This window comes from Staurois parvus, unplaced genomic scaffold, assembly GCF_062004578.1.
Source record: "Staurois parvus isolate SC_StPar_1 unplaced genomic scaffold, SC_StPar_1.0 ptg001274c, whole genome shotgun sequence".
NCBI lineage: Eukaryota > Metazoa > Chordata > Amphibia > Anura > Ranidae > Staurois > Staurois parvus.
The window spans coordinates 185678-313688 of record NW_028319070.1 but is presented as its reverse complement, the minus strand read 5'-3'; the positions used below and the strand labels follow the sequence as shown (position 1 = coordinate 313688).

The window sequence follows — 128011 nt, the reverse complement described above, 5'->3', positions numbered from 1 at the left end:
GTTCCATCTGGTTTTGTAAAGATTTATGGTGTTTGGGCATTAAGATTTTCAATACATTTTTATTTTATTTTTAATATTATTTTTTTTTTAAAAAATTTTTTATTTTTAGAATTATATTTTTTTTATTTTTTATTTTTATTTATAATTTTTCTTAATTTTTATTTTTTTTATGTGTTAACCGCTTGCCGCTCTGCCACTGTATATATACGTGTGCAGGGCAGCAGTGGAGCGCAAAAGCACGTTTTAAAACGGGCTCTGCGCTCCCGACACTTTCGCAGGTAGGGGGTGCGCGCGTCCCGCCGACCCGCGGGTGACACGATTCGATCCAGGAGGGATCAATCATTATATTTCAGCCAGTGATTTCTGGCTGAAATCAGATGATCGGTCCCTGTCCTATCCTGTGTTGACATTTACACAGGGCAGGATATGATGTCATTCTTCTCTGCCTGGACACATTCCGTTCAAGACAGAGAAGAAGACACAGTAAAAGTGAGTACAAAGCGCTACACTAACAGTTAGAACACACCTAGGACACATTTAACCCCCTGATCCCCCCCCCCCCCAGTTAACCCCTTCACTGCCCTGTCACCAGTGTCACTGATCAGTGAACCAATTTTTACTGATCACTGTATCAGTGTCGCTGGCAACTTTCGATAGTTTTAGCGCCCCTCCCAGATAGCGCCAGATTGCCCGCCAGTACACCAGTAATCCCGTTTAACCCCTTGATCGCCCCCCAGTTAACCCCTTCACTGCCCTGTCACCAGTGTCACTGATCAGTGAACCAATTTTTACTGATCACTGTATCAGTGTCGCTGGTGACTTCCGATAGTGTTAGCGCCCCTCCCAGATAGTGCCAGATTGCCCGCTAGTACACCAGTAATCCCATTTAACCCCTTGATCGCCCCCCCCCCCCCCCCCCCCGTTAACCCCTTTACTGCCCTGTCACCAGTGTCATTGATTACAGTGAACAGATTTTTACTGATCACTGTATTAGTGTCACTGGTGACTTCCGATAGTGTTAGCGCCCCTCCTAGATAGCGCCAGTTTGCCCTCTAATGCACAGGATTTTTTTTTACCAAAAACATGTAGCAGAATACATTTTGGCTTAAATTTATGACTAACTTTGAGTTTACGATATATTTTTTATAGCTGAAAGTAGAAAATATTGTTTTTTTTCAAAAATTTTGTGGTTTTTTTGTTTATAGCGCAAAAAATGAAAAGCGCACAGGTGATCAAATACCACCAAAAGAAAGCTCTATTTGTGTGAAAAAAAGGATGTAAATTTTGTTTGGGTACAGCATTGCATGACTGCGCAATTATCATTTGAATTAGTGCAGCGCCAAACAGCAAAAAAAGGCCTGGTCATTAAGGGGGGTAAATCCTCAGGTGCTCAAGTGGTTAATATGCATATAATATTTTTTCTTTATAAATTCCTTTTTTTTTAAATATATTTTTGTCTTTTTAATATAATTAAAGATTTTTAGAATGTGGATATTTATATCTGTAAGAGGCATTGTTATAATTGAGCGGTGCTTTAATTCTCCATGGGACTATTTTGAAATATTGGAATACCGTTTAATTAGTGATTGTTCGTTGTAATGTTATCCTGCAACTGGAATGTTGTATTGTCATCTAGTCGGTTTTTGTGATGTGATCTATATTGTAAAGGGATCCCGCATGAGAAATGGCGGACAGCTGAATCTTCCTGGTTAATAGTAGTTGACCAATCCGGAATAGGGGGGGGGTCGCAAACATAGTATATTAACGGCTGAAGGCCGGAGTATTGTCTGTGAAAACGCCCTGGAGAAGGGGCGAAACGTGTTGAAGCACTTTCGGCTTTGCCGTCCAAAGTACCACGTCACTTCTGGTGAGTGGAGCGCCAGCCGGTGTCCGGTGCCGTCAGGTGCTATCTTGCTAGAGGGAGAAATCAACCATGTCATTACATGCTGTCATCGATTGCTGACTGTGAGATCTTTACCCTGGCTATGTGGCAGTTTGGCTCCAGACACATTAAACAAATGCTGATTACATTCTTTTAAGATAGTGATCTTTGGTCGCCCTGGAGGTTGGAGGCTGATTTAAATTCCAGTTTGGATCTCTGAGGCATTGAGAGAAAGACGTTAGTCTTACCTACAATTTGGGATTTCTACTTGCAGCTTGAGATTGGAGGCTGATCCGAAGGGATCTTGGATTCCGAGTCCAAAATGTAAGGCGTTTCATTCACCTATATCTGGTGAGTGCGGTGTGTGATTATAACAAACGGGTGTGACTACTGGTCAAGGGTCTTGGAATAAGGACTTTATCCTATCTAATATATTTGGAGTGGGACGATCTCAAGAAAATATTAATAATTTTTCTGCATTAATTGAGTCTTGGGATGTATATTTAATATCGGTTTGCGCTGTTTTTTCTGTCAATGAGTGCCTACAAGTCCCGGCAGCCTTAGCGGCTTTGGGCTTGTAGTTGTCAATGAACTACCTCGATGCTGTGGAGCACCGTGATAGGTCATTGAAGCTTCCTGTCGGTATATCTGCTTGACCGTACATCCTGTATGGCAAACCGATATTCTGACAGGTCTACAGGAGACCTGCATGGCATCAGCGATCTTCTGATCTCTGGTGCAATGCTTTCCAGGCTCCTTTGGACAAAAATAATAAATGCACATTTGTTTACCTGCAAAAAAATGTGCATTTATTATTTTTGCCCAAAAGGTGAACTTGTTTTTTAACCACTTCAGGTCCAGACACTTTTACCCCCTTCCTGTCCAGGCCAATTTTCAGCTATCAGTGCTATCACACTTTGAATGACAATTGCGCGGTCATGCAACACTGTACCCATATGAATTTTTTTGAGACAGATAAAACTTTATTTTGGTGGTATTTATTCACCACTGAGATTTTTATTTTTTTTGTTCTATAAATGAAAAAGTCCCAAAATGTAAAAAAAAAAAGTGACTTCACACGGACAGTAACGTGTGGGTCTGTTAGCGGAGCGTGGTGATGGTCGCCGCCGTTTTGGTACACCCTGGAAGTATAAACCCATATCAATACATGTGTTTGAGGCCTGATTTCAACTGATGTGATATAAGTGTTCATTTGGCATTTCTTTGTTAAAGTTTGTGCTCTCTCTTTCTCCTCTAGAGTACGTCTGAGCTGGCTGATTTTCCTGTGAAAAGGATTACCAGTTTCAACACTACTGAAATCATTTCGGTTATAAGGTAGGAAGGCCATATTCCTGTGATTGGTGTGATTCCATCATCTTGGATATCTATTAAGGGCCCTGGGAGTGTGAGGCCTGAAAGCTGTGTGGCCCCTTGGTGTCTTGCCGTGGAGGTGAGGAGGCATTTTAGCCGGTGACGGATATATCATTCATTTCACCCAGTTGCTTTGTTCGTTTGGAGTTGGTGGTCTATTTACATGGACTTTATGTCGATTTGATGATCGCTTATATTTATTTTGATGGTCACTCATTTGTTATATGTCACAATGCTTTAAATTTTTATTTTGTGCTTATTGACGCACGTTTATTTCCACTGCGTTTTTCACTGGCATCAATCCTGATTATAAGGTGCATTTTTAATTTCATGCACCTTGTATGGTTAGTTTTGCACATATATTTTTTTGCTTTTTGATTGTCACAGTTTTCTTTGCACTGCGCTTTCTGTGCCATTTTTATTTAGGACGTGTTAGTCCAATTATATTGAATACATCATTTATGTTCACTTGTTGATTATTGTGCACGTTGTTTTCATCACAATCTATATTGCACTTAGTTTGTTCTGGTTTCAGGCCTTTACATTTTTATGTATTATTTATGATGCATTTATAGTTTCATGCACCTTGTATGATTAGTTTTGCACATACAGTCCGGTCCATAAATATTGGGACATCGACACAATTCTAACATTTTTGGCTCTATACACCAGCAAAATGGATTTGAAATGAAACGAACAAGATGTGCTTTAACTGCAGACTGTCAGCTTTAATTTGAGGGTATTTACATCCAAATCAGGTGAACGGTGTAGGAATTACAACAGTGTGCATATGTGCCTCCCACTTGTTAAGAGACCAAAAGTAATAGGACAGAATAATAATCATAAATCAAACTTTCACTATTTAATACTTGGTTGCAAATCCTTTGCAGTCAATTACAGCCTGAAGTGTGGAACGCATAGACATCACCAGACGCTGGGTGTCATCCCTGGTGATGCTCTGCCAGGCCTCTACTGCAACTGTCTTCAGTTCCTGCTTGTTCTTGGGGCATTTTCCCTTCAGTTTTGTCTTCAGCAAGTGAAATGCATGCTCAATCGGATTCAGGTCAGGTGATTGACTTGGCCATTGCCTAACATTCCACTTCTTTCCCTTAAAAAAACTCTTTGGTTGCTTTTGCAGTATGCTTTGGGTCATTGTCCATCTGCACTGTGAAGCGGCGTCCAATGAGTTGTGAAGCATTTGGCTGAATGTGAGCAGATAATATTGCCCGAAACACTTCAGAATTCATCCTGCTGCTTTTGTCAGCAGTCACATCATCAATAAATACAAGAGAAGCAGTTCCATTGGCAGCCATACATGCCCACGCCATGACACTACCACCACCATGCTTCACTGATGAGGTGGTATGCTTAGGATCATGAGCAGTTCCTTTCCTTCTCCATTCTCTTCTCTTCCCATCACTCTGGTACAAGTTGATGTCGGTCTCAACTGTCCATAGGATGTTGTTCCAGAACTGTGAAGGCTTTTTAGATGTCGTTTGGCAACCTCTAATCTGGCCTTCCTGTTTTTGAGGCTCACCAATGGTTTACATCTTGTGGTGAACCCTCTGTATTCACTCTGGTGAAGTCTTCTCTCGATTGTTGACTTTGACACACATACACCTACCTCCTGGAGAGTGTTCTTGATCTGGCCAACTGTTGTGAAGGGTGTTTTCTTCACCAGGGAAAGAATTCTTCGGTCATCCACCACAGTTGTTTTCCATGGTCTTCTGGGTCTTTTGGTGTTGCTGAGCTCACCAGTGCGTTCCTTCTTTTTAAGAATGTTCCAAACAGTTGTTTTGGCCACGCCTAATGTTTTTGCTATCTCTCTGATGGGTTTGTTTTGTTTTTTCAGCCTAATGATGGCTTGCTTCACTGATAGTGACAGCTCTTTGGATCTCATCTTGAGAGTTGACAGCAACAGATTCCAAATGCAAATAGCACACTTGAACTCTGGACCTTTTATCTGCTCATTGTAATTGGGATAATGAGGGAATAACACACACCTGGCCATGGAACAGCTGAGAAGCCAATTGTCCCATTACTTTTGGTCCTTTAACAAGTGGGAGGCACATATGCAAACTGTTGTAATTCCTACACCGTTCACCTGATTTGGATGTAAATACCCTCAAATTAAAGCTGACAGTCTGCAGTTAAAGCACATCTTGTTTGTTTCATTTCAAATCCATTGTGGTGGTGTATAGAGCCAAAAATGTTAGAATTGTGTCGATGTCCCAATATTTATAGACCTGACTGTATCTTGTGCCATTTGATTTTGGCACAGTTTTCTTTGTTTTTTGTGCTCTTTTATTTAGGATGTGTTAGTCCTATTTTATGTTGAATACATTATTTATGTTCACTTGGTGACTATTGTTCACGTTGTATTTCATCGCAATCTATATTGCACTTAGTTTGGTCTGGGTTCAGTTCTTAACATTTTTATGTATTATTTATGTGCACTTGCTGATTATTACTCACGTTGTCTTTGTGACAGTTCATATTGCACCTAATTAGGTCTGGATTCAGGCCTTTATACTTACCACCTTTTTTGGGGGGGTTATTTTTTCTGTCTCCCCACTCTTCGCATTATTGTGTCCTTAGTACTATTGATATTAGCACAACACCATTTCATTTTTATTTAGATTTTGTGCTGCCCCCCCCATGTGAGAGCAAGAGAGTTCAATGAGTGTATGTATATATGATTCTCTCTTTCCCTTTCTTTCTGTTCTCTCTCTTCCCTTTCTCTTTCTGTCTTTCTCTCCCTCTCTCTTCCCCCCCCCCTCTCCTCTCCCTCTCTCTCCCCCCCCCCCTCTCTCTCCCTCTGTCTCTCGCCCTTTTTCTCCCTCTTTCTTTCTCTCTCTCTCTCCTCCCCCATCTCTCTTTCTCCCTCTCCTCCCCCATCTCTCTCCCTCTTCCTCCCCCTCTCCCTTCTTTCTGTCCTCTTCCCTTTCTCTCTCCTTCCCCCCTCTGTTCCCCTTTCTCCCTCTTCTTCTTTCTCTCTCGCTCTTGCCTCTCTTTCGCGCTCTTGCCTCTCTCTCTTCCCTCTTTCTTTCTCTCTCCCCTACTCCCTCTCTCTCCTTCTCTCTCCCCCTCTCTTTCTCTCTCCTTCTCTCTCCCCTTCTCCTTCTCTCTCCCCTTCTCCCCCCTCTCTCTCCCCCCCTCCCCCTCCCCCCTCTCTCTCCCCCTCCCCCCTCTCTCTCTCCCCTCCCCCCTCTCTCTCTCCCCTCCCCCCTCTCTCTTCCCCCCTCTCTCCCTCCTTCTCTCTCTCTCTCTCTCCCTCTCCTCCCCCATCTCTCTCCCTCTTCCTCCCCCTCTCCCTCTCCCTTCTTTCTGTCCTCTTCCCTTTCTCTCTCTCCTTCCCCCCTCTGTTCCCTTTTCTCTCTCTTCTTCTTTCTCTCTCGCTCTCGCCTGTCTCTCTCGCTCTCGCCTCTCTTTCGCGCTCTCGCCTCTCTTTCGCGCTCTCGCCTCTCTTTCGCGCTCTCGCCTCTCTTTCGCGCTCTCTCTCTTCCCTCTTTCTTTCTCTCTCCTTCTCTCCCCCCTCTCTCTCTCCTTCTCTCTCTCTCCCCTCTCCCCCTCTCTCTCCCTCTCCCCCCCCTCTCTCTCCCTCTCTCTCCCCTCTCTCCCTCTCCCCCCCTCTCTCTCTCCTCTCTCTCCCCCCTCTCCCCTCTCTCCCCCCTCTCCTCTCTCCCCCCTCTCTCTCTCCCCCCTCTCTCTCTCCCCTCCCCCCTCTCTCTCTCCCCCCTCTCTCTCTCCCCTCCCCCCTCTCTCTCTCCCCTCCCCCCTTCTCTCTCTCCCCTCCCCCTCTCTCTCCCCCCTTCTCTCTCCCCCCCTCTCTCTCTCTCTCTCTCCCCCTCCTTCTCCCCCCCCCTTCTCTCTCTCTCCCTCTCCCCCCTCTCTCTCCTTCTCTCTCTCTCTCTTCTCTCCTCTCTCTCTCTATTCTCTCTTCTTCTCTATCCTTCTCCCTCTCTATCCTTCTCCCTCTCTATCCTTCTCCCTCTCTATCCTTCTCCCTCCCTCCCTCTCTCTCTCTCTACTTCTCCCTCTCTCTCTCTCCTTCTCTCTCTCTCTTTCTCTACAACCTGGTGTGTATGGCTTCATTTCATCTTCATCATGGCTCGCCATTCGTCACTGATAAAAGAAAAGCCATTAAAAAGTTTCTGTTCTTTGTAACTTATGTGTCATTGATAGCCCCTGCGTGGGCGTACCTTTTGCCCTGTTGGCGTTAGAGCACTGTTTTTCCTTTTTTTTTTATTTTGCATTTTGTTTATCTGTGAAATTGATAGCCCCTGCGTGGGCGTGTTTTATTGCCTCTGTTTTATACTGTTTAAAAAATTAATAAAAACCATTGAAATAGAAAAAGTTTCTGTTCCTCATCTGAAATAGGTGCATAACATTCTCCATTCTTGTCCATGTCATTCATCAGGTCTTCCAGCTTTATCTTCTGTCTTGTCATGTCTCTGAAACCCTGTAAAAGAGAAAACAATGAAACCCACTGTTGGCAGAAATGCCTCCTGACTTCTGGGAACAATTTCCCCCTGTATGTATCCAAGTCCCTAGGACTGTGAGATATTCTCAGTCACCACTATGCATAAGCAAGGATATGGATTTTCCACTATTAGAATTGTGCAAACTCGCTTCTAAAAGTTTTATATGCGTCCCCTTATTTCACTTTCTGCCTGTTGCTATCCTCTTCTTTTTTTTTTTTTTTTTTCTTCACCATCTGCTTCCCTTTTCAGAGAGTTCACTTCCCATCCCATAGCCAAACAGGAAGTTAGAGGAAATCCCTGCAAGTGAAGGGAATCCTTTGGGGATCCCCAGGTCACCAGAACCAGGGTCCCCTTGGAAGATTCCCCTATATTACTTTTCTGGGGATCACCCATAATTTTGGGTTCTCTTTACTTTCACTTTCAATGTTAATAGTAAGCAGGACAGACATTGTGAATCTCTTTAACGGGTGCAGACAGCAATAAAAACTGGCAAGGGTTCTAACGCTCTCCACTTTATCCAAAACTAAAAAAAAGTTTGCCTTTAGTCTTACTAAGGTGTAATTCCAGGCTATATATGCTATATATAGGATATGTATATATATATTTTTTTCAAGCCATTTGCTTAATCTGGCTCCCCCGTGTCAGCCAGCGGCAGCTGCAAGGGAGAGGAGTGAGCACTAACAAAGGTTGGGCCATATGAACCTATGGTTGATGTTACCAGTCCCAGGCATTCCAGCCATTGCCGGAGCTCTTTCCTCTCCTTTTCAGCCGCTGCTGGCTGACACAAGAAAGACGGGTCACCTGACCTTACTGGAGCAGCTTGGAAATAGGTAAGTATGTACATCGTCCTTTTTTTTTTTTTACTTACCTTCCGACGTATGAAAACAGGAGGGCGTGCCTCCCCCGCTTCCACTTCCTACCAGTTTTTTATAACATTGAAAAATGGGTGATCTTGTATGTTGGAAACATGTTCTTTGCGCTTTTGTGGATCTTTGCACAGGAGCTGTAGGGGAACAAAATAGAAAAACATAAGATGACAGTTATGGCACAAAACTGCTAAAGTCTATTTATAGAGACCTGCGGCTTCCATTCTCCACACATCACAAGAAATACTCCCCACGGTGCTGGCAATTTATATCTTGGCAATAAAAAGCAAAGCATAGTCTGGAGTCTGCGATGTGTTCTCTGCATAATGCTGCAAAGAATGCTTGGTCATAGGTGGAGTGATGTCACATGACTTGTTTAAAGGTCATGTGACAGGTTTCTACCACCACCTTGCACACTCTTTGTTACAATTATTAGAATGAATGGGGCTTTGCTTTTTTCAGAGTCCCAAAGCAAATGAAGTTTAAACCGCATTTATAAAGCACACTGGCTCCTTGGATGAGCCTAAATGTCTACTTTCCCTGTCCCGCTGGGACTGTGTCATTACGTACCTTTTCCACAAAATCCTTGAAGTCGGGGTCAGTGGGGGCCCGGAAGAATGGCACACCATGTATTATACTCAGATCGCCGAAACGGCCACGGAAGGGATAAGCATTAAAGGCAGCCTCAAATAGTAAAATCCCCAACGCAAAGTAATCCGCAGCTCCAAAATATGGCAATTTGGAAAGCCTCTGTGGGGAAAATCAGAGCGATTAGGATGTTGAAATTTACGTCCTTTTTTTTCACACAAATAGAGCTTTCTTTTGGTGGTATTTGATCACCTGCGCGCTTTTTATTTTTCACGCTATAAACAAAAAAAGGCCAAAACGTTTGAAGAAAAACAATATTTTTTACATTCAGCTATAAAAAATATATAGTAAACTCAAAGTTGGTTATAAATTTAGGCCAAAATGTATTCTGCTACATGTTTTTGGTAAAAAAAAAAAAACCCCCAATAAGTGTATATTGATTGCTTTGTGTGAAAGTTATAGCGTCTACAAACTATGGTATAGATACTGCAATTTACGCCATTTTTTTGCTATACAGCGCTGTGCTAGTTTAACGGACAATTGTGCTGATCAGGAGAGAGAAGCTCTTCTGTCCCAATCAGCGTGTCCTGGAGCTGTCAGGGAACTAACAGAAAGCATAGCTACTGCAGCTGTGCTCTCTGTCAGCGATTGCCGTCGATCACCGGGACATAGCCGGTAACAACCATCTGTGACCCGGCGACTGACATCCGCGGCTGTGATCGGCGGGATAGGTAGGGCGGCGGCGCACCTCACGCGCGCCCCCTACCTGCTTAAAAACACACGTTTTAAAACGTGCTTTTGCCCAGCCGTGCCACCCTGCCGCCGTATTTCTACAGTGGCTGGGCGGCATGTGGTTAATAGTTGATAACATGAGAATTATGCTGACTGTTATTTACATCAATTATTTAGGTAAATGAGAAAATAATAATTTGGAACGGTGTAGAGCTGCAATCACTGTGAATGTTTGTTTGTGTTTTGGGTAGTGGTGCACCGAACCTGAAAGTTCAGGATGCATTTGGCATAACACCGAAACCAAAATGGACAGTTTAACCGCTTTCCCGCCGCCCTATAGTAGAACTATTACTACAGGGCGGCAGGGTTGCACAAATTTGCGTGTGTGCGTGTGCGTGTGTGTGATTTCCATTTCTGGGTAGGAGGCGCAGGTCTCTCCTGCCAGCAAGGACATGCTTGAGAAACACACAGCAGTATGTCTCCCTAGTAAAATAATCACAGCGCATGATGTAAAACAGCACACTGTTAACCCTTTTATCGCCCCATATGTTAACCCCCTTCCTGCCCAGTGTCAGTACAGTGTCAGTGCTTTTTATTACCACTGATCACTGTATTAGTGTCATTGGGATGTCAGTGGCAGTTAGTTCCCCCCCCCCAGTGTCAGAATGCCCGCCGCAGTCCTTCTATAAGTCGCTGATTCTTGCCATTACTAGTAAAAAAAAAAAAAAATCCAGTATATATACCGCCATTTGTGGACACTACAACTTTCATGCAAACCAATTAATTTACAATGTATTAAGATTTATTTTTTACTAGATATGTTTTATAGCAAAATGCCACCAAAAGAAAGCTCTATTTGTGGGGAAAAAAAGGACATAAATTTCATTTATGTACAGTGTTGCATGACCTCGCAATTGTCAGTTAAAGCAACGCAGCGCCATATCGCAACAAATGGCCTGGTCAAGAAGGAGGGTAAATCCTCTGGAGGGCAAGTGGTTTAAATATAGAAAATATACATATAGTAATATTATATTCGGCTTTTTAATTACTATCATGAATTTGAATACATTTATTTTAAGCACCTTTTCGTCTAATAGGCTGCTTTCACACTGAGCAGTTTTTGAAGTGCTTTCGTGTTTTTTAAAAGAAAAATAAAAAAGGCACAAGAAAAGCTTAAGAAAAATGCATCCTTTTAAATTCAGTGTATGATTTCACATCGGTCCATTGCGCTTCCCTTGCAGTGTTAAAATTCCTGCTTGCCACATTTTTGGTGCATATTTGCCGAGTAAAAAAAAAGCACCTGGCCTGGTTCGCGCCAATGCGTTTTTTTTTGCAGAAACGCACTACAATCCATTTAATATGGTTTCCTAGGGGACACGTTCACATCTATGCATTTTTAAGCTGCTGCAATTTTGGAAAGTGTCAGGACTTTTTAAAACACAAAACGTCATGTTTTTGGTTCAATAGACTTCAATAAAGAAACCGCATGCAGTGCATTTTTTTACACCTTTTTCACGTGGTTTTGATTCATTTTTCATGTGTTTGACTCATTTTTTGATGCATGCTTAGCCAGACCAGCAACAAGTTGGCCAAAAAAAAAAATTTGCAAACCAAATAAAAATGTCAAAAACGTGCATGCAAAAATACAAAAAGCACTGCAAAAAGGACAGAACTCTAACTGCATTGGTGTGAACCAGGCCTGAAATGCATCAAAAACATACCACAAATGCTCACATGCTGCATTGTTGTGTTATGCATCTTTAATCTGCCCAGCAGCAGGTTTTTCCCCCCAAAACATTTAAAAAAAAAAAAACGCGAAACGTATAAAAAATGCAAAACTGTACTGCAAAAAGTACTAGACAAAATGCAAACTGCACTGATGTGAACCAGGCCTGAAATGCATTGAAAACGCAGCAAAAACACACACATTTTGTGTTTTTGATGTGTTTTTAAACAGCCGAACAAGTTAGCCCAAAAAATAAAGCATTCAAAAAACACTAAACATATAAAAAAAAGTTTCAAAAACTTCCGAGCAGAAACGCAAAACGCACTGCAAAACAGACAAAATGCAAAAAACTACAATGGTGTGAACCAGGCCTGAAAAGAGATATCCACTTACCTAACTCCCTATAGCAGATATACTGTTAGAGGGTGGCCACTGTGCAAAATCACGTAAATGTATGTGATTTTGCATTTCCGTGTAGGGGGTGCGCTTTGCCCTACCTGCGTTGCCATTGGTTGCAACGGATGTCAATCACCAGGTCTCGGCCGGTGATTGATTGCCGCTAAAGCTGAGAGGGGAAAGATCTGTGTGTGAACAATACAGATCTCTCTCCTGTCAGCATGAGAAAGCAGCATGTCTCCTTAGTAAAACAGCACACAGTGTAAGCACAACACACAGTTAACCCTTTAATCGCCCCATATGTTAACCCCTTCCTGCCCAGTGTCATTACCTTTTTATTAGCACTGATCACTGTATTAATGTCACAGGGGATGTCAATGGCTGTTTGTCAGTTCCCACTTAGTGCTAGAATGCAGTCCTGCTATAAGTCGTTGATCGCCGCCATTACTAGTATAAAAAATAAATAAAAATTCCAGTGTGTATACCACCATTTGTAGACGCTTTACCTTTCACATAAATCAGTTAATTTACGGGTTTTGGGATTTTTTTTTTTTAGCAAAGACATGTAGCAGAATACATTTTGGCCTAAATTTATGAAGAAATTTTATTTTTTTATTGGATATGTTTTAAAGCAAAAAGCCAAAAAATATTGTTTGTTTTTTTAATTGACGGTCTTTGTGTTTTTTGATACATTTTTTGAGTCACATGACCTATGACCCGCACCCTAAATGTGATAAAATCGCAGCAAATTTACTTTTTCCGGTGGCCATTACCGGCACCTTTTTTCCTATCAGCAAAATGCCAATAAAACTATTTTCAACCATTATATTTTGTCTGCTGATGATTTATCGGTGCATCCCTAGTTGGGGGGGGGGGGGGGTCAAGTTTCCCTTTAACTTCTGGCGGGGCACTAATTTATAGGCATTGCCATTGCTTCCACGGTTGCTGGCTCTTATCTGCCCCCTCCGGCACCTCACTAGTGACCATTTCCTGTTTTTATTATCCAGGTGATGCTGTAGTGCACCACAGAAATTCCAGTCTATCCCAGTCCCTTTTGATGATGAACTGAGAACACATGCTTGTCATACAAGAGAACAATTCCCAAATGTAACCACTGTAGTCTCCTTGTTATCTCTCACATACAGACCTCCTAATGTAAAAACAAAAATGTGTCATTTCTGAAATGAGAGGTTTCTTAAGGCCAACAATCCAATTCAAGCTTGTTTAGGAATTTTGTATATGATGAGTGATGGAGAAAGCTGTTGGTGAGAGGATATAAAGCACCACTGGGCTTCAGGAACTCTGGGAGCAGAGAATTACATAGAACTCTGGTTAAGGAAAACTGAGCGTCCTTTCTCATTTTAGCTCAGTTGCAGAGTTTTGCGGAGGAACATTAGGGACTCTTTGACTGGTTGAACTTGTTGTCTGGAATTTTCCTTCTAGGAAAGAAATTCCTCAATCCTCAGTTTTTGAGCTATTAGGGCTTTTTTGTCTCATCCTTGAGTACAGAAATTTGTATTTTTGTATATCTTTGAGACGACTGCTTACATGGCCTAGTTTAAAATACTACATCACTCGACCGTTCCAAGTAGTTAGATTATTTAGCACTTGGTGTGAAAGAGCCCTTATACCTTTTTATGTGTTTTTGATCCTAACAATAATAAATACAGGGCTCAAAATTCAAAGTCCTGAACTACTAGCCAGGCCTTAAGAGTTACTCGCCACTAGTTGCCCCACCCCTAAACACGGCCTTGTAATTATCTCATGAAATGACACTGTTAAATGATTTATGCAGAGTAAAGTTACAAAAATAAATATATAATAACAACTTTACCATTAGCTCACAGTCCCTTTTTATATTTAGGCCTTGTAGTAACATTTGTAAGGATAATACTCAGATTACCAATAAACATTGATGTCACATTTTTTGGTGCAGCATACAAAGGAATGTTCATTGTTTCGGGGTGGAGCATACTGCAAACCCAACAACTCTCGAAATCTGAGAGTTTGGCATACCTATACTTACATTTAAAAAAACGACATCTTTTCGGTCATTGATCTTTTCTGCTCCTTTTTTATTAGTCCACTGTCACTTACAGTCCTATTGTTGTGACCATAGATTAGTGGCCATTCTTCTGGATGATAGTAGCAGTGACTAGCCCAGTAAGCCACTGAAAAAGTTATCACTGAGAGACAACCAATCAAAAGAATGTTCTTCCAAGCTGTCTCTGGATGAAGCAGCATTCTAAAGATTGGAGGACGCTGGTAGGTCTGTCCCCTTTCCTTGTTCCGTCTGTTTCTCCTGGTTCCTTGAAGGTTCCGGGATCCTCTTTACTCTAGAAGCATGTATCCAGACGTTGGAATCAGCAGTCACAGCTGTCGCTATGGTAGGTTCTCTGTACGGCAGATCTGTGGTCTTGTTTTTGTGAAGTTCCTTAACCTCTACCCGATCTCCTGGCTTGTATGGGTGGGTTGGACAATCTGTGGGAAGAGGAAATGAGAGCGACATCACCGTATACACCATTCAGCACCCTAATCAATTCCTGGAAATATCTTTCCTGGATTTATTGTAAATCACCTGACGTAACTACCAAAGGACCTCTTGTCCAGGGAGTGGGGAATGACCCGCCCATAAGAATTTCAAAGTGGGAAAGCTTGGTGACTTTATTTGGTATCATCCTCATCTCAGCCAGAACAGCTGGCTAGTACACTTCCCATCCCTTAAATGCCCCACCTGATGCCTTCCTTAGTTTTTCCTTCAGGGTTCTATTTGCCCGTTCTGCCTGACCAGAACTCTGTGGATGGTAGGGTATGTGGAACTTCCAGTCAATGCTCATCAGTTTGCCTACTTGTTGTGTAACCTTTGATGAAAATGCTGTTTTTTTCGTGTGAGTCTATACTTACTGGACATCCCCATCGAGGGATGATTTCTTTGCAATGGATTTTAGCAATGGTGCGTATCCTCTTTGTTACAAATGCTTCGGGCCAGCAACTAAAGCGATCCACTATCGCCTGCAGAAGCTTGCATCATACACTATTAGGCATGAGTGTGAAATCAATTTGAATTTCCTCAAATGGTCCACTAGGTGATCATGTCTAACCTGATTGGGGGTTCCAGCATTGTTTCTGATGCATGTAACTCACAGTGCTATTTGTTCTTGTGTCTGTTTAGTAAGATTTGGAACACAATCTTTTCTTTATTTCATCTTTCACTACCTGCCATCCCCCGATGTCCTATGCCATGGAATTGCGCTGTAATAAGAGGAGCGCTGTGCGGTACACGGGGAGGAGCCTGAACATGGCGGCCGAGGAGAGCGCGAGGCAGTAGCTGCCCGCTAGGCTCCGCTTCCCGACCTCCCCAGGGGCCCTCTAGATGTATGTTAAGGAGGGGCAGACTCACCGGAGTGCGGAAATCATTGGTGGAGCAGCCGGAGAATCGGTGATGTGAGGAGCAGTGAGGTGGAGAAGGAGATCGATCCCCCCGAGCTTCACGTGACGACGAGCCGGGTTGCTGGGAGACGAGGTGACGAGGCGGGACCACGTGGTAAACCGCGGAGGATCACTAGGAGGAAAAGAAGCCGGCCGGCGTTCCCGAGGAGAGCAGGAGGTGCTGGTTCGCTCCTGGCTTCGTTCCCCGGCTTGCTGTATGGGCTTAGACCCAGGAGACCCAGCTTGCTATTTAAGGATGGACCCCAAATAGAAGTGGGCTATAAAAGAAAGACCCAGGAGACCCGGAGGAATCCCCCTGAGGACTGAGCGTCTGAGGAAAGCCCTCCACCCGAAGAATGTAGAAAGAGAAGGGTGAGTGAGAACGGGTGGGGCTTACTGTGTGCTGTTATCCTTTGTGGCATAGAGGAGCAAGGGGTGAAGGAGAGGAGGGGGGGATTCCCAAGGGTCATGAAGTGGTGAAGAGAAGAGGACCAAGGAGACTTAGAAAAATAAAGTAAAAGGATAAATAGTAAGGCAAGGCTGGGTCACAAAATATAGACATTTGGGATCTTCCTGTCTTGAGCATATAGAAGAAAATAAGACCCATAGAGGACATGAAGAATAAAGGAAGTGGGCTCAAAGGGTCTCAAACGGGTACGATTAAGAAATATACATCCCAAGGAAAGGTCCCAAGGCGCAAGCGAAAAGGGTGAAATGGAAACTAGTCTGGGAAATAGCCCTAGATTATCATTGGGCATGAATAGTAGCTGTAGTCAACAAATAGCGGATATTATGAAGAAGAGAGAATCTGACAGTGAATTACAAGTACCAAATAAGAAAGAGATGACAGAAATGTTTCAAAGTTTAGAGAAAATGATAAAGCATGACAAAATTAATTAATTAAAATAAATGACAAACATTTTTTTTTTTTTTTTTTACACAAAGTTGTCATTTTAAATGATTTATTTCTCGCACAAGTCATGCATATATGTGGAATTACACCCCAAAATACATTTTGTTACTTCTACCGAGTATGGGGATAGCACGTGTGTGAGACTTTTTGGAAGCCTAGCCACATACAGGAGCCTGAAAGCCAAGGACCACTTTGAAAGCCTGAAGGTGCGCAACTTCCTCATTTCACTTCCTCAATACCTATTACAGTTTCGAAGGCCCTGACATGCCAGGATAGCACCAACCCCCCCCCCCCCCCAAATGACCCGTTTCTGGAAAGTAGACACCCCAAGGAATTTAAAAAGAGGCATGGTGAGTATTTTGCATATCTCATTTTTTCTCACAAGGTTTTGAAATATAAAAAAAGAATAGAAAAAATGTTTTGTTTTTTTTCTTCATTTTCCAAAAACTTGTGGCAACAAATGAGATCTGCAAAATACTTACCATGCTTCTTATCAAATTCCTTGGGGTGGCTACTTTCCAAAAAGGGGTCATTTGGGGGGGTTAGGTGCTATCTTGGCATTTCAGGGCCTCCGAAACTGTGAAAGGTAGTCTGGAAGTGTAATGAGGAAATAAAGTCCTTTAAAAGCCTGAAGGTGCTTATTGGATTTTGGGGTCCTGTACTTGGCTAGACTGCCAAAACGTCTCTCACATGTGGTACCCCCATACTCGGGAGAAGTAGCAGAATGTATTTTGGGAAATATTTCCACATATACCCATGGCATGTGAGCAGTAAATCATTTAAGTGACAATTTTGTGTATAAAAAAAAAAACATGTAATTTTCCAAAAACTTGTGGTAAAAAATAAATTCTTCTATTGATTCAACATTCCTCTCAGCAAATAGTTTGGGGTGTCTACTTTCCAAAAAGGGGTCGTTTTGGGGGGTGGGGGGCGTTTTATGCCCAGCATTAGAAGTTTATGCCACACATCACTCACTCTTCTAACCACCTGAAGATCAAGCCTTTTCTGACACTTTGGGGTTCATTTACTAAAGCTGGAGAGTCCAAAATCAGACTCCCTTCTGCATAGAAACCAATTAGCTTCCAGGTTTCATTGCCAAAGCTTCATTGAACAAGCTGAGGTTAGAAGCTGATTGGTTTCTATGCAGAAGGGAGTCTGATTTTGGACTCTCCAGCTTTAGTAAATAAACCCCTTTTTGTTCACATGAAAAAAATCAGTATTTTTTGCTAGGAAATTAATTTAAACTCCCAAACATTATATGTGTTTTTTTAAAGCAAACACCTTAGTAAATAAAATGGTGGGTACTACAATCTTTTATGGCACATAGTACTCGCGCAGCGATTTTTCAAAAGCAATTTTGTTTTAAAAATACACTTTTTTTACTTTTAATGCACAAAAACACAATATATTGGCCAATTATTTGGCACGATATAAAAGATGATGGTATGCCGAGTAAATGGATATCAAACATGGCATTCTTTAAAACTGTGCATGCCCCGTGCAATGGTGACAAACTGCATACATTTTTAATATCCATAGGCAACATTTTAAAAGCCTTTAAAAGCTACCATTTTAGATTTACAGAGGAGGTCTAGTGTTAGAATTACTACCCTTGATCTGACGTTCATGGCGATACCTCACATGTATGGTGCAACCGCTGTTTACATACCGGCACAGGGTCAACGCTTGTGCACAAAGGTGTGCGTGCATGGGAAGAGGCGAGTTTTTTTTGTTTTTTTGTTTTTTTAAGGTTTTTTGATTTTTTTAATTATTTTTATACTATACTTTTCATTTTTTTTTTTTTATCACTTTTAATGCTATCACAGGGAATGCAAATATCCCCTATAACTACAATGGGCATTGTCATATATTCTTTTTTGAGAAATCTGGGGTCTATTAAGCTCTAGATATCTCCTCTGCCCTTACATTATCTAATCAAACCAAAATCGGTGTGATCAGACGCTTTCCCAATTTACAAATGGCGCTGTTTATATCCTACAGAACTGAAGTGATGAAATTCTCATAGTTTCCGAATTCTTAGACTATAGAGATAATTGACACCACTCTGGTCTCCAATCAGCTCTATGGTCAGCTGGCAGAAACACTGGCTGCATTCTCAGGTTCCCCCGATGGCACGGGACTGCCCGAGAAGGCCGTGGAAGGCAGCGGGGCATCATATCCCGCTGCTTGTAAAAGCAATCCTTCAGCTAATTAGCCACTAGGATTGCTTTTACATGAAAGCCGATCGCTGGCTGAAAAAAACGATACCAGGATGATGCCTGCAGCTGTAGGCATCATCCTGGTATAACCATTCAAAGTCCAGTGATGTACCAGTACGTCGCTGGTCCTTGTTGGGTGTGTATGCTATGTTCTTTTTTTTTTTTTTTTTTTTTTGTATGCATCCTGTGGACTGAATGAAAAAAAGAGAAGAAATCTCTGCCAGAAAGTGTGTGGTATGCTCACCATTAGAATATACCGCCCTGCATCCACCCACTTTTAATGGTGGGCACACATTAGGTCACACTTTGCCACATGCGCCAGTTCCAAGATTGTACACGTCTAAATAGTGGCACGCTTGAATAAAAATTATCCACGTATAAGTGGTACCCCATATGGAAAAAGGATGACACCAAGTCCCAAACTATCTTGCCACTGCTCCCCATGTAGTCTGGGCATCCGTGGGGTCTGAAGGGGGGTAAGCGTAGAGGCTAAATGCAGGTGCTGGCAGTTGCCGGGGCTGATCCCGCTAACGCTGCATTTTTGGGGACGCTATACTAATGTGAACGCTGGTATAGTGCTGATCAAAGATATTGACCCGTTCAGACACTATACTAGCAATGGAGGTTTATTGTGCGTGCTCCCGGCAATCAAGGGGTTAAATGTTATGACTGGTGTACTGATGGGCAATCTGACGCTATCTGGGAGGGGCGTGAAAACCACAGGAGCACAAATCACGTGTGTTTATATATTTTTATATATGTGTGTGTGTGATTTTGCACACCCATGCCGCCCTGTAGCCCTATTTCTGCTATAGGGCGGTCAGGAAGCGGTTACAGAAGCGGTTTGTGTTACGTCGCTGCATTACTTTAACTGACAAATGCGCGGTCGTGCAACACTGCACCCAAATTAAATTTACATCCTTTTTTTTCCCCCACGAATTGAGCTTTCATTTGGTGGTATTTGATTGCCTTTGTGTTTTTTTTTATGTTTTTGCGCTATAAAAAAAAGGCTGACAATTTTGAAAAAAACCCAATATTTTTGACTTTTTGCTATAAAACATGTCCAGTAAAAAAATTTTAAAATCAAATTTCATCATAAATTTCGCTCAAAATGTATTCTGCGACATGTCTTTGCTAAGAAAAAAATCCCAATACGTGTAAATTAATTGGTTTACGTGAAAGTTATAGCGCCTACAAATGGAGGGAAAGATACTGGGATTTTTTTTTTATACTAATGGCGGCGTTCAGCGATTTATGGCGGTGATCAGCAATTTATGACAGTGAAACAAACTGACACTGTACTAATGGCACTGGGGAGGAAGGGGTTAACTATTTTTTAGGCACTCGAAGGGTTAACTGTGTGAAGGGAGTGTTTTACTAGTGGGCGGGGGGTGTGTACTTCACAGGAACACACTGATCCCAAGAGCTAAACTCCTCTCTCAGGAACAGTGTGTTAGGAACTGACAGGGAGCAGAGCTGCTTTGTAAACAATGCAGCTGTGCTCTGTGTCACTGTTTGCAATTGCCGGGACCCGGCGGGTATTGACCGGCCGGGACCCGGTGATTAACACCAGCGGCTGCGATTGGCAGCACGGGTAGGGCGGTCGCGTGCCTTGGGCGCGCCCCCTACCTGTTTTGCAATATCACATTTTAAAACATGATATTGCGCAGCGGTGCCACCATGTGGCCATTTTTCTACAGTGGCTGGACAGCAAGCAGTTAAAGGCTTTGAATGTTTTCCTATAAAGTGTTTCAATTGAAAATAACGCCACTCATCCATTGTCGTAAAAACTTCTTTTTTTTTCCAATTCCTTAAGTGATCCTATTTCCTCTCCCACCATTATATCCCTTAATTGTGTATCTTCCTTCTTAATCCACTTCCCTGTTATACCTTCCTTACCTGGGGGGAAAAACTCTGTGGACCCTAAGGGCATTAACAGTGAATAATATTCCCATCCCATCTGTTTGTGTAAAATATCCCAAACTCCTAAAACATGCTAATCCTCTGCTAATCCTCTGTATTGTGGCGTTAACCATACAATTCCACTTAATTTAGTATTACTTAGTATATTTTCTATTTTAACCCAGCTTTTCCCTTCTGCATTATATGTTCAGTCAAAAATCTCCACCATTATTACTGAGTTATAATATCTTTTTATATCTGGGACTCCCATTCCTCCTCTCTTTATTTCTACATAAAATTTCCTGGCGTATTCTCTGTTTTTTATTCCTCTAAATAAATCTTAATATTTTTTTAATTGATCTAAAGTATACTTCTGGTAGTTTAATTGGTATCATTTGAAGTTTATATAATATTTTTGGAAGAATCACCATTTTTAATCAAATTTATACGACCTATCCATGATGGGGTTCCCCCTCCTAATTTCCTTAGTTCATCCCTGATCTCATTTAATAATGGGATATAATTCAATTTATACAAGTTCTTGGAGGATACAGTTAATTTTATTCCTAGATATTTCAATTCTTTTTCTCTCCAAACAAAGGGAAATTCCTCCTGTAAACTATTTTTCTCTCTATTTCGAAGATTTATGTTTAAAATTTCTGTTTTTGTTGGGTTAATTTTTAAATTTGACATCTCCCCATATTCTTTAAGTGATTTCATTAAATTTGGCAATGTTATCCTTGGGTTTCCCACATAGAACAGCATGTCATCTACATAAGCATAAGCTGCCACCTTGTGCTCCGTATCACCTATCCAAATTCCTTTTATATCTTTATTATTCCTTATTGTAGCCAAAAGAGATCCCAATGATAAAACATAGCAATGGAGACAAAAGGCGTCCCTGTCTAGTTCCGTTGTGCATCCCAAAATACTCTGACAATTCCCCATTAACCATGATTGCTGCAGAGGGTTGACTATATAAGTTCCTTATCCACTCTCTAATTCTAGGTCCCATCCCCAATACTTCCAATGAATTCAACATATATCCCCAATCTACTCTATCAAATGCCTTTTCAGCATCGATAGAGAGTACCACCGCAGGGATTTTCTCTTTCCTACTTTTTTGTATGAGAAACTGAGATCTCAGTCCGTTATCTCTACCCTCTCTCCCTGGGACAAAGCCTACTTGGTCTATGTGTATCCATTCCAACATTAGGTCTTTCAATCTGTTTGCCAGAACTTTTGCATATAGTTTGGTATCTGTGTTTAATAAGGAAATCGGTCTGTAACTTGAACAGTGAGTATCATCTTTACCTTCCTTATGTATGAGAACTACATGGGCTTGTAGGGATTCCCTCCTCATTTCCATCCCCCAATGCATTCATATATATCCTCATTTTAGGTACTAATAATTCTTTATATTTTTTATAATATCTCACTGTGTATCCATCAGGTCCTGGACCTTTCCCAGCTATAGTACTCTTTAATGCTAAGTGTATTTCCTCCTGCATTATTGCTAATGGTAAGGATTTTAATTGCTCCTCACTTAATTTTGGTAATCCTGGCTTTTTTAAGTATGTCTGTCTTTTTTCTATTTTTCCTACTTCACCTTTACTTATGGAGCTGTGGGGGATAATATTATATAGCGTATTATAATATTCTTTAATCACCTTAGCTATATCTTTAGTTGAATACATTAATTCTTCTTTGTGGTTTCTTATTTTCTCTATATAGTTCCTAGATTTTTTTTCTCTTGAGCCCTCATTAAATACTTTCCTGGCCTATCTCCCCATCTGTATCTCTCACATATCATTTTATTGAACACTCTTATCTTCTTCCAGAAATGTATTTAATTCTTTTCTTCTCTTTTATTTATTACCCTCTGCATAATCTCTTTTGTTACTTTATGTTTATGTATCTGCTCTAACTCACAGAGTTCACTAAGAAGCGTGTTTATTTTTTCTCTTCTTTCCCTCTTCTTTTTTGCTCCAATTGCTATCAGGATTCCTCTAATATAAGCCTTATGAGCCTCCCACACTGTTGCTACGGACACTTCCCCATAATCATTTTCCTCAAAAAAAAATTTTTTTTTTTAATTCTTTGATCCACCTCTGAATCCTGGAGAAGTGTCTCATTTAACCTCCACAAGTTCCCCCCGATCTGCTCATTTCCCCATAATAATTGCATTGTGACCAGAGACTCGATAAGTCGATGGACCAGCAATATATAATCCAGTCTTGAATACATCTCAAGTGCAAGAGAATAAAACGTATAGTCTCTGCCATTCATGTGCTTAATTTTCCATATATCTACAAGTTGACATTAGTATATCATTTTTTTCAAGGATTTCAGAGACCTACTACCATCTCTCTGCACAGGGGACGTCATATCCATCTTGGGATCCATGCAGAGATTGAAACCACCTGCCACAATTAAATTGCCTTTTTTGAAATCCATTAACTTCCTCAGAGTAATTTTTAGGAATACCTCCGGTTTCTTATTCGGGCAATAAATATTTGCTAATGTACAGTCAATTTCCTGTAATTTTCCCTTAAACAGAAAACTCCCTTCTGGAACTACCAATCTGTCTTCCAGCTTAAACCTTATATTTTTTGCAAAACCTATTGCCACTCCCTTGGCACTTTTAATTGGGGAATCTGCATAAAACCACATTGGATAATATCTGGAATTTAATTTCACATTTGATTCTTGCACCAAACGTGTCTCCTGTAAACAAAACCACTGAAGAAAATCTATGTTGAATTTCTTTAATTTCTTTCTAATTTCCATCGCCCGTTTTTCTAATTTCTGTATAATTTGGGCATGTTTATCTAGTTTTTTTTTTCCGTCTCCTCCACCCTTGATAATATTTGCCCCAGGTCTTTATGTAATTTTGCCAGTTTCTGTTTTAGGGATCTTTCAAGTCCTTTAAACATTTCTGCTTTAGTAGGCATCTGTGAGCTCTCCTCTTGTTCTTCTACTTTATCCATATCCACTTCTTCTTCCATATGTTGACTACTGTTAGCTATTTCTAGGGATAGTCTGGAACATTTCCCCCCCCCCCCGTTTTCCCTTTCACCTCTGACACTTATTCCCTGTTGTCTCTCTGGAGTCTTTCTCCTGTGAGGGTATATATTTTTTAATTGACCCTGTTTGGTAAGCCTTAGGCTCTCCTCCCTTTGATACTTTGTTTTTCATGCTGTCCGGGGTCCGAGTGAGGGACGAGGCGGCTCCATGTACTCTTCTGGGGAACACTGCACTCGACATTTCCCTCACACAATGAGTGGATTGCAGGGGGGGGGTTCACCCAGCCCGTTTTCACAGTGTCTCCAGCTGCCACAGTCCTGTGTGCAGGAGGAAGAGAGCCGGCGTCTCCCTTGCTCCAAGAAACGCTGGCCGGCTCCCCTGCTTCCCAGAACTCCCTTGCGGCAGATCACCTGATCGCCCGGTGTCCACTGAGCTGTGGGGAACACACAGTGCTGGGCCGAGAGCACAGGAAGACCCGCCGCGACGGCTGCCACTCCCAGAGGTCCTCGGTCCACGCACCCCACCAGGAAAGCCCCCCTCTCCCCGGCTAGTTTCTCCAGGGCTTCCCGCACATCTCTCCCCTTCTCGGCAGGACACTGGAGGTGCTTGGGAGCCGGGAGCTTTCACATTGAGCTCCCACTCCAAGACATGGTCAGGCTCCTTCCTCCAATCTTGGTGTTTTGAATGTTTTGTTTATAATGCCATTTTTAAGGGTCAGCCCCACAAAAGTTCTAAATGCGGAAACTATGACTGGTTTTCATTCAAATAGCCTGGCAAGGTGTTAATTTGGGTGGGGGCAATTTACATTAGATTAGTTTGGTCCACAATCAAATTGTAGCAATCTTCTGTGAAAATGGGCAAAACATAAATCAAGGGGCATTGTCAAGTTGGCCGTTTCCACCTGAACTCTGGCTTTGGCTGTGAATGGGGGATACCAGGTACTGCTGAATCTGGGGGCTGCCAACCAGGATTTGCAAGCACTTCTGGAAGGCTTCTATGGGCTTTACAGGCTTGTGCCTGAAATCTTGGTGGCTGTGGGACGCTACAAGTGCTACCCACCTCACCAGCTTGTACTGCACTTCTGGCACTCACCTTTTCGCCATGTGACACAGCAGTGCTGTATCAGCTACCTGGGGTCAGGTAAGCCTGATCTTAGCAGGGACCTCTTCCACTTTGTGTGAGCTCCCTGTCAGGTTTCCACTTCTTTCTACAGGTTTGTATCTAAGGGATAATCGCAAGTGCCTTCTTTGTGTTCCCGCATTGTCCTCTGGTCTGCCTCATCTTCTTTCACGTTGACCTCTGGTCTGCTTTCTTCACCTCTTGATGTTCATCACCTTAAAAGAGTATAAAACACAGCAGATTATATGTTCCTTCCAACTATGGCAATATACACAGCTCACTGCTCACAGTTATCAATCTGCCCATTCTGGCTGCAAAATCATTGTAGGGTGCCCACTACTGTCTTGTAATACTCTCAGGCAAATATTTATATCTCCAGTGGAAATAATAAATCTGTGTTTCTCACTATGCTGTCCTGGAAACACTGACCTGTTAACCATCTGATATGACTGGACTGAACTTAACATTCCCACACACTTGCTTCCACCCATTAAGCAAAGTTGGCCTAACAATCCCATCAGTATCCTCTCTAGGAACCTGCTCCACCTGGAAAAAAATGAAATAAAAGTCAGCAGCTACAAAACTTGTAGCTGCTGACTTTTAAAATACAGACACCTACCTGGCCTTCGGTCCAGCGGGTGCCCACTGCGCATGCGTGAGAAGCGCTGCGCTTTGTGAATGGCCCTGTAGTCTTCTGGGACCTGTCACGTGTCCCACAACACTACGGGGTATTTGGAGCAGAGAGCAGGAGACAGGACAGCTCTAGACAGAGAGCTGGGGACACAGCAGCTTCGAATAGAGGGCGGGAGTGGGAGCTGCCGGAGTTAACTTTTCAGGTGTCCTAGCAGGTGATTGGTTGCTAAGACTGCTGTGTATCCTAGTAACCAATGTCCTACCTCTGCCCTCTTTGATAATGACAGCAGTGGTGGCGGCTGAGGTGAAGAACTGGCTCCTAAATGGCGGAAATATGGTGGTCTGGATGGGACAGTGACTCGGTCTGCATACGGCCCACAGTCCACCATTTAACGAAGGCTGCTCTATAGGCTATCTGTTCATGGATCCTCTACTGAACACAGCAGAGCTGCTATGTGTTAAAATGCCCTAAAATGTTGTAATATCCAGAAGTCCTTTCCAAGAGCTACTTGTTGTTCTTCATCTGGCGTCTATTGGCTTTTACCATTGATCCAAAAATACCATTGAAACCAAAAATCCAATGAACAGCCTATACTCCTTAGGTGAAATAGCCTCGTCTACAAGGCTCTCCATTGTTTGCTGACAAAAGAAAAGCCCTTGAATCTCTGCTGATCCTTAGCTGTAATAGCCTCATCGTCGTCTGTGATTTCTTCCAGCTCTATTTCCTTTTTTTTCAATTTTGTAGTGGTCTGAAAAAGCAAAAGAGAGAGTAATTAGATCCACTAATAAAAGAAATGCCTCTATGACCTATGGGGGCCATTTCCACCTGTATGGGTCATCCAAATCCATTATTGCGAGATGTCAGATATCAGCCACCACTGTGCATAAGCATGGATATGGATTTTCACTATTAGATTTGTGCAGACTCAATTCTGAAAGGGTTTATATTTGTCCCCTTATTTCACTTTACTCACTTTTCCTGAGTCTTCAGTTTGAGAGTCAGACTGAGAGCTCACCTGAGGTGTACCAGTTGCTATCCTCTCAAGGTCACATTTTCACACACTGTCTCCCAGCTCCTGAGTGCATAACAGTAGCAAAGCGATCTGCAACTCCTTCCCCCAGACTCTCAATCTGATGAGTCAGACTCCAAGTAAAGCTAAGATATGAAGTAAAAATGCTGCACAATTATAATAAAGATGAAATTTTCAGATTTTTTCATTAATCTGGTCTTGATTGTTTCCCTTTAAGCACAATGATTCGCTGTCTTACTAACACCCTTTATTGTGTGTGTACAGTGCCAGGCTGGGTGGACTGCACACTTACTGCTGAAATTTCTACTTACCTTCTTTTTTTGTGTAGAAAATGGGGGACTTGTCCCGTTCACATCCAGCTCTTCCCAATTTACGCCATTGAAAAATGGGTGCTGGTTGATGTTGTCAACGTCCACTTTGCGACGACTCTGGTCTTTGCACAGGAGCTGTAGAGGAAAAAGAAAATAGAAAAACATAAGATGGTAGCAATGGCATAAAATGCTAAGAGATTTATTTATAAAGACCTGTAGCTTCTTCTCCCCACAGGTCGCAGGAAATACTCCACATGGCGTTGGCAATTTATATCCTATTAATGAAATGCACAGCGCAATGTGGAGTCTGCGGTGTGTTCTCTGCATCATGCTGCAAAGAATACCTTGAAATGTCATGTGACAAATTTCCTCCACCTCCTAGCTCACTTTTTTTTTTACAATCATTAGGATGAATGGGGCTCCAGTTTGTTCAGATCCCTATAGCAAGCAAAGAGTAAACTGCATTTGCAGAGCACACTGACTCATTAGATGAGCCTAAACTTTTCTTATCCCACTGGGACTATGTCACTACTTACCTTTTTCAGTAAATCCAGGAGTTCGGGGTCAGCCTCTTCTGGATAACTTGGCTCCTCATGGCATATGGAATGTTTCACCTTCTTCGAGTCGTCGCCGTCGTAGAATGGGTGATATTTAAAGGCGGTCTCAAACAGAATTATTCCCAGTGAGAAATAATCTGCGATTTGGTTATATGCCTTTCCATCATGCACCTGTAAGAAAATCAGAGAGATTAGGATCAGAGTGACAAATCAGACTGGAAAGCAGAAGCATCTCTTAGAAGAAAGCTTCGCCCAGAAATGTTCAATTTGTAATATTGAATTAATGTAGAAGCAGCGGACACAAGCTAGATATTACACGCTGTCCAGTTTTACTGCCTGTGCACTCAGAAATGTAAGTGCAACCCTCTACCCCTGTTAGACACAACAACAAAGAAGAAAAACAAATTGGCAAAGCAATTTTATCCTAACACATTCACCTTAAAGAGGAGCTCCACCAAAAAGGGGAAGTTCCGCTTTAAGCCTTTGTTCCCCGCTCCCCATTAAGGATTGGCACCTTTGTGGAGCAGGGGGGGGGGGGGGATTTGACAGGTACCCGCCCCCACTTCTGCTGCGATCGCCTAGGCGATGGGAAGCAGAAGTTGTCGTCCTACCCTCCTTCCCAGTAGTCTTCTGGGACACGTGATAGGTCCCAGAAATCTACGGGGCCATTCACAAAGCACAGCGCTTTTCGCGCATGCGCAGTGGGCACCTGGATGTGAAGCTGCAAACTGTGATAGCCGGGTGCCCACACTGAAGATGCCGGCACCAGGGAGAGAAGACGGCTGGTGAAACCAGCGGTTGAGTACACCGCTGGACCAAGGGACAGTTTTTGTAGCTGCTGACTTTTATTTTTTTTTCCAGGTGGAACTTTGCTTTAAGATGACTGATGTCCTAGATAAAGATTACTTGAGTTCCAAACATTCCTGATCAATGGGACCCCCCAGAAGTGGGTGGCTCCTGAGCTAAACTTCCAATCTCACAAAATAACTGAATGTGAGATTTCCGAAGTCTGATCAGGGCAGATAACTGATTTCCTTACATGTCACCCAGTTAGGGGAACCTTAAAGAGAACCTGTCAGCATAGATTATTAAACTTGTCTCAGTTCCAACCTTCTTTCTGTTCTGAAGGCTGCCAGTGTTCAACACCTCCAGGGCACACCAGACCTCCTTAGGGTCACAAAGAGATTTGCCAGCCGTGGAACAAGCACTGCTTCGGGAAGTCATTGGCTGCCTCCAGTGTCAGATGGGACCCTCAGCTGAGACTGGAAAATGCCAGACTGAAAATTTCCCTTTAATCTAGTCAATAATTGACCTATGTGTACAGGTTCTCTTTAATTCACCTCTAATCTGGTTGATAATTGCTCCTTATATACAGGTTCTACTTAAGGCCTAATCTAGTTGATAATTGCCCTGTGTATGGGCACATTGAACCAGCAGATGACTGGTCTTTTACTTACTTCTGGTGCCATATAAGTGTCTGTTCCGGCTCTTTCCTTCACTTTCTTGTTTCTGAACATATTGGTCACGGCTAGACCAAAATCTGCAATTTTCACATGACCAACATCATCTAGAAGGATGTTTTCAGGCTTCAGGTCCCTATGGAGAAAAAGAGCGTTAGCTCTGCAGTTCAGACAATTATCTCCCATATGTCCCAGTGTTACTGATCAATAGAGGGATCAACATTCACAAATCTGCCTTTCCTAGCTGCCCGTAGACAGAATGATTTGATCCAGGAAACAATGGTGTCTTCCGGGACTGATTACACTGCTACTGTATGACCATTAAACAACCATTTTCATCTGAATTAATCAATCAGTCCTGGTGGAAAATTCAATCAAACCTGACCTAATGGGCCCTCTTCTTTACTTTGTAAGTGAAACATTAAAAGTGATCCAACTTGCGCTCAACCATTCTCTTATGTGAACTGCCAGCAGAAGGGCAGCCACAGACATTGGATGGAGAAGGATGAATGGGTAAGTGTGAGCTCGCCATCGATCTTTTCACAAATAGGATTTAGTAACAGTATAGGTGCTGAGGCAGCAGGAGGGGCAGATTGTAAAAATGATTAGTTTATTCAAGGTACTTACCTGTGCACTACACCTTTCAAATGTATGAATTGCAAACCGCAAAGCAGCTCCACTGCCAGACATCTGATGGTGGTGACGTCAAATGGTTGCTTGGTGGTGATCATCTTCTTCCGCAGGTCTCCTCCACCCAGGAATTCCATAGCAAAAAATAAGTAATTCTGGAGAAGCAAATACAGACAGGTCAGTGAATGAATTCAATAAAAAGGTCAAAATAAAAGCAGCAGAATATTTTCTACCAAAATACACTGCATGACATCTATGTCTGTCTATCGCTGCACAACCTTTGGTAACATGTTTCTGGTGTCTTTCCCTACATCTGACTTATCTCATCCAATTATATTTGAACTTCAGTCAGATATAAACCATCCCTTGATTCCAGTGATGTGTTAAGTAGGGATACCGAGTATTTTCATGAGTACTCGTGAAACTACTCCCGTTACCTTAACTGATACTTTGCGGCACGATTTGCGTTTAATGGATGCAAATTGCACCGCAAAGTTTAGCATGCGATTTGAACAGGAATGCGATTCCTGTCCAAATGGCATGCGGTTTCCCCACTGCTCCTGTGCAAACACACAGGAGCAGTGCAGGAAACCTTCCTACAGGCATTCCATGCTGAGTGTCAGTGGTAGGAGAGGAGAGAGCAGCTGACCAGTCAGATGCCGTCTAGCCCAAGCATTGCGGCAATGAGAGGAAATCCCTGCCACTTTCTCTCCTCTTCTACCACTGATACTCAGCACGGGATGCCTGCAGGGAGGTATACCTGCACCACTCTTATGTGAACTCGGGCTATGACAAGCCTGGGTTCACACAAGAGCAGTGGGGAAACCGTATGCGGTTTGGACGGGAATTGTATTCCTTCTAAAACTGCATGCTGTTCTGTGCGGTGCAATTTGCATCCATTAGCGCAAATTGCAGCGCAAAGAATCGGCACTCAGTATCGGCGAGTACTTGACCGAAAGTATCGGTACTCGTACTTGCTGATAAAAAAACCAGTATCGGTGCATCCCTTGTATTAAGTAAATCAGTAAAATTAGCCAAAGTCATTTTTATATTGGCTTCCCTTCCTCACAGCAGGATTCAAAATAGAAGAGGAACAGGTACCAGTGTGAGCCAGTCAGGCCAGATTGCATTACATAGTATTGCACAATGCAGTATGACGGTTGTCAGTGTAGGGGGCAGGGGAGACCACCAACCACGATTGTGTGAATACATACATGTGTCACATCTGCATATTTCCTGCCTGTCTGGAGTTCAGCTTCAAAAGCGGACAGACAGATGTCATAAAGGAATTTTTTTGTTACTGTATATATTTTCCTAAAATACTTACTTTTGTTTGAAATGCGCCATAGAGGTGAGTACAGAAAGGGCTGCTCTCAACCATTTCCAGTACTTGGCGCTCAATAAGGACGGAATCTGGGTCTTCATCAATTAGAAGCTTCTTGCTGACCAACTTCACGGCCACCAGGAGCTTACTGTCACGATGGGTGGCTGCCACGACCTGTAAGAAAGGGACAGTTAGTATATCATCTTTTCCACATACTCTAGCTGTAACATCATTACTAAACATTCCTCAATTTGTGTCTCTAATTACATTTCTTTTCCTCCTCTTTTTCTGTCATTTGTTGACATATTATCAACCTGCATTAGTGTCCTGTAGACATAACAAAGAGCCTCCATCGGTCTTTTTCATTACAGCAGGCTGATTCGTAGGTGTCATACCCCAAAACGACCAATCATAATTCACTCTGCAGAAATCAGACTTGTACATGGTTGATTCTGACTGCTTGCTGCACACCCTACCTAGTCCAAAACTAGGTAAACCCCAACTATTCCACAAATGCTCCCTCTCCCCTCCTCCTACTTATTCTGACTAACCACTGGTAAGGACAGAATTAGCTCTCAAGATTATCCTGTTCACACATATGTGGTTTAGAAACTGTTCCCATAGAAGTCATTAGCCTGTAATCCGCACCTGAACCAGACCACACTGCTCAGAAATCCTACATGACTCTTTTTCAAACCGCACTGAAGCCGTACCACCAGTGCCCCATAGGAAGAAATGTTATTTCACATGTCATGCAGATTGGATGTGGTTCAGACCGCATCCAATCCACATATATGTGAACTGGCACTAATACAGTGATCAATGCTAAACATATACACTATTACTGTATTACTGACACTGGCTGGGAAGGGGTTAAACATATAGGGTGATCAGAGTGTTAACTGTGTGCCTAACCTGTGTTTTTGTGTACAGTGTTGGGTGTTTTTACTAGGCAATCTGCTATATTTAATTCCCTGCTTAGCGGGTAAAGAAAATCTAGCAGAGTGCCTCAGGAAGAACAAAGCTCTGCCTTGTTACATAGGCAAAGCTGTGTTTTGTCAATCTCCTCGGCAATCAACGGGTGACAGCGCTTATCCATTGGTGGCACTTGTTGATCGGCTTCTGCTGTGTCCAATCACAGCAGAAGCGGTGATCTGGCTGTGTGCATGCCCCCTACGGTGGTAGTGCAAAATCATTTATATACGTGATTTTTGCATAGAACATCCGCCCTGTAGCAGTAAATCTGCTATAGGGCGGAGGCCAAGCGATTAAAGCTGAACTCTGGGGAAAAGCTTTACCCATCTGCACTGCAAGGGTTAAAGCTTAACTAAACCCACAAACATGATTTATTATATTGTAGCATACCAAGGAGCAACATAGTCACCCTTGGATAGTAGCATTCCTAATTGGTGGAGAGGGTTGTGCTAGATAGAGTAGTAGATTAAGATGGACTTTACATAAGTGACTAACAAATTAAAGCCAAACTCGGCCAACACTTATTAAGCAACTGCAGACACAGTTTTTATCTGTTTGGGATAGAGGTTTTACACAAATAAATAAAAACTGACCATTGTCAGCACCCCTGTCAGTATTAAATAGTTTGTTCCAACCTCCCAACTGTCACTTTTGCTGGACAGCTTGGTCTGTTAAAAGAAGCTGAAAAACCACAGACTTACTGCCAGGACCAGCAGGTAATACACTATGTTACAGGGGGACTCAGAAAAACAAACACTGCTGTGTTAACACTACTGACAGGCTGTATCATGTATGTCCATTTGAATTTCGGCCATAATTACATCACCCCCTAGGCAAAACAAGTATTTAACCTTTGCAGTGTAGAGGGAGACCCACAACAAGGAGAAGGGTTTCTTCTTCCCTGGAGTTCAGCTTTAAACTGTAAATTGTATACAGAGTATACAGCCCCCTTGCTCAGTATTTCAGTGCCCCCCCCACTCCCATAGTCTGAGCTCAGCATACATGTTTATCTGTATTTGTCAAACCGTCATCCTTGAGAATGTCATGTTGTGCCCTAGCTGTGTCTATAGGTCCTCAGGACTAGCCTTTGATTACTTACCTTCCCATAGTTTCCTTGTCCAAGTTTAGTATGAAATGTGAAGCTCTCTACACAGAGAGTCCCTGCCTCTCTTCCTCTGCACTCTGACATTGTCATTTTTTTTGCTAAATTGCAGAAAAAATTAGAAATTCAGAGAGATGTAAACCTCCTACGTTGTCTCCTTTTTATAGAATATATTATATGATTTCTATATAATACGTTCAAGTAATCTCTAGCACTGGAATGAGAACAATGAAAAACGTGTCCTCACCCTGCTGCTGCTAGTGAGAAATGACTACCTGCCAGTTGCGCTCTGGAATGTAAAAGCTAGCCCCGCCCACCCCACTGTTACTCTGGCCCCGCCCACTCCACTGGTACTCTGGCCCCGCCCACTCCACTGTTACTCTGGGCCCCGCCCACTCCACCGTGACTTTGGCCCCGCCCATTCCACCTATGTTGCATGGCAACCTTGTTTGCCCCAAACAGCTGCCTTTCCTCAAGTAGGATTTGCAGCATATAGAATTCTTCCTGGTGACAATTATTATGCAAATTAGGAAAACTCAAATTCAGATTTTTTTTTTTTTTTTTTTTTTAACAGAAAATCAGATTTCCACTCTAAGCAGACACAGAATTACAAAGTGGCCAGAATCAGATTACCTTCATTTATAGGTCAAGATGTGACCTTGTAATAAATATTTGTAATATATATGACTCATCATGAATATTAGCTTTACTTTGTAATCAGATCCTGACTTCATAACGAAGCCCTTCCAAGTGCCATTCCTGCCAACCTTCTCTGACATATACTGTGGGGTTGTACATTCAAACACTAGTCTGCATTATTACAGCTCTGTGACAAAATGTGTCTTGTGTAATGTGTGTTGTTCCATCACACATTATTTCTATACATGAATAAAGCTCTAACATATGCCATAGCATTGTACAATCACACAATATTATGTGGGACATAGATAATGGGATCCGGGGCCCCAACCGGGACATCCGTTTGTGGTACAAGTGTAATATTTTAGTGCTAATAATAATTCTAGAAATGTTTATTCACAGTGAAGTGTAGTAGGTCACCTCCATCACGTACCTACCTGTTCATTGTGAAAAGGCTAAGCCTCAGATAGGTACTCAGTTGAAGAGGCCTAACTTCCTATGTCTGGCAGCATGAAGAGAACTCTGTGCTCTGCAGTGGCAGTGTGTGGCCAGATGGGGGTACAGTAACTTAGAGCTGGGCCTGGTAGGTGACAGGGGCCCCTGGGCTGGAGGTGGACATATCACTGTCCTCTCCGCTCTATCCTTTAGATGGCAGGATGTATCCAGTGTTGGATGCATGGCCCCAGAAACTCAGGAATACACTCTACCCACGCATGCACATTCCGCTTGCTCTTGCAGTTCAGCATTCTGTGAGAGTAAAATAGAGCAGACTGCGCATGCATGGGTAGGGGATGTAGCTAAGTATGTGTTTGGAAGTTTCTGGAGTAGCACATCCAATGCTGGGTACCTCCTGTCATTAGCAGCACAGAGAGGGGAGGACAATCATATGAGCATCTGAAAAGTGATCATTTATTTACAAAACAGTCTCACATAAAAGTGCAGCGCTAAAAATAATAAAATAAATCTTATCAGGCAGATGAACATAAATACTAGATGCCTTATAATCATAAAATGCCTAAAACCACTTGGAAATATAGTCCCCTACATAAAAATGCACAGGCACCTCTGATGTGTTTTTCAAACATAAAATGTCATAACGATCTTAGTATAATCTTCCAGATAACTGTCAGGATAATCGCCAGGTGATTAAGTTAAATCGCAGTATATGGATCCTCAGTTGGGTGTGTGAATAGATATATGAAATGCGCACTCACCAAAAGCACATAAATATAGCGCGTTGTATCGTATACTGTTGGAACAGTCAGGGATCCCTTCTTAGGGTGGTCCGGAATGCAGCCTGAGAGTGGATGGCCTTCCTTAGGTTACAGGATATTGGCACGCCAGGGTAAATGGATCAACCTCGCCCAGGCTCTGGGATGTTTACCGGGGATTGCTGGGAAGTTAAAATGCTCAGTGCGGAGCAAAAAAAAAGGGTATTCCCATAGTGTATTTAAATGATGCTTTAATGGTATTAAATAGTATATAATCCAAACACGTACACTTGTACTAGAGGTGAAGCAATAAAATGACAATTTCATGAATATAACACTGACCAGCTGGTAAAATAAGGTGGCCGCTGGACCTCCGTGATCCGGCGGCTTGACGTCACGGCGTGCAGAGCTCCTCCTTGATGCGTTTCGTATTACAAGTACATTGTCAAAAGGGGTATGCCATTTGCAGCCTGATGTCTGTACATTGCTATTTATAGGTTTCAAGATCTAAAAAATCGTGCCTAGATTACCGGGCGCCATCTTGCCGGAGACCGGGGCAAGTGCGCATGCACGAAACCGCGGGCGCCATTTTTCATTGGTCCGCGGCAAGGAAATGCATAGCCTAAGCTCAACGTTGTACCTGGCATACGCGAGCGCCATTTTTGCAAACCAGAGCACAGCCATATTAACCTCTTACTGACCACATAACTCATATGTACGGCAGTAATAAGGGCGGGCCTTAACGACCACACACCGCACAAATACATCCATGGCGGCATACATTTCCGTGCTGTGTGTCACAGACAGTTCCTCGTCTCTTGCTATGATTGGGAGTTGGCAGGATGGACTTGCAATCATGTGACCACTGCAACAGGCAATCACATTTCTTAAGTGGGTTGAGAAGTCTGTTCACCTTAGGGGAAGGGAGTTCATGTTAAAGCGGAACCTTGCTGATTTTTTTCTTTAGGTCTCCTCCCTCCTTCTAACACATTAGCAAAAATAAGTAAATACATTTTTCCTTATTTTTTTTTTACTTCCTAAATCTTGGCCTAGGCCAGGATGATGTCATGTTCCCCCCACATGTACAGTACAGACATGCTACATGTCTCTATCAGTACTCGGACAAAGACCCCCGTGGCATGTCTGAGCATGCATGACATCTCACAAACTGCCTTCTGGGATGTGTGATGTAGCATCGCACCGAGGGGGTCTTTGGCAGAGTACTGGCAGAGATCACCGGCGTGTCGGCACATGTCAAATCTCCAGTGAAGATGGCGGCTCTGGAGAAGAGTGGCTAAGAGAGAATTTCTTTTTCAACCAAGACAAGGCTGGACTCCATGGTTGTAGGATGTGTATTCTGAGATGATTTTTAGGGATTTTTTGGGGGAAGGGGTTAGGCAGAATGAAGTTACTCTTTAAAAACCACTTGCCGACCGCAGATAGCAGAATGACAGCTTCACTGTGGCCGGTCAGTTCTGGGAGGGCGTCATATGACGTTCTCCCAGAACGCGCTCTCCTGCGTGCCCCCAGGGGCGTGCATCCGGCGATCTCCATGGTCACTGTGTCCTACAGACACAGCTGATAACTTGATGTGGTAAAAGGCCAATCATAGCTGCCTTTTATCAGCTGATCAGCCGTGTCCAATGACACACTGATCACTGGGAAATGCAATTGCCGGTTATCGGCTGCACTTTCAGCAGTTCAGCTTTGTCTTGGTTGAAGCAGAACTTCCCCATTAGCTGCTCTTCTCCAGATCCGCCATCCTCACTGGAGACCCGTTACATGCTCAGACACACTGCAATTCTCTGCCAGGTCTAGGGGACAGAGATCTCCATGGCTTGTCTGTGTATACATCAGATCTGTGGCACATGCACACACCCCACGGGTCTATGTCTCTGACTCACGCAGCCTGTGTGCTCCTGTGTGAGATCAACTGCATCCTGGGGTGTCTACATCACACATCCCAGAAGGCAGTTGGCAAGATCTCGTGCATGAAGGCTGCAGGGGTGTCTGCTAGAGACCTTTGGCATGTGTGTGCATGAGCGAGGCCTGGGTGTCACCCTTGCCTAGGCCAAGATTTAGAAAGTAATCAAATATTTTTTTAAATTTGTAATTTTTTTAAATGTGTAAAGATGGCCACATCAGGCAGGCCCTTGTTGATGGTACCTAGTTGATGGTAGATCTACGGAAGATTGTACAATCAGATTGCGTAGTGTATGGTCACCTTAAGAGGGAAGGGGGAGAAGAGAGGATCTGAATGCCCTTTGTGGATAGGGAGGTGTTTGGGAGAACTAAGTAAAGGTGAACCGACTCTTTATTATAGATAAATCTGATATCACTGCCCCAGATCACACACCACCCCGTTCACTGGATACACAGGATACCAGAGATCAAAGGGCGCGTGAGTGAGGGGATACGAGATTTCACCAGATACCGGAGATCACAGGACATATTAAATCTCTGTAACAAAATGGCCTCTGAAATCTCCTATCTGCTCAGTAGTACAGGGCTGTTAAATGTGTTCTTTCCTCCTTCATATGAATTGTTCAGTACAGTCTCCCCCCATTTATGTACACGGCACCCCAACGCACAATTCCAGCACAGCGCAACAATACAGTGAGGTGCGTTGCTGTGTGTGGAAGAACGGTCCATGTTCTATTGCTTGGCAGCGCACCCCAGTACACTTTACTGCATTGTCACACATTACACTTCAATGTATGTCTGCTGGAAGGTACATTGGGGGCCAATAAGAATGCCACCACGTCACTTCGACCAGGTTAGGCCCCATTCACACCTGAGTACACTACTACGCCATGTTTTTTGCATGTTCTTGGAGCTGCACCATTTATCCGAATGGGCCTCCCTTCGCTCTAAAGATGCACAAAAAGAAGCTCAAACTTGAAGCTCTACAGCTGGCAACTACATGGTGGCTGCAAGATTGAAGACTGCCTGAGCCACATGACCAGCGTGGGCTGAGTGAGCTGAGCTCTGCCCAATGTTGAACTCTCTCCATCTCCTTCCCTTCTCCCCCCTCCCCCATCTCCTTCCCCCCCCCCTCATCTCCTTCCCTTCTCTCCCCCATCTCCTTCCCCTCTAACCTCCCCCATTTCGTTCCTTCTCTCCCCCTCATCTCCTTCCCTTCCCCCCCCCCCATCTCCTTCCCTTCTCTCCCCATCTCCTTCCCCTCTAACTTCCCCATCTCCTTCCCTTCTCTGCCCCTCCCCCCTTCATGTCCAGTTAACACTTCGGGACACCTTTGTACTATTGGATATAGCTGGCAATCTGCTAGTTGGCTAAACTTCTGGGGTTTTCACTCACACCTTTATGATGCTTCTGTTTTAATACCTTTCTGTCCATCCCCAGCATGGCTTTAGGGGCCTGTTTACATGAGCATTGGTCTCTGAAGAGTGATCTGCATTCAGAGAGCATTTGGCAGGCAGTGAGTAGGTGTTGTTTCACCTCCTCACCATCTGCTTTAGCCTCTTCTCATCCGCCCTGTAGCAGAAATACTGCTACAGGGCGGCACTGCTCTGCAAAATCACGTAAATATACGTGATTTTGCATTTCTGGGTAGGAGGCGCGCGCCGTACCCGTGCCGCCATTCACGGCCGTGGCTGTTGATCACCGAGCTCCAGCCGATAATTACTCGCCTGCACCGGTGATTTCCGAGGATCACCAGAGCAGTGCGATTACAGTGAAGCACACAGACACCGCCAACTACTAAAACACTCCCAGCACACAGTTGACCCTTTGATCGCACCTCATGTTAACTCCTTCCTGCCCAGTGCCATTAGTACAGTGTCAATATTTTTTTTTTTTTTAATTTAGCACTGATCACTGTATTGGTGTCGCTGACATGTCAGTGACACCAAGCCAGGTCCCCCCAGTGTCAGAATGTCCGTCGCAGTCCTGCTATAAGTCGCTGATCGCCGCCATTACTAGTTAAAATGGAAAAAAAAAATCCCAGTACATATACCACCATTTGTAGACGCTATAACTTTCACATAAATCAATTAATTTACACGTATTGGGATTTTTTTTCAGCAAAGGCATGTAGCAGAATACATTTTGGCGTAAATGTATGACGCAATTTAAATTTTTTTATTGGACATGTTTTATAGCAAAAAGTAAAAAAATATTGTTTTTTTTCTCCAAATTGTCGGACTTTTTTTTTATAGTGCAAAAAATTAAAACTGCAGAGGCGATCAAATACAACTGAAAGAAAGCTCAATTTGTGGGAAAAAAGGACATAAACTTAATTTGGGTGCGCAATTCATGACCGCGCAATTGTCAGTCAAAGTAACGCAGCGCCGTAACGTGAAAAATGGCCTGGCCAGGAAAGGGGGGTAAATCCTCTGGAGGGCAAGTGGTTAACCCCTAGAACCCCACACTAGTGCACTGGAACCACATACATTGCACACAGTTGTGGGGTGCTTGCAGAGGTGCTCCATTCACTCGAATGGGTCATGTTCAGCAGGCACTGAGCCCACAAAATGCAACAGAGTATATCATTCCTGCCACAGCCACCAAGCAAAACATCATAGTGGCAGCATGTGTACACCCCCAGCCCTGTGTTGCCAACCATCCATACATTTACAGACACTTTGTATAAAACAGGCGCTTTTCTCTTGTCCATAAATGTTCACAGACAGGAGAAAAGTGCCCATAAAACCCCCCTTGCCATGGGCTCTGAACTGTGCATGCTCCGTACCAGCCGGTGTAGTGGCATCGTCGTGCTTGCAAAGGTGAGCAATCATTGACATAATCAATTATGAAAATAGTTGACAGGCCGATTAGTTGGCCTGAATACGTTATGCATTATTTGTTTACGTGGTGGGAAATACAGTGCAGCACACATACAGCTCAGTACACCATCCATACATGTCAGTAAGTGCCTGAGAACTTGTGAATGTGTGAGGAGCTATGCCATGGGACATGTAGTCCGGGGCAGAAGAAGGAAGTGAATGAATCTAAAGGTAGAAGTTTTTTTTCATCTTGCTATAAGGACACTCTATACCAGGGGTCTTTAAACTTTCTAAACAAAACACCAGTTTTCTTTCCTTCAGGCTTTAGGGAAGCCGGACTGTGCCCACTGGGAGTAAAAAATGCCCCAGTGTCAGTGGGAGTACAGAATTCCCCCATCCTTGGTTTTAGTGTGAGAAATAATGCCCCATTGTTGGTATTCAAGGAAGGAATAGTGCCCCATCACTGGTGTCTCTTGGGGGATGGTGCCCCATCATTGGTGTCTGTGGGAGCAATGGTGCCCATCATCTGTGTTTGTGAGAGCAATGGTGCCCCGTCATAGGTGTCTGTGGGAGCAATGGTCCCACATTATTGGTGTCATTGGATGGAATGGTTCCCCGGGGGCCAGATAAAAGCAGGCAAAGGACCACATCCGGCCCGCAGGCTGCAGTTTGGAGACCACTGCTCTATCCTATACTCTTCAGCTTGCTATAAGGGCACTCTGAAGGCAGGAGGAGTCAGAAGGGCCAGTGGGGGACCCCAGAAGAGCAGAATCAGGGCTGCTCTGTGCAAATCCATTACACAGAGTAGGTATGACATGTTTGTTGTTTAACAAAAAATCCAATCACTTTAAGGACTCTGTGCGGGGAAGATCAGCATCTGAACCCAGAGAAGCTGGAGGCTGATAGACTGGAGGTAATATAAGGCCTTACAATTAAATTTCAAGTAAAAGTTTACCAGTATTATGCATTATATTTAAAATGATACTACATATGTGTGTGTTAGTTTTTGTTTGTACCCATAGTACGGTCCAGAAAATTATTTTAAAAAAATCCTGACAAAATAAAAAAATTACTGACCCTTGACATTTGACCCTGACCTTGACCCAAACACTAACCCTGGCACTGACGTAGACTAAACCTCAATCTAGGTATTTTTATTAATTATTTTATTTTCCAATTACAGGCTTTGACATCGATCATGTGACCCGGATTTGGGAGTTCCAGGTCCTGATCGTTAGAACGTGGCCCGGGGCTCTCACTGACATCACAGTCTTTGAGACAAGACGGGTATGCAAATTAGGGGCCCCACAGAAAAAAGCTCAGTCCAGTGGGGTCGCTAATTTGTGTACGCTTAGCTCCAAGGGGCTAATATAAAATATTTTTTTCCCTCCCTCCACCCTTAATATAGCTTCATGTCTGACTCCCAGTTAAAATTCTCAGTATATCCTACTTTTGGGTATAGAGATATATTTTTATATATGATTAGTGATTATCTGCTGTTTTTGTACTATAAAGAGCTAATTTGGGTTTTTTAACTCCATTATGACAGGTGATAAAAAACGCATGCTGCTGCTACTAGACGCCTTATGCTGGCCATACACGTATATCTATTTTTGGACGAGAATATTCGTACAAACATTCTTTGTACATTCGATGTGTGGACAAATGCCATTCAAAAATTTTACTTGCTTTTAGCAATCAACTTATTTTTAAATGAATGTCATTTCTGAATAAAAACCACATACACTGTCCAAAACTGTGTTCAATTGAGATATTTTCTAATCTTTATTTTAATAAAGTAAAAATGTGTTCATGTACGGCCAGCATAAGTGATAGCAGGTGCGGGGAGCTTGTATCAAGGTGCCTGCCTAGGACAAGGGAGTCTGTCATTTATAATAATATATTACCGTCTTGTCTGAAAATCTGCAAAATAGCGTTTTAGGGTTTTTTTTACATTTTTTTGTTTCTTTAAATAAACTTTTTGATCTCGGAGTCAAAATGATATGTACCAGATTCAACCTCTAATAGTGTATATGTCTCTTCTGTCTTATTCTCAGAGTGGATTAGATATTGTGTTCCCTAACCATATAGCTGGCTATTTATATTTAACACTGCATACAGATATTCACAAATAAATTGTCTTTTTTTCAACTTTGCATATTAACTAATTATTACACCAAACTTTGAGGTTTTTGTCTGTTTAATCGAAACCATGATCAGCCAACTATTCGATTATAAAAATAATCGTTAGTTGCAGCCCTAAACATAACTAGACGTTGTAAAAACTACTACTACGTGCATCTCTATGGTCTGTTCTACCCCCAGTTGTGCCTGTGATGTCTGCTCCTGATCTCACACACACATTATACAAGATCTGGCACAGTTTGTTATTGAAGAATAAGGGTTCGTGTACACGGGGCGTTTGGAAAACTCTTCTGAACGATGGAAACTGACTGCTGAAAAACGTAGGTTAAAAAAACATCAGTTTAGCCGCGTTTGCATACCGTGTTTAGCCGCATTTATGCACATTTGCGTTTAGAAGCGTTTTTAAAAGATAACCTCAGGAGACCCTCCGAAATACCCAGAATGCACTAAAAAATAGTAAATTCACTTAAAAAAAGGCTACTAAAATACTGCATGAGTTATTTGATCAAGTCATGCTGTATTTTAGTAGTGAAAAGCATGCATCATGTTTCAGCTGTCAGTGGGGTTCCCACTGACAGCTGAATGTAAAAGAAAAAATTGCCAGCAATTAAAAAACAATTTTAAAAAACGGCGTGGGGTCCCCCCTCCCATCCAACTTTGGGTCTGGTATGGATTATGAGGGGAAGCCCCAAACCAAAATGAAAAAAAAAAAATGGTGTGGGGTTAACCCCCAAAATCCATAACTTTTTTTTGCCTTCCTGGCTGGATTTGCCTTTCTGTCTGGATCAACTGTGGGTATGGGATTATAATTTTTTTTTTGCTATGCAATTCTGCCCGCAATCTCAAAATGCACTACAATCTCAAAATGCACTACAATCGCAAAATGCACTACAATCGCAAAATGCAGGTTCAGGTGCCATTATTTTCTATGGCACCTAAAACGTGGTACGGTTTTGCCGTGAATTTCACGTGGCAAATCGCATCGCATGAAGCTTTTCTCCCAAAAGAAGCTCCTGCTTCTTTTTGGGCGACAAGTTTTACAAGATTTGCCGAGACTGCCACACAGTAAATCGCAGGAACGCCGTGGTAAAACCACATCGCGTTTTAGGTGCCATTGAAAATCATGACACCTGAACCTGTGTTTTGCAATTGTAGTGCATTTTGAGATTGCGGGCAGAACTGCAGATTGTGCCACAATACCAAAACACCCAAGTGTGGACAGTTTTATTCATTGGGGTCGGTGCCTTATTTACTCACTCAGCAGATGCGATTCTGCTGACCATTAAAAGAACCCCACACTCCCCTTTCCTAACGAGCACTGAACCGTTGTTCGTCACACTGCAAGGTCTCTCTCCTTCCTGCTAGTTCCCTGGTGCGGTGCTGGTGACAGGCAGGGAGGAGTAGGAGGTAAACAGCGCAATGTGAAAAATAAACGTATAAAGAGTAACTCCAATTTTGTTGGGAAAAAACTACCCCTCTGAGTGATCTATGTACATTTGCAAGGATTATAACAAACTTTGTTGCAGATTCCTATTTATTTCAGGTACTTTTATAGCGCTGTCAATTTACGCAGCGCTTTTACATATAAATATTGTACATTCACATCAATCCCTAACCCTCAAGGGGCGTACAATCTAAGGTATCTTTTGTTATTCTGAAGAAAGAGCTGTCTGTCTGTGTCCATTTGCAGAGAGGATCTGTATGGGAGTTTTTTTAGTACTATCAATCAGCTGCTGCACCTGCAGGGCTCTAATGAGGAAAATTGCAGGGTCTGCATCCCTTAAGACATCATTTCCTATTGGGAGTATCTCACCAAAAGACATTTTTGTTGCAAGAGATGGCTGAATTCTGACTCGTATCTTAGTGCAGACTTCTGGGAAAGTCAGTGAGCCAATCACACAAGCAGGAAATGAAGTTGCTGGTGGTTGTTCTGTGTACAGAACACCATCAGATATCCATATTGCATTTTACAGAAAATTACTGCGGTGTAGATTGAAAAGGAAAGGTAATTTTTAATAACATTCAGTCACAAAATGACTGTCGCAATATATACACTATACAGTTAGGTCCATATGTCTTTGGACACAGGCAATTTTAATTATTTCAGGTTTTTACCAAAACATATTCAAGCTATAGATATATAATGGATATGGGCTGACTGTGCACACTCTCTGGTTTAATTTGAGGGTATGTACATCCACATTGGAGGAAAGGTTTAGGAATTACAGCTCTTAAGAGTAACCACACACCCTTTTTCAAAGGACCAAAAGTAATTGGACAATTCAATCAAAAGCTGTTTTATGGCCAGGTGTGGGCTACTTGTTCGTTATTTCTTCATCAATTAGGCAGGTGAAAGGTCTGGAGTTGATTCTAAGTGTGGTATTTGCATTTGGAATCTATTGCTGTGAACCTACATCATGCGTTCAAAGGGGCTGTCCATGCAAGTGAAACAGGCTATTGTAAGGCTTCAAAAATTAAACATACGAGAGATAGCAGCAACATTAGGAGTGGCCAAATCAACAGTTCGGTACATTCTGAGGAAAGAAAAATGCACTGGTGACCTCAGCAACATAAAAAGACGTCCACGGTAGAAAACAGTGGTGGATGATTGCAGGATCCTCTCTATGGTAAAGAAAAACCCATTCATAACATCCAGCCAAATGCAGCAAAGTTGTTTGGACGGTGGTGCACAGTACAGATGGACAATGATCCAAAACACACTGCAAAAGCAACCCAAGAGCTTTTTAAGGAAAAGAAGTGGAATATTCTGCAATGGCCGAGTCAATCACCTGATCTCAACCCAATTGAGCATGCATTTCACTTACTGAAGGCAAAACTAAAGGCAGAAGACCCACAAAGAATAACTGAAGGCTGCTGCAGTTAGAGCCTGGCAAAGCATAAGAAAGGAGGAAACCCAGTCTTTGGTAATGTCCATGGGTTCCAGACTTCAGGCAGTCATTGCCAGTAAAGGATTCCCAACAAAATATTAAAAATGAATATTTTATTTATGATTATATTCATTTGTTCAATTACATTTGAGCCCTTGAAGATGGAAGGACTGTGTATACAAATGGCTGCAGTTCCTAAAATGTTTACTTGATATTTATGTTCAACCCCTTGAATTAAAGCTGAAAGTCTGCACTTCAGATTCATTTGGATTGTTTCTCTTTAATTTATTCTGGTGGCATACAGAGCCAAAAATATGAAAATTGTGCCTGTGTCTAAATATATACGGACCTAACTGTTTATATACTGTATATTCTTTTATTATTTGCTTTTTTCCTCCCATGAAAGTAGAGTTGCCTTCTAAGTCACCATAAAGCCCCTTTCATTTTTAAAAGCCCCAGACATTCCAAAAGCAGCTCAGATTCAAATGTTTTGTTTTTTTTAATCAAGACAAGTAGATTGTCATGAGGGACAAAAAGATTGGGACCTCGATTTAGTCCCTTGGACAAGTAGTTTTTTATAAACTTTCCACAATCCTAACAAAGTCTCTCATCCTCTCCATATCACAGAGTCCCCTCATATCTGTGGCTGAACCACCAGGGATGCAAAGATCGTACTTGCGACCCAACCCTGGTGTTCCGCCACTATGGGGGGGGGGGGGGCAAGCAGTGCAGCCAATAAAACAAGGACAGTTATCTGCTGTCTTTAAACAGCAGAAAAGTGCCCATTAAAACTACACCTGTCCCCGGGCCTCCTCTACCACCACTCCCCCCCCCGTGCACTTGATTAACGGACCAATCGCCCACCCCAGCCGAGCTCAACCACTACTAATCGGCCGGCTGCGGAAAGGAAGTTTCAGAGCCCGCTGATTAGTAATGGATTGAGCTCTGTTCGGACTCGGCTTGAGTGGGGGGAAGAGGGGCGGGTCGCTGGTCACGTGTGCAGTGATGTGGTGACATATTTGAAAGTGATTGCAAGGAAGGGGCGCGGGGGAGGAGGACCAAAGGCTGCAGGCAATTACAGGAGGTCAGTGTGTGACAGCTCTGTGTGGCAGTAAGTCACTCTATGGGGGGATCACTGATGTAAGGTGCGAGTGCAGACCGTAAAGTAAGGGGGGACACTGATATAACGGTCTCCCTTATATCTGTGTCCTCACTCCCCTCTTATGTCAGTGAACCCCTTTACCTTAGTGTATTCACTCTGCAGACTCCGGGGTAAAGGGGAACTCTGATGTAAGAGGTTCTCTGATCATTAGAACCCCCCTTACATCAGAGTTCCCAGCATTACCCCTTACATCAGAGTCAGAAGTGTTCACCCTTACAGTGCAAAGGGAAACTTTGCAGACTCTGAGGTAAGGAGAAACTCAGCAAACTCTAATGTAACAGTTCTTACACCAGAGATCCCCTTTACACCAGAGTCCACAACATTCCCGCTTACATCAGAGTCTGCAGAGTTTCCCTTCACATAAGGGAACAGAGTTCCTCTTCATATCAGGGTCCACGGAGATCCCCCCTGCACTGTAAAGCAAATCTTGCGGAGTTTGATGTACTTTAAAGAAGAACTCTGATGTAAAGTGGAATGCTGCGGATCATGTTGTAAGGGGGAATACTGCAGACTTTGATGTAAAGGGCAACTCTGAAATGAGGTGGTCTCTGGTCATCAAACCCCCTTACATTACAGTCCACAGCATTCCCCTTTACATCAGAGTTCCCACTTACATCAGGGTCTGCAGCATTGCCCTTTACATCAGGGTCCACTCAGTCCCCCCCCTCCGCAATGTAACGGGAATCCTGCAGACTCTGATGTCCATATCCATATCACAGAATCCCCTCATATCATCCCCTCCATATCACAGAATCCCCTCATATCATCCCCTCCATATCACAGAATCCCCTCATATCATCCCCTCCATATCACAGAATCCCTGCATATCATCCCCTCCATATCACAGAATCCCCGCATATCATCCCCTCCATATCACAGAATCCCCGCATATCATCCCCTCCATATCACAGAATCCCCTCATATCATCCCCTCCATATCACAGAATCCCCTCATATCATCCCCTCCATATCACAGAATCCCCTCATATCATCCCCTCCATATCACAGAATCCCTGCATATCACATATCATTACCAAAGGATCCACTTGTGACCGGACCCTGGTGTTCTGCCACTGTAGAGGGGGCCCTGACCAGCGGACCGTTCACCCGTCCGAGCCAAGCTCACCCAGTTACTAATTGGCCGGCTGTAGAAATGCAAAGTTTCGGAGCCGACCAATTACTACTTGGCTGAGCTTGGCTCTAGCTTGCCTTCAGCGGGATGGAAGGGGGGGGGGGCACTGGTCATGAGCGTGATGACGTTATGACACTTGGTGCCTTTCCAGCAAATTTGAAAGCGACTGCAATGAGGGGGCACTGGGGAGAGGAGGACCACAAGCTGCAGGAAATTACAGATCAGTGTGTGACAGCTCCAGGCCACAGTCTGTGGAGCAGTCAGTCAGTCTGTCTAGCAGTCAGTCAGTCTGTCTATGGGGGGATCACTGATGTAAGGGGTGAGTGGAGATCCTAAGGAGGGGGGGGGGGCACTGATATCAAAGTTCCCTCCTTATATCAGTGTCCTCACTCCCCTCTTACATCAGTGAACCCCTTTACCTTAGTGTATTCACTCTGCAGATTCTGGGTAAAGGGGAACTCTGGTGTAGGAGGTTCTTTGGTCACCAGAGCCCCCCTTACATCAGGGAAGGCAGAGCTCCCCTGTAATAAAGGGCCACACAACAGGAGAAAAGGGCCCTAGATCGGGTCAGGGAGGTCCTTCATGGTTTTTGTACTGGGGCCCTGAAGGTTCCAGTTTCTCCTCTGCCTCCTATCACAGAACGTCTCATATCTCCCTCATCACAGACTCCCCCCCATATCACAGAGACCCTCATATTACCGCCCACCTTCACGCCATACCACACAGTGCCCGTGCGGAGTTGTAGTCCGCCTGCGATTGGCTGTCGATCTTTGACCACCGGAAGGGGTGTTTCCGGATGTGGTGCGATCCTGGCGCGGATCAGAGTGAGTATCGCGGAGTGTAGGTGTGTACCGCAACACTCACTCCGCTCCGCGCTGCTCAATCTCTCCGCTCCAGGATCGCACCACAGCCGGAAACGCCCCTTCCGGTGGTCAAGGACCGTCAGCCAATCACAGGCGGACTACAACTCCCGCAGACCACCGTTGCCGCCCCTTTGAAGCGTCAACTTTATGGGATCGAAACGCTGGTGAAGGACGTCTCCGGGCATTCTCCGCACGGGCACTGTGTGGTATGGCGGGCGGTAATATGAGGGGGTCTGTGATATGGGGGGGGGAGTCTGTGATATGAGGAAGAGAAGAAACGAACCTTCAGGCCCCAGTACAAAAATCCACGAAGAACCTCTCAGACCCGAGCCCAGGGCCCTCTACTCCAGTTGCGGTGCTAGAGTTGTCACCTCATCAATCGAACACATATTAATATACCCAGGATCTGAGGATAATTTAATACAGATAAGGACTAGGTGAGTTTAATTACCTCCTTAATCCGCCACAGAACCAGTGTAAATAATATGCTTTTGGGTTTAAAAGGATGAGGTATCAACACTATGCGGGGCCTTTATTACAGGGGAGCTGTGCGCGGCCCGGTGTCTGGGGGGGTGCTGCGCGCGGCCCGGTGTCTGGGGGGGGAGCTGCGCGTGGCCCGGTGTCTGGGGGGGGAGCTGCGCGTGGCCCGGTGTCTGGGGGGGAGCTGCGCGCGGCCCGGTGTCTGGGGGGGGAGCTGCGCGCGGCCCGGTGTCTGGGGGGGGGAGCTGCGCGCGGCCCGGTGTCTGGGGGGGGGAGCTGCGCGCGGCCCGGTGTCTGGGGGGGGGAGCTGCGCGCGGCCCGGTGTCTGGGGGGGGGGGGGGGGGGGGGGGGTGACTGACTGCCACACAGAGCTGTCACACACTGACCTCCTGCAGCCTTTGGTCCTCCTCCCCCGCGCCCCTTCCTTGCAATCACTTTCAAATATGTCACCACATCACTGCACACGTGACCAGCGACCCGCCCCTCTTCCCCCCACTCAAGCCGAGTCCGAACAGAGCTCAATCCATTACTAATCAGCGGGCTCTGAAACTTCCTTTCCGCAGCCGGCCGATTAGTAGTGGTTGAGCTCAGCTTGGGCAGGCGATTGGTCCGTTAATCAAGTGCACAGGGGGGGGCGTGGTGGTAGAGGAGGCCCGGGGACAAGTGTCGTTTTAATGGGCACTTTTCTGCTGTTTAAAGACAGTAGATAACTGTCCTTTTTTATTGGCTACACTGAAGTCTTGAAGCTATGGACATTACCAAAGACTGGGTTTCCTCCTTTCTGATGTTTTGCCAGGCTCTAACTGCAGCGGCCTTCAATTGTTCCTTGTGGGTCTTTCTGCCTTTTAGTTTTGCATTCATCAAGTAAAATGCATGCTCAATTTGGCCGAAATCAGGTGATTGACTCGGCCATTGCAGAATATTCCACTTTTTTTCCTTAAAAAGCTCTTGGGCTGCATTGGCAATGTGTTTTAGATCATTATCCATCTGTACTGTGAAGCGCCGTCCAGCTTTGCTGAATCTGGGCTGACAGTATATCTGTAAACACTGCAGAATTCATCCGGCTGCTTCTGTCTTCTGTCACGTCATCAATAAACACCAATGGCCCAGTGCCACTGGAAGCCACGCATGCCCATGCCATCACACTGCCTCCACCATTTTTTACAGATGACATTGTGTGCTTTAGATCATGAGCTGTTGCAAGCCTTCCCCACACATTTTTCTTCCTGTCATTCTGGTACAGTTTAGTGTTCGTTTCATCTGTCCAAAGAATGCTTTTCCAGAACTTGTCTGGCTTTTTTTGATGTTTTTTGGCAAGGTCTAATCTGGCTTTTCTATTGTTCAGGCTTATGAACAGTTTGTACCTTGTGGTGAACCCTCTGTATTTGCTCTCGTGAAGTCTTCTCTTGATTGTAGACTTTGACAATGATACGCCGACCTCCTGGAGAGTGTCCTTCACTTGTCTGGATGTTGTGAATGGGTTGTTGTTTACCATAAAGAGGATCCTGCGATCATCCACCACTGTTGTCTTCCGTGGACGTCCATGCCCTTTTATGTTGCTGCGCTCACCAGTGCATTTTTCTTTCCTCAAAATGTACCAAACTGTTGATTTGTCCACTCTTAATGTTGCTGCCATCTCTCTGATGGATTTGTTTCATTTTTGAAGCCTTACAATGGCCTGTTTCACTTGCATGGACAGCCCCTTTGAACGCATGATGCAGGTTCACAGCAATAGATTCCAAATGCAAATACCACACTTAGAATCACCTCCAGACCTTTTACCTGCTTAATTGATGACGAAATAATGGAGTAGCCCACACCTGGCCATAAAACAGCTTTTGATTCAATTGTCCAATTACTTTTGGTCACTTGAAAAAGGGGGGTGGCTACTCTTAAGAGCTGTAATTCCTAAACCTTTCCTCCGATGTGGATGTACATACCCTCAAATTAAACCTGAGAGTGTGCACAGTCAGCCCATATCCATTATATAAATATAGCTTGAATATGTTTTGGTAAATACCTGAAATAATTAAAATTGCCTGTGTCCAAAGACATATGGACCTAACTGTATAGTGTATATATTGCGACAGCAGTCATTTTGTGACTGAATGTTATTAAAAATTACCTTTCCTTCTACACCGCTGTAATTTTCTGTAAAATGCAATATGGATATCTGATGGTGTTCTGTACACAGAACAACCACCAGCAACCTCATTTCCTGCTTGTGTGATTGGCTCACTGACTTTCCCAGAAGTCTGCACTAAGATACGAGTCAGAATTCAGCCATCTCTTGCAACAAAAATGTCTTTTGGTGAGATACTCCCAATAGGAAATGATGTCTTAAGGGATGCAGACCCTGCAATTTCCTCATTAGAGCCCTGCAGGTGCAGCAGCTGATTGATAGTAATAAAACGTAAATTGACAGCGCTATACAAGTACCTGAAATAAATAGGAATCTGCAACAAAGTTTGTTATCCTTGCAATGTACATAGATCACTCCGAGGGGTAGTTTTTTCCCAACAAAAGTGGAGTTACTCTTTAAACGTTTATTTTTCACATTGCGCTGTTTACCTCCTACTCCTCCCTGCCTGTCACCAGCACCGCACCAGGGAACTAGCAGGAAGGAGAGAGACCTTGCAGTGTGACGAGCAACAGTTCAGTGCTCGTTAGGAAGGGGTGTGATTTGCTGCGTGAAAATCACGACAAAACCGTACCACGTTTTAGGTGCCATTGAAAATAATGGCACCTGAACCTGCATTTTGCGATTGCGAGCAAAATTGCAGCCATTCTGCTGTGATCCCAAAACGCCCAGGTGGATGGAACCACTCTGTTTCACACATATGTGATTCTGGATGCGTTTTCAAACTCACATTCGCATGACAGGCCAGATATGTGTTTTTGTTGAGGTGGTTCACACAGATGAGATCCACACGCATTTGATTTTGAGTACTATTACGAAAAAAAGGGTCTTGTGCGAGTTTGTAGCGGTACGTTCCAGACTCATAAGAGTAGAAACAAGTGTTCACTTAGGATTGCTATTGACAGGAGTTTTTGCATTGAAGTGGGAGCCGGTTTTGCATTGAAGTCAATGGGAAGTCAATAACTTAATTTTTTTTACCTGGTTTTTGGTTACAGTCCCAGGACACACAATCTAAAACCAGAAACAGAAAGCAGAAGGGCGCAGAGAGAGTGATGTGTGCAATCTGGATTTACCTGGATCCACTTAAAAGAGAAGTATGGAATTTTTGTATATTTTTTTTTTTTAAATCCTACTTGCCTAAGTGGATGTAGCATCAGGCCTCAGTGGGAGCAAGTACCTGTCAAAACCAGTTAACCCTCACCCATTAAAAAGTGTCAAATATGGCAGTGGAGGGGGGATACAGACAAGCGGACATTCCCCTTTTGGGTGGAGCTCCGCTTTAAGGTGCAGCGGAATAGTTGAATATTGCTTTCTACAAGGATCATTGGAGCTTTCCATGTTAACCCTTTAAATCCCTGGAGCTGGACTTCTTTAAGAGCAGCAGGACTTTTTATTTTGCTTTCCATGTTAACACCTGATAACCCCGAAGCTGGACTTCTCCTATAGGAGCAGGACTATATTTTTAAGAACATAAGAGCAGAATTTTTATTGTATAAGAGATTTATAGTTGATCTTGTAATAATATGGGATGGAACTCAGGGAGCATTGGAGGAATATATTCAGGATGTGGGGAGGAATTCATTTAATATCTCTTTCACCGATAATATTAGTTCTACGGCTATACATTTTTTGGATTTAATCATCTTTAAATATGAGGATAGATTCTGTACCCGTACTCGCTTTAAAGAGGTAGATAGAAATGGGTACATCCCCAATCACAGCTGTTATCATAGGAGGTGGTTGAGTGCAATTCCAAAAAGCCAACTAATTAGAATTAAACGTAATTGTGATGATAATAGGGATTTTGAAATACAGTCTGATATGTTGCTACAGAGGTTTGAAGAAAAAGGTTACAAGATGGAGAACTTAATTGATACAAAAGAACAAGTCAAAAAGATGAACAGAGATGATTTATTATGCACAAAAAGCAGGAAAAATGATAATTGTGATCTAGCCTTTATCACTGGGTTCTCTAAACAATATAAATTATTAGAGAAAAATATTGGTAATCACTGGCCTATTTTAATGAGAAACGATGTATTAATCGATTTATTGCCTAAGAAGCCAGATTTATTTATAGGAAACCAGCAACCCTTAGGAGTAGGCTGGTAAAAAATGTCCTTGATGCACCCTTGACGAAGCTTACTTTTTTAGATAGAGTGGGCTTCTTTAAATGGGAGGTGCTTAGCATGGCTATGGGAGGTGCTTAGCATGTAGGACTATGAAGGGGGATAAGAATAGAAAGAAATATACGCATTTTCAGTCCCGGTCTAATGGGATGTCCCATAAGATTGGAGTTTTTCATGTGGAAGTACACACGTAACGTATCTGTTAGAATGTCCATGTCACCTCCAGTATATAGGGAGAACCACCTCATCATTATAGGTTATTTCACAATAGAGATCCATCTTCGTTGCTGTTCTGTGGCATAGACAAAATCACAGCCCCTTGGCGTGGTGGTGATTTGGTCAAGTCTGTTTCACAGAATGAAACAAAATGGATTTATCAGTTAGTCACATTGGCCCCTAAAGGGTTAAATGTGGACATTGATATAAATTGTTTTCTTTCCAATTGGTAGAGTTCCATCTGGTTTTGTAAAGATTTATGGTGTTTGGGCATTAAGATTTTCAATACATTTTTATTTTATTTTTAATATTATTTTTTTTTTAAAAAATTTTTTATTTTTAGAATTATATTTTTTTTATTTTTTATTTTTATTTATAATTTTTCTTAATTTTTATTTTTTTTATGTGTTAACCGCTTGCCGCTCTGCCACTGTATATATACGTGTGCAGGGCAGCAGTGGAGCGCAAAAGCACGTTTTAAAACGGGCTCTGCGCTCCCGACACTTTCGCAGGTAGGGGGTGCGCGCGTCCCGCCGACCCGCGGGTGACACGATTCGATCCAGGAGGGATCAATCATTATATTTCAGCCAGTGATTTCTGGCTGAAATCAGATGATCGGTCCCTGTCCTATCCTGTGTTGACATTTACACAGGGCAGGATATGATGTCATTCTTCTCTGCCTGGACACATTCCGTTCAAGACAGAGAAGAAGACACAGTAAAAGTGAGTACAAAGCGCTACACTAACAGTTAGAACACACCTAGGACACATTTAACCCCCTGATCCCCCCCCCCCCAGTTAACCCCTTCACTGCCCTGTCACCAGTGTCACTGATCAGTGAACCAATTTTTACTGATCACTGTATCAGTGTCGCTGGCAACTTTCGATAGTTTTAGCGCCCCTCCCAGATAGCGCCAGATTGCCCGCCAGTACACCAGTAATCCCGTTTAACCCCTTGATCGCCCCCCAGTTAACCCCTTCACTGCCCTGTCACCAGTGTCACTGATCAGTGAACCAATTTTTACTGATCACTGTATCAGTGTCGCTGGTGACTTCCGATAGTGTTAGCGCCCCTCCCAGATAGTGCCAGATTGCCCGCTAGTACACCAGTAATCCCATTTAACCCCTTGATCGCCCCCCCCCCCCCCCCCCCGTTAACCCCTTTACTGCCCTGTCACCAGTGTCATTGATTACAGTGAACAGATTTTTACTGATCACTGTATTAGTGTCACTGGTGACTTCCGATAGTGTTAGCGCCCCTCCTAGATAGCGCCAGTTTGCCCTCTAATGCACAGGATTTTTTTTTACCAAAAACATGTAGCAGAATACATTTTGGCTTAAATTTATGACTAACTTTGAGTTTACGATATATTTTTTATAGCTGAAAGTAGAAAATATTGTTTTTTTTCAAAAATTTTGTGGTTTTTTTGTTTATAGCGCAAAAAATGAAAAGCGCACAGGTGATCAAATACCACCAAAAGAAAGCTCTATTTGTGTGAAAAAAAGGATGTAAATTTTGTTTGGGTACAGCATTGCATGACTGCGCAATTATCATTTGAATTAGTGCAGCGCCAAACAGCAAAAAAAGGCCTGGTCATTAAGGGGGGTAAATCCTCAGGTGCTCAAGTGGTTAATATGCATATAATATTTTTTCTTTATAAATTCCTTTTTTTTTAAATATATTTTTGTCTTTTTAATATAATTAAAGATTTTTAGAATGTGGATATTTATATCTGTAAGAGGCATTGTTATAATTGAGCGGTGCTTTAATTCTCCATGGGACTATTTTGAAATATTGGAATACCGTTTAATTAGTGATTGTTCGTTGTAATGTTATCCTGCAACTGGAATGTTGTATTGTCATCTAGTCGGTTTTTGTGATGTGATCTATATTGTAAAGGGATCCCGCATGAGAAATGGCGGACAGCTGAATCTTCCTGGTTAATAGTAGTTGACCAATCCGGAATAGGGGGGGGGTCGCAAACATAGTATATTAACGGCTGAAGGCCGGAGTATTGTCTGTGAAAACGCCCTGGAGAAGGGGCGAAACGTGTTGAAGCACTTTCGGCTTTGCCGTCCAAAGTACCACGTCACTTCTGGTGAGTGGAGCGCCAGCCGGTGTCCGGTGCCGTCAGGTGCTATCTTGCTAGAGGGAGAAATCAACCATGTCATTACATGCTGTCATCGATTGCTGACTGTGAGATCTTTACCCTGGCTATGTGGCAGTTTGGCTCCAGACACATTAAACAAATGCTGATTACATTCTTTTAAGATAGTGATCTTTGGTCGCCCTGGAGGTTGGAGGCTGATTTAAATTCCAGTTTGGATCTCTGAGGCATTGAGAGAAAGACGTTAGTCTTACCTACAATTTGGGATTTCTACTTGCAGCTTGAGATTGGAGGCTGATCCGAAGGGATCTTGGATTCCGAGTCCAAAATGTAAGGCGTTTCATTCACCTATATCTGGTGAGTGCGGTGTGTGATTATAACAAACGGGTGTGACTACTGGTCAAGGGTCTCGGAATAAGGACTTTATCCTATCTAATATATTTGGAGTGGGACGATCTCAAGAAAATATTAATAATTTTTCTGCATTAATTGAGTCTTGGGATGTATATTTAATATCGGTTTGCGCTGTTTTTTCTGTCAATGAGTGCCTACAAGTCCCGGCAGCCTTAGCGGCTTTGGGCTTGTAGTTGTCAATGAACTACCTCGATGCTGTGGAGCACCGTGATAGGTCATTGAAGCTTCCTGTCGGTATATCTGCTTGACCGTACATCCTGTATGGCAAACCGATATTCTGACAGGTCTACAGGAGACCTGCATGGCATCAGCGATCTTCTGATCTCTGGTGCAATGCTTTCCAGGCTCCTTTGGACAAAAATAATAAATGCACATTTGTTTACCTGCAAAAAAATGTGCATTTATTATTTTTGCCCAAAAGGTGAACTTGTTTTTTAACCACTTCAGGTCCAGACACTTTTACCCCCTTCCTGTCCAGGCCAATTTTCAGCTATCAGTGCTATCACACTTTGAATGACAATTGCGCGGTCATGCAACACTGTACCCATATGAATTTTTTTGAGACAGATAAAACTTTATTTTGGTGGTATTTATTCACCACTGAGATTTTTATTTTTTTTGTTCTATAAATGAAAAAGTCCCAAAATGTAAAAAAAAAAAGTGACTTCACACGGACAGTAACGTGTGGGTCTGTTAGCGGAGCGTGGTGATGGTCGCCGCCGTTTTGGTACACCCTGGAAGTATAAACCCATATCAATACATGTGTTTGAGGCCTGATTTCAACTGATGTGATATAAGTGTTCATTTGGCATTTCTTTGTTAAAGTTTGTGCTCTCTCTTTCTCCTCTAGAGTACGTCTGAGCTGGCTGATTTTCCTGTGAAAAGGATTACCAGTTTCAACACTACTGAAATCATTTCGGTTATAAGGTAGGAAGGCCATATTCCTGTGATTGGTGTGATTCCATCATCTTGGATATCTATTAAGGGCCCTGGGAGTGTGAGGCCTGAAAGCTGTGTGGCCCCTTGGTGTCTTGCCGTGGAGGTGAGGAGGCATTTTAGCCGGTGACGGATATATCATTCATTTGACCCAGTTGCTTTGTTCGTTTGGAGTTGGTGGTCTATTTACATGGACTTTATGTCGATTTGATGATCGCTTATATTTATTTTGATGGTCACTCATTTGTTATATGTCACAATGCTTTAAATTTTTATTTTGTGCTTATTGACGCACGTTTATTTCCACTGCGTTTTTCACTGGCATCAATCCTGATTATAAGGTGCATTTTTAATTTCATGCACCTTGTATGGTTAGTTTTGCACATATATTTTTTTGCTTTTTGATTGTCACAGTTTTCTTTGCACTGCGCTTTCTGTGCCATTTTTATTTAGGACGTGTTAGTCCAATTATATTGAATACATCATTTATGTTCACTTGTTGATTATTGTGCACGTTGTTTTCATCACAATCTATATTGCACTTAGTTTGTTCTGGTTTCAGGCCTTTACATTTTTATGTATTATTTATGATGCATTTATAGTTTCATGCACCTTGTATGATTAGTTTTGCACATACAGTCCGGTCCATAAATATTGGGACATCGACACAATTCTAACATTTTTGGCTCTATACACCAGCAAAATGGATTTGAAATGAAACGAACAAGATGTGCTTTAACTGCAGACTGTCAGCTTTAATTTGAGGGTATTTACATCCAAATCAGGTGAACGGTGTAGGAATTACAACAGTGTGCATATGTGCCTCCCACTTGTTAAGAGACCAAAAGTAATAGGACAGAATAATAATCATAAATCAAACTTTCACTATTTAATACTTGGTTGCAAATCCTTTGCAGTCAATTACAGCCTGAAGTGTGGAACGCATAGACATCACCAGACGCTGGGTGTCATCCCTGGTGATGCTCTGCCAGGCCTCTACTGCAACTGTCTTCAGTTCCTGCTTGTTCTTGGGGCATTTTCCCTTCAGTTTTGTCTTCAGCAAGTGAAATGCATGCTCAATCGGATTCAGGTCAGGTGATTGACTTGGCCATTGCCTAACATTCCACTTCTTTCCCTTAAAAAAACTCTTTGGTTGCTTTTGCAGTATGCTTTGGGTCATTGTCCATCTGCACTGTGAAGCGGCGTCCAATGAGTTGTGAAGCATTTGGCTGAATGTGAGCAGATAATATTGCCCGAAACACTTCAGAATTCATCCTGCTGCTTTTGTCAGCAGTCACATCATCAATAAATACAAGAGAAGCAGTTCCATTGGCAGCCATACATGCCCACGCCATGACACTACCACCACCATGCTTCACTGATGAGGTGGTATGCTTAGGATCATGAGCAGTTCCTTTCCTTCTCCATTCTCTTCTCTTCCCATCACTCTGGTACAAGTTGATGTCGGTCTCAACTGTCCATAGGATGTTGTTCCAGAACTGTGAAGGCTTTTTAGATGTCGTTTGGCAACCTCTAATCTGGCCTTCCTGTTTTTGAGGCTCACCAATGGTTTACATCTTGTGGTGAACCCTCTGTATTCACTCTGGTGAAGTCTTCTCTCGATTGTTGACTTTGACACACATACACCTACCTCCTGGAGAGTGTTCTTGATCTGGCCAACTGTTGTGAAGGGTGTTTTCTTCACCAGGGAAAGAATTCTTCGGTCATCCACCACAGTTGTTTTCCATGGTCTTCTGGGTCTTTTGGTGTTGCTGAGCTCACCAGTGCGTTCCTTCTTTTTAAGAATGTTCCAAACAGTTGTTTTGGCCACGCCTAATGTTTTTGCTATCTCTCTGATGGGTTTGTTTTGTTTTTTCAGCCTAATGATGGCTTGCTTCACTGATAGTGACAGCTCTTTGGATCTCATCTTGAGAGTTGACAGCAACAGATTCCAAATGCAAATAGCACACTTGAACTCTGGACCTTTTATCTGCTCATTGTAATTGGGATAATGAGGGAATAACACACACCTGGCCATGGAACAGCTGAGAAGCCAATTGTCCCATTACTTTTGGTCCTTTAACAAGTGGGAGGCACATATGCAAACTGTTGTAATTCCTACACCGTTCACCTGATTTGGATGTAAATACCCTCAAATTAAAGCTGACAGTCTGCAGTTAAAGCACATCTTGTTTGTTTCATTTCAAATCCATTGTGGTGGTGTATAGAGCCAAAAATGTTAGAATTGTGTCGATGTCCCAATATTTATAGACCTGACTGTATCTTGTGCCATTTGATTTTGGCACAGTTTTCTTTGTTTTTTTTGCTCTTTTATTTAGGATGTGTTAGTCCTATTTTATGTTGAATACATTATTTATGTTCACTTGGTGACTATTGTTCACGTTGTATTTCATCGCAATCTATATTGCACTTAGTTTGGTCTGGGTTCAGTTCTTAACATTTTTATGTATTATTTATGTGCACTTGCTGATTATTACTCACGTTGTCTTTGTGACAGTTCATATTGCACCTAATTAGGTCTGGATTCAGGCCTTTATACTTACCACCTTTTTTGGGGGGGTTATTTTTTCTGTCTCCCCACTCTTCGCATTATTGTGTCCTTAGTACTATTGATATTAGCACAACACCATTTCATTTTTATTTAGATTTTGTGCTGCCCCCCCCATGTGAGAGCAAGAGAGTTCAATGAGTGTATGTATATATGATTCTCTCTTTCCCTTTCTTTCTGTTCTCTCTCTTCCCTTTCTCTTTCTGTCTTTCTCTCCCTCTCTCTTCCCCCCCCCTCTCCTTCTCTCCCTCTCTCTCCCCCCCCCCCTCTCTCTCCCTCTGTCTCTCGCCCTTTTTCTCCCTCTTTCTTTCTCTCTCTCTCTCCTCCCCCATCTCTCTTTCTCCCTCTCCTCCCCCATCTCTCTCCCTCTTCCTCCCCCTCTCCCTCTCCCTTCTTTCTGTCCTCTTCCCTTTCTCTCTCCTTCCCCCCTCTGTTCCCCTTTCTCCCTCTTCTTCTTTCTCTCTCGCTCTTGCCTCTCTTTCGCGCTCTTGCCTCTCTTTCGCGCTCTTGCCTCTCTTTCGCGCTCTTGCCTCTCTTTCGCGCTCTTGCCTCTCTTTCGCGCTCTTGCCTCTCTCTCTTCCCTCTTTCTTTCTCTCTCCCCTACTCCCTCTCTCTCCCCCTCTCTTTCTCTCTCCTTCTCTCTCCCCTTCTCCTTCTCTCTCCCCTTCTCCCCCCTCCCCCCCTCCCCCTCCCCCCCTCTCTCTCCCCCCCTCCCCCCTCTCTCTCTCCCCTCCCCCCTCTCTCTCTCCCCTCCCCCCTCTCTCTCTCCCCTCCCCCCTCTCTCTTCCCCCCCCCTCTCTCTTCCCCCCTCTCTCTTCCCCCCCCCTCTCTCTTCCCCCCTCTCTCCCTCCTTCTCTCTCTCTCCCTCTCCTCCCCCATCTCTCTCCCTCTTCCTCCCCCTCTCCCTCTCCCTCTCCCTTCTTTCTGTCCTCTTCCCTTTCTCTCTCTCCTTCCCCCCTCTGTTCCCTTTTCTCCCTCTTCTTCTTTCTCTCTCGCTCTCGCCTCTCTTTCGCGCTCTCGCCTCTCTTTCGCGCTCTCGCCTCTCTTTCGCGCTCTCGCCTCTCTTTCGCGCTCTCGCCTCTCTTTCGCGCTCTCGCCTCTCTTTCGCGCTCTCTCTCTTCCCTCTTTCTTTCTCTCTCCTTCTCTCCCCCCTCTCTCTCTCCTTCTCTCTCCCCTCTCCCCCTCTCTCTCCCTCTCCCCTCTCTCTCTCCCTCTCCCCTCTCTCCCTCTCCCCTCTCCCCCCCTCTCTCTCTCCTTCTCTCTCTCTCCCCTCTCCCCCTCTCTCTCCCTCTCCCCTCTCTCTCTCCCTCTCCCCTCTCTCCCTCTCCCCTCTCCCCCCCTCTCTCTCTCCTCTCTCTCCCCCCTCCCCCCTCCCCTCTCTCCCCCCTCCCCCCCTCCCCCCTCTCTCTCTCCCCTCCCCCCTCTCTCTTCCCCCCCCCCTCTCTCTTCCCCCCTCTCTCTTCCCCCCCCCTCTCTCTTCCCCCCTCTCTCCCTCCTTCTCTCTCTCTCCCTCTCCTCCCCCATCTCTCTCCCTCTTCCTCCCCCTCTCCCTCTCCCTCTCCCTTCTTTCTGTCCTCTTCCCTTTCTCTCTCTCCTTCCCCCCTCTGTTCCCTTTTCTCCCTCTTCTTCTTTCTCTCTCGCTCTCGCCTCTCTTTCGCGCTCTCGCCTCTCTTTCGCGCTCTCGCCTCTCTTTCGCGCTCTCGCCTCTCTTTCGCGCTCTCGCCTCTCTTTCGCGCTCTCGCCTCTCTTTCGCGCTCTCGCCTCTCTTTCGCGCTCTCGCCTCTCTTTCGCGCTCTCGCCTCTCTTTCGCGCTCTCTCTCTTCCCTCTTTCTTTCTCTCTCCTTCTCTCCCCCCTCTCTCTCTCCTTCTCTCTCTCTCCCCTCTCCCCCTCTCTCTCCCTCTCCCCTCTCTCTCTCCCTCTCCCCTCTCTCCCTCTCCCCTCTCCCCCCCTCTCTCTCTCCTCTCTCTCCCCCCTCCCCCCTCCCCTCTCTCCCCCCTCTCTCTCTCCCCCCTCTCTCTCTCCCCTCCCCCCCCTCTCTCTCCCCTCCCCCCTCTCTCTCTCCCCTCCCCCCCCTCTCTCTCTCCCCTTCTCTCTCTCCCCTCCCCCCTTCTCTCTCTCCCCCCCCTCTCTCTCTCCCCTCCCCCCTCTCTCTCTCCCCTCCCCCCCTTCTCTCTCCCCCCTTCTCTCTCCCCCCTTCTCTCTCCCCCCTTCTCTCTCCCCCCTTCTCTCTCCCCCCTTCTCTCTATCTGTGAAATTGATAGCCCCTGCGTGGGCGTGTTTTATTGCCTCTGTTTTATACTGTTTAAAAAATTAATAAAAACCATTGAAATAGAAAAAGTTTCTGTTCCTCATCTGAAATAGGTGCATAACATTCTCCATTCTTGTCCATGTCATTCATCTGGTCTTCCAGCTTTATCTTCTGTCTTGTCATGTCTCTGAAACCCTGTAAAAGAGAAAACAATGAAACCCACTGTTGGCAGAAATGCCTCCTGACTTCTGGGAACAATTTCCCCCTGTATGTATCCAAGTCCCTAGGACTGTGAGATATTCTCAGTCACCACTATGCATAAGCAAGGATATGGATTTTCCACTATTAGAATTGTGCAAACTCGCTTCTAAAAGTTTTATATGCGTCCCCTTATTTCACTTTCTGCCTGTTGCTATCCTCTTCTTTTTTTTTTTTTTTTTCTTCACCATCTGCTTCCCTTTTCAGAGAGTTCACTTCCCATCCCATAGCCAAACAGGAAGTTAGAGGAAATCCCTGCAAGTGAAGGGAATCCTTTGGGGATCCCCAGGTCACCAGAACCAGGGTCCCCTTGGAAGATTCCCCTATATTACTTTTCTGGGGATCACCCATAATTTTGGGTTCTCTTTACTTTCACTTTCAATGTTAATAGTAAGCAGGACAGACATTGTGAATCTCTTTAACGGGTGCAGACAGCAATAAAAACTGGCAAGGGTTCTAACGCTCTCCACTTTATCCAAAACTAAAAAAAAGTTTGCCTTTAGTCTTACTAAGGTGTAATTCCAGGCTATATATGCTATATATAGGATATGTATATATATATTTTTTTCAAGCCATTTGCTTAATCTGGCTCCCCCGTGTCAGCCAGCGGCAGCTGCAAGGGAGAGGAGTGAGCACTAACAAAGGTTGGGCCATATGAACCTATGGTTGATGTTACCAGTCCCAGGCATTCCAGCCATTGCCGGAGCTCTTTCCTCTCCTTTTCAGCCGCTGCTGGCTGACACAAGAAAGACGGGTCACCTGACCTTACTGGAGCAGCTTGGAAATAGGTAAGTATGTACATCGTCCTTTTTTTTTTTTTACTTACCTTCCGACGTATGAAAACAGGAGGGCGTGCCTCCCCCGCTTCCACTTCCTACCAGTTTTTTATAACATTGAAAAATGGGTGATCTTGTATGTTGGAAACATGTTCTTTGCGCTTTTGTGGATCTTTGCACAGGAGCTGTAGGGGAACAAAATAGAAAAACATAAGATGACAGTTATGGCACAAAACTGCTAAAGTCTATTTATAGAGACCTGCGGCTTCCATTCTCCACACATCACAAGAAATACTCCCCACGGTGCTGGCAATTTATATCTTGGCAATAAAAAGCAAAGCATAGTCTGGAGTCTGCGATGTGTTCTCTGCATAATGCTGCAAAGAATGCTTGGTCATAGGTGGAGTGATGTCACATGACTTGTTTAAAGGTCATGTGACAGGTTTCTACCACCACCTTGCACACTCTTTGTTACAATTATTAGAATGAATGGGGCTTTGCTTTTTTCAGAGTCCCAAAGCAAATGAAGTTTAAACCGCATTTATAAAGCACACTGGCTCCTTGGATGAGCCTAAATGTCTACTTTCCCTGTCCCGCTGGGACTGTGTCATTACGTACCTTTTCCACAAAATCCTTGAAGTCGGGGTCAGTGGGGGCCCGGAAGAATGGCACACCATGTATTATACTCAGATCGCCGAAACGGCCACGGAAGGGATAAGCATTAAAGGCAGCCTCAAATAGTAAAATCCCCAACGCAAAGTAATCCGCAGCTCCAAAATATGGCAATTTGGAAAGCCTCTGTGGGGAAAATCAGAGCGATTAGGATGTTGAAATTTACGTCCTTTTTTTTCACACAAATAGAGCTTTCTTTTGGTGGTATTTGATCACCTGCGCGCTTTTTATTTTTCACGCTATAAACAAAAAAAGGCCAAAACGTTTGAAGAAAAACAATATTTTTTACATTCAGCTATAAAAAATATATAGTAAACTCAAAGTTGGTTATAAATTTAGGCCAAAATGTATTCTGCTACATGTTTTTGGTAAAAAAAAAAAAACCCCCAATAAGTGTATATTGATTGCTTTGTGTGAAAGTTATAGCGTCTACAAACTATGGTATAGATACTGCAATTTACGCCATTTTTTTGCTATACAGCGCTGTGCTAGTTTAACGGACAATTGTGCTGATCAGGAGAGAGAAGCTCTTCTGTCCCAATCAGCGTGTCCTGGAGCTGTCAGGGAACTAACAGAAAGCATAGCTACTGCAGCTGTGCTCTCTGTCAGCGATTGCCGTCGATCACCGGGACATAGCCGGTAACAACCATCTGTGACCCGGCGACTGACATCCGCGGCTGTGATCGGCGGGATAGGTAGGGCGGCGGCGCACCTCACGCGCGCCCCCTACCTGCTTAAAAACACACGTTTTAAAACGTGCTTTTGCCCAGCCGTGCCACCCTGCCGCCGTATTTCTACAGTGGCTGGGCGGCATGTGGTTAATAGTTGATAACATGAGAATTATGCTGACTGTTATTTACATCAATTATTTAGGTAAATGAGAAAATAATAATTTGGAACGGTGTAGAGCTGCAATCACTGTGAATGTTTGTTTGTGTTTTGGGTAGTGGTGCACCGAACCTGAAAGTTCAGGATGCATTTGGCATAACACCGAAACCAAAATGGACAGTTTAACCGCTTTCCCGCCGCCCTATAGTAGAACTATTACTACAGGGCGGCAGGGTTGCACAAATTTGCGTGTGTGCGTGTGTGTGATTTCCATTTCTGGGTAGGAGGCGCAGGTCTCTCCTGCCAGCAAGGACATGCTTGAGAAACACACAGCAGTATGTCTCCCTAGTAAAATAATCACAGCGCATGATGTAAAACAGCACACTGTTAACCCTTTTATCGCCCCATATGTTAACCCCCTTCCTGCCCAGTGTCAGTACAGTGTCAGTGCTTTTTATTACCACTGATCACTGTATTAGTGTCATTGGGATGTCAGTGGCAGTTAGTTCCCCCCCCCCAGTGTCAGAATGCCCGCCGCAGTCCTTCTATAAGTCGCTGATTCTTGCCATTACTAGTAAAAAAAAAAAAAAATCCAGTATATATACCGCCATTTGTGGACACTACAACTTTCATGCAAACCAATTAATTTACAATGTATTAAGATTTATTTTTTACTAGATATGTTTTATAGCAAAATGCCACCAAAAGAAAGCTCTATTTGTGGGGAAAAAAAGGACATAAATTTCATTTATGTACAGTGTTGCATGACCTCGCAATTGTCAGTTAAAGCAACGCAGCGCCATATCGCAACAAATGGCCTGGTCAAGAAGGAGGGTAAATCCTCTGGAGGGCAAGTGGTTTAAATATAGAAAATATACATATAGTAATATTATATTCGGCTTTTTAATTACTATCATGAATTTGAATACATTTATTTTAAGCACCTTTTCGTCTAATAGGCTGCTTTCACACTGAGCAGTTTTTGAAGTGCTTTCGTGTTTTTTAAAAGAAAAATAAAAAAGGCACAAGAAAAGCTTAAGAAAAATGCATCCTTTTAAATTCAGTGTATGATTTCACATCGGTCCATTGCGCTTCCCTTGCAGTGTTAAAATTCCTGCTTGCCACATTTTTGGTGCATATTTGCCGAGTAAAAAAAAAGCACCTGGCCTGGTTCGCGCCAATGCGTTTTTTTTGCAGAAACGCACTACAATCCATTTAATATGGTTTCCTAGGGGACACGTTCACATCTATGCATTTTTAAGCTGCTGCAATTTTGGAAAGTGTCAGGACTTTTTAAAACACAAAACGTCATGTTTTTGGTTCAATAGACTTCAATAAAGAAACCGCATGCAGTGCATTTTTTTACACCTTTTTCACGTGGTTTTGATTCATTTTTCATGTGTTTGACTCATTTTTTGATGCATGCTTAGCCAGACCAGCAACAAGTTGGCCAAAAAAAAAAATTTGCAAACCAAATAAAAATGTCAAAAACGTGCATGCAAAAATACAAAAAGCACTGCAAAAAGGACAGAACTCTAACTGCATTGGTGTGAACCAGGCCTGAAATGCATCAAAAACATACCACAAATGCTCACATGCTGCATTGTTGTGTTATGCATCTTTAATCTGCCCAGCAGCAGGTTTTTCCCCCCAAAACATTTAAAAAAAAAAAAACGCGAAACGTATAAAAAATGCAAAACTGTACTGCAAAAAGTACTAGACAAAATGCAAACTGCACTGATGTGAACCAGGCCTGAAATGCATTGAAAACGCAGCAAAAACACACACATTTTGTGTTTTTGATGTGTTTTTAAACAGCCGAACAAGTTAGCCCAAAAAATAAAGCATTCAAAAAACACTAAACATATAAAAAAAAGTTTCAAAAACTTCCGAGCAGAAACGCAAAACGCACTGCAAAACAGACAAAATGCAAAAAACTACAATGGTGTGAACCAGGCCTGAAAAGAGATATCCACTTACCTAACTCCCTATAGCAGATATACTGTTAGAGGGTGGCCACTGTGCAAAATCACGTAAATGTATGTGATTTTGCATTTCCGTGTAGGGGGTGCGCTTTGCCCTACCTGCGTTGCCATTGGTTGCAACGGATGTCAATCACCAGGTCTCGGCCGGTGATTGATTGCCGCTAAAGCTGAGAGGGGAAAGATCTGTGTGTGAACAATACAGATCTCTCTCCTGTCAGCATGAGAAAGCAGCATGTCTCCTTAGTAAAACAGCACACAGTGTAAGCACAACACACAGTTAACCCTTTAATCGCCCCATATGTTAACCCCTTCCTGCCCAGTGTCATTACCTTTTTATTAGCACTGATCACTGTATTAATGTCACAGGGGATGTCAATGGCTGTTTGTCAGTTCCCACTTAGTGCTAGAATGCAGTCCTGCTATAAGTCGTTGATCGCCGCCATTACTAGTATAAAAAATAAATAAAAATTCCAGTGTGTATACCACCATTTGTAGACGCTTTACCTTTCACATAAATCAGTTAATTTACGGGTTTTGGGATTTTTTTTTTTTAGCAAAGACATGTAGCAGAATACATTTTGGCCTAAATTTATGAAGAAATTTTATTTTTTTATTGGATATGTTTTAAAGCAAAAAGCCAAAAAATATTGTTTGTTTTTTTAATTGACGGTCTTTGTGTTTTTTGATACATTTTTTGAGTCACATGACCTATGACCCGCACCCTAAATGTGATAAAATCGCAGCAAATTTACTTTTTCCGGTGGCCATTACCGGCACCTTTTTTCCTATCAGCAAAATGCCAATAAAACTATTTTCAACCATTATATTTTGTCTGCTGATGATTTATCGGTGCATCCCTAGTTGGGGGGGGGGGGGGGTCAAGTTTCCCTTTAACTTCTGGCGGGGCACTAATTTATAGGCATTGCCATTGCTTCCACGGTTGCTGGCTCTTATCTGCCCCCTCCGGCACCTCACTAGTGACCATTTCCTGTTTTTATTATCCAGGTGATGCTGTAGTGCACCACAGAAATTCCAGTCTATCCCAGTCCCTTTTGATGATGAACTGAGAACACATGCTTGTCATACAAGAGAACAATTCCCAAATGTAACCACTGTAGTCTCCTTGTTATCTCTCACATACAGACCTCCTAATGTAAAAACAAAAATGTGTCATTTCTGAAATGAGAGGTTTCTTAAGGCCAACAATCCAATTCAAGCTTGTTTAGGAATTTTGTATATGATGAGTGATGGAGAAAGCTGTTGGTGAGAGGATATAAAGCACCACTGGGCTTCAGGAACTCTGGGAGCAGAGAATTACATAGAACTCTGGTTAAGGAAAACTGAGCGACCTTTCTCATTTTAGCTCAGTTGCAGAGTTTTGCGGAGGAACATTAGGGACTCTTTGACTGGTTGAACTTGTTGTCTGGAATTTTCCTTCTAGGAAAGAAATTCCTCAATCCTCAGTTTTTGAGCTATTAGGGCTTTTTTGTCTCATCCTTGAGTACAGAAATTTGTATTTTTGTATATCTTTGAGACGACTGCTTACATGGCCTAGTTTAAAATACTACATCACTCGACCGTTCCAAGTAGTTAGATTATTTAGCACTTGGTGTGAAAGAGCCCTTATACCTTTTTATGTGTTTTTGATCCTAACAATAATAAATACAGGGCTCAAAATTCAAAGTCCTGAACTACTAGCCAGGCCTTAAGAGTTACTCGCCACTAGTTGCCCCACCCCTAAACACGGCCTTGTAATTATCTCATGAAATGACACTGTTAAATGATTTATGCAGAGTAAAGTTACAAAAATAAATATATAATAACAACTTTACCATTAGCTCACAGTCCCTTTTTATATTTAGGCCTTGTAGTAACATTTGTAAGGATAATACTCAGATTACCAATAAACATTGATGTCACATTTTTTGGTGCAGCATACAAAGGAATGTTCATTGTTTCGGGGTGGAGCATACTGCAAACCCAACAACTCTCGAAATCTGAGAGTTTGGCATACCTATACTTACATTTAAAAAAACGACATCTTTTCGGTCATTGATCTTTTCTGCTCCTTTTTTATTAGTCCACTGTCACTTACAGTCCTATTGTTGTGACCATAGATTAGTGGCCATTCTTCTGGATGATAGTAGCAGTGACTAGCCCAGTAAGCCACTGAAAAAGTTATCACTGAGAGACAACCAATCAAAAGAATGTTCTTCCAAGCTGTCTCTGGATGAAGCAGCATTCTAAAGATTGGAGGACGCTGGTAGGTCTGTCCCCTTTCCTTGTTCCGTCTGTTTCTCCTGGTTCCTTGAAGGTTCCGGGATCCTCTTTACTCTAGAAGCATGTATCCAGACGTTGGAATCAGCAGTCACAGCTGTCGCTATGGTAGGTTCTCTGTACGGCAGATCTGTGGTCTTGTTTTTGTGAAGTTCCTTAACCTCTACCCGATCTCCTGGCTTGTATGGGTGGGTTGGACAATCTGTGGGAAGAGGAAATGAGAGCGACATCACCGTATACACCATTCAGCACCCTAATCAATTCCTGGAAATATCTTTCCTGGATTTATTGTAAATCACCTGACGTAACTACCAAAGGACCTCTTGTCCAGGGAGTGGGGAATGACCCGCCCATAAGAATTTCAAAGTGGGAAAGCTTGGTGACTTTATTTGGTATCATCCTCATCTCAGCCAGAACAGCTGGCTAGTACACTTCCCATCCCTTAAATGCCCCACCTGATGCCTTCCTTAGTTTTTCCTTCAGGGTTCTATTTGCCCGTTCTGCCTGACCAGAACTCTGTGGATGGTAGGGTATGTGGAACTTCTAGTCAATGCTCATCAGTTTGCCTACTTGTTGTGTAACCTTTGATGAAAATGCTGTTTTTTCGTGTGAGTCTATACTTACTGGACATCCCCATCGAGGGAAGATTTCTTTGCAATGGATTTTAGCAATGGTGCGTATCCTCTTTGTTACAAATGCTTCGGGCCAGCAACTAAAGCGATCCACTATCGCCTGCAGAAGCTTGCATCATACACTATTAGGCATGAGTGTGAAATCAATTTGAATTTCCTCAAATGGTCCACTAGGTGATCATGTCTAACCTGATTGGGGGTTCCAGCATTGTTTCTGATGCATGTAACTCACAGTGCTATTTGTTCTTGTGTCTGTTTAGTAAGATTTGGAACACAATCTTTTCTTTATTTCATCTTTCACTACCTGCCATCCCCCGATGTCCTATGCCATGGAATTGCGCTGTAATAAGAGGAGCGCTGTGCGGTACACGGGGAGGAGCCTGAACATGGCGGCCGAGGAGAGCGCGAGGCAGTAGCTTCCCGCTAGGCTCCGCTTCCCGACCTCCCCAGGGGCCCTCTAGATGTATGTTAAGGAGGGGCAGACTCACCGGAGTGCGGAAGGCATTGGTGGAGCAGCCGGAGAATCGGTGATGTGAGGAGCAGTGAGGTGGAGAAGGAGATCGATCCCCCCGAGCTTCACGTGACGACGAGCCGGGTTGCTGGGAGACGAGGTGACGAGGCGGGACCACGTGGTAAACCGCGGAGGATCACTGGGAGGAAAAGAAGCCGGCCGGCGTCCCGAGGAGAGCAGGAGGTGCTGGTTCGCTCCTGGCTTCGTTCCCCGGCTTGCTGTATGGGCTTAGACCCAGGAGACCCAGCTTGCTATTTAAGGATGGACCCCAAATAGAAGTGGGCTATAAAAGAAAGACCCAGGAGACCCGGAGGAATCCCCCTGAGGACTGAGCGTCTGAGGAAAGCCCTCCACCCGAAGAACGTAGAAAGAGAAGGGTGAGTGAGAACGGGTGGGGCTTACTGTGTGCTGTTATCCTTTGTGGCATAGAGGAGCAAGGGGTGAAGGAGAGGAGGGGGGGATTCCCAAGGGTCATGAAGTGGTGAAGAGAAGAGGACCAAGGAGACTTAGAAAAATAAAGTAAAAGGATAAATAGTAAGGCAAGGCTGGGTCACAAAATATAGACATTTGGGATCTTCCTGTCTTGAGCATATAGAAGAAAATAAGACCCATAGAGGACATGAAGAATAAAGGAAGTGGGCTCAAAGGGTCTCAAACGGGTACGATTAAGAAATATACATCCCAAGGAAAGGTCCCAAGGCGCAAGCGAAAAGGGTGAAATGGAAACTAGTCTGGGAAATAGCCCTAGATTATCATTGGGCATGAATAGTAGCTGTAGTCAACAAATAGCGGATATTATGAAGAAGAGAGAATCTGACAGTGAATTACAAGTACCAAATAAGAAAGAGATGACAGAAATGTTTCAAAGTTTAGAGAAAATGATAAAGCATGACAAAATTAATTAATTAAAATAAATGACAAACATTTTTTTTTTTTTTTTTACACAAAGTTGTCATTTTAAATTATTTATTTCTCGCACAAGTCATGCATATATGTGGAATTACACCCCAAAATACATTTTGTTACTTCTACCGAGTATGGGGATAGCACGTGTGTGAGACTTTTTGGAAGCCTAGCCACATACAGGAGCCTGAAAGCCAATGACCACTTTGAAAGCCTGAAGGTGCGCAACTTCCTCATTTCACTTCCTCAATACCTATTACAGTTTCGAAGGCCCTGACATGCCAGGATAGCACCAACCCCCCCCCCCCCAAATGACCCGTTTCTGGAAAGTAGACACCCCAAGGAATTTAAAAAGAGGCATGGTGAGTATTTTGCATATCTCATTTTTTCTCACAAGGTTTTGAAATATAAAAAAAGAATAGAAAAAATGTTTTGTTTTTTTTCTTCATTTTCCAAAAACTTGTGGCAACAAATGAGATCTGCAAAATACTTACCATGCTTCTTATCAAATTCCTTGGGGTGGCTACTTTCCAAAAAGGGGTCATTTGGGGGGGTTAGGTGCTATCTTGGCATTTCAGGGCCTCCGAAACTGTGAAAGGTAGTCTGGAAGTGTAATGAGGAAATAAAGTCCTTTAAAAGCCTGAAGGTGCTTATTGGATTTTGGGGTCCTGTACTTGGCTAGACTGCCAAAACGTCTCTCACATGTGGTACCCCCATACTCGGGAGAAGTAGCAGAATGTATTTTGGGAAATATTTCCACATATACCCATGGCATGTGAGCAGTAAATCATTTAAGTGACAATTTTGTGTATAAAAAAAAAAACATGTAATTTTCCAAAAACTTGTGGTAAAAAATAAATTCTTCTATTGATTCAACATTCCTCTCAGCAAATAGTTTGGGGTGTCTACTTTCCAAAAAGGGGTCGTTTTGGGGGGTGGGGGGCGTTTTATGCCCAGCATTAGAAGTTTATGCCACACATCGCTCACTCTTCTAACCACCTGAAGATCAAGCCTTTTCTGACACTTTGGGGTTCATTTACTAAAGCTGGAGAGTCCAAAATCAGACTCCCTTCTGCATAGAAACCAATTGGCTTCCAGGTTTCATTGCCAAAGCTTCATTGAACAAGCTGAGGTTAGAAGCTGATTGGTTTCTATGCAGAAGGGAGTCTGATTTTGGACTCTCCAGCTTTAGTAAATAAACCCCTTTTTGTTCACATGAAAAAAATCAGTATTTTTTGCTAGGAAATTAATTTAAACTCCCAAACATTATGTGTTTTTTTTAAAGCAAACACCTTAGTAAATAAAATGGTGGGTACTACAATCTTTTATGGCACATAGTACTCGCGCAGCGATTTTTCAAAAGCAATTTTGTTTTAAAAATACACTTTTTTTACTTTTAATGCACAAAAACACAATATATTGGCCAATTATTTGGCACGATATAAAAGATGATGGTATGCCGAGTAAATGGATATCAAACATGGCATTCTTTAAAACTGTGCATGCCCCGTGCAATGGTGACAAACTGCATACATTTTTAATATCCATAGGCAACATTTTAAAAGCCTTTAAAAGCTACCATTTTAGATTTACAGAGGAGGTCTAGTGTTAGAATTACTACCCTTGATCTGACGTTCATGGCGATACCTCACATGTATGGTGCAACCGCTGTTTACATACCGGCACAGGGTCAACGCTTGTGCACAAAGGTGTGCGTGCATGGGAAGAGGCGAGTTTTTTTTGTTTTTTTGTTTTTTTAAGGTTTTTTGATTTTTTTAATTATTTTTATACTATACTTTTCATTTTTTTTTTTTTTATCACTTTTAATGCTATCACAGGGAATGCAAATATCCCCTATAACTACAATGGGCATTGTCATATATTCTTTTTTGAGAAATCTGGGGTCTATTAAGCTCTAGATATCTCCTCTGCCCTTACATTATCTAATCAAACCAAAATCGGTGTGATCAGACGCTTTCCCAATTTACAAATGGCGCTGTTTATATCCTACAGAACTGAAGTGATGAAATTCTCATAGTTTCCGAATTCTTAGACTATAGAGATAATTGACACCACTCTGGTCTCCAATCAGCTCTATGGTCAGCTGGCAGAAACACTGGCTGCATTCTCAGGTTCCCCCGATGGCACGGGACTGCCCGAGAAGGCCGTGGAAGGCAGCGGGGCATCATATCCCGCTGCTTGTAAAAGCAATCCTTCAGCTAATTAGCCACTAGGATTGCTTTTACATGAAAGCCGATCGCTGGCTGAAAAAAACGATACCAGGATGATGCCTGCAGCTGTAGGCATCATCCTGGTATAACCATTCAAAGTCCAGTGATGTACCAGTACGTCGCTGGTCCTTGTTGGGTGTGTATGCTATGTTCTTTTTTTTTTTTTTTTTTTTTTTTTTTTGTATGCATCCTGTGGACTGAATGAAAAAAAGAGAAGAAATCTCTGCCAGAAAGTGTGTGGTATGCTCACCATTAGAATATACCGCCCTGCATCCACCCACTTTTAATGGTGGGCACACATTAGGTCACACTTTGCCACATGCGCCAGTTCCAAGATTGTACACGTCTAAATAGTGGCACGCTTGAATAAAAATTATCCACGTATAAGTGGTACCCCATATGGAAAAAGGATGACACCAAGTCCCAAACTATCTTGCCACTGCTCCCCATGTAGTCTGGGCATCCGTGGGGTCTGAAGGGGGGTAAGCTTAGAGGCTAAATGCAGGTGCTGGCAGTTGCCGGGGCTGATCCCGCTAACGCTGCATTTTTGGGGACGCTATACTAATGTGAACGCTGGTATAGTGCTGATCAAAGATATTGACCCGTTCAGACACTATACTAGCAATGGAGGTTTATTGTGCGTGCTCCCGGCAATCAAGGGGTTAAATGTTATGACTGGTGTACTGATGGGCAATCTGAAGCTATCTGGGAGGGGCGTGAAAACCACAGGAGCACAAATCACGTGTGTTTATATATTTTTATATATGTGTGTGTGTGATTTTGCACACCCATGCCGCCCTGTAGCCCTATTTCTGCTATAGGGCGGTCAGGAAGCGGTTACAGAAGCGGTTTGTGTTACGTCGCTGCATTACTTTAACTGACAAATGCGCGGTCGTGCAACACTGCACCCAAATTAAATTTACATCCTTTTTTTTCCCCCACGAATTGAGCTTTCATTTGGTGGTATTTGATTGCCTTTGTGTTTTTTTTTATGTTTTTGCGCTATAAAAAAAAGGCTGACAATTTTGAAAAAAAAACCAATATTTTTGACTTTTTGCTATAAAACATGTCCAGTAAAAAAATTTTAAAATCAAATTTCATCATAAATTTCGCTCAAAATGTATTCTGCGACATGTCTTTGCTAAGAAAAAAATCCCAATACGTGTAAATTAATTGGTTTACGTGAAAGTTATAGCGCCTACAAATGGAGGGAAAGATACTGGGATTTTTTTTTTATACTAATGGCGGCGTTCAGCGATTTATGGCGGTGATCAGCAATTTATGACAGTGAAACAAACTGACACTGTACTAATGGCACTGGGGAGGAAGGGGTTAACTATTTTTTAGGCACTCGAAGGGTTAACTGTGTGAAGGGAGTGTTTTACTAGTGGGCGGGGGGTGTGTACTTCACAGGAACACACTGATCCCAAGAGCTAAACTCCTCTCTCAGGAACAGTGTGTTAGGAACTGACAGGGAGCAGAGCTGCTTTGTAAACAATGCAGCTGTGCTCTGTGTCACTGTTTGCAATTGCCGGGACCCGGCGGGTATTGACCGGCCGGGACCCGGTGATTAACACCAGCGGCTGCGATTGGCAGCACGGGTAGGGCGGTCGCGTGCCTTTGGCGCGCCCCCTACCTGTTTTGCAATATCACATTTTAAAACATGATATTGCGCAGCGGTGCCACCATGTGGCCATTTTTCTACAGTGGCTGGACAGCAAGCAGTTAAAGGCTTTGAATGTTTTCCTATAAAGTGTTTCAATTGAAAATAACGCCACTCATCCATTGTCGTAAAAACTTCTTTTTTTTTCCAATTCCTTAAGTGATCCTATTTCCTCTCCCACCATTATATCCCTTAATTGTGTATCTTCCTTCTTAATCCACTTCCCTGTTATACCTTCCTTACCTGGGGGGAAAAACTCTGTGGACCCTAAGGGCATTAACAGTGAATAATATTCCCATCCCATCTGTTTGTGTAAAATATCCCAAACTCCTAAAACATGCTAATCCTCTGTATTGTGGCGTTAACCATACAATTCCACTTAATTTAGTATTACTTAGTATATTTTCTATTTTAACCCAGCTTTTCCCTTCTGCATTATATGTTCAGTCAAAAATCTCCGCCATTATTACTGAGTTATAATATCTTTTTATATCTGGGACTCCCATTCCTCCTCTCTTTATTTCTACATAAAATTTCCTGGCGTATTCTCTGTTTTTTATTCCTCTAAATAAATCTTAATATTTTTTTAATTGATCTAAAGTATACTTCTGGTAGTTTAATTGGTATCATTTGAAGTTTATATAATATTTTTGGAAGAATCACCATTTTTAATCAAATTTATACGACCTATCCATGATGGGGTTCCCCCTCCTAATTTCCTTAGTTCATCCCTGATCTCATTTAATAATGGGATATAATTCAATTTATACAAGTTCTTGGAGGATACAGTTAATTTTATTCCTAGATATTTCAATTCTTTTTCTCTCCAAACAAAGGGAAATTTCTCCTGTAAACTATTTTTCTCTCTATTTCGAAGATTTATGTTTAAAATTTCTGTTTTTGTTGGGTTAATTTTTAAATTTGACATCTCCCCATATTCTTTAAGTGATTTCATTAAATTTGGCAATGTTATCCTTGGGTTTCCCACATAGAACAGCATGTCATCTACATAAGCATAAGCTGCCACCTTGTGCTCCGTATCACCTATCCAAATTCCTTTTATATCTTTATTATTCCTTATTGTAGCCAAAAGAGATCCCAATGATAAAACATAGCAATGGAGACAAAAGGCGTCCCTGTCTAGTTCCGTTGTGCATCCCAAAATACTCTGACAATTCCCCATTAACCATGATTGCTGCAGAGGGTTGACTATATAAGTTCCTTATCCACTCTCTAATTCTAGGTCCCATCCCCAATACTTCCAATGAATTCAACATATATCCCCAATCTACTCTATCAAATGCCTTTTCAGCATCGATAGAGAGTACCACCGCAGGGATTTTCTCTTTCCTACTTTTTTGTATGAGAAACTGAGATCTCAGTCCGTTATCTCTACCCTCTCTCCCTGGGACAAAGCCTACTTGGTCTATGTGTATCCATTCCAACATTAGGTCTTTCAATCTGTTTGCCAGAACTTTTGCATATAGTTTGGTATCTGTGTTTAATAAGGAAATCGGTCTGTAACTTGAACAGTGAGTATCATCTTTACCTTCCTTATGTATGAGAACTACATGGGCTTGTAGGGATTCCCTCCTCATTTCCATCCCCCAATGCATTCATATATATCCTCATTTTAGGTACTAATAATTCTTTATATTTTTTATAATATCTCACTGTGTATCCATCAGGTCCTGGACCTTTCCCAGCTATAGTACTCTTTAATGCTAAGTGTATTTCCTCCTGCATTATTGCTAATGGTAAGGATTTTAATTGCTCCTCACTTAATTTTGGTAATCCTGGCTTTTTTAAGTATGTCTGTCTTTTTTCTATTTTTCCTACTTCACCTTTACTTATGGAGCTGTGGGGGATAATATTATATAGCGTATTATAATATTCTTTAATCACCTTAGCTATATCTTTAGTTGAATACATTAATTCTTCTTTGTGGTCTCTTATTTTCTCTATATAGTTCCTAGATTTTTTTTCTCTTGAGCCCTCATTAAATACTTTCCTGGCCTATCTCCCCATCTGTATCTCTCACATATCATTTTATTGAACACTCTTATCTTCTTCCAGAAATGTATTTAATTCTTTTCTTCTCTTTTATTTATTACCCTCTGCATAATCTCTTTTGTTACTTTATGTTTATGTATCTGCTCTAACTCACAGAGTTCACTAAGAAGCGTGTTTATTTTTTCTCTTCTTTCCCTCTTCTTTTTTGCTCCAATTGCTATCAGGATTCCTCTAATATAAGCCTTATGAGCCTCCCACACTGTTGCTACGGACACTTCCCCATAATCATTTTCCTCAAAAAAAAATTTTTTTTTTTAATTCTTTGATCCACCTCTGAATCCTGGAGAAGTGTCTCATTTAACCTCCACAAGTTCCCCCCGATCTGCTCATTTCCCCATAATAATTGCATTGTGACCAGAGACTCGATAAGTCGATGGACCAGCAATATATAATCCAATCTTGAATACATCTCAAGTGCAAGAGAATAAAACGTATAGTCTCTGCCATTCATGTGCTTAATTTTCCATATATCTACAAGTTGACATTAGTATATCATTTTTTTCAAGGATTTCAGAGACCTACTACCATCTCTCTGCACAGGGGACGTCATATCCATCTTGGGATCCATGCAGAGATTGAAACCACCTGCCACAATTAAATTGCCTTTTTTGAAATCCATTAACTTCCTCAGAGTAATTTTTAGGAATACCTCCGGTTTCTTATTCGGGCAATAAATATTTGCTAATGTACAGTCAATTTCCTGTAATTTTCCCTTAAACAGAAAACTCCCTTCTGGAACTACCAATCTGTCTTCCAGCTTAAACCTTATATTTTTTGCAAAACCTATTGCCACTCCCTTGGCACTTTTAATTGGGGAATCTGCATAAAACCACATTGGATAATATCTGGAATTTAATTTCACATTTGATTCTTGCACCAAACGTGTCTCCTGTAAACAAAACCACTGAAGAAAATCTATGTTGAATTTCTTTAATTTCTTTCTAATTTCCATCGCCCGTTTTTCTAATTTCTGTATAATTTGGGCATGTTTATCTAGTTTTTTTTTTCCGTCTCCTCCACCCTTGATAATATTTGCCCCAGGTCTTTATGTAATTTTGCCAGTTTCTGTTTTAGGGATCTTTCAAGTCCTTTAAACATTTCTGCTTTAGTAGGCATCTGTGAGCTCTCCTCTTGTTCTTCTACTTTATCCATATCCACTTCTTCTTCCATATGTTGACTACTGTTAGCTATTTCTAGGGATAGTCTGGAACATTCCCCCCCCCCCCCCCCCCGTTTTCCCTTTCACCTCTTACACTTATTCCCTGTTGTCTCTCTGGAGTCTTTCTCCTGTGAGGGTATATATTTTTTAATTGACCCTGTTTGGTAAGCCTTAGGCTCTCCTCCCTTTGATACTTTGTTTTTCATGCTGTCCGGGGTCCGAGTGAGGGACGAGGCGGCTCCATGTACTCTTCTGGGGAACACTGCACTCGACATTTCCCTCACACAATGAGTGGATTGCAGGGGGGGGTTCACCCAGCCCGTTTTCACAGTGTCTCCAGCTGCCACAGTCCTGTGTGCAGGAGGAAGAGAGCCGGCGTCTCCCTTGCTCCAAGAAACGCTGGCCGGCTCCCCTGCTTCCCAGAACTCCCTTGCGGCAGATCACCTGATCGCCTGGTGTCCACTGAGCTGTGGGGAACACACAGTGCTGGGCCGAGAGCACAGGAAGACCCGCCGCGACGGCTGCCACTCCCGGAGGTCCTCGGTCCACGCACCCCACCAGGAAAGCCCCCCTCTCCCCGGCTAGTTTCTCCAGGGCTTCCCGCACATCTCTCCCCTTCTCGGCAGGACACTGGAGGTGCTTGGGAGCCGGGAGCTTTCACATTGAGCTCCCACTCCAAGACATGGTCAGGCTCCTTCCTCCAATCTTGGTGTTTTGAATGTTTTGTTTATAATGCCATTTTTAAGGGTCAGCCCCACAAAAGTTCTAAATGCGGAAACTATGACTGGTTTTCATTCAAATAGCCTGGCAAGGTGTTAATTTGGGTGGGGGCAATTTACATTAGATTAGTTTGGTCCACAATCAAATTGTAGCAATCTTCTGTGAAAATGGGCAAAACATAAATCAAGGGGCATTGTCAAGTTGGCCGTTTCCACCTGAACTCTGGCTTTGGCTGTGAATGGGGGATACCAGGTACTGCTGAATCTGGGGGCTGCCAACCAGGATTTGCAAGCACTTCTGGAAGGCTTCTATGGGCTTTACAGGCTTGTGCCTGAAATCTTGGTGGCTGTGGGACGCTACAAGTGCTACCCACCTCACCAGCTTGTACTGCACTTCTGGCACTCACCTTTTCGCCATGTGACACAGCAGTGCTGTATCAGCTACCTGGGGTCAGGTAAGCCTGATCTTAGCAGGGACCTCTTCCACTTTGTGTGAGCTCCCTGTCAGGTTTCCACTTCTTTCTACAGGTTTGTATCTAAGGGATAATCGCAAGTGCCTTCTTTGTGTTCCCGCATTGTCCTCTGGTCTGCCTCATCTTCTTTCACGTTGACCTCTGGTCTGCTTTCTTCACCTCTTGATGTTCATCACCTTAAAAGAGTATAAAACACAGCAGATTATATGTTCCTTCCAACTATGGCAATATACACAGCTCACTGCTCACAGTTATCAATCTGCCCATTCTGGCTGCAAAATCATTGTAGGGTGCCCACTACTGTCTTGTAATACTCTCAGGCAAATATTTATATCTCCAGTGGAAATAATAAATCTGTGTTTCTCACTATGCTGTCCTGGAAACACTGACCTGTTAACCATCTGATATGACTGGACTGAACTTAACATTCCCAGACACTTGCTTCCACCCATTAAGCAAAGTTGGCCTAACAATCCCATCAGTATCCTCTCTAGGAACCTGCTCCACCTGGAAAAAAATGAAATAAAAGTCAGCAGCTACAAAACTTGTAGCTGCTGACTTTTAAAATACAGACACCTACCTGGCCTTCGGTCCAGCGGGTGCCCACTGCGCATGCGTGAGAAGCGCTGCGCTTTGTGAATGGCCCTGTAGTCTTCTGGGACCTGTCACGTGTCCCACAACACTACGGGGTATTTGGAGCAGAGAGCAGGAGACAGGACAGCTCTAGACAGAGAGCTGGGGACACAGCAGCTTCGAATAGAGGGCGGGAGTGGGAGCTGCCGGAGTTAACTTTTCAGGTGTCCTAGCAGGTGATTGGTTGCTAAGACTGCTGTGTATCCTAGTAACCAATGTCCTACCTCTGCCCTCTTTGATAATGACAGCAGTGGTGGCGGCTGAGGTGAAGAACTGGCTCCTAAATGGCGGAAATATGGTGGTCTGGATGGGACAGTGACTCGGTCCGCATACGGCCCACAGTCCACCATTTAACGAAGGCTGCTCTATAGGCTATCTGTTCATGGATCCTCTACTGAACACAGCAGAGCTGCTATGTGTTAAAATGCCCTAAAATGTTGTAATATCCAGAAGTCCTTTCCAAGAGCTACTTGTTGTTCTTCATCTGGCGTCTATTGGCTTTTACCATTGATCCAAAAATACCATTGAAACCAAAAATCCAATGAACAGCCTATACTCCTTAGGTGAAATAGCCTCGTCTACAAGGCTCTCCATTGTTTGCTGACAAAAGAAAAGCCCTTGAATCTCTGCTGATCCTTAGCTGTAATAGCCTCATCGTCGTCTGTGATTTCTTCCAGCTCTATTTCCTTTTTTTTCAATTTTGTAGTGGTCTGAAAAAGCAAAAGAGAGAGTAATTAGATCCACTAATAAAAGAAATGCCTCTATGACCTATGGGGGCCATTTCCACCTGTATGGGTCATCCAAATCCATTATTGCGAGATGTCAGATATCAGCCACCACTGTGCATAAGCATGGATATGGATTTTCACTATTAGATTTGTGCAGACTCAATTCTGAAAGGGTTTATATTTGTCCCCTTATTTCACTTTACTCACTTTTCCTGAGTCTTCAGTTTGAGAGTCAGACTGAGAGCTCACCTGAGGTGTACCAGTTGCTATCCTCTCAAGGTCACATTTTCACACACTGTCTCCCAGCTCCTGAGTGCATAACAGTAGCAAAGCGATCTGCAACTCCTTCCCCCAGACTCTCAATCTGATGAGTCAGACTCCAAGTAAAGCTAAGATATGAAGTAAAAATGCTGCACAATTATAATAAAGATGAAATTTTCAGATTTTTTCATTAATCTGGTCTTGATTGTTTCCCTTTAAGCACAATGATTCGCTGTCTTACTAACACCCTTTATTGTGTGTGTACAGTGCCAGGCTGGGTGGACTGCACACTTACTGCTGAAATTTCTACTTACCTTCTTTTTTTGTGTAGAAAATGGGGGACTTGTCCCGTTCACATCCAGCTCTTCCCAATTTACGCCATTGAAAAATGGGTGCTGGTTGATGTTGTCAACGTCCACTTTGCGACGACTCTGGTCTTTGCACAGGAGCTGTAGAGGAAAAAGAAAATAGAAAAACATAAGATGGTAGCAATGGCATAAAATGCTAAGAGATTTATTTATAAAGACCTGTAGCTTCTTCTCCCCACAGGTCGCAGGAAATACTCCACATGGCGTTGGCAATTTATATCCTATTAATGAAATGCACAGCGCAATGTGGAGTCTGCGGTGTGTTCTCTGCATCATGCTGCAAAGAATACCTTGAAATGTCATGTGACAAATTTCCTCCACCTCCTAGCTCACTTTTTTTTTACAATCATTAGGATGAATGGGGCTCCAGTTTGTTCAGATCCCTATAGCAAGCAAAGAGTAAACTGCATTTGCAGAGCACACTGACTCATTAGATGAGCCTAAACTTTTCTTATCCCACTGGGACTATGTCACTACTTACCTTTTTCAGTAAATCCAGGAGTTCGGGGTCAGCCTCTTCTGGATAACTTGGCTCCTCATGGCATATGGAATGTTTCACCTTCTTCGAGTCGTCGCCGTCGTAGAATGGGTGATATTTAAAGGCGGTCTCAAACAGAATTATTCCCAGTGAGAAATAATCTGCGATTTGGTTATATGCCTTTCCATCATGCACCTGTAAGAAAATCAGAGAGATTAGGATCAGAGTGACAAATCAGACTGGAAAGCAGAAGCATCTCTTAGAAGAAAGCTTCGCCCAGAAATGTTCAATTTGTAATATTGAATTAATGTAGAAGCAGCGGACACAAGCTAGATATTACACGCTGTCCAGTTTTACTGCCTGTGCACTCAGAAATGTAAGTGCAACCCTCTACCCCTGTTAGACACAACAACAAAGAAGAAAAACAAATTGGCAAAGCAATTTTATCCTAACACGTTCACCTTAAAGAGGAGCTCCACCAAAAAGGGGAAGTTCCGCTTTAAGCCTTTGTTCCCCGCTCCCCATTAAGGATTGGCACCTTTGTGGAGCAGGGGGGGGGGGATTTGACAGGTACCTGCCCCCACTTCTGCTGCGATCGCCTAGGCGATGGGAAGCAGAAGTTGTCGTCCTACCCTCCTTCCCAGTAGTCTTCTGGGACACGTGATAGGTCCCAGAAATCTACGGGGCCGTTTACAAAGCACAGCGCTTTTCGCGCATGCGCAGTGGGCACCCGGATGTGAAGCTGCAAACTGTGATAGCCGGGTGCCCACACTGAAGATGCCGGCACCAGGGAGAGAAGACGGCTGGTGAAACCAGCGGTTGAGTACACCGCTGGACCAAGGGACAGTTTTTGTAGCTGCTGACTTTTATTTTTTTTTCCAGGTGGAACTTTGCTTTAAGATGACTGATGTCCTAGATAAAGATTACTTGAGTTCCAAACATTCCTGATCAATGGGACCCCCAGAAGTGGGTGGCTCCTGAGCTAAACTTCCAATCTCACAAAATAACTGAATGTGAGATTTCCGAAGTCTGATCAGGGCAGATAACTGATTTCCTTACATGTCACCCAGTTAGGGGAACCTTAAAGAGAACCTGTCAGCATAGATTATTAAACTTGTCTCAGTTCCAACCTTCTTTCTGTTCTGAAGGCTGCCAGTGTTCAACACCTCCAGGGCACACCAGACCTCCTTAGGGTCACAAAGAGATTTGCCAGCCATGGAACAAGCACTGCTTCGGGAAGTCATTGGCTGCCTCCAGTGTCAGATGGGACCCTCAGCTGAGACTGGAAAATGCCAGACTGAAAATTTCCCTTTAATCTAGTCAATAATTGACCTATGTGTACAGGTTCTCTTTAATTCACCTCTAATCTGGTTGATAATTGCTCCTTATATACAGGTTCTACTTAAGGCCTAATCTAGTTGATAATTGCCCTGTGTATGGGCACATTGAACCAGCAGATGACTGGTCTTTTACTTACTTCTGGTGCCATATAAGTGTCTGTTCCGGCTCTTTCCTTCACTTTCTTGTTTCTGAACATATTGGTCACGGCTAGACCAAAATCTGCAATTTTCACATGACCAACATCATCTAGAAGGATGTTTTCAGGCTTCAGGTCCCTATGGAGAAAAAGAGCGTTAGCTCTGCAGTTCAGACAATTATCTCCCATATGTCCCAGTGTTACTGATCAATAGAGGGATCAACATTCACAAATCTGCCTTTCCTAGCTGCCCGTAGACAGAATGATTTGATCCAGGAAACAATGGTGTCTTCCCGGGACTGATTACACTGCTACTGTATGACCATTAAACAACCATTTTCATCTGAATTAATCAATCAGTCCTGGTGGAAAATTCAATCAAACCTGACCTAATGGGCCCTCTTCTTTACTTTGTAAGTGAAACATTAAAAGTGATCCAACTTGCGCTCAACCATTCTCTTATGTGAACTGCCAGCAGAAGGGCAGCCACAGACATTGGATGGAGAAGGATGAATGGGTAAGTGTGAGCTCGCCATCGATCTTTTCACAAATAGGATTTAGTAACAGTATAGGTGCTGAGGCAGCAGGAGGGGCAGATTGTAAAAATGATTAGTTTATTCAAGGTACTTACCTGTGCACTACACCTTTCAAATGTATGAATTGCAAACCGCAAAGCAGCTCCACTGCCAGACATCTGATGGTGGTGACGTCAAATGGTTGCTTGGTGGTGATCATCTTCTTCCGCAGGTCTCCTCCACCCAGGAATTCCATAGCAAAAAATAAGTAATTCTGGAGAAGCAAATACAGACAGGTCAGTGAATGAATTCAATAAAAAGGTCAAAATAAAAGCAGCAGAATATTTTCTACCAAAATACACTGCATGACATCTATGTCTGTCTATCGCTGCACAACCTTTGGTAACATGTTTCTGGTGTCTTTCCCTACATCTGACTTATCTCATCCAATTATATTTGAACTTCAGTCAGATATAAACCATCCCTTGATTCCAGTGATGTGTTAAGTAGGGATACCGAGTATTTTCATGAGTACTCGTGAAACTACTCCCGTTACCTTAACTGATACTTTGCGGCACGATTTGCGTTTAATGGATGCAAATTGCACCGCAAAGTTTAGCATGCGATTTGAACAGGAATGCGATTCCTGTCCAAATGGCATGCGGTTTCCCCACTGCTCCTGTGCAAACACACAGGAGCAGTGCAGGAAACCTTCCTACAGGCATTCCATGCTGAGTGTCAGTGGTAGGAGAGGAGAGAGCAGCTGACCAGTCAGATGCCGTCTAGCCCAAGCATTGCGGCAATGAGAGGAAATCCCTGCCACTTTCTCTCCTCTTCTACCACTGATACTCAGCACGGGATGCCTGCAGGGAGGTATACCTGCACCACTCTTATGTGAACTCGGGCTATGACAAGCCTGGGTTCACACAAGAGCAGTGGGGAAACCGTATGCGGTTTGGACGGGAATTGTATTCCTTCTAAAACTGCATGCTGTTCTGTGCGGTGCAATTTGCATCCATTAGCGCAAATTGCAGCGCAAAGAATCGGCACTCAGTATCGGCGAGTACTTGACCGAAAGTATCGGTACTCGTACTTGCTGATAAAAAAACCAGTATCGGTGCATCCCTTGTATTAAGTAAATCAGTAAAATTAGCCAAAGTCATTTTTATATTGGCTTCCCTTCCTCACAGCAGGATTCAAAATAGAAGAGGAACAGGTACCAGTGTGAGCCAGTCAGGCCAGATTGCATTACATAGTATTGCACAATGCAGTATGACGGTTGTCAGTGTAGGGGGCAGGGGAGACCACCAACCACGATTGTGTGAATACATACATGTGTCACATCTGCATATTTCCTGCCTGTCTGGAGTTCAGCTTCAAAAGCGGACAGACAGATGTCATAAAGGAATTTTTTTGTTACTGTATATATTTTCCTAAAATACTTACTTTTGTTTGAAATGCGCCATAGAGGTGAGTACAGAAAGGGCTGCTCTCAACCATTTCCAGTACTTGGCGCTCAATAAGGACGGAATCTGGGTCTTCATCAATTAGAAGCTTCTTGCTGACCAACTTCACGGCCACCAGGAGCTTACTGTCACGATGGGTGGCTGCCACGACCTGTAAGAAAGGGACAGTTAGTATATCATCTTTTCCACATACTCTAGCTGTAACATCATTACTAAACATTCCTCAATTTGTGTCTCTAATTACATTTCTTTTCCTCCTCTTTTTCTGTCATTTGTTGACATATTATCAACCTGCATTAGTGTCCTGTAGACATAACAAAGAGCCTCCATCGGTCTTTTTCATTACAGCAGGCTGATTCGTAGGTGTCATACCCCAAAACGACCAATCATAATTCACTCTGCAGAAATCAGACTTGTACATGGTTGATTCTGACTGCTTGCTGCACACCCTACCTAGTCCAAAACTAGGTAAACCCCAACTATTCCACAAATGCTCCCTCTCCCCTCCTCCTACTTATTCTGACTAACCACTGGTAAGGACAGAATTAGCTCTCAAGATTATCCTGTTCACACATATGTGGTTTAGAAACTGTTCCCATAGAAGTCATTAGCCTGTAATCCGCACCTGAACCAGACCACACTGCTCAGAAATCCTACATGACTCTTTTTCAAACCGCACTGAAGCCGTACCACCAGTGCCCCATAGGAAGAAATGTTATTTCACATGTCATGCAGATTGGATGTGGTTCAGACCGCATCCAATCCACATATATGTGAACTGGCACTAATACAGTGATCAATGCTAAACATATACACTATTACTGTATTACTGACACTGGCTGGGAAGGGGTTAAACATATAGGGTGATCAGAGTGTTAACTGTGTGCCTAACCTGTGTTTTTGTGTACAGTGTTGGGTGTTTTTACTAGGCAATCTGCTATATTTAATTCCCTGCTTAGCGGGTAAAGAAAATCTAGCAGAGTGCCTCAGGAAGAACAAAGCTCTGCCTTGTTACATAGGCAAAGCTGTGTTCTGTCAATCTCCTCGGCAATCAACGGGTGACAGCGCTTATCCATTGGTGGCACTTGTTGATCGGCTTCTGCTGTGTCCAATCACAGCAGAAGCGGTGATCTGGCTGTGTGCATGCCCCCTACGGTGGTAGTGCAAAATCATTTATATACGTGATTTTTGCATAGAACATCCGCCCTGTAGCAGTAAATCTGCTATAGGGCGGAGGTCAAGCGATTAAAGCTGAACTCTGGGGAAAAGCTTTACCCATCTGCACTGCAAGGGTTAAAGCTTAACTAAACCCACAAACATGATTTATTATATTGTAGCATACCAAGGAGCAACATAGTCACCCTTGGATAGTAGCATTCCTAATTGGTGGAGAGGGTTGTGCTAGATAGAGTAGTAGATTAAGATGGACTTTACATAAGTGACTAACAAATTAAAGCCAAACTCGGCCAACACTTATTAAGCAACTGCAGACACAGTTTTTATCTGTTTGGGATAGAGGTTTTACACAAATAAATAAAAACTGACCATTGTCAGCACCCCTGTCAGTATTAAATAGTTTGTTCCAACCTCCCAACTGTCACTTTTGCTGGACAGCTTGGTCTGTTAAAAGAAGCTGAAAAACCACAGACTTACTGCCAGGACCAGCAGGTAATACACTATGTTACAGGGGGACTCAGAAAAACAAACACTGCTGTGTTAACACTACTGACAGGCTGTATCATGTATGTCCATTTGAATTTCGGCCATAATTACATCACCCCCTAGGCAAAACAAGTATTTAACCTTTGCAGTGTAGAGGGAGACCCACAACAAGGAGAAGGGTTTCTTCTTCCCTGGAGTTCAGCTTTAAACTGTAAATTGTATACAGAGTATACAGCCCCCTTGCTCAGTATTTCAGTGCCCCCCCCACTCCCATAGTCTGAGCTCAGCATACATGTTTATCTGTATTTGTCAAACCGTCATCCTTGAGAATGTCATGTTGTGCCCTAGCTGTGTCTATAGGTCCTCAGGACTAGCCTTTGATTACTTACCTTCCCATAGTTTCCTTGTCCAAGTTTAGTATGAAATGTGAAGCTCTCTACACAGAGAGTCCCTGCCTCTCTTCCTCTGCACTCTGACATTGTCATTTTTTTTGCTAAATTGCAGAAAAAATTAGAAATTCAGAGAGATGTAAACCTCCTACGTTGTCTCCTTTTTATAGAATATATTATATGATATCTATATAATACGTTCAAGTAATCTCTAGCACTGGAATGAGAACAATGAAAAACGTGTCCTCACCCTGCTGCTGCTAGTGAGAAATGACTACCTTCCAGTTGCGCTCTGGAATGTAAAAGCTAGCCCCGCCCACCCCACTGTTACTCTGGCCCCGCCCACTCCACTGGTACTCTGGCCCCGCCCACTCCACTGTTACTCTGGGCCCCGCCCACTCCACTGTTACTCTGGGCCCCGCCCACTCCACTGTTACTCTGGGCCCCGCCCACTCCACCGTGACTTTGGCCCCGCCCATTCCACCTATGTTGCATGGCAACCTTGTTTGCCCCAAACAGCTGCCTTTCCTCAAGTAGGATTTGCAGCATATAGAATTCTTCCTGGTGACAATTATTATGCAAATTAGGAAAACTCAAATTCAGATTTTTTTTTTTTTTAACAGAAAATCAGATTTCCACTCTAAGCAGACACAGAATTACAAAGTGGCCAGAATCAGATTACCTTCATTTATAGGTCAAGATGTGACCTTGTAATAAATATTTGTAATATATATGACTCATCATGAATATTAGCTTTACTTTGTAATCAGATCCTGACTTCATAACGAAGCCCTTCCAAGTGCCATTCCTGCCAACCTTCTCTGACATATACTGTGGGGTTGTACATTCAAACACTATTCTGCATTATTACAGCTCTGTGACAAAATGTGTCTTGTGTAATGTGTGTTGTTCCATCACACATTATTTCTATACATGAATAAAGCTCTAACATATGCCATAGCATTGTACAATCACACAATATTATGTGGGACATAGATAATGGGATCCGGGGCCCCAACCGGGACATCCGTTTGTGGTACAAGTGTAATATTTTAGTGCTAATAATAATTCTAGAAATGTTTATTCACAGTGAAGTGTAGTAGGTCACCTCCATCACGTACCTACCTGTTCATTGTGAAAAGGCTAAGCCTCAGATAGGTACTCAGTTGAAGAGGCCTAACTTCCTATGTCTGGCAGCATGAAGAGAACTCTGTGCTCTGCAGTGGCAGTGTGTGGCCAGATGGGGGTACAGTAACTTAGAGCTGGGCCTGGTAGGTGACAGGGGCCCCTGGGCTGGAGGTGGACATATCACTGTCCTCTCCGCTCTATCCTTTAGATGGCAGGATGTATCCAGTGTTGGATGCATGGCCCCAGAAACTCAGGAATACACTCTACCCACGCATGCACATTCCGCTTGCTCTTGCAGTTCAGCATTCTGTGAGAGTAAAATAGAGCAGACTGCGCATGCATGGGTAGGGGATGTAGCTAAGTATGTGTTTGGAAGTTTCTGGAGTCGCACATCCAATGCTGGGTACCTCCTGTCATTAGCAGCACAGAGAGGGGAGGACAATCATATGAGCATCTGAAAAGTGATCATTTATTTACAAAACAGTCTCACATAAAAGTGCAGCGCTAAAAATAATAAAATAAATCTTATCAGGCAGATGAACATAAATACTAGATGCGTTATAATCATAAAATGCCTAAAACCACTTGGAAATATAGTCCCCTACATAAAAATGCACAGGCACCTCTGATGTGTTTTTCAAACATAAAATGTCATAACGATCTTAGTATAATCTTCCAGATAACTGTCAGGATAATCGCCAGGTGATTAAGTTAAATCGCAGTATATGGATCCTCAGTTGGGTGTGTGAATAGATATATGAAATGCGCACTCACCAAAAGCACATAAATATAGCGCGTTGTATCGTATACTGTTGGAACAGTCAGGGATCCCTTCATAGGGTGGTCCGGAATGCAGCCTGAGAGTGGATGGCCTTCCTTAGGTTACAGGATATTGGCACGCCAGGGTAAATGGATCAACCTCGCCCAGGCTCTGGGATGTTTACCGGGGATTGCTGGGAAGTTAAAATGCTCAGTGCGGAGCAAAAAAAAAGGGTATTCCCATAGTGTATTTAAATGATGCTTTAATGGTATTAAATAGTATATAATCCAAACACGTACACTTGTACTAGAGGTGAAGCAATAAAATGACAATTTCATGAATATAACACTGACCAGCTGGTAAAATAAGGTGGCCGCTGGACCTCCGTGATCCGGCGGCTTGACGTCACGGCGTGCAGGGCTCCTCCTTGATGCGTTTCGTATTACAAGTACATTGTCAAAAGGGGTATGCCATTTGCAGCCTGATGTCTGTACATTGCTATTTATAGGTTTCAAGATCTAAAAAATCGTGCCTAGATTACCGGGCGCCATCTTGCCGGAGACCGGGGCAAGTGCGCATGCACGAAACCGCGGGCGCCATTTTTCATTGGTCCGCGGCAAGGAAATGCATAGCCTAAGCTCAACGTTGTACCTGGCATACGCGAGCGCCATTTTTGCAAACCAGAGCACAGCCATATTAACCTCTTACTGACCACATAACTCATATGTACGGCAGTAATAAGGGCGGGCCTTAACGACCACACACCCCACAAATACATCCATGGCGGCATACATTTCCGTGCTGTGTGTCACAGACAGTTCCTCGTCTCTTGCTATGATTGGGAGTTGGCAGGATGGACTTGCAATCATGTGACCACTGCAACAGGCAATCACATTTCTTAAGTGGGTTGAGAAGTCTGTTCACCTTAGGGGAAGGGAGTTCATGTTAAAGCGGAACCTTGCTGATTTTTTTCTTTAGGTCTCCTCCCTCCTTCTAACACATTAGCAAAAATAAGTAAATACATTTTTCCTTATTTTTTTTTTACTTCCTAAATCTTGGCCTAGGCCAGGATGATGTCATGTTCCCCCCACATGTACAGTACAGACATGCTGCATGTCTCTATCAGTACTCGGACAAAGACCCCCGTGGCATGTCTGAGCATGCATGACATCTCACAAACTGCCTTCTGGGATGTGTGATGTAGCATCGCACCGAGGGGGTCTTTGGCAGAGTACTGGCAGAGATCACCGGCGTGTCGGCACATGTCAAATCTCCAGTGAAGATGGCGGCTCTGGAGAAGAGTGGCTAAGAGAGAATTTCTGTTTCAACCAAGACAAGGCTGGACTCCATGGTTGTAGGATGTGTATTCTGAGATGATTTTTAGGGATTTTTTGGGGGAAGGGGTTAGGCAGAATGAAGTTACTCTTTAAAAACCACTTGCCGACCGCAGATAGCAGAATGACAGCTTCACTGTGGCCGGTCAGTTCTGGGAGGGCGTCATATGACGTTCTCCCAGAACGCGCTCTCCTGCGTGCCCCCAGGGGCGTGCATCCGGCGATCTCCATGGTCACTGTGTCCTACAGACACAGCTGATAACTTGATGTGGTAAAAGGCCAATCATAGCTGCCTTTTATCAGCTGATCAGCCGTGTCCAATGACACACTGATCACTGGGAAATGCAATTGCCGGTTATCGGCTGCACTTTCAGCAGTTCAGCTTTGTCTTGGTTGAAGCAGAACTTCCCCATTAGCTGCTCTTCTCCAGATCCGCCATCCTCACTGGAGACCCGTTACATGCTCAGACACACTGCAATTCTCTGCCAGGTCTAGGGGACAGAGATCTCCATGGCTTGTCTGTGTATACATCAGATCTGTGGCACATGCACACACCCCACGGGTCTATGTCTCTGACTCACGCAGCCTGTGTGCTCCTGTGTGAGATCAACTGCATCCTGGGGTGTCTACATCACACATCTCAGAAGGCAGTTGGCAAGATCTCGTGCATGAAGGCTGCAGGGGTGTCTGCTAGAGACCTTTGGCATGTGTGTGCATGAGCGAGGCCTGGGCCAAGATTTAGAAAGTAATCCAAATATTTTTTTAAATTTGTAATTTTTTTAAATGTGTAAAGATGGCCACATCAGGCAGGCCCTTGTTGATGGTACCTAGTTGATGGTAGATCTACGGAAGATTGTACAATCAGATTGCGTAGTGTATGGTCACCTTAAGAGGGAAGGGGGAGAAGAGAGGATCTGAATGCCCTTTGTGGATAGGGAGGTGTTTGGGAGAACTAAGTAAAGGTGAACCGACTCTTTATTATAGATAAATCTGATATCACTGCCCCAGATCACACACCACCCCGTTCACTGGATACACAGGATACCAGAGATCAAAGGGCGCGTGAGTGAGGGGATACGAGATTTCACCAGATACCGGAGATCACAGGACATATTAAATCTCTGTAACAAAATGGCCTCTGAAATCTCCTATCTGCTCAGTAGTACAGGGCTGTTAAATGTGTTCTCTCCTCCTTCATATGAATTGTTCAGTACAGTCTCCCCCCATTTATGTACACGGCACCCCAACGCACAATTCCAGCACAGCGCAACAATACAGTGAGGTGCGTTGCTGTGTGTGGAAGAACGGTCCATGTTCTATTGCTTGGCAGCGCACCCCAGTACACTTTACTGCATTGTCACACATTACACTTCAATGTATGTCTGCTGGAAGGTACATTGGGGGCCAATAAGAATGCCACCACGTCACTTCGACCAGGTTAGGCCCCATTCACACCTGAGTACACTACTACGCCATGTTTTTTGCATGTTCTTGGAGCTGCACCATTTATCCGAATGGGCCTCCCTTCGCTCTAAAGATGCACAAAAAGAAGCTCAAACTTGAAGCTCTACAGCTGGCAACTACATGGTGGCTGCAAGATTGAAGACTGCCTGAGCCACATGACCAGCGTGGGCTGAGTGAGCTGAGCTCTGCCCAATGCTGAACTCTCTCCATCTCCTTCCCTTCTCCCCCCCTCCCCCATCTTCCCTTCTCTCCCCCTCCCCCATCTCCTTCCCTTCTCCCCCCCCCCCCCATCTCCTTCTCTTCTCTCCCTCTCCCCCATCTCCGTTCCCTTCCCCCCCAATCTCCTTCCTTTCTCTCCCCCCCCTCATCTCCTTCCCCCCACCTCCTTCTCTTCTCCCCCCCACCTCCTTCCCTTTTCCCCCCCATCTCCTTCACTTTTCCCATGGCCTTCCCTTCTCTCCCCCATCTCCTTCCCCCCCCCCCCCCCCCCCCATCTCCTTCCCTTCTCTGCCCCTCCCCCCTTCATGTCCAGTTAACACTCCGGGACACCTTTGTACTATTGGATATAGCTGGCAATCTGCTAGTTGGCTAAACTTCTGGGGTTTTCACTCACACCTTTATGATGCTTCTGTTTTAACACCTTTCTGCCCATCCCCAGCATGGCTTTAGGGGCCTGTTTACATGAGCATCGGTCTCTGAAGAGTGATCTGCATTCAGATCGCTCTTCAGAGAGCATTTGGCAGGCAGTGAGTAGGTGTTGTTTCACCTCCTCACCATCTGCTTTAGCCTCTTCTCATCCGCCCTGTAGCAGAAATACTGCTACAGGGTGGCACGGCTGTGCAAAATCACGTAAATATATACGTGATTTTGCATTTCTGGGTAGGAGGCGCGCGCCGTACCCGTGCCGCCATTCGCAGCCGTGGCTGTTGATCACCGAGCTCCAGCCGATAAATACTCGCTTGCACTTGGTGATTTCCGAGGATCTCCAGAGCAGTGTGATTACAGTGAAGCACACAGACACTGCCAACTACTAAAACACTCCCAGCACACAGTTAACCCTTTGATCGCACCTCATGTTAACCCCTTCCTGCCCAGTGCCATTAGTACAGTGTCAATATATATATATATATATTTTTTTTTTAGCACTGATCACTGTATTGGTGTCGCTGACATGTCAGTGACACCAAGTCAGATCCCCCCAGTGTCAGAATGTCCGTCGCAGTCCTGCTATAAGTTGCTGATCGCCGCCATTACTAGTAAAAATGGAAAAAAGAAATCCCAGTACATATACCACCATTTGTAGACGCTATAACTTTCACATAAACCAATTAATTTACACGTATTGGGATTTTTTATTAGCAAAGGCATGTAGCAGAATACATTTTGGCGTAAATGTATGACGCAATTTAAATTTTTTTATTGGACATGTTTTATAGCAAAAAGTAAAAAATGTTTTTTTTTTCTCCAAATTGTCGGACTTTTTTTTTATAGCGCAAAAAATTTAAACCGCAGAGGCGATCAAATACAACTGAAAGAAAGCTCAATTTGTGGGAAAAAAAGGACATAAACTTAATTTGGGTGCGCAATTCATGACCGCGCAATTGTCAGTCAAAGTAACGCAGCGCCGTAACGTGAAAAATTGCCTGGTCAGGAAAGGGGGGTAAATCCTCTGGAGGGCAAGTGGTTAACCCCTAGAACCCCACACTAGTGCACTGGAACCACATACATTGCACACAGTTGTGGGGTGCTTGCAGAGGTGCTCCATTCACTCGAATGGGTCATGTTCAGCAGGCACTGAGCCCACAAAATGCAACAGAGTATATCATTCCTGCCACAGCCACCAAGCAAAACATCATAGTGGCAGCATGTGTACACCCCCAGCCCTGTGTTGCCAACCATCCATACATTTATAGACACTTTGTATAAAACAGGCGCTTTTCTCTTGTCCATAAATGTTCACAGACAGGAGAAAAGTGCCCATAAAACCCCCCTTGCCATGGGCTCTGAACTGTGCATGCTCGGTACCGCAGCCAGCCAATTAGAGAACTGGGTGTGCACCTGTGCAGTGACATCATGGCACTTTTTTTAGGCATGGCTTATATTCACACACCCCACCACACAAGTTGAGGCTGAACCCAGCAGTTCATTGATTGGCTCGCTTTGGCACTCTGCATGCACAGTACAGAGCCGACAACATTTTTTTGTAAGCCTTTTCTTGCCAGCTGCCTACCAGTAGTTAAAGTATGTTTAATGGGGTCAATCTGCCAAACTCTGATGTAAGAAGGGGACTCTACCAGACTCTGATGTAAGGGGACACTCTGCCAGACTCTGATGTAAGAAAGGGACTCTACCAGACTCTGATGTAAGAAGGAGACTCTACCAGACTCTGATGTAAGAAGGAGACTCTACCAGACTCTGATGTAAGAAGGAGATTCTACCAGACTCTGATGTAAGAAGGAGACTCTACCAGACTCTGATGTAAGAAGGAGACTCTACCAGACTCTGATGTAAGAAGGAGACTCTACCAGACTCTGATGTAAGAAGGAGACTCTACCAGACTCTGATGTAAGAAGGAGACTCTGCCAGACTCTGATGTAAGGAAGGGGACTCTACCAGACTCTGATGTAAGAAGGGGACTCTACCAGACTCTGATGTAAGAAGGAGACTCTACCAGACTCTGATTTAAGAAGGAGACTCTACCAGAATCTGATGTAAGGGAACACTATGCCAGACTGTGATGTAAAAAAAGGGACTCTGCCATACTCTGATGTAAGAAGGGGACGCTACCAGAATCTGATGTAAGGGGACACTCTGCTAGACTCTGATGTAAGAAAGGGACTCTTCCAGACTCTGATGTAAGAAAGGGACTCTGCCAGACTCTGATGTAAAAAGGGGACGCTACCACAATCTGATGTAAAGGGACACTCTGCCAGACTCTGACCGACTCTGGAGTAAGGTGGTGGTACCTTGGGGACACTGATGTGAATGTGGCACTCATCCTGACTGTTGCACTCCATATGTTGTTTTGTATATTACTTACACCTAACCCCTGTACTCTGTACATTATGCATTGATATACAGTAAATAAACCTGCCCAAGGTGTTCATTGTGTCAACAGTTTGCTGGTTTTAATGAAATTCTTCCTTATGGTAGGCTCAGTAAGGCAGTCTATACATTAGTCATTTTTGTTCAACATGGGGGTTCCCACGTGGATGCGGAAATCACTCCCCTGAGGTATTGTGTTCTGACAGCGGAGAGACGTATCTCTTATCACTGATAAGTGCTGCCAGCTATAACTGGCTGTGCTGGTCGTATGGACATTTTCCTAGAGGCTGGTTGTACAGAAGTCAATCGGTACACTGCCCTACAAACTGCTGATTCCTGCCCTCTGCTCTGCTAAACCCCATCCTCTGATCTGTTGACCCCCAGTACACTCCGCTACTGATTCCTGTTTTTATACACTGCCCTGCAGACTTCATACCCTTTACCCCCCTGACATTTATTACTGCACCCCCATATCATACTGGCTAGATCCACTGGCTAACTCTCCGCAAACGCCGCATGTGCGGTTTAGCGGCGGTTGCTAGGCATTTGCCAAACGTTAAAAATGCCCCACAAACACCTAGAATGAAGTTTGAATGGTGTTACCGCTCCGCAAACGCCCCGCAACCGCGTCACAAATGCCGGCCGGGCATTTGCGGAGCAGCACCATAGACAAGAATAGGAGGCTTCAACGCCTCCTGACTCGTCCAGAGGCGTCCGTTTTGCCGCGCCGCTACCGCTCCCGTTAGAACAGCACCATGTGCTGCAATGTGCAGAATTGCCAGAGGCGTTTGGGAACCGGTAAAAACGCTTCCCAAACGCCTCTCTGCCGCCTGCACACAACGCTAGTGTGAACGTAGCCTAAGGCTGGCCATACATTATACAATTATCTGCAGATTTTCTGCCCAATTTCCTTTAGATTTACCTTCAACTATGTAGTGCAAGGGCCTGCCTAATTGGATACAACTGAAAGTGTTGTTTAGGTTTGTCCTCCTATTATATGGTTTTTGGTAAATCTAAACCAAAAATCTGCAGATAATTGTATAATGTATGGCCAGCCTAACTCTGAGATAAATAAACACCGAGATTGTAAAATACTTTTATTGAAATATATTAGGAACACTAAGGGGTGGGGAACCCACCTCCCCCCCACCCCATCTACTCAAGGCAGCCCCACCCAACTCCAATCTACCCCGGACTTACCCCCACCCACCCTAGACTGACCCCTCCACTCTCATCTACCCCAGGCAGATCCCCCCCACCCCGATGTACCCTAGATTGTCCACCCCATCTACCCTTAGACTGACTACTCCACCGCCGTGTACCCCAGACTGACCACCCACTGCCGTGTACCCCAGACATACCCTCCCCACAACATCTGCTCCAGAATGACCCCCCCACCCCCATCTACCCCAGACTGACCACCCCACCTCCATCTACCCTAGACTGACCATCCCACTGCCGTGTACCCCAGACTGACCTTCCCCACAACATCTTCTCCAGAATGACCTCCCCACCCCCATCCACCCTAGACTGACCCACCCTACCCCCATCTTTCCCAGACTGACCACCCGAAAAGTAGATCAAAATTTCACTTGATTTTAAAATTCAATTTTGGAACAAAATCAACTTTCTGATTGAAAACCACATTCACTGTTAGAAATTCATCAAAAATGAAAACATGAAATAACTCACAACATCCTCCCCACCTGGCAAACGCTGCTGAATCTTCTCTCCTTCCATGATTATCCTGGCTACTCATACCAGCCGGTGAAGTGGCATCGTCGTGCTTGCAAAGGTGAGCAATCATTGGTCAGCAGCAGCATGTGACCACACTGACCAATGATAATCTTTCGGAGCCCTTTTTGTTCTGGAAAGATGCACAAGAGCGTGATCTTTACATGCCTGAACCACTACAATGGCTAGTGTGGGAGGTGGAAGTTAATCATGGAAGGAGCTAAGCCCAATGAGGGGTGGGGAGGGTGTCGTGAAACTACTCACTTTTCCCTTTTTTGTGGAAAGGCGAACTAACCTTTAAAATATTTAGGGCTGAAACAACTAATTGACATAATCAATTATGAAAATAGTTGACAGGCCGATTAGTTGGCCTGAATACGTTATGCATTATTTGTTTACGTGGTGGGAAATACAGTGCAGCACACATACAGCTCAGTACACCATCCATACATGTCAGTAAGTGCCTGAGAACTTGTGAATGTGTGAGGAGCTATGCCATGGGACATGTAGTCCGGGGCAGAAGAAGGAAGTGAATGAATCTAAAGGCAGTAGTTTTTTTCATCTTGCTATAAGGACACTTTATACCAGGGGTCTACTTTTGGGTATAGAGATATATTTTTATATATGATTAGTGATTATCTGCTGTTTTTGTACTATAAAGAGCTAATTTGGGTTTTTTAACTCCATTATGACAGGTGATAAAAAACGCATGCTGCTGCTACTAGACACCCTATGCTGGCCATACACGCATATCTATTTTTGGACGAGAATATTCGTACAAACATTCTTTGTACATTCGATGTGTGGAGAAATGTCATTCAAAAATTTTACTTGCTTTTAGCAGTCAACTCATTTTTAAATGAATGTCATTTCTGAATGAAAACCACATACACTGTCCAAAAATGTGTTTGACTGAGAAGTTTTCTAATCTTTAATTTAATAAAGTAAAAATGTGTTCATGTACGGCCAGCATAAGTGATAGCAGGTGTGGGGAGCTTGTATCAAGGTGCCTGCCTAGGACAAGGGAGTCTGTCATTTATAATAATATATTACCGTCTTGTCTGAAAATCTGCAAAAGAGCGTTTTAGGGGTTTTTTTACATTTTTTTGTTTCTTTAAATAAAATTTTTGATCTCGGAGTCAAATGATATGTACCAGATTCAACCTCTAATAGTGTATATGTCTCTTCTGTCTTATTCTCAGAGTGGATTAGATATTGTGTTCCCTAACCATATAGCTGGCTATTTATATTTAACACTGCATACAGATATTCAAAAATATATTCTTTTTTTCAACTTTACATATTAACTAATTATTACACCAAACTTTGAGGTTTTTGTCTATTTAATCGAAACCATGATCAGCCAACTATTCGATTATAAAAATAATCGTTAGTTGCAGCCCTAAAAATAACTAGACGTTGTAAAAACTACTACTACGTGCATCTCTATGGTCTGTTCTACCCCCAGTTGTGCCTGTGATGTCTGCTCCTGATCTCACACACACATTATACAAGATCTGGCACAGTTTGTTATTGAAGAATAAGGGTTCGTGTACACGGGGCGTTTGGAAAACTCTTCTGAACGATGGAAACTGACTGCTGAAAAACGTAGGTTAAAAAAAGTCAGTTTAGCCGCATTTGCATACCGTGTTTAGCCGCATTTATGCACATTTGCGTTTAGAAGTGTTTTTAAAAGATAACCTCAGGAGACCCTCCGAAATACCCAGAATGCACTAAAAATTTGTAAATTCACTAAAAAAGGCTACTAAAATACTGCATGAGTTATTTGATCAAGTCATGCTGTATTTTAGTAGTAAAAAGCATGCATCATGTTTCAGCTGTCAGTGGGGTTCCCACTGACAGCTGAGTGTTAAAGAAAAAATTGCCGGCAATTAAAAAATAATTTTAAAAAACGCCGTGGGGTCCCCCCTCCCATTCAACTTTGGGTCTGGTAAGGATTTTGAGGGGAAGCCCCACCCCAAAATTGAAAAAAAAAATGGTGTGGGGTTCCCCCCCAAAATCCATACCTTTTTTTTTGCCTTCCTCTGGATCAACTGTGGGTATAGGATTATAACTTTTTTTTTTTCTGTGGTTCAACTGAATGAACTTTTGTCTTTTTTCAGCCAGACTAACTATGTAACCTAGGAGAGAAAATGCAAAAGTGCTGTTTTCTGGGGGGGATGGAGGAGCCAAGGCAAAATGAGACCCTAACTAGCTATGTCTCTCACTAACGTGAGGCCACTGGATGTGCTGTAACTGAGGCTATATACAGTATCCAGCAACGTGTTCCAGTCCTAGCCAAGACCTTCCTGTCTCAGACCTGGAGCACAATAAAATCTGTCTGAGCGGCACTCAGCCACTCATAGAAAGTGATGTATTCTATCAATGACTAAAAAGCTTCCTCTGATACAAAGGTTGAGTTTGATTTTGTGAAATCATCAGCCTGCCTCTTTGACTCAGCCAATCAGAGGAAGCTTTGCATTCATTGATAGAATACATTGCTCTCCATGAGTGGCTGAGCGCTCACTCTATTGTGTTCCAGGTCCCTTCTGTTGCTCTCGGCCTTCCCCATATTTGCAAATTCCTTTTGCTTTTGCTGACGTGATCTGACTTCCTGGTAGAGGATCCTCATGATCCCACTGTATGTATGTGTATATATATATATATATATACACACACATACACACACACATACACACACAGTTAGGTCCATATATATTTGGGTGCAGGCACAATTTTAGTTTTTTTCAGGTATTTTCCAAAACATATTCAAGCTATAGTTATATAATGGATATGGGCTGAAAGTGCACACTCTCAGGTTTAATTTGAGGGTATGTACATTCAGGAAGGGTTTAGGAATTACAGCTCTTAAGAGTAGCCATCCCCCCTTTTTCAAGGTACCAAAAGTAATTGGACAAATTAATATAATCATAAATAAAATGTTCATTTTTAATTTTTTGTTGAGAATCCTTTACTGGCAATGACTCCCTGAAGTCTGGAACCCATGGATATTACCAAAGACTGGGTTTCCTCCTTTCTGGTGATTTGCCAGGCTCTAACTGTAGCTGTCTTCAGTTCTTTGTTTGTGGGTCTTTCTGCCTTTAGTTTTGCCTTCAGCAAGTGAAATGCATGCTCAATTGGGTTGAGATCAGGTGATTGACTCAACCATTTCAAAATGTTCCACTTCTTTTCCTTCAAAAGCATCTGGGTTGCTTTTTGCAGTGTGTTTTGGGTCATTGTCCTTCTGTACTGTGAAGCGCCGTCCAATCAACTTTGCTGCATTTGGCTGAACAGTATATCTCTAAACACTGCAGAATTGGACCATGAGCTGTTCCAAGCCTTCTCCACACTTTTTTCTTCCCATCATTCTGGTACAGATTAATCTTAGTTTCATCCGTCTAAAGAATGCTTTTCCAGAACTGGTCTGGCTTTTTTAGATGTTTTTTGGCGGTGAACCCTCTGTATTTGCTTTCATGAAGTCTTCTCTTGATTGTAGACTTTGACAATGATACGCCCACCTCTTGAAGAGTGTCTTTCACTTGTCTGGATGTTGCGAATGGGTTGTTCTTTACCATAGAGAGGATCCTGCAACCATCCATCACTGTTGTCTTTCGTGGACGTCCATGCCTTTTTATGTTGCTGAGCTCACCAGTGTGTTCTTCTTTTCTCAATGTACAGAACTGTTGATTTGGCCACTCCTAAAGTTGCTGCTATCGCTCTGATGGATTTGTTTCTTTTTGAAGCCTTACAATGGCCTGTTTCACTTACATGGACAGCTCTTTTGAACGCATGATGTAGGTTCACAGCAATAGATTCCAAATGCAAATACCACACTTAGAATCACCTCCAGACCTTTTACCTGCTTAATTGATCGAGAAATAATGAAGGAGTAGCCCACACCTGGCCATGAACAGCTTTTGATTCAATTGTCCCAATTACTTTTGGTCCCTTGAAAAAGGGGAGATGGCTACTCTTAAGAGCTGTAATTCCTAAACCCTTACTCCAATTTGGATGTACATACCCTAAAATTAAACCTGAGAGTGTACACTTTCAACCCATATCCATTATATAACTATAGCTGGAACATGTCCTGGTCAATACCTGAAAAATCTAAAACTGTGCCTCTGTCCAAATATATATGGACCTAACTATATATATATATATATATATATATATAAAAAAGCACAGCTCACTCCCAAGATGAACTATAGGATGTGTAATGTGGATAGAACAACTATTGTGCAATGCTCGATACAAACAAATGGAAGTGATGGGGTATAGAGCTTATAGAGGATGTTACAAGGAGGCAGAAATACAGAGGAAATTATTGACAAAACATAAATTGCAGGGTCATTAAGTAGTGGATGTGTATGCGTTTTTTTGGCGAATAAGAATATTGTTTTTTTTTTTTTTAACTAAAAAGGAGAGCTTTATTGTAGTCAGTTGCATATTACAGCTTAGATCAGGGGTGTCCAAACTTTTTTCAAAGAGGGCCAGATTGGATGAAGTGAACATGGTGGAGGGCCGAACATTTTTCCAAACATTCTTTGAACCATTACAATTAAATGCAAATAAATTATTTTATGCCAAGTTACCGTATTTTTCGCCGTATAAGACGCACCTGACCATAAGACGCACCTAGGTTTTAGAGGCAGAAAACAGGAAAAAAAAAATTCTGAACTAATGGACTGCAGACACAGTACAGGAGATGACCAGAGACTGCGGACAGCACAGGGATGACCAGAGACTGCGGACAGCACAGGGATGACCAGAGACTGCGGACAGCACAGGGATGACCAGAGACTGCGGACAGCACAGGGATGACCAGAGACTGCGGACAGCACAGGGATGACCAGAGACTGCGGACAGCACAGGGATGACCAGAGACTGCGGACAGTACAGATGACTGCTGACCTTTGGGGAGGTGGGGAGCGGGTACCTGAATTTGACAGGTACCCGCTCTTACTTCCGCAGTTGTTCTTTGATCTTACCTGTTCCTCGATCCAGCCGCGCGCTGTCTTCCCGGCTTCTGTAATGGCGCTCGGCATGACAGCCGGGTGCCCAGTGCGCATGAGCGAGAAGCACTTGCGCTTTGTGATTGGTCCGGCGGCTTCTGGGATCTGTCATGTGTCCCAGGTACCGCCTTACCATTCACAAAAAGCACCGCTTCTTGCGCATGCGCACTTGGCACCCGGCTGTCATGCCCAGCGCCCACACTACAGAAGCCGGGAAGACAGCGCGCCGCTGGATAGAGGAACAGGTAAGGTCCCGCTGCAGAGCTGAGCGGCCGGCCCGGTATTCTGACACGGCTGAGGTGGAAATACCGGACCGGCCGCTCCATATGACACACTGACATGGAGGGCCGTATTAAACCGACCCTCGGGCCGTAAATGGCCGCGGGCCGGACTTTGGACATGCCTGGCTTAGATGAAGGATATTGTTTAGTGTCACTTTAAAGCTGTCCATTCACTGTACAGATTGAACGTACAATTACCTTTACATTTAACAAATGATGCAATATTAAGGCAGATGTAAACAAACCTGTCCATTTCTATCAAATTAGGCAGACCCTTGCACTACATAGCTGATGGTAGAGGAGATTGTATAGTCAGCCCCAGCCTGGAGTTCAACCATCAGCATGGCACATTATACACACGCACGTACAGACATGCCTCCTGGGCACTAGAGGCCGCCCAGGCACTCTCTCCGGTCTCTGAGTGTCCTGTCTCTTTAAACAAAGGGTTCAGAGATCTTGAAAAATGGAGAACTGTCAATAGGGAAATGCAGAGGAACCTGGGCACAGCATCCTTTGCATACCATCATGCCATGGAGCGATTTGCACATTTCATATGGCCATGTATTAGATTGTACGGGGAAATCAGAGATATGACTGATAACTTCCAATCATCTACTCTATCAGTCCAAATCCTCTTCCCTGTGTGTGGCCCATCGATCGAATGGATTGTCAGTTCTAGATCAATTATTCCAATCAGGATTAAATTGATTGCAAAAATACAAATTAAAAAAAATAATTTATTGCGGTGTATGGCCACCATTAAGACCTCGTTCGAATGGTGCGTACTAAAGCATACACCTGCAGATGGGTTGTGTTTACCCAAAAGGATGTAAGATTGGGAGCAGCGTCTGTGTCCATATTGACATGAAAGGGACTGAGTGCACACGGATGCATGGCATACCTGTTTGTCCCCTGTGAGGGTAACCACGGTGCTCCATTCACATAGCCTTTAGTACGCCCCATGTGAACGAGGCCTAAGGATCCTTACACACAGTACTGACGCATGCATACCAGATCTTCCTGGAAGAAAAAACTATGTGAGTAGGATCTGTATAGTGCATGTGTGTACTATGTATAGAAGTGCGTCAAATTCCTCCACCTCCCAGGATGCTCTTATACATGAAACTAGTAGTCTCTTCCACAATCTTGCTGACTTTTTTTTTCAAGTGGGGTGTGATTTATGTGTGTACACATGTATGAGTATTCAGGAGTACACACATAATATAATGACCAGGAATTAAGTTTTTCTTTTTAACTGCTTCGCGCCGGCACCTCCTGGCCCTTTAAGGGGTTTCTGGCTGGGAGACGGGGTTTAGGGTCATGTGACTGCCGTGATTGGCTGTCACAGGATCGGAAAGGTCCCGATCGCAAGGAGAACACAGCACTAGTTTTTGGACATTTACACGGCTGTGTGTACAGACCCATAGATAACAATGAGCTGCATTCACATCAGTCACAAGTACAGTTCACAAAGTTGTGTTTTTGGCTGCCATGTGCGAGAACCCCAACACTGACCAATAGTTGAGATTGCTGCTTCAGTGTGTTCACAAATCATTGTACATTGATCATGATGACTAGAACACACATCACAGACTGGAGAAGAATTATGTTGTGTCCCACCATTGTACAATCTATGGGTTTTTATGGCTCATTCACACTTATGGCAATATTATCTCCCCTTTACAGAGATCTGCAGTGGATCACTTTTCAGAGGGAGGTTGACAGGCAGAGGGGAGGAGATTATGTCACCTCCTCACCACCCGTTTTAATTCTGAGGCCTCATTCACACCGGCATCCAGGGAATGGTAAACACAGGAGGTTCAGCCACAGTTTTACTGCCACCTAAAGGAGAATATGGAGCCGCTCAGGACTGTACACATTCTGTAATTGCAACAAATGCTCCCCCCTGCCAAGTGAATGGGACCAAACTACAACTGTGTGTAATGAATGTGGATGTGACACGATGGTGCAGAATGTTCAGGAATAAAACAGGCTGTGAGGAGGAGACGTATTACCTCCCCTCCCCCCATCAACCACAAGGGTTGCTGCATGTGTCAATGAGCCCTATGAAGCCTGCGCTGCGACTGTGCGCACTCCATGTAGTGGAGGAATGATCCCATTCACATCAATGTCACATTTGGAGGTAATATTGTCTGGTAAACACAACATGGGGATAATGGGAGCGTACCGCAATCACCTGTAATGTACGCTGTGGTAGTGCGGGGGTCTCAGGGTGATAACAGGCGGTGAGGAGGAGGATGGTGATGATGAGGTGACATATTCCTCCCAGCCGCCTGTCACCTGCCAGAGCCCTGAGAAGCCCCAACCACAACCACCTACATTATACCCCACCGTGGCCCCATCCCATTCACCTACCAGCGCTGTGTCTGGTGTCTGACGGTCCGCCGCTGACAGAACACTGAGAAGCTGCAGACTTCTGGAGAGGCACGAGCCCCGCCCCCTGTGTGCGACTGGCTAAGTCAAAAGCCCCGCCCCCTGTGTCTAATCACACAAGCAGTGATTGGTTGGAGGGGTATAGCGCCAAGCTGGATCCCAAGGAGGAGCTTGAACCGGTTAACCCCTTATGTATGGGCAGCATTACAGGCAATGGGGATATGTGATGGGCAGGAGCAAAACAAGTCTCTCAAATTAATTAGTCTTCAGTGTGGAGTATCAGCAGTTGATTGCAGGAGGTGTCAGTGTCTTGGGGGTGTGGGGCAGTCCAGTGATAAATGGGGGTGGGGGGTCAGTCTGGGGTAAAGGGGGGTCAATTTTGCGTATATGGGGGCGGGGGTATGGAAGGCTGGGGTAAATGGGGGCAGGGAGGACATTTTGGGGTAAATGGGGCAGGGAGGACATTTTGGGGTAAATGGGGCAGAGAGGACATTTTGGGGTAAATGGGGGCAGGGAGGACATTTTGGGGTAAATGGGGTCAGGGAGGACATTTTGAGGTAAATGGGGTCAGGGAGGACATTTTGGGGTAAATGGGGCAGGGATGACATTTTGGGGTAAATGGGGCAGGGAGGACATTTTGAGGTAAATGAGGGCAGGGAGGACATTTTGGGGTAAATGGAGGCAGGGAGGACATTTTTGGGTAAATGAGGGCAGGGATGACATTTTGGGGTAAATGGGGCAGGGAGGACATTTGGGGTAAATGGAGGCAGGGAGGACATTTTGGGGTAAATGGGGTCAGGGAGGACATTTTGAGGTAAATGGGGTCAGGGAGGACATTTTGGGGTAAATGGGGCAGGGATGACATTTTGGGGTAAATGGGGCAGGGAGGACATTTTGAGGTAAATGAGGGCAGGGATGACATTTTGGGGTAAATGGGGCAGGGAGGACATTTGGGGTAAATGGAGGCAGGGAGGACATTTTGGGGTAAATGAGGGCAGGGAGGACATTTTGGGGTAAATGGGGTCAGAGAGGACATTTTGGGGTAAATGAGGGCAGGGAGGACATTTTGGGGTAAATGGGGTCATGGAGGACATTTTGAGGTAAATGGGGGCTGGGATGACATTTTGGGGTAAATGGGGGCAGGGAGCACATTTTGGGGCAAATGGGGTCTGGGATGACATTTTGGGGTAAATGAGGGCAGGGAGGACATTTTGAGGTAAATGGGGGCTGGGATGACATTTTGGGGTAAATGGGGGCAGGGAGGACATATTGGGGTAAGGGGGATAGTCTGTGGTAGTTGAGGGGGTGGGGGGGGTCACTCTGGGGTAAATAGGGGCAGGGGGATCCATCTGGGGTAGTTGACGGGGTGGGTGGTCAATCCCAGGTATTTGAAGGGGCGGGGGAGGGTATTAGTGATGGGGGAGGGGTATCAATGGTGGGGGTTGGTTTCCTCACTCCTCAGTGTGTTTTGTATATTTCAATAAAATGATTTTACAATCTCTGTGTGTTTATTTCTTTATCTCAGAGTTAGTGGTGATTTCTGTTGACTATCAGGTGGATCCTCCTGTAAGGGCCCAATCACTCTATATTGATGAATGACCATTCATCGTACAGCGATGTTTAGCACAATGCACATCAATGTAGCACAGGGCCCCGTTCACACTTTGGTGTAGAAGAAATGCGGACAGACACGTAAAGAGATCCCAAACACAGGTAGCTGCCATCATTTTTCTGTGTGATAAATGTGCAATGCAAAACGCTCTTGGCTCATGTCCAAAATCTGGTCCATGAGCTTCTTTGGACTGAAGGGAGGCCTATTCAAATAAATGGTGCTGCTCCAAAAAAAGAACAACAAACATGACGCAGTAGTGTACTCAGCTGTGAATGAGGTCTAAGGTGTTTGATGTGAAGTGTTGGGAGTTCTTAGTGGCCCTCAATGTACCTTCCAGCAGACATACACTGCAGTATAATGTATGACAATGCAGTAAAGTGTGTTGTGGTGCGCTGCCAAGAAATCGTACGTGGACCGTTCTTCCACACACAGCAACACACCTCACTGTATTGTTCTGCTGGTTGGAATTCTGCATTGGGGGGCCGTGTACATAAACGGGCGATACCGTATTCAACAACATGTGTGAGGGAGGAGAGAGCACCTTTACCAGCCCGTACTACTGAGGAGATACGAGATTTCAGAGGCCATTTTATTATAGAGATTTAACATGTCCTGTGATCTCCGGTATCCGGTGAAATCTTGTATTCCCTCATTAACACGTCCTGTAATCTCTGCTATCCCATACAATTCAGTGAATGGGGTGGTGTGTGATCTGTGACAGTGATAACAGATTTCCCTATAATAGTCGGTTCACCATTGCTCAGTTCTCCCAATCACCTCCCTATCCACAACGTGCACTCAGATCCTCTCTTCTCCCCCCTTCCTCTTAAGGTGACCATACACTACACAATCTGATTGTACAATCTTCCTTAGATCTACCATCAACTGTAGTTCAAGGGCCAGCCTGATGTGATACAAACGAATGGCTTATTTAGATGTGTCCCTCTATTACATTGTTTTGGTAAATCTAAAGGAGATTGTACAATCAAATTGTATAGTGTATGGGCAAGATTTAAACATTTAAAAAAAAAAAAAACTTTAAAAATGTTTGTATTACTTACTAAATCTTGGCCTAGGCATGGATGATATCGCAGGCCAACACACATGCACATACGGCAAAGGTCTCTGGCAGAAGCCCCAGCAGCCTGCATGCACATGCACAGGACATCACCAACAGACTCCTTGGATATGTGATGTAGACACCCCGGGATGCAGCTGATCTCACACATTCACATACAGGCTGGGGGGGGGGGGGTCTCTGAAAGAGGATTGGCAGAGACCTGCAGGATGTGTGCATGTGCCGGAGATCTGACTTATACACACACCTGCCATGGAGCTCTCTGGGGGTCCCTAAAACCTGGCAGAGAATTGGTGTGTCTGCGCATACAGAGGGTCTTGTGGGGGGGTTACGGTGATGTTTTTCTTTAATCAGGAACTTCATTCTGTCTAACCCCTCCCCCAAAAATCCATCTCAGAAAACATCCTACCCCATGGAGTCCAGCCTTGTCTTGGTTAAACCAGAAGTTCTCCCTTAGCCGCTCTTCTCCAGATCCGCCATCTTCACTGGAGGTTGGACATGTGCCGACACACTGCCAATCTCTGTCAGTACTCTACCAAATGACCCCCCTAGCCCCCCCTTTCCGATGTCAGTGCACATGTGTCACAACGTGTAACAAACGGCTCCTGCCATGCTACATCACACACCCCAGGAGGCACTTTGTGAGATGCCACACATGCAGACATACCAAGGGGCTTTTCCCCAGAGTACTGATGAGTCCATCCTGCCAACTCCCAATCATAACTAGAGACCAGGGGCTGTCTGACACAGAGCACAGAAATGTCAGCCGTCGTGGATGTGTATGAGCATTGTGTGTGGTCACGAAGGCCCGCCCTTATTACTGAATACTATATATGAGTTATGTGGTCAGTAAGAGGCTAACATTGCTGTGCTCTGTTTTGTATATTAATGATCACTTTTCAGATGCTCATATGATTATCCCCCCACACTTAGCTACCTCCCCTACCCATGAATGCGCAGTCTGCCATCTATCACTTTCACAGAATGCTGAGCTGCAAGAGAGAGCTGAATGTGCAAGCGTGGGTAGAGAACAATGCTGAGTGTGTGTCCATGAGTTTCTGGGGCCGTGCATCCAACACTGGATACATCTTACCATCTGCAGGATAGACAGGACAGTAATATGTCCCCCTCCAGCCCAGGGGCCCGTCACCTACCAGGCACTGTACCCCAGTCTGGCCACACACTGCCACTGCAGAGCACAGAGTTCTCTTCATGCTGCCAGACATAGGAAGTAGGCTTCCCTAACTGAGTACCTATCAGAGTCTTGGCCTTTTCACAATGAACAGGTAGGTACGTGATGGAGGTGACCTACTACACTTCACTGTGAATAAACATTTCTAGAATGCCTATTAGCACTGAAATGCTGCACCTGCACCAGAGATGAATGCTGTGGTTGGGGCCTTGGGTCCCGTTAACTATGCCCCAGATTATAGTGTGTGGTTGTACAATGCTATGGCATATATCAGAGCTATATGCATTTATATTAGTTATAATATGTGACTGTACAATGCTATGGAATGTGTCAGAGCCATATACATGTATTGACTGAAAAACACGCATTATTATTATACAAAAGGAAGGCAGACATTACACTTACAATACAATCTGGTACAAGAGGAATCAGAGGGCCCTGATCCTGAGAGCTTACAATCTAAGAGGGAGGACACACATTACAAAACACATTCTGCCACAGAACAGGTCACAGCTGTAATAATGCAGAATAGTGTTTGAATGTACAACCCCACAGTATATGTCAGAGAAGGTTGGCAGGAATGGCACATGGAAGGGTTTAGTTATGAATTCAGGATCTGATAACAAAGTAAATCTAATATTTGGTGACACACATGATGAGACATATTTATTACAAGGTTATATCCTGATCTATAAATGAAGGAAACCTGATTCTGCCACTTCCTAATTCTGGGTCTGCTTAGAGTGGACATCGGTCTGATTTTCTGTAATAAATCAGAATTTGAGTTTTGCTAATTTGCATAATAGCTGTCACCAGGGAGAATTCTCCTAAGTGCTGCAAATCCTACTTGAGGAAATGCAGCTGTTTGTGGCAAACAAGGTTGCCGTGGCAACACAGGCACAGTGGGCGGGGCCAAAGTCACAGCGGAGTCTAGCTCCACGTGAAGTGGGCGGGGCCAAAGGCACAGTGGAGTGGGTGGGGCCAATGTCACAGTGGAGTGGGCGGGACCAACATCACAGTGGAGTGGGAGGGGCCAGTGTCACAGTGGAGTGGGCGGGGCCAACATCACAGTGGAGTGGGTGGGGCCAAAGTCACAGTGGAGTGGGCGGGGCCTGTGACACAGTAAGGCTAGCATTACATTCCAGAGCGTAGGCAGTCATTTCTCACTAGCCGCAGCAGAGTGTAGACACGTTTTTATCGTCTCATTCCACAGCTAGAGAGTATTTCATTCTGTTGTATATACAACAAAAAAAATGGCAAGATTCATGCGTTGGTGGAAGACTCTTCTTTTTCCAACCACCCGGACACGACCTAGGCAAGATGACAACCGAGATGAGATCAGCAGTTGTTCAACATTTAAATATTCAGATGTGAACACCAGAAAGCGGAGCAGGGAGGAGGAAGTACTTGATGTGACCAGAGAGGTAGTACAGACCTGTGTGGAGGACTATGGTGAGACTCCATGGAACCACAGCAATAATGACAACGCTACAGAGATAGTACAGAGCTCCGCACAACAGAAAGGCAGGAAAAGGAAATCTGATGAAGAGCCTGACTGTGAGAGTCCTGTGACCAAGAAAAGAAGGACGCCTTGCAGCTCTTCAGAGGAGGATGACAAGGATCAGAGAAAGCAGAGCAAATATGACCGCGCTACAGAGACAGGACAGAGCTCTGTAGAACAGAGAGGAAAGAAGAGGAAATCTGATGAAGAGCCTGACGGTGACAGTCCTGTGACCAAGAAAAGGGCAGTACAGAGCTCTTCAGAGGAAGATGGCGAGACGGCGAGGGACCACAGCAGATATTATACTGCTAGAGAGACATTACAGAGCTCTTCAGAGGAAGATGCTCAGAATCAGGATAAGCCGAGCAGATATTATACTGCTAGAGAGACACTACACGGCTCTTCAGAGGAAGATGGCGAGACGGCGAGGAACCAGCGCAGATATGACAGCGCTACAGAAACAGGACAGAGAGGCAAGAAGAGGAAATCTGATGAAGAGCCTGAATGTGAGTGTCCTGTGACCAAGAAAGGAAGAACAGATGAAGGAGGTAAATATTATGGATTTTCATATAGTATATAGGGGGGAGGGGAAGGTATTTCTGCATCAACTCCAACATTAGAGTAGAACTGAATTCAAACAGCAGAGATTTACTTTGTTATAGGGAGGATTTAGAAATGTTAAAGTGTAACTCTGGCCAAAATAAAACTTGACATACATGATACAGGCTGTCAGTAGCATTAACACCTGTATACAGTTGTTTTATACTGCGGCCTAAAGATGGATAGGACACTGTCAAACGGCAAACTGTAGGCCGGCCCAGGTTAACCCCTCCCACTCCCAGCATGCCTCTGTTGTAAAGCAGTATCGAGAGCATGATGATAAATACAGAAAGGGAACCTTCAGGTGAAAGGATTCCTGTCACCGTTAATGGACAAAAAAGGTTTTTTTTCATGCTTTTTTTGGAGAGAGCAGACAGGGGTTAGAACCCATCTGTATTGTATTGCTCTCCGTGTTCCAATGAGGAGCTTTCCCCTTGCTTCCTGTCCTTATGACACCAGGATAAAAAATTAGGGGAGTTGGTGTCACTGGGAAAGGGACGTTTGTGTTATAACCCCTCCCTTGCTCTTGACAGGTATAATAGCTTCCTGCTCTGTACAGTATTTCTACCCGCCCTGGCAGTAACTCTCTGAATAAGAGTGTTTTATTTATTTATAATCATGGCATGAAGAGTGGTGAGATGGCAGTCAAATGCCAAGTATACCAGGGACGGGCGCTGTTTGAATAGGCTTTGGATTCCCTTGTTGGCAGCAGAATTAGTTATTGATTTGATATCTGTTTAACTGATTAAATGCAAAACAGAATTATCAGTTATAGCCGGAGTAAGCGATTTTTGTCTGTTGTACTCCTTGTTAGCAGTTATTTCTGTTTTGGAGCCTTCAATTACCAATAGGCATAAGTACAGCAACATGATTTGCATGGTGACGGGGTAATAAATTAAATGTCTTTCTTTCTCTAGGAGTTACCGGACCGACGACGATCCACAGCACAGAGAGTGAACAACGTGAAAAGACTTTCCTGGGTCCAGAGGACTTCATCTTTCACAAGATACTTGGAGAGGGAGGCTATGGGAAGGTAAGTGATTAAAGATAACTGCTAAGGGGACACTGAACACTGGGGGACACAAGATGACCATCCTCACTGAAGACTGTACACCATGTGCAGAATAACCCCACCCCCACTGCAAGGGAAAATTTTAATGTGGAGTGTCAGATTATGCCTGCCAGTGCAGCAACCAGTCAGAATGCACCTTGTCTGACTTCTGCAGAGTGAATTCTGATTGGTTGCTCTGGGTTACAACGCTTAAGAATCAGCCTGGTGGGTTGAATAAGGAGGACGGAGGCTGTCTGTGTATACAGGACACAAATGGCAGTTGGTCATATTTCTGCAGATGGCAAAACCAACAGGTCAGAAGAAGGGGGAAAAGAAAGATAATTAAGCATTGAACATGAGGAAGGTCCAGCAATGATGTTATATATAGAGCACATGGAAAAAATGATGTACTAACTGTTTCTCTCCTACAGGTGGTGCTGGCAACACACCGTGACAGCGGAAGACTGGTGGCCGTGAAGATGGTCCACAAGAGGAATCCAATTGATGACAACCCAGACACAGTCCTCAATGAACGCCAAGCCCTGGAGATGGCAGAGGGCAGTCCTTTCTGCAGCCATGCCTATGCTGCCTTTCAGACAGAGGTAAGTCTAATTTTGGAAAAGTTAAAAAGACAGAATTATCGTATGAATAGCGTATATATATAAATGTAACATATAGGAGCACAAACATTGCTTGATGATAATAATAGATTAAGCTGATAATGATGAGATTAAGCAGATGTAGAAGACACCAGAAACAAGCTACCAAGAAATGTACAATGCTTATAAGTTTAGTACATGTATGCTTTATTCAGGGAACCATCCAGTAGTTACAGCAACTGCCTGAAAGCGAGATGCTATAACAAATTATATAATGGTGTCACCTACAGCTGTACATGGAGTGAAGATAGCCTACATGGGATGGATAGATGTCATGCAGTGTGTTTTGGTAGAAAAATATAACATGTTATTTTCATTTGGACCTTTTAACTAAAATTAATTCACTAACCTGTCTATATTCCTTTCCCCAGGATTACCTATTCTATGTTATGGACTATCTGAGAGGAGGAGATGTGTATGACGCATTTGAAACCTTGGGCATAGCAAACAACTTGAAGCCAGCTGACCTCTCCATGATCAGAATTCTGTCCGCGGAGCTCCTGTGTGGTCTGAAGCACCTGCATTCCAGAGGAGTAGTGCACAGGTAATTACTTTAATACATTCTTAAATCATTTTACAATTCGCTGCTCCCCTCCCTCCACCTCAACAACAAAACTGCTATCAAAGCCAGTTTGTGGAAAGGACAATGGTGAGCGTACACTTACCCGTTCATCTTCCAGTACAGCTCATTTACTGCAGTTAGGTCATCAAACAAACTAATGGATTCCTGGATCGGATCGTAATGTGTATGGGCAGTGCTAGAAAATGGAGCTTTGTGATTGTTGATCCTTCTATGGATCAGTAATATTGGGATATATGGGTTAAAGGGGGAAAATTGTCTGAAATGCAAATCTGACTTTTTTTTTTTTTTTCTTTTTTCTCTACAGAGACCTGAAGATTGATAACATTCTTGTAGATGGCACCGGTCATGTAAAAATTGCCGACTACGGTGTGTCAGCAACCAACGTGTTTGGATCCAACATGGTGACAGAAGACCGTGGACACTCGCTTCATGCATCCCCAGAGGTGAGTAAAAGAACATTAATTGACTTTTCCAATGTGCCCAGGGCAATTGTCTAGCATAATAATCCTGTAGAAGCCTGTATACACATGGCAATAAAAGACCAGACTGGGCCTGTCCAACTTTAAAGAAAATCTGTATACACAGAGACATTGTAGACCAAATTAAGCCTGAATTAAATAGAACATAATGAGCAAATATCCACCAGATTAGGCCTAGATGATAGAGAACCTATATACATATACATATACACAATTATTGACTAGAACAAAGATAATCTATCAGCTTGGTCTTTACCAGTCTCAGCTGAGGGTCTCATCTGGCACTAAAGAAAGCCACTGACTCCCAGCAGCAGTGCTAGTTCCATAGCTGGCAAGTCCCTATATGTGGCCTGCCCTGATGTTGTGGCCTGCCCAGGAGCTAGCATCACTTTTGGAGGTTGAACAATCACAGCCTTCAGCACTGAAAAGAAGTTTCAGCTAGGACAGGTTTATTCCATGGTGACAGATTCTCTTTAATGCGATTCTCATTCAGTCTTCTTAATAAGAATCTGTCAGGATAAAAATCACTCTTGTCAATTTGGCAAGGGGCAGCGAATATTCCTTGTAGCTCTGTGTGTACAGACAGTGAAACTGGATGGTGTGCAAAGGCTCGTTTGTCTGTGTTATACATAGAGGTCGGATGCTGCTAAAATAACGAAGTTATACATTTAAAAATGAAATGTCTGGGTGGAGCCTTGTTCAAAATGATGCTTCTGCTTTCCAGTCTGCTTTGTCAATATGATCCTAATTTCTCTCTCTCTCCGATTTTCCCACAGATGCTTTCCGAAAAGCCATATGATGGAGCTGCGGATTACTTTGCGTTGGGGGTTTTACTATTTAGAGCTGCCCTTAAAGATTATCCCTTCCGTGGCATTGCCTGTGATCCGAGAACAATAATAGATGGTGTGCCATTCTTCCGGCACCCCACTGACCCCAACTTCAAGGATTTTCTGGAAAAGGTACGTAGTGACACAGTCCCAGCGGGACAGGGAAAGTACACTTATAGGCTCAGCCAAGGAGCCAGTGTGCTTTATGAATGTGATTTGAACTTGATTTGCTTTGGGACTCTGAAAAAAGTGAAGCACATTCATGCTGATTGTAAAAAAAAAAGTGTGCAAGGTGGTGGCAAAAACCTGTCACATGACCTTGAAACATCATGTGACATCACTCTCCATCTATGAGACCAAGCATTCTTTGCAGCATTATGCAGAGAACCCATCACAGACTCCTCATTACGTTCTGCTTTTTATTGCTAGGACATAAATTGCCAGCACCGTGGGGAGTATTTCTTGTGATGTGTGGAGAGTGGAAGTCTCAGGTCTTTATAAATAGACTTTTTAGCAATTCTGTGCCATAACAATCATCTTATGTTTTTCTGTTTTTTCGCCTACAGCTCATGTGCAAAGATCCACAACAGCGCAAAGAACATGTTGCCAACATACAAGATCACCCATTTTTTAATGGCATAAACTGGAAGGAACTGGAAGCGGGGGAGGCACGCCCTCCTTTTTTCATACGTCGGAAGGTAAGTAAAGACTTTGAGGTGTCTGTGTGTGTGTGTCTGTGTGTTCAGAAAAAATGAAGTTTGTGAGACAAAGTATCATTGTGCTTCAAGTAGACTTCCAGGCTAAAAACCTAACTAATCATAAAAATGTCTACTCCCCCTAATATCTATGTTGACTAACCTATGTAAAAAAAAAAGATGTACATACTTGCCTATTTTCAGGCTTTTCCAGTCAGGTCAGGTGATCCGACTTCTTTGTGTCAGCCAGCAGTGGATACAAAGGAGAGGAAAGAGCTCTGACAATGGCTGGAATGCCTGGAAGTGGTGACATCACACATAGGCTTATATGACACAACCTTTGTTGTGCTCACTCCTCTCCCCTGCAGCCACCGCTGGCTGACACAGGGGAGCCAGATTATGTGAATGGCCTGAAAACAAAAAGTATATATATAGCCTGGAATTACACCTTAGTAAAACTAAAAGGCAAACCTTTTTTTTTAGTTTTGGATAGAGTGGAAGTGAGTTTGCACAATTCTAATATTGGAAAATCCATATCCTTTCTTATGCATAGTGGTGACTGATATCTAATATCTCACAGCCCTATGAACTTGGTTACATACAGGGGGAAATTGTTCCCATAAGTCATAGAGGCATTTCATTGAATAGTGGGTCTCATTGCTTTCTCTTTTACAGGGCTTCAGAGACATGACAAGACAGACGATAAAGCTGGAAGACCTAATGAATGACATGGACGAAGAAGAAGAACCTTATGAACCTATTACAGCTGAGGAACAAAAGCTTTTTAATGGCTTTTCCTTTGTCAGTGACGAATGGCGAGCCATGATGAAGATGAAATAAAGCCATACACACCAGGTTGTAGCTTATGGAAAACATAAGTCACTGCAAGGCATTTCAGACCGAGACAGTGCTAGAAGGTTGTGGGTGGTAAGTCTGCGGTACATGGCGGTCTGGGGGGTAGGTCTGCCTGGGGTAGATGGGGGTCTGGGAGGGGGTTAGCCTCGGGTAAATGGGGGTGGGTCAGTCTGGGGATGAGATGGGTGGGGTAAGTTTAGGGTAGGTGAGTCATTCTGGGTAAAATGGGGATGGGGATAGATGTCTGGGATAAATGGGGGTGGGGGTTAGTGGTATCACACTGTGGAAGGGGGGTCTGTCAGGGGTAGATAAGGATGGGGGTACAAGTCTGAGGTAGATGGGGGTGGGGGGGTCAGTATGAGGTAGATGGGGGTGGGGGGGTTAATCTGGGGTAGATTGGGGTGGGGGGGTAAGTCTAGGGTAAATAGGGGTGGAGAGATCCGTTTGGGGTAGAGAGAGGTGAAGGAATCAGTCTAGGGTATAGTGACGGTGGAGAGGGTCAGTCTGGGTAAATGGGGGTAGAGGGGGACAATCTGGGGTAGGTGGGGGATGAGTCTGGGTTAGATTTGTGTGGGTGGGGTAGATAGGGGGGAGGGTTCCAGTCTGTGGTGGGTAGGGGAGGGTCAGTCTGGGGTAGAGGGTGGTTAAGAGTTCTGTCTGAGATAGGTGGGGGGTCAGTCTGGAGTAAAGTGGGGGTTGAGGGGGTCAGGCTGGGGTAGATTGGGTGGAGGGAGTCAGTCTGGGTTAGACAGAGGTGGAGGGAGTTAGTCTGGGGTAGAGAGGGTCAGTCTGGGGTAGAGGGTGGTTAAGAGTTCTGTCTGAGATAGGTGGGGGGTCAGTCTGGAGTAAAGTGGGGGTTGAGGGGGTCATTCTGGGGTAGGTGGGGCAGAGAGGGTCAGTCTGGGTAAATGGGGGTGGAGGGGATGAGTCTGGGTTAGGAGGGGGATGAGTCTGGGTTAGATTTGTGTGGGTGGGGTAAGTCAGGGGTAGGTGGGGGGTAGGGGTCCAGTCTGCGGTAGATGGGGGTGGGGGAGGGTCAGTCAGGGGTAAAGGGTGCTTAAGAGTTCTGTGGGGGTGGAGGGGGGTCAGTCTGGGGTAGATGAGGGTAGGGGCTCAGTGGGATCACACTGTGATAGAGGGTGGTGGGGGGGTCTGTCAGGGGTAGATAAGGAGGGTGTAAGTCTGAGGTAAATGGGGTTGGGGGTTCAGTCTGCGATAGTTTGGGGTGGGGGTCAGTCTGGGGTAGATGGGGGGGGGTGGAGGGATCAGTCTGGGGTAGAGGGAGGTCAAGGAATAAGTCTGGGGTATAGTGGCAGTGGAGGGGTCAGTCTGGGGTAAATAGGAGTGGGGAAGTCAATCTAGGGTAGACTCAGCCAAGCCCAGCTATTTTATATAATGTGTCTTGATCCTGGATCTGGCAAGTCATATTGATTGTAGAGTTTCAGGAAAGGGCACAAAATACAAAATGCCTTGCAGTGTTTTATCAGTTTTCCAACAGAAGTTGGTTTTTATTGTGTACCTGGTGTGTGCCGACAACTATTACTAGATGTCAGGGTAAGTATCGTGACTCTAGTGTACCTCACAGGAAGAGTACAGGCTGATTCTTTCTGTGCTTTGTATCATACTAAGTTGGCATTTGGCTTCAATCAATTCTATGCCGCCTCTGACCGGAAGGTTAAAGTGGTAGTAAAGTCCAGAATCATAAAACCCGCTGACAGAGAGGGATTGTATAACAGAAGATTCTCTTGTGTCATAAATGTCCCCCCCCCCTCCTGTCAGCAGGTAATGTGATATAAACCACATATGCACGGCTCAGACCAAGTTTACAGTCCGCTATCTGTGATGTGACTCCTGTCCGCATGCATGGGAGTGACGTCACTTCAGCTCGGCCGTTCAAACAGCCGAAGATACAAAACTCGGAAGACCAAGAGAAGACGAAAGTCCTGGAGACCGGGGAGAGCTATGAAAGTGCAGCGCTGGAGAGCTCCATTAAGGGTAGGTTTGTAATAATGTAAAAGCATGCAGTGCATACAAGTACATTATGACTTAAAGCTACACGGAGCACTTTTTTTTTCTTAAACAATCAGGAAGACTTTATTACACTTTAAAAAGGGCAAGGCAACATATCTGGTAAAGTGGGATATGGTTGCTTTCAAAATCCTTTAACTTCTTCAGCCCCAGCCACTGCATTAGTACATTTGCAGGTCGGCACAGCTGCGCAAAACCACGTTTTAAAACGTGGTTTTGCAAAACAGGTAGGGGGCGCGCGCCCGCCCTACCTGTCCCGCAGGTGTCAGCAGCGGGTCTCCGCTGGTCATTACCGGCCGTTTCCCCGCGATTAGCGGTGATCGCTGACAGTTGCCTGTCAGCCCCTGACAAGCTGAAGAGGGAGAGAAGAGTTTCTCTCTCGATCAGCCTGTCCCCATCCAGCACCCCCCCCCCCCCCGCCCCCTGGTAAAACACTCCCCTCACACAGTTAACACTAAAAATGTTAACCCCTTCCTCCCCAGTGACATTAGTACAGTGTCAGTGGGTTTTTTTTCACTGATCACTGTATTGGTGTCACTAGGGATGTCAGTGACCCCAAGTCAGTTCCCCCCCCAGTATCAAAATGTCCGCCGCAGTCCTGCCATAAATCGCTCATCGCCGCCATATGTCGCTGATTGCCGCCATTATTAGGATAAAAAAAATTTAAAAAACCCAGTATCTTTCCTGCTATTTGTAAACGCTATAACTTTCATGTAAACCAATTAATTTACACGTATTGGGATTTTTTTTTAGCAGAGACATGTCGCAGAATGCATTTTGGATGAAATTTGTGACAAAATTAGATTTTTTAATTTTTTTTACTGGACATGTTTTATAGCAAAAAGTCCAAAATATGTTTTTTTTTTCTCAAAATTGTCAGCCTTTTTTTTTATAGCGCAAAAAATTAAAAACGCACAGGCGATCAAATACCACCGAAAGAAAGCTAAATTTGTGGGAAAAAAAGGATGTAAATTTAATTTGGGTGCAGTGTTGCATGACCGCGCAATTGTCAGTTAAAGTAACGCAGCGCCGTAACACAAACCTCTTCTGTAACCGCTTCCTGACCACCCTACAGCAGAAATACTGCTACAGGGCGGCATGGGTACTCAAAATCACACATATATATATATATATACGTGATTTGCGCTCCCAGATAGCGTCAGATTGCCCGTCAGTACACCAGTCATCACATTTAACCCCTTGATTGCCAGGAGCACGCTCATGCACAATAAACCTCCATTGCTAGTATAGTGTCTGAACGGGTCAATATCTTTGATCAGGTCAGCACTATACCAGCGTTCACATTAGTATAGCATCCCCAAAAACGCAGCGTTAGCGGGATCAGCCCCCGGCACCTGCCAACACCTGCATTTAGCCCCTACGCTTACCCCCCCCTTCTCCCCCAGCAAGTGCAGTGTCAGTAGGTCACTGACACTTGATACATTGCACACAAAACCGCAGTGTTCGCAGAATCAGGCCTGATCTCTGTTAGCACTTGCCGGTAAATTTTGATGACTCTCATATGCAGCAGAGTGCCAGTACTAGTGGCGCGCTACCTTTTGGTGAACTGGCGAGTACCAGTATCGCCGCCAACCCAAATTCAAACCTTGCCAGACCATTCGCATGGAAACTCATTATGGTTTTCAAATTTACATTTTTTTGGGGCCTAACCCTCAACATGGGCATTACTAAAAGAAATGAATTGTGGTTTTATTGGTCCGCAGACCCGATTCATCATATGCCTGTGTTCTCTGCTGCCATGGCCAGGCTTAGATATGAGAGTATAATGTGTTTTATGCATTTCAGCAACAATACACTCTGTCATCCTCGGGGTAACCCTGAATTTGACCGGCTCCACAAAATTCCGCCCCTCGCAAATCACCTTAACCTAAAATTTGCAGATATCTATACTCCCCAGCAAAACATCTGCGTTGAGGAGTCCCTTATTAATTTTTCTGGCCGCCTTGCATTCAAACAATTTCTCCCCAGCAAGCGTGCCAGATATGGGGTCAAGATGTAGAAGACCTGTGAGAGGACAACAGGCTATACTTATAAGTTTCGGATTTACGAGGGAAAAGATAGTCACGTGGAGCCCGCCCGGATGCCCAGACTACATGGGGAGCAGTGGCAAGATAGTTTGGGACTTGGTGTCATCATTTCTCCATATGGGGTACCACTTATACTTGGACACTTTTTATTCAAGCGTGCCACTATTTAGACATTTATTCAATCTTGGAACTGGCACTTGTGGCAAAGTGTGACCTAGTGTGTGCCCACCATTAGAAGTGGGTGGATGCAGGGCGGTATATTCTAATGGTGGGCATACCACACACTTTTTCTGGCAGAGATTTCTTCTCATTTTTTCATTCAGTCCACTGGCTGCATACAAAAAAAAAAAGGAACATAGCATATACACCCAACAAGGACCAGCGATGTACTGGTACATCACTGGATTTGAATGGTTATACCAGGATGATGCCTACAGCTGCAGGCATCATCCTGGTATCGTTTTTTTCAGCCGGTGATTGGCTTTCATGTAAAAGCAATCTTAGTGGCTAATTAGCTGCAAGATTGCTTTTACAAGCAGTGGGAGATGATGTCCCCCCTCCCCCGCGGCCTTCTCGGGCAGTCTGTGCCATCAGGGGAACCTGAGAATGCAGCCGGTGTTTCTCCCAGCTGACCATAGAGCTGATTGGAGACCAGAATGGTGCCAATCATCTCTTTAGTCTAAGAATTTGGAAGCTACAAGCATTTCATCACTTCAGTTTCGCAGGATATAAACAGCGTCATTTGTAAATTGGGAAAGCATCTGATCACACAGATTTTGGTTTGATTAGATAATGTAAGGGCAGAGGAGATATCTAGAGTCTGATAGACCCCAGAGTTCTCAAAAAAGAATATGACAATGCCCATTGAAGTTATAGGGGTTATTTGCATCCCCTGTAATAGCACTAAAAGTGATAAAAAAAATGAAAGGTACAATGTAAAAATAATTTTAAAAAAATCAAAATAACTAAAAAAAAAAAAAAAAAAAAATTGCCCCTCCCATGCGCGCACACCTGTGTGCACAAGCCTTGACCCTGTGCCGTTATGTAAACAGCGGTTGCACCATGCATGTGAGGTATTGCCGTGAACGTCAGATCAAGGGCAGTAATTCTAACACTAGACCTCCTCTGTAAATCTAAAATGGTGGCTTTTAAAGCGCTGCCCATGGATATTAAAAATGTTTGCAGTTTGTCGCCATTGAACGGGGCATGCGCAGTTTTAAAGCATGTCATGTTTGGTATCTATTTACTCGGCATACCATTATCCTTTATATTTTACCAAATAATTGGCCAATATATTGTGTTTTTGTACATTAAAAGTAAAAAAAGTATTTTTTTTAAAAAAAATTGCTTTTGAAAAATCGCTGCGCGAGTACTATGTGCCATAAAAAATTTTAGTACCCACCATTTTATTCACTAGGGTGTCTGCTTTAAAAAAAAATATATAATGTTTGGGGGTTTAAATTAATTTCCTAGCAAAAAATACAGATTTTTTTCATGTGAACAAAAAGGCTTGGTCTTCAGGTGCCAAATTAAAAAAGAAAAAAGCGCCACTTACAAAAAACATCAAAATGTCAGCAGCATATCCCACCCAAAATAAATTTTGGCAACAATAATCCTAAATAAAAAGGTATGCGCTAATAACAAACTTATACAAAAGTGTATATCATAATTCAAAAAACAGTGTTTTAAATAAATAATTATAGTGTCCAAACATAAATTAGTGTCCAAAAAATATATATATATCTTCAGTGACTTGAATCAATTGTGAAAAATCCACCACCAAAGGAGATTAAATGAACTCACCAGAGCTAATGGCTGGTCAGATTATAAACCAGCAACAGCGCTTGTGTTCTGGGAGCAATGAACCCGATGTCCAAATAGATATGGTGATGTTTCAGATACTTCCAGATAATAATAATCACAGACAAACAACTTTGCAGCCCAAGCTCTTATGATGAACTTCTCCACTCTTTCTCATACCTCCATGAGAGCATGCAGTACACTCAGGGACAAAAAAGAGAACATAATGGTGCAATACGTTTTTTTCATTTATCTCTTTAATAAAAACGGTATAAGGAAACTAACAAACAAGGTGTCCAACAGACACCAGCTTCAATCGCAAAAAAGGGTTGAGATACAGTTACCGCTCACCGCGGATCTCTCCCATACAGCACAGAACAGCAAGGCTCTCTAACGTCCACATCAAGTAGGCTACGCCCAACCGGTTTCGTCACACCGACGTCATCAAGGGGCGGTATTTATGTTTGGACACTATAATTATTTATTTAAAACACTGTTTTTTGAATTATGATATACACTTTTGTATAAGTTTGTTATTAGCGCATACCTTTTTATTTAGGATTATTGGTCTTCAGGTGGTTAGAAGAGTGAATGATGTGTGGCATAAACTTCTAATGCTGGGCAAAAAATGCCCCCACCCCCCAAAAAGACCCCTTTTTGGAAAGTAGTCGCCCCAAACTATCTCCACAAAATACAGTTTGCTACTTCTGAGTATGGGGTACCACATGTGAGAGACTTTTTGGCAGTCTAGCCAAGTACAGGACCCCAAAATCCAATAAGCAACTTCAGGCTTTTAAAGGGCTTTATTTCCTCATTACACTTCCAGACTACCTATCACAGTTTCGGAGGCCCTGAAGTGACAAGATAGCACCTAACCCCCCCAAATTAGCCCTTTTTGAAAAGTAGACGCCCCAAGGAATTTGATAAAAAGCACGGTAAGTACTTTGCAGATCTCATTTGTTGCCACAAGGTTTTGGAAGATGAAGAAAAAAAACAAAAACTTATTTTTTCTATTTTTTTTATATTTCAAAACCTTGTGAGAAAAAATGAGATCTGCAAAATACTCACTATGCCTCTTTTTAAATTCCTTGGGGTGTCTACTTTCCAGAAAGGGGTCATTTGGGGGGGTTTGGGGCTATCCTGGCATGTCAGGGCCTTTGAAACTGTGATAGGTATTGAGGAAGTGAAATGAGGAAGTTACGCACCTTTCAGGCTTTCAAAGTGGTCATTGGATTTCAGGCTCCTGTATGTGGTTAGGCTCCCAAAAAGTCTCACACATGTGGTATCCCCATACTCAGTAGAAGTAGCAGAATGTATTTTGGGGTGTAATTCCACATATACCCATGGCTTGTGCGAGAAATAAATCATTTAAATGACAACTTTGTGTAAAAAAAAAAAAAAGTTTTTGTCATTTTCCAGAAACTTGTGGAAAAAAATAAATCTTCCATGGACTCAATATGCCTCTCAGCAGATAGCTTAGGGTGTCTAATTTCCGAAAAGGGGTCATTTGAGGGTGTTTGTACTATCCTGGTATTTTAGCACCTCAAGAAATCTGATAAGCAGTCAGAAAGTGAAAGCTGTGTAAATTCCATTATCTATACCATAGTTTGTAGACGCTGTAACTTTCACAAAAAGCAATTAATATACACTTATTGGGATTTTTTTAACCAAAAACATGTAGCAGAATACATTTTGGCCTAAATTTATGACGAAATTTTAGTTTTTTTAGATATTTTTTATGACCAAAATGAGAAAATATTTTTTTTCAAAAATACATTTTTTTCTTCAATACTTTTTTGGTTATAGCGCCAAAAATAAAAAGTGCACATGTGATCAAATACTACCAAAAGAATGCTCTATTTGTGTTAAAAAAAGGACATAAATTTCATTTATGTACCGTATTGCGTGATCGCGCAATTGTCCGTTAAACTAGCGCAGCGCTGTATAGCAAAAAATGTCATAAATTGCAGTATCTATACCATAGTTTGTAGACGCTATAACTTTCACAAAAAGCAATCAATATACACTTATTGGGATTTTTTTTACCAAAAACATGTAGCAGAATACATTTTGGCCTAAATTTATAACTAACTTTGAGTTTAAAAAATATGCTTTAAGTATTTTTGTGTTTCTGGAGCCTGTAGAGCATGTTCACATTGAAATTTGCTTTCACAAATATCGGGACTTCACAATATCTTACATTTTAAAAAAATTTTTAAATGTGTAAAAAATAGTTTTTCAAAGGAATTTATGACAGTCAAGAACTAGACGCTTTTCCAGCGTCTGTGCATGGATATAAATGCGCATCTGTGTAAGGGTGTGAGGCATGGATAAATACTGATGTGCAATGTTAAACTGTAATATGCCTGCAATATGCTCTTTGGTCAGTAGATGGCAGCAAAGTACAAGAATCGATTTTGCATTGAAGTTTACTAAGACAAGACTAATGCTTTTTTACCTTAGAAAGTTTAATTAATGCTAATTTAGGGGCTGAGTAGAACCCTTAGAAGGATCATAGTGAACTGTAAATGCAGGAAGAGCAGGAAGTGACAGGGAGTCTGTGTCTGGCTGGTGTATGCTGAGGATGTCTGGAGAATCTGTGTGGCGCCTGGAAGAGGATTTATGGCTCACAGTGGAGTCTGGCGACGGCACCTAGGGAAGATTCACCGCGACGAGACCGGGAAACAAGTGACTGTATTGTCCGCTTCTGGAGTGGACCAGTGGATCAGGAGAAAGCACCAGGAGCCTGCCAAGGAACTGTAAGTGTGGCTTGGCCGCAGCACATCGCACCACACGTGTTCAGTGACATTTTGGATATACCAGAAAGCTACAAGAGACATTCTCCACTTTCCTTTGGATTACAAATAGTATTGCGCAATACATAGGGTGCACCCCAACGTTATATCTTGCTCAGGAACATTCAGGCGCAGCCAGGCTGCTTTCTGGACATTGGGGAAAAGTCCGCAAGTACGGGGTTAGTGTTAGACAGTATAATTCTTACTGTATGGATATACGCTGTTATCATTCTGTTTATGTATGCTCAACTACTTGTTCACTATAACTGTTCAGTAAACGTAATTGTTGTAAAAGAACCGATGTCTGTGTGTGTGTGGCATTGTGTACCCTCTGAATCTGTGGGCCCAGCCCTCGGTCCTCCTTCATTTGCAGAACACATTTTAGCCGTCTGCCGTGGGCGCTTTCTTTTTAGACGTTAGATTGTTTAATAGTAAATCTCTGTGTGGAGTCCTCTGACAGACGGCACTCGATCGCGTCTACTGTGTTTAACAAACAGCACTATTTGTAGCTAGGCATATCTTTATGTATTCTAATTTGATTTCCTTAGTTCTATTGATTCTGTTTTTGTTTCTTATCCTTTATAATTATTTCTGTAATGGTTTTACATATTTCGAAGGTCTAGGTAATATATATTTTGACAGCTGACTCTAAAAATAAAGGTCTGCAATTAAAAAAAATATAAAAAACGGTGTGGGATACCCCTCCCATCCATACCAAGCCCTTCAGGTCTGGTATGGATCTTAAGGGGTAACCCCACGCCAGAATAAAAAAAGAAAAAATGGCTTGGGGTCCCCCCCAAAATCCATACCAGATCCTGATCCGAGCATGCAGCCCGGCAGGTCAGGAAAGGGGGGGCGAGCGAGTGCCCCCCCCCCCCTCCTAAACCATACCAGGCCACATGCTCTCAACATGGGGGGGTGATTTGGGGCAAGGGGGGCTCCCCCCCAAAGCACCTTGTCGCCATGTTGATGGGGAGAAGAACATCTTCCTCACAACCCTGACCGGTGGTTGTGGGGGTCTGCGGGCAGGGGACTTAGAATCTGGAAGCCCCCTTTAACAAGAGGGCCCCCAGATCCTGGCACCCCCCCACGTGAATGAGTATGGGGTACATGATACCGCTACACATTCAAAAAAACAAAAAACAAAAAGTGTAGTGTAAAAAAAGACAGGACACGGACAAGTCCTTTAATAAAAGAAAAATCTAAAAGAATGCCCCTGTTATGGACCTGCCGGCGGTAGCCTCTAGCGTTCCACAGACCGGAATTCCCCAAGTCGCGGAATCTAAGCCCCGACCTGCTTGTTCACCAGGGCCTCTGATGGTGGGGATGGACTTGGAGCAGGCCCCTGGGTGCACTCAGCTGTGGTAGAAGCACTTGCCATAGGTGTATAGCAGGCGAGAGCCTGATGTAAGGAGGTAGAGAGAGCAGAGTCGGGCAGGCCGGGTCGGTAGCGGTGGAGGCAGAAAGGTACAACACAGTAGACAGAAGAATAAACTGGTCACAAGCCGGGTTCGGTAACAGGAGATCAAAACGTGCAGGATTAGACAGGAGAATGGTCAGACAAGCCAAGGATCAGAGCAGGAGACAGTCAGCGAATCAAGGTCAGGCAGGGTCGGCAACAAGGCAATCTACTTCAGGAAACACAGGATACAGGTAAGACCATACGGCAACTAGTGCACAGACCTGACCTGTTTAAATAGGGCGCCCTGCGCCCTCATTGGTGCCAGGTACATGTCCAGATCGCGAGTGCGCATGCGCGAGCGCTGCTGCCATTGCGGGTGCCCAGGTCCTAATGCTCGCATGCTAGTGCGGCCTGGCATACCGCACATGCGCAGACCCGTGCGCAACGGAAAGATCTGGGATCCCTGACAGCACCCCCAAGTAGATCAAACGTCAATAACGAAGACCGCTGCCCGCGACCCGAAAAAGGAAAAAAAAATATTCCGTTCCCAACGATGGCTGCCCAGCCCTCTGCTGTGAGCTTGGTTGACAGCTCTTAAATATGTAAGGGGTGGGGCCACCCGGGAACATCATCTGAGTGACCCCGCCCCATGTGACATCAATGATGTCACATGGGGTGAGGTCACATGTGTGATGTCCCTGGGTGGCCCCGCCCCTTACATATTTAAGAGCTGTCACCCTACCAACATCAGAGGGCTGGGCAGCCATCGTCGGGAACAGAACCTTTTTTTTTTTTCTTTTATCGGGTCGGCGGCGCTTTACACCGTGATTCATGTTGGATCTACTTCGGGGGACATTCTTTTAGATTTTGCTTTTATTAAAGGACTTGTCAAAGACCATGTCCTGTCTTTTTTTACACTACAGTTTTTGTTTTTTTGTGAATGAGTAGCGGTACCATGTACCCCATACTCATTCACGTAGGGGGGGCGGGATCTGGGGGCCCTCTTGTTAAAGGGGGCTTCCATATTCCGATAAGCCCCCTGCCCACAGACCCCCACAACCACCAGCCAGGGTTGTGGGGAAGAGGCCCTTGTCCCCATCAACATGGGGACAAGGTGCTTTGGGGGGAGCCCCCCTGCCCCAAAGCACCCCCCCCATGTTGAGGGCATGGGGCCTGGTATGGTTCAGGAGGGGGGGGCGCTCGCTCATCCCCCCCTTTCCTGACCTGCCGGGCCATTTTTTTTAATTTTGGCATGGAAGTTCCCCTCTAAATCCATACCAGACCCGAAGGGCTTGGTGTAGATAGGAGGGGGGACCCCACGCCTTTTTTTAGTTATTGTGGTGCCGGTTTTTATTTTAAATGTAAGTGTCACGTTTTTTTTTTTCACTATAGCTCAGAAATTCAGCTGTCACTTCCCCCAGCTAAAAGAGAAAGTTTTCTTTGCGTTTATATCCCTAAAGGAATATTAAAAGATACAACGTTTTCTGTAAATTCGGGGAAAGTGATAGATAAGCTTGTGAACTATAGTGAAGAAAAAAAAAGGCTGGCATTTGCATTTAAAAAATCAGCGCCGACGTACACTTTGCATTGCGAAAAAAATTATTAACAATTGTGTAAACCGAGGCATTATTTTCAATGGATTTTCATTCGTAAACCGAAAATTACATTAACTGAGGTGTTGGTAAACCGAGGTATGCCTGTATTAGTATTGCAATCCTTTGTATTGGGATACATAGAACCAACATACATCTGAATTGTATATAGAGAATAGTGCAGCGCTGTGTATAAAAAAGTAATAATGTGAATACCAAAATGTTCTGAATAAAAATAATATAAATAAAAAATATGAGTACAGACAATAGTATGTTACCACATGTGAGTGGTTAAAGTCACTGAATTACAGATTGTAAACTCTGAGTTCTAATAAGTCACAATTCAAGGATTGTAGTTCCTTCCATTTGGTGGTATGGAAAGATCGTAAAAATATATGAATGAATTGCGCACTCACCAGAAGTGCGTTATCAAAACGCATTTGAGATCATACTCCTCTCATCAGGTCAGTCAGGATAATCACTTCCAGGCGTAGTCAGGTTCCCACGCTTGTGTCTTTGAGAACCCCTCTAATGGTATCACGGTCTCAGGACACCTCTAAACTGGTCTCTGCAAGTGGTGAAACTGGCAGGCAACCAAAGAATAATGCCACATAGCGTGATACTGCATTCAATGGGGTAATTTTATTCCAACAAAGATAAAATTCATACAAAGAATAAATCAAGAAACTGACCATGTGAATAAATATGGCCGCCAAACGGCGGCGGGGACATCAGGATGCTGTAGGCCCTTACCTTGATGCGTTTCGTGCGAAGCACATAATCATAGGGTGCAGGCTTACAGCACCAGACGTCAGTACAGCTCTATTTATAGGCAAAAAATGGCATAAACTGCATTTAGCAGCCGCCATTTTGCCGGCGCATGCACAGTGCGTCGGCACCCTTTTGTTGTAGTCTAATGCATCTATACTGCCCATAATAAAATTACCATACACCTTTCCATATGCATCGGTGTATGGATGTTGCCCAGACTTAGGGGATGTGAGAGTGGGCAGAAACGAGTGCCCCTCTTAGCGCTAAAGCTGGCAGAAGAATGGCACACACGATCACTCGTTGCCGCCATCTTGTCTGCATCCGGCACATGCGCAGATCGCGGGCGCCATATTGTTGTGGACCATGATTTCACAGTCGGTCCCAAAAATTGTCTGCATGCACAGCGTCGCCATTTTATTGGTAGTAAAAGACACAAACACCACATGTTCACCAGGACATAGTGTAAAAACTATGAAAACAGGCTGCGATGTGCTGCAATGGAACAATTAATGCCATATCTATATTCGGGGGGTCTGTGGGACTCTTATAAAAGATTAAAACAGATGTATCTATAGTCATCTGTTGGTGGACAAGAGAGGATATTTATAACAGAGGATATAAATAATGGGTGAAATGTTCCGACCCATCATATATGTAAATTTATGTTAAACTAATTATAAGTCAATTCGTCAATGTTTATAAATAATATACTTCCAGAATATAAAAAATGAAGTTTATGTTCCCAATTAAAGACATCAATTATGAATATTCGGCAAGTATATGCACTGGTGAGCAAATGTGTGTATAAAACAATATAAAAAGACTAAAATCACATGGGCAGTCAAAAATAGCGATAAAAGCTAAAACATACATAAGCATCATGTTAAAATCATGGAATGTAATAAAAAGCATAAGCCATCTTTAGATAACACAAATAAAAATTGTGTATATTTGTATATATATCAAATCCAGTAAGAGAAAATATATATAATAAAACAGGTATTTGCTCGTAAATAAGCAATATAAAGGGCTAAGAACCATAAAAAAAGCCATCAGAAAATTTGTATAATAACACTAAAACATCTTAAATATGAATCATAAAAACTAATAAGATAATAGTAATCGACAATTTCCCAAAAAAATGTTTTATAAATATATTAAAATATATATGTTAAAAAGATCATCAGGAGATGCATCATGGTTACAAAATATGTATTGTAGTATTCAGAAATTCAGTAGCTATTATCAATGAAGCAATTCATGTCATAATCTATATTCAGCCCCTTAGGATGTAAAGAATCCAGTTCAAAGATCTATTTATTATTTATTTATTTATTTATTTATCGAGTTTATATAGCGCCAAAGGGTTTGCTCAGCGCTGTACAATAGAGGGGGGACAATACATGAAACAGTACAGTAACATCAAACAGCACACAAGGGGTAAGAGGG

At 43.7% G+C, this 128011-nt stretch overlaps 2 protein-coding genes across 2 annotated transcripts; one reads left to right on the top strand and one right to left on the bottom strand.

Annotated features, from left to right (window-relative positions):
* Positions 1-7325: 7325 nt before the first annotated feature.
* On the bottom strand, positions 7326-84059 carry LOC149437661 (uncharacterized). Its single transcript, XM_089660794.1, has 21 exons — positions 83769-84059; positions 82439-82596; positions 81808-81946; positions 80334-80525; positions 79799-79933; positions 79078-79205; positions 78253-78369; positions 62355-62532; positions 60776-60897; positions 54425-54572; positions 47305-47520; positions 30604-30774; positions 29274-29431; positions 28644-28782; positions 27166-27357; positions 26630-26764; positions 24628-26036; positions 14072-14526; positions 9174-9353; positions 8606-8740; positions 7326-7715 (listed from the first exon to the last, which is right to left on the bottom strand). Exons 1-17 carry the CDS (start codon positions 84006-84008, stop codon positions 25905-25907), a joined length of 2700 nt encoding a protein of 899 aa, XP_089516920.1. The 5' UTR covers positions 84009-84059; the 3' UTR covers positions 7326-7715; positions 8606-8740; positions 9174-9353; positions 14072-14526; positions 24628-25904.
* Positions 47427-114225, top strand: LOC149437660 (protein kinase C delta type-like). The gene is made up of 9 exons (XM_089660792.1): positions 47427-47898; positions 55799-55875; positions 109895-110010; positions 110460-110630; positions 111059-111231; positions 111575-111713; positions 112526-112708; positions 113143-113274; positions 113947-114225. Exons 4-9 carry the CDS (start codon positions 110508-110510, stop codon positions 114109-114111), a joined length of 915 nt encoding a protein of 304 aa, XP_089516918.1. The 5' UTR covers positions 47427-47898; positions 55799-55875; positions 109895-110010; positions 110460-110507; the 3' UTR covers positions 114112-114225.
* The last annotated feature ends 13786 nt before the right edge of the window (positions 114226-128011 follow it).

What these genes read in the sequence shown, in the direction of transcription:
- LOC149437661 (XM_089660794.1), bottom strand. Translation starts at nt 84,008, where the DNA reads ATGTTTAGTAATGATGTTACAGCTAGAGTATGTGGAAAAGATGATATA. An exon ending in TTTCTACACAAAAAAAGAAG is followed by an intron (nt 79,206 to 79,798) that starts GTAAGTAGAAAT and finishes TTGCTTTTTCAG; the next exon opens with ACCACTACAAAATTGAAAAA. An exon ending in AAACTTTTTCTATTTCAATG is followed by an intron (nt 54,573 to 60,775) that starts GTTTTTATTAAT and finishes TTCTCCCTCTAG; the next exon opens with CAAGATAGCACCTGACGGCA.
- LOC149437660 (XM_089660792.1), top strand. Translation starts at nt 110,508, where the DNA reads ATGGTCCACAAGAGGAATCCAATTGATGACAACCCAGACACAGTCCTC. An exon ending in ATGCTGCCTTTCAGACAGAG is followed by an intron (nt 110,631 to 111,058) that starts GTAAGTCTAATT and finishes TCCTTTCCCCAG; the next exon opens with GATTACCTATTCTATGTTAT. An exon ending in CTTTTTTCATACGTCGGAAG is followed by an intron (nt 113,275 to 113,946) that starts GTAAGTAAAGAC and finishes TCTCTTTTACAG; the next exon opens with GGCTTCAGAGACATGACAAG.